Source organism: Micropterus dolomieu, linkage group LG07, assembly GCF_021292245.1.
Source record: "Micropterus dolomieu isolate WLL.071019.BEF.003 ecotype Adirondacks linkage group LG07, ASM2129224v1, whole genome shotgun sequence".
Taxonomy (NCBI): Eukaryota; Metazoa; Chordata; class Actinopteri; order Centrarchiformes; family Centrarchidae; genus Micropterus; species Micropterus dolomieu.
Genome location: NC_060156.1, coordinates 28,711,785 through 28,855,963, shown reverse-complemented (window position 1 = coordinate 28,855,963; position 144,179 = coordinate 28,711,785). Strand labels below are relative to the sequence as shown.

Sequence of the window (144,179 nt, the reverse complement as noted above, 5' to 3'; positions counted from 1 at the left end):
TGGAGTGTTTTTTTAATTTCATGGCAGAAAATTTGTAGGTTTCAGCATGTCAGAGTTTGAGAAATGTGTCTGACCACACTGGGGAATCAGTATTTACTCCTAGACACAGTTCTCTACAACACAGAGATATTTGCAATAACTCCTGCAAATTTATATTGAGCACACTCAACCCCTGTGTCAACTGCAGTACATTCAGTATGCGCTCAGAAGTTACACTCTGCATAAAGTCGATATGAGTCACTTGGATCTTGGTGAATCCTCTTCTCTCTAAACAGTAATTTACTTTCACTATGAACACAAGTCTGTATTATTGATGTTCCAGCTTATTGTTATGGGCCGTTCATGGGTGCTTAGGCTGGAATCCAAAGCCTTTTTGTAGTCTTTGCATAATGTCTTTGTAACTGCCATAAGACTCATTAACATCAGTTTTGTTTCTTAGACTTGTACTTTGGAGAAAAGGATAATAATGTACTCTGTTCTGGGACATAAACATTGTACATAATATTTTACATGTGAGGGCTGTGCAGCATACAGCACCTACAACTGCAACAACCGTATGGCCTCTTACAAGCTGTTAATACAACACGGACCGATTTTGCTCTTTTAAGCTGATATGGTAAACTATGGTTAGCAGACAGTTGCCTGTTTACACATCTAGTAGATACGGAGCAAAATATGCAATATTCACTCTCATTTTAGCTTTATATTGGTCTCCACCAACTACTGAGAAACATCTCTGGTTCTTTTGTTTGGTGTGAATGCTGAGTCAGCTGAGTCAGCATTTACAGCCTATGTTCTTCTGCTCTTTATTTTTTAATGTTTGATTATTCTTCACCAGATAATTGCTAAGGAGGTATGCAGTGGATTCTTAGAGCTTTTCTCAGAACACAGCTGCTCTCTGCAGCTGAAAACAAAACTGTGGGAGTGTCCGAGCCAAAAAACCAAAACAATGAGCTGAAAGATGTTATAAATCTCTGTAGAGCTGAGGTAGGGCTGGACAATAAAACAACAACAATAATTATCGCAATATATACATTTTTAATAGCAATATAACAAATGTTCAATAAATATTCATTAAATGTTTGATTTTATTCACTTGAATCATACGCGAATGAGCCTTTAAACTTGAAAGAAATAACGATTTGATACTTATTGTGATAATTATCAAAATCGAAAGATTATCACAATTACATTTTTGGCCATATCGTCCAGCCCCAAGCTGTGGTTAACTATCTCGATTATTAATTATCTGTGTGTTCGTCACTACGATCATCAACTTTCACTTATTATAACAAATGTTGATTATAGCTGCTTTAAGTAATTTATACATTGCTAAAGTTGCCTACCAATGGAGGTCTTAATGTGACTTTGCCATACAGCCCCAAACGCAATATTAAAGGGTTGAAGCAATGCACTAGCTTGTTGCCAACAATAAGATAAGATAGAACTATTTATTCAGAGAAAAATGTTGTGCAGCAGTTGTAGCAGAAAGTAGGAAAGAGTGCAAATATTAAATAATGATAATTATCAATAAACATATATCCACAAAAACATATATACACAAAGCCAAAAATAATAACATGGTAAGGATAACAAAGTTTGTTCTTGTTAAGGTGCATAGATATGTAGGAGAAGTGGCATAAAGCAATGTATGTACAACTCTCAAGTACAGCGAAATGTATATGTTTAATTCAAAATGTTCACTGATTAGGTCCACGATATTGTCCCATATGTCTCGTAAATCTGTGAAAGTAATCCAGAGAGAAAGAGAGGGATTAAACGAATAGAGCAGAACAGAGCTGAAATGGAGGCTGGAGCCACCTCAGCACCCCATGCCTCTGCTGTCTATCCTTCGGCATGAGGTAGATGAGTTGTAAAGGCTTGCCACAGGAAGAAAGGATTCCATCCATCCTCTCAGCACTTGTCTCACACAGTGGTGAAATAAGTCATGTAAGCTTTTACTGTCCCTGCTGAGGTGTTTAAATGCCTACAAATAATAGAACGTATCCACAGGCAACCTCTGCTCAACTTTGGCGACATCTTGATTTACAGTAGATATATGATGAACAACTGAGGAAAGGAAAAAATAAATAAATAACAGTCATAAATATAATCAGCTGCTACTGACATGTCTGCCTCTCATCCACATCAGTATGGGTTCAGGTTCATCCCACAAAGCAAGGGCTGCCTGTTTCTTTATCAGCTAATGTGAACATTACAGCAAATGACCACATCCTGCCACTGGCTTTATTTTAACATAACATGGCATGACAATGGCATCAGTCAAAAGCGCTATTTAGCATAATTTGAATTCTTAACTTGAATACAAACCCATGTGTGAAAATCTTAACGGATCATATTTAGTGAACTGAAGTTTCTTTTCTGACTCACCTTGTTTAACGGGTCTAAATGCAGTTTCTCAAACGGTGTCTAAAGCAAAAATATGAAAATGATCTAACATTAATTATTAATAACATTAATCACTACAAACAAAGTGTTTGTGAACTCTTTTAACCCCAACTATGGTCCCTTCTTTGTAGTTTTTTTGCCCACCATAGTGCTTTCACCTGCAAGTACCCATAAATGTCAGGGATGTTTATTAAAAAATTTACCTCTGGGTTTGATACTTTTTTCTTACAGGCATAGTTTTATAAGATATGTGATAAGGTCTGTGCCTGTAAGATGGAAAGCAGTAACCAATTTAATTCCCATAAGTTATTGAGGAATTCTTGCCATTGTGTGCTGGGGAGGCAGCTGCCAGCAGGCATAACACTCTTTTGTAAAAAACAAAAATAAAAAGGCTTAGCCTCTGTTGGGCTGGACAGCCTGAAGGAATGGTCCAAAATGAACTCCATCTTGGACAACACGGTCCACGATGATGCAGAGCAGTTGTAGCCTCTGGCTCAAACCCTCGAGGTGTACCAGGGAGCACTTAAAGCTCTCATTTGTGCCACTGGGGTGCACAATACTTCTTGCTGTAACAGCCTCAGTACAATGAAAAGGCACTGATAGCCGTTTCTCTGGACTGTTTCCTCTGTTCCTGTTTGCTAGGCGAAACCTGCCTTGCTAGGGCAGTTTCCTGTGCATAACTTTGTGAATGCACAAGTACATAATTCATTTATATGTAGCTTCAGCTTTTGTTTTGGCTCTCTTAATGAGATACCTATTGATAGCAGCTTGCATTTCATGTCTGTTGTTGAGATGCTATCTTAATTTTTCATCTTTCACCTGCTTTGTTCATCTTGTCTGAGTGTCTGTTAGTAACTGACTGTGTATTTAGTTATCTCTGTGCTTTACATCTTATTTCTCTGGATCTGCTGTCAGTGAATGGACTGTCAAACTGGATGGAGCTGAAGAACTTAAAATAATTCCTTTGCCTTGTAAAAAATAAAAAGTACAAACCTGATGAACAGAAAAGATTGGAAACCATCCATTGTCAACCACTTATCCTGCGTACAGGGTTGCGGGGGGCTGGAGCCAACATCGGGCGAAAGGCAGCGTAAACCCTGGACAGGTTGCCAATCCATGGCAGGGCCACACATAGATAAAAAAACAAGTCACACCTTAGGGTCACCAATTAATCTAATGTCGTTGGATGGTGGGTTTGAACCCGCAGCCTCCTTGCTGTGAGGTGCCAGCGTTAACCACTGTACCACGGTGCCACCCCAGCAACAGAATATCTTACAGACTATGTCAGAGTCTGCAGAGACACTAGGGGTGATGGTGTAGCCACACATGTGTCCTCTAATCTTGTTGATTATCCCTGATGTTGAGCCTTTACATTTTGAGTGTATTTTTGTAAAGGTAACCCTGCATGCAAGGTTTTAGGCAATAGGATTTAGGCAATATATAAGACATATATTACTACCACCCCCTCCCCCGAAACAAAGCAGTCTCTACCAATATTTAACTAATATCATACTCATAACAGTAGCAAGGAGTATGGTTTTCACAAAACATAAAACTTTTCTTAACGCCTACGGTTGAAATAAAAAAAAATAAAGCAAGTTAAATCCTGACTTTTGAACTACTGTTTTTCTGCACATGTATTTAAGAGCAGTATTCAGTAGTTTCACAAAACGAGGCCAAGCATCACTGGCAGTAGCTGCCGGAGTTTCTTTCAGCAAGTTTCACATATTGGGGCAGCTGTGGCTCAGGAGATAGAGCGGGTTGGCCGTTAATCAGAAGGGAGGCGGTTCAATCCCGGCTCCCCCAGGCTACATGTCAAAGTGTCCCTGTGTTCAAGTCAAGCATGGTGCATTCAGTAAGACAGCGTTATTTGGATTAGTAATTATATTAATATCATTGTTATTACTGTGGAAATAGTAATCCGTTACACTACTAGTTACTGAGAAACGTAATATTAACACACGCACCTAACACTGATCAACTAATACCAAATGTTTATGATGCCTGGGACTTCTTGCACTCTGAATACACGGAAGTTATAGATAAACATGAACATCCCTTGAAAACTACCAATGTCAAGGGAAGGCATCTTCCCTGGATAACTTCTGAACTTTTCAGCATTTTCAGGCAGAAAGATAATGCAGGCCACATCCTGCAGACTGGGAAAAGCACAGAGAGTTGAGAAATACAATCAAGCTATGACCAGAAATACCAAAGCCCAAATGAATTTTGGAATAAAATCAAAACTATCTGATAAGACTTTACCCAATCAGATAAGAGTTAATCAGCATGATGCACTTTTAATCACCATTTCTCCTCGACATGTTCTGCCATAATGCCTGATCCATCTATTGGTGGTGATTTTAGCAATGTCACGTCTCCTTCTCTTTCAGAAGAATAAACCCTACCGAGGTTCAGAATGCCATTAATGATCTATGAGTGAATAATGGTCTAGGGTTAGATGGCACTGAAACCAAATTTCATCTACCTTCTTTGGGATATTCTTAACACATCTTTATCTACTTAACTGAAATACCTGCCTTATGGAAATATTCACCTATCTCTCCCTTGCATAAAGGGGGCAATGCACGTAAACCCAACAACATATAGACCTATCTCAATGATTTACTTAACTAAACAATACTATACAAACTGTAAAATTGTCATATTATCTTAATAAACACATCTTATCATCTTTTCAATCTAGCTTTCGATCAAAGCATTTGAAACTATCAAATAATGCTTTGTTAAAACTTACAAAAGACATTTTTCTGTTTCTAACAATTGTAACTTAACACAGTTACAATTTAAATTTGCCTTGATTTGACCACGGTTTTGATCTGGTTGATCATTACTTTCTCTTAGATAAATGTTATTCTGTTTGTCATTCAATGCTTTACTTTGGTTCAGTTCCTACCATCCTAACAGAAAACAATGTGTTATCATACAAGGAAGCAAACCTGATACATTTGTACAACAGCATGGTGGGGGTTCTTTTTTTTTTTAGGGACAAGTCCCTTTGGTGCTGCAGCATAGAATTATGTTTTAGACACTATTTGGTGTCAGTTTAGGGAGAACTATTTCCTTTTTCAATCCGACAATGCCAAAGAGTACATTTTCATCAGTTATCTTTTTACTATAATACTAATATCATTTATATATCTTGTAGAGACAAGCTGAGAAAAGCTATTGAAAGGGCTATTGTGCTGCTTTCACGTAATATCTCATTTATGTCTGTAGACTATAAAAATGTTTTAAAAAATTGTGAATTGTTCACATTGTCAATGATAGCATAGACTTTCAATGAAAAAGACACAACAGTGAGTTGGGAATCAATCACTTTACATGTAAATAGACTGTATCCTAGTTGGATCCTTCATCAGTGCATGTACAAGATAATGTGGACATGTTCCCTTTATATACAGTTAACTCAAGCCCAAGTTCAATTTAAGTTTAGTTTAATTTCAATCAAGGTCAAAAGTAAATAGGCAATGACCCCTTGTGACACAATTTAGGTTACACAGTTATGCTCCAGCTAACACCTTTGTAATAAATTCCTCTACGATGTGTCAGAGCTGAATACATGTCATCTTCATGATGAAAAAATATGAAAACCCAAACTGTTTCTGTGCCTGATCACCAACCACAGTCAGAGGTCTATTATCATGTCAGCCACAGCTTCTCCAGTGGGGGTTTCAGGCAGCTTTACATGTGCCCCTCACTTTGAATGCCTTTCTCTCTCTCTCTCTTTCTCTCTCTCTCCTTCCCTCTCTCTCTCCGTCTCTCCGAGGCTTTCAGAACCGAGACACTCGGTGATGATGGGTTTCTCAGATGGAATTAAAATGTCTCGTCCCACAGCTGTCACCCATGCAAATTGCATTGTCTACAGATTCTATCACTGAGAACAGCCAGCAGGCTGTTTTGTTTGACGCCTTTTTTCTTTTCATTTTTTGTCATGATGTCATTATCTGTGGCACCGCTGCTTCTCTCGTTAATGTTTCAGACAGTCAGCTTTTAATCTCTCTCTCTGTCTGTTTGGCTTCAGGTTTACCGCCACTCCTACATGGCCTCCTACAGTATCTACAATATCCACACACGGTAAGTGTATTTGTTCTCCTCAGCAGTTGCAGTGAGGTAACCAGTGTCGTAAAAAAAACACTTGTCATCAGGGAAAAAACACAACTGTGAGCCACCCTGGTTTGCAAAACTGTACTACAGAGATACTGTCAGTAAAGGCTAAGTGCAATAAAAGTTTTGTTGTCACCTACATGTTGTGACATGCATGAAGAAATGGTGGATGTTTCTCAGTTTGTCTCTGTGTGCCAGCACTTCAGCTGCAGGGGCAGGGGCCCCAGATTGGCTAGATTTCCAAAACATTTGTCCCATATCTGTTGATGCTTTAGGGCAGGGGTTTTCAATGTCTGACACTGTGGGCCCCACTCAGACAAAATTAAGACAACTGCGCCCACCCAACACACATTTTAGTAAATTGGCGCTATTAAACGCCAAATTAGCTATTAGCCGTTCCTGTTTACAATCTACCCATGGATGTACAGACAACTATCAATGGATTACTTTGAGCCTCAAGCACCAAGGTTTTTAAACACAACCACTGCTGCAGCTCCAACTTTTGATCATGTCGAGAAGTGGCCTAATCAGAGGCCCAAACTACAATAACTTACAGTTACTTTTAGAACACCAGCATGCACCAGTCTCTTTCACCTTGTGCAGTATCACTCACATATCTCCCTGCAGCCCCCTCGGGAGGCGTGCCTCGCAGTTTGAAAACCTCTACTGTAGGGAAATGCCCTCAGTTAGTGCTGTCATGCGAATCAATTTAAATTTAGAGATTCATTTATCTAAAAACTAGAAGTTAAAGATAATTTACTTGCTCCATCAAACATATTCTCCATCACCAGTGGCACTCACAAGGGAGCAATTTGGACTATGATAACTCATGAAATTAACCTCTAGCTGCCATTCAGACCTGCACGCATCGCATGCCTGCTCTTTTACAAAGCAACACTATAATATAAAACAAAGACATTTCACAGTCATTGTTTCTAACACAACAAAATAATATGTGATAAACAGACTTGTGTTACTGTCAGGAAAATGTTTGCATTTTTATTATCCACAGTGGGCTTGGCCTAGTGTGACCATCATGTATGTGAGTGCAGGGTCCTGCATCATAAGGCTGATGAGCTGAAAATGTCATCAATGATAAATTAATTTTATGTTCTGTTAAACTCTAAAGGTTGAAGACTAGATTATATCAGCATATAGTCTGCAGCATCCTGCTGCTTAACAGGTGGATCCTAAGAGCATCCTATTACAATCACTGTCCACATCCTGGTCACGAGGACGGGCAGGATTCCCACTACTAATCAGAGAGGATTCAGACTTTGTTTGGCTGATGAGATTAGCCTTTTCAAACACCAGTGTTATTGTAGCAAGCTTTGTGATCAATTCCACAGTTATCTTGCCATTTTGGTGCACATTTATTTTTTGTCTTTGTCATCTCTGTGCTGTTATCAGGCTGCAGGTCTATTACCAACAAGTGGTTGTTAGAATTTGCTCCCCATTGTTGACTAGATCAAAAGAGTGACGCATAGCGTGTGTTATAACGCATGGAAAATGTTATGATTTTAATTCAGATTTAATTTAGCTTGTTGTTTTTTTCAGGGAGGTTTGGGAGCTGGACCCTCCTGAGGTGGTCAACTCAGTCCTGCAATACGCTGCCTGGGGAGTCCAAGGCCAACAACTGGTGAGAAAAACATTCTTCAGCCTTACTTTGGTTGCATTAGCTTTATTAGATTTCAGGATTAGTGAAGATTAAATCATGTACTTTCTTTTTGAGACATTTAGTTATTTTTCTCCTACCTGCTGAAGCTATCAGTTATGCTGTTGTAACGCATGTTTTCTTTTCAAGGATACATTAGTTTAATGAAAACCACATTTTCATTGATACTTTACTGCAATCACTTACGAAGTAATTACAACACACTGAATGAGTTGTAAAAAAACACAAACAGTTGCTTTCCTATACACTATAGGCTCCAACTCCAGCATATTTTTTTGCTGAGTCATTCCAAACGTCCAACAACGTCCAATTCAGAACTTCTGCAGAAGAACAAGATGCAGTATTTGGAAGGCTCTGTGATAGTGAAGCCAACAATACAAATTTATCTTAACCCCTTGACGCCGATTGTCGCGAATTCGCATCACACCACTTCCTTTCAGACTGCAGCCAAGATAGCACATGGATTCCCCCGATGCCTGTTGGTGCATATTTGATACGAACCTAGGAACCTGGTTTCTCATTTATGCCGGTTGTCGCTAATTTGCATCATACCTACACATACCTGAATTTATATCTTTTCTATGTTCTAAAGACAAATTAACAATCTTCACTTAATTTAACATCAGCTTGAAAGCAAATGAAAACACAATTTAAAAAAAATAAAAATTTTAAGCTCCAGGCATGTGGTTGACATTGTGCCATACGAATAGAGATACAAAGTTTCATGGCACTTTTTGGCAACGTGCTTGGAACAGTGTGTGTGTGTAGGAGTGTGTGTGTGTGTGTGTGTGTGTGTGTTTCTGCTTTTACTGCATATGTATTTGAACTGTGAGGACACACACAAAAAAGGCTTTAGTGCAATGTACTTTTATTTCAGAATGATCCACTCTGCTCATAATGTACTCAGGTTCCATTTTTGAGGGAATATAATTAGTATTTTTATTTATCTACACCAAACAGATGGGGAGGCTTTTTGTTGGCAGCTATAGGGCTATAACATAGAAGAGCTGCTTTGTCCATATTCGCAAATTTCAATGTATAATATTTGTGCATAAATGAAACATGACTCCATTAGGAAGTCATCATGGTGATAAGGAGGTGAGAGCTAGACAGATGTGAAGGCTTTCTAGCTCTCGAGGGGCATGTGCAGCGTCATTAGCCAGAAACAATAACACGTGTGTTTTGTGAAACGAGTGTGTAAAGTGAGCCTACTGGCAATTCTTAGGGAATTATGAGTTAGAGGTTTCCATTCATCATGTCTTAAGCAATGCATTGGTCAAACAAAGGGACACCTAACACGAGTTTTATAATTAGGTGTTGTTTTAATGTTTTTGATCATTTGCAAATATACTGTCTATCAGGGGTTTTCAAAGTCTGACACTGTTTTTGTGCCAGAATAGGCCGTGTGCTAAGGCAGGTAAAAAGCTTTTAGGACCCAGAAGCAGACACTTGAACTGGGAAGTTTACTGGTTTATTTATTTATGGAACACATAAAGCATATATCTTACTGTTTTAGAGTCCAATAATCCACGTAAGCAGTCCAACTTCAGTTGGATACCTTGTTTTAACATTTATTTTAACTAGTATGATCAAACAAGGACTGAACAGAAATGAGGACATTATAGACAGATATAAACAAGCAAGGATGGGGGACAAACAGGCGAAACACATCAGGGAAAATCAGGATATAACAGAAAACAAAGCTGGACATGACACAGACAACTTCAAAATAAACAGAAAAACTAAGATAACCAAACCAAACCCTGACATTTTGTGGATTGATGGAAGTTTAATTGAGATGGAGATCATGATATCAGAGTTATCTGATGAATGTGTTTCATGTCAGTGTGTTCAGACTTGACTGAGTTATGACTTCGAGGAGTGCCATTTTTGACACATTTTCCAGCAATTGGAAGTTAAGGGTTTTAGAGTAACTTAATTACCACACCTCACTGCTTCAAACATCTGATGTAAATTAAAAGTGCCATGGATATTACTATAAAGGATGGTATCAGAGTTCTTAAAAAAAACATGTTTAAATCCAACAGACTCAAATAAGTAACAAATGCAAGTCCAATATTTTCTCTCTTTTAGCTCTGTTTTGATCACCACCAGCTCCTGGGGGAAATATCTGTCTCTTTAGTTGCTAAATGCTCCACTTTGCCTATCTGCTGCTGGAAATGAGGTTGATGTGTTCATGAGTGGGTTCATCTATGAGCAGCCCCTTTTATATTACACATAATTGTTTGATCCATTGTTAATTTAAAAATATTGATTTGTGCGGCTTTACAGTAATGCTAAACAGTCATTGCTTGCTGTAATAATTTCTTCTCTCCATACTGCTAGTGAAGTGATCCTTTCTTAGAGGGATGTAAAAGATGGGGCACAAAATCCACAGTCCTCGTTCTGTGAATACATGCATTCTAAAGGTCAGTTGAAGTTAACACGAGGCTTCAACAACGTGAGTTAATAAACTCAATGTTTTTAGTCCATTTTTGTTTTTTTATGAGCCACAGAGAGTGTGGCTAATTCATTATTGGTTTTGGTCGTTTCATGGGAATGGTTGACTATGCCAGCTTTATCCTTGTAAGTTCACATAGCTGAAAAGGAACTACTTTTCATTCAAAAAACAAAGACATTTTCTTTTATTACTGTTTTGACTTAGCGTATGTCCACTAGAGGTAATGGAATTAATCTCAATAACTTCGTGAGTCTTTGTGGTGGTAAAAAACGGAAGAAAAAAACAACAACATCTGATTTCATGATTCTCAGACCCAGATCTCTAAACACTTCCAGCTTCTATGGTTTGATAAAACCTGCAGCAATGTACTCACTCCACAGTTGTAGTAATGACCCCTTCCATTTTAGAATAGAGCTTCATTCTAGCAGGGTCTGCTGATCACATAAGGCCACGCACTTCTGGCTCGCTGAAAAAGCCAAGGAAAGATTCAGTTTACATCTGAAGCAGGCTTTCGTCTGTTTAATGTTGAGAGATGGACTCGTGTGTTTGTTTGACAAACTGGATTTGTACTTTGTGAGATGTGTCAGCTAAGTTCAGCATTGATTTTCATTTCTACAGGGAAATGTAGGTAGCACTGTACATAATGGTCGGTACTACTCTGCCTGGTTCCTGTAATCTATGGTTAATTTAGCATACTTTTAATGGCGCAAAATATAGGCTAAAAAGCCAGGCGCAAGTTGCCCGGGTGGTGTGTGTTTTTTCGGGGGGTTGTTAGATCTTACTGTTGAGGTCTTTAGAGGAAGGAATCACTTGATGACTTACCAACACTGCCATAAACCTTTTATCCTCCCCATACTTGAGCAGATACTGTGTGTATTTAATAGAATAACTGTTAATCCGGTGGATGAGTGCTAAAGTTCCCAAGCCTGAAATCTTCCACATACTTGACAACATTACAGCCATGCACCAATCGTCCAATTGTTATTCCTTACTCTACCACAAAATGTATCATTTAAGTTGTGACTGTGTGTGCTTTATCTCTATAGATCTACATATTTGAAAATAACATCTACTACCAATCAGACGTCAAGAGTAACTCCCTCAGGCTAACATCCTCAGGGAGGGAAGGGGTCATCTTCAATGGGATTGCTGACTGGCTCTATGAAGGTACATATCATCTCATTCCCTCTACTTTTTCATTCAGTCTAACTATCTATGAATCAGGCAGAACTAGCCAGAGCATGCAATTAAAACCCTTTGCTGGGAGTTGTTTGAAGAAACCCTGCCAGAGAATCTCAGTGACAAACAGGAACTTGATGTCAGATAATGAGGTGTTGAGAAACTGCATTACTACAGTGGGATTTAAACATTGCAAAGGTACAAATGATAATATCTAACTTAATTTTCTAAGCGCTGCCAGACTGTCTCATAAATGCTTGTGTTTAGAAACATTACCTTATAAAAGACAGCGATAAAATATTCATAATGTTTGTTCTAGTGCAGATATCTCCCTGCTGGGTCTGAGGAGTCGTTTTATGTGCTTTAAGTAAACACACACTGCACTTAGCGATGTCGGCCAATCTCTCAGGAGAAAAGGAGATTATGTAAATCTTGTAAAAAGGCAAGCGACCGCAGTAACTGCACTGCTGTTTGTATTCTTTGTTTTCTTTTATTCTTAATTATAGTTGTGAAGCATAATAATACAGCAATCAGTGATCGTTGACCCCACAATTATAACTTCATTTAATGCCTCTTTTTGTATATTGGCTCTTTTTTCCACTTTTGTGTGTTTGGGTCTGTGTCTCTTCTTTGAAAACCATGTTTGTGTATCACCATTAAGAACTACATAAGACTAGATTTAAACATTTAAACATGTTAAAGATGTTGTTAAAGCCAATTCAGAGGACTGACCTTTTCACTAGTAGTTACTGTTATCACAATATAGAGATGTTTTCATTGTTAACACAGAATTATTTAGTTGAGTTTCATGCTTCATCTTTACTGTTTAACACTAGAACCGCCAGGGTTTGTTATATACCTATAACCACCATAGCGGGTAAAATTTACCCGGGTAAAATTTACCCGCTATAAATATGATGTGATTTTGTCATTATTTCTGCTACATGTAGCTCCTACACACATTGGCTGTGCATTTCCTATAAACACCATCCCCATATTTCAGGCATTTACAGAATGTTTCTTCTATTTTATTCATTGTCTTCAGCGTGCAGGTAGATCGCTTGCGCTGCGCATCTGTGAAGGGCACGTTCACACGCGGCGGCTCTTTTGATGTCATCCGCTCGCTGCTGTTATAGATGTTATAGCCTAGTTATATTCTAAACACAGCTTGAATTTAAATGTAGCATACAATTTACAAAAAAGACTGACTGTTGTAGTGTTTTATAGGCGGTAATAATAATAGCCTCATAATGTCGGCTAGTTGTTACTGTTCTGCTTGTTTTTTCGGGCATCCAGAGAGTAACACATAGCTACAAAAGTCTGAAAGTCCAAATAAAAGTAGGCTATTTATTTGAACGAAACAGCTATTATCAATTCCAAAATTCATAGATTTTTACCCAACGGAAAAATGTATAGGCCTAATGATGACTTTTACTAAAAAATACACAGCAGTGGAAAAGTTATAGCCAGTCAAAAAGCACACGAGGGAGCCGCACGCTCTCTTGAAGGGACCGCTGAACACACCTCTATCACAGGAAAAATAGGCTACTGCAGCATTAGTTTTGATGTTCATGTAGCAACACAAAACCTATGAGCAGCGGCTTTTATGCATGTTTACTTCATTCAAGTGGATCGCTGTCAGATAATGAGCCGTCAGATGCAGAATCAACCCAGGACACATCGCTCAGCCCCCACCGTCAGAGTCTCCTTCACTCCCTGTGCTGAGCAAGTGTAATGCCTGTAGTGGGAAAGGCGTTACTCATTTTTTAAATCTGGCTTTATATTGACATTTTTTAACAATAGGGGGTGCTACATAACACACTTTTAGGAAAAGTCAAAGACTGGGGGACTTGAATATTATATTGAAACAAAGATACATACGATCGAAAAACAGCTGCCGGTAAATTTGACCTGTTGGCGGATCTAGAGTTAAACCATTTAACCTGTTTCTTTTTTTCTTAATATCATTTACATTTCAAACTCAAGACAGGTTGCAGGTTTAAATTGCATTTTGATGAAAGAATGGAGCTCATCCCGTGTCTCCTTCTAAACAGAGGAGATCCTTCAGAACCATGTGGCACACTGGTGGTCACCTGACGGAGAGAGGTTGGCCTTCCTGGTCCTTAATGACAGTCTGGTGCCCAACATGGCTCTACCTCGCTTCACCGGCATGACATACCCCAAAGGAAAGCAATACCCGTACCCCAAGGTAAACATTGTTAGAAGAACCACATGCAGTAATATCACTGAGCAGTTTATACACTGGATACATGACCATTAGCCATGCTTCTTTATATTGTGAGATAGAGTGAGATGAGAATTAACAATAAACATAAAACAAAAACATGTCCATAGAATAATACAAAAGCAAATATACCCGAGGGCTATATAAAGCATTACCTAGAAAATCGATTCTCCAACTAACTACGGTGTTTTTGCTTTGATAATCTGGTGGTTTATTTTTTTATTTCCCCCATACTGTATTGTGACAATATGATAGCACAGTTTCACATTTTAACAAAGCAGAGAGAGATAATAACAGTAAAAAACAAAAACAGTACTATCCCCTGACAGCAGCTTCACTTGAACAGAATTCAACGCACCACAGTGATCATACACAAAGCCCAGTTTTCACAAAGTAGTTGGCTAGCTACAATAGCTTTGCCCGTCTTTGATTGAAAGCAACACCTGTTCTCTCTGTAGATTGCTCTATAGGGCTCTCTCTTTGCATCATCAGAAGTCGTTTTAGCAAAACAGAGGAAATCCAAGTAGAGTGAGTGCGTCAGGTGGAGTGAAAAAGAAAATTACTACACAGAATCCCAAATTAACTGTATTTAACATCATATATCACGGATCACAACAGTGTTACAATGTCTGAGAAAAAGTTTCTTCTGGATTTGCAGGTAGAAGAATGTTCAAATAAGACTAATGATAGAGTGCAAATGCTAATTCTTTACAAATGTAATTTACAATTGCTTCAGTGAAGTGTTTTTCCAATGCATCATGTATAATCAGCAGTCTTTTTCATGTCTGCTGTTTAGTTTTTCAGATAAAACTCCTAATAATTTCTGCACAACAAACACATGCATACACATCTAAATCACATAAAAAAACACATAAAAATCAATTCATTCCAAATCCCTTCATTGGGCAATACTTTATAAGTCATACTTGCCATTTTGGATGATGTAGCATAAAGCATTTCCCACTGCGTTGATGTGAGGCTTTTGTCTAAAGTCTGGACTGTTGATTCTGCATGCAGGCTGGCCAACCCAACCCGGTGGTGAAGCTCTATGTAGTCAATCTTTACGGGCCGACGCACACGCTGGAGCTCATGCCTCCGGAGACGCTCAAACTACGGTGAGAAGAGCTGCATTTTGTTTGTCAGAGTTTTAAATCAACTGCTGTGCCACTTGAAGATACACTTTTGACATTTTAAATGATACTTTTTCCTTACTAGACATTGCACCTTTAATTGGGAAATCTTGCAAACTGCAGCTTACTGTGCCCCTGCATTGCAGTTACAGTAGCTATAACTTTTCCTTGCAATGAAGATAGCTAACAAACTGAAGGACAAACAATGACCAACAAATCCCAGCCTGCATGTGTCTGGTGAGGAAGTTCTCTATCATTTCACAATGAATGCAGCTGCAGCTGTCATTTAAACATACTAATGACTTTATTTAAAACCATCACCAGCAGTTCTTTCTACTTGTATAAATGTATTTTTTAATGTGCAGGTCTCACACAAGGCCTCACACAAGTCTGTGAAACGTTAACCAATAACATAGAAATTATGTAGCAGCTTGACACTGAAGTAATTTCGTGGCACTGTAAGGACCAGGCAGCTGGGAACCTAACCTGAATCCTTGATCCAGGTTAACTTTCATCTTCAGTAATGTTATTTTTGATTTAACCATGCCCAAAGCCTTCCACTAAACTGCTCAAAATGATCTTGTGACGTACGATACACATAGAAATGGTGTGCTTATAATCCCAGTGGCAGCCTTAAGTATCTGGGGGCTCGTTTCAAGAGCAAATGTGGGGCCCTACCCAACCCCGCGATGGGGCTGGTTAGCACAAAAGCACAACATGACTTTAATCACGAATAATCAGTTTTCTAAAACATTTGCGATCATTTAACATATTTATTTACAGCTGAGAGCTTAAACTTTATTAAACTATTCTAAAATAAATTATGCCAAAGAAATAAGCGTGAAAATTGTGCCAACCAACCCTGCCCCCCATACATAGGAACGCTGACTGCAGTCTGTATAATGATGTCATACTGAATGGTTGAGTGAGATTCATGTTTTTTGTATTAATTTTAATGGCCAGGAGAACTTATATCTAATAGCAAGCAAACTTGAACACATCAACATGATGTATGTCAAAGCAGCCACAGCAGCTACACAGTCAACAACAGGGACCAAAGAGGAAGAGGGAGAGACAGAGCCTGGACCACAGAGAGATGTGACCCACGAGCAGTTCATCATAGTTTATAATAATACAGCGCAGTGACGATCCAGACGTTTCGTAGAGGAGACAAGCTCTGTTAACAGAGACTCCAGCACGCTCCCTCTCCACCTCTCTCTCTCTCGTTGCATCACCTTTTTATCAATTGGTAGTTTTTATAATCCCTGGTTTCATGCCTATGCACATTGAGTGAAATGAGTAAGTTTATTTTCAAAGTGGGTAAATTATTCAGTCCTTGCATGTCGGTTGGGGCTCTTTGGAGGGCAGGGCCTATTGCAATTGAAACGTGTGAAACATAGCTAAGGTCGTCAATGCATATTCTTTTCATGATAACTTCACATCTAATTTCTGAAAAACACATTTTATTTAAATATTACTACAATTCATTATCCTTGGCAGTGTACAGATTGAACTTGAAATAACCAGTGTAATTAAAATGTTTTTCATAGGGAACATTATGTGAGCATGGTGAAGTGGATCAGCAAGACCAAGACATCTGTCAGGTGGTTGAACCGGGCCCAGAACATCTCCATCCTGACTGTGTGTGATACGACCACCGGAGCCTGCGTCACGGTGTGTGTCTGTGTGTATGTGTGTGTGTGTGTGTGTGTGTGTGAGAGAGAGAGAGAGAGAAAGAAAGAGATATTTGCCCTTGGGTTGAAGATTCTATTGTCGGCTAAATATTTAAGTAGAAAACGCAAACTTGTGCAAGGCAACATAATACTCCACCTTTACCTTGTGTAAGGCCAGGGAGTGCTTGATAAACTTTAGTGCAGTGCTCTTTCTAAGGTTTACATTTGATCAAGCAGAGTAACAGTTAAAGACTTACAGTATAATATCTGCTTTGATTTCCAAGGTGGCACTCCTGTTGAGTGTTTGTTCCCTGCACTTGTTTTCTGTCTTCAACTTTTTCATGAGCACTTGTCATTTTTAATCCATTTCCTCTTTATATCTACTAAGTGGTTCAGCTTTGTTGTGAGTTGAAGAGGATCTAAGTAAGAATGGCAAGAATTGTGGCAGGTCTCATTCACGTTAGACAGAAAGCATCGGTACCTTGGGTTTGTGAGATAGTCACTAAACTTTTCAGCAGTTACGCAGAAAAGCATTATTTGCATTGCACAGGCACAGAGCTTACTTTAATTCTAGGAGAGATACAAATGTTTTCAAAGATAACACATGCATCATGCACTGAGCCATGGAAATGTGTAATACGGTCAAATACATCTAGAATGTATTTATTTTATGTAATGCTGCATTGACGTTATATCCTGCAGACTGTAATTACGAACAGTCGAGTTCATGTGAGCTTCTGACTTGTAATTCAGAGTGAGAGATATTATATATTATACAATATATCGCATTTGGCCATTTTTGTTCTTATGTGTTTTGAATGCACTGGGAGTCATTAAAGACAAAAGTGTCTGCCAAACAAAAGCTAAACCTTATTTGTTTGTATCTATTTTGTCTATCTGGTGTGAATTCAGTAGTAAATGCTAGCAGTGGGGTACCACTGTCGGAATAGCAGGAGGTCTTAATGTTCCTTCCATTCTACCAATATTATGTGAATGCAGCATAATGGACATTACTGTTATAAATATTTTGCAAATCAGAATCTACGGTAGCTTCAATAAAATGATAGGACAGCACGTAATTAAATCTCACACAGGCCTGGTCCTAACAGCAGGATTTGAATAAACTCTTAAATAACTATTTATTAAATGAAATGAAGTAGAGAACACACTGCCAGAGGGGGACTAAAGTACAGAGAATATAGGCAGAAGCTAGGTTAGCTTTTGTGACTGACATGTTCCCAGCATGTTAGCTGTAAGCTGGCCAGCTACAGCAGTTCACTAAAAAGCCCTATCTGTTTGAATCTGTTAAACTAATCATATTTTGGCTTGAAGAATTTTTTTCTGAAATCGCAGCACATCTGCTGGAGTAAACTCCTTGGATGACGCACAACAGCATTAACCCTGCAGTTCAACTGTGGGACTCAACAGGCCGCTCTCCAGTTCTCTGCTTCCTGATTTGGTGTGATTTGCACGAACAAACATGCCGCCCAGCCAAGAGGCAGCTTAGCTCGGGCCTGGACACAGCGCCCAGCCAGCCCTGCCAAAACTCTGGCTCCCACTCATGCATATTGGTCTGAAATGAGGGCTCAAACTGGGAATGATGTCCCCAGTGGTGTTTTAAAATAAACAACAAAATAAGGGGTCCATTATGTGACAGATGATTCTGTCTGGAAAATATGCCACTGAAGTGTTATTCCAAAAATAAGTTTTACAAAATATAAAAAATATAACAATTGCTGACATGAAAGAAAAATCATTTTGAGAAAGAATATGAGATGTGTATTGTTTACTATTTCAAAACCTGTGTGCACGCAGTCGAAGTATAACCCAGTACCAAGAAAGAAAAGCTGTAAAGACAAGATGATTTTGATGATCTATGTGAACTAACAGCAGACTGACATTTTGACATCTTTTTCAGAGACATGAAGAAAGCTCTGAGCTCTGGCTTTCCAAGCAGGTAAAGTACTCTCCATTCCACATGTCATAGTTTATGCTTTCCAGTGCTATAATGTCACTTGTTGTCAATCATCTCTCATCTCAGTGTTTCAAATGATGTGACATAAAGGACAAATTTACCAGTTTTCCACCTCATCTCTACGTATTTCTAGGCACATTTCTCATCTCAGTATTCTCTGTATGAAATACTAGTGTTGGGAGGAACGCATTACAAAAGTCCCTTTTTGTTCTAACAGTAATGTGACGTGTTATTAATGAAATCTGGGTAACCTTAGACCTGCGTGCGGCTGTGGCTCAGGAAGTAGAGCAGGTTGTCTGTTAATTGGAAAGTCAGCGGTTCAATCCCCGGCTCGTCTAGGCTGCATGTTGAAGTGTCCTTGGGCAAGATACTGAACCCAGAATCGCTCCTGGTGGCTGTTCCACCAAAGTGTATGAATGTGTGTCAGTGTCGGTTCCTGTTTGAGCACTTACGCTCAGTGTAAGAATGTGTGTGACTGGGGAATGTGATGTAGTGTAAAAGTGGTCGAAAAGACTAGAAAGGTGCTATACAAACATGGAGCATTTACAATCTCAGTAAGGCTTGTTACAACACATTTTAGGCCAAAATTAAGTGTTAAATGTTTTTTTAATAATTCACTAACAAAGCGAAACATTTCGGCACCAGAAAATAAATCTAACAACATAATGTTATTTCCTGTGGCTGAAATTCGATAGTTGAGATAGGTGGGGTGCAAACTACCCTGTCGAAGTGTCAGGAGATTTAAATAACCAATGACGTTATGCTGCTGGAGCTTGTGCGTATATGCACACAACGTCTTTCTTAACGGGGAGAGGATTTATCCTATGTCACCCATCAGCAACCCACCCGCTATTATTCCCAATGATCGTTTTTATGACAAAGACTCAACCGATCCGCGGATATAACTGTGATCTGCACATAGAACCCACCAAGGCACTGAATAATGCGCCCTTTAAATAGCCATGAAGGTAACTAAAAAGTAACAGAAAATGTAGTGTATAGCATTACAATTCAGAGACAGTAATATTATAACATAACTAATTACTCTCAAATGACAGTAACTAGTAATCTATAATGTATTACATTTTGGAAGTAACTTGCCCAACAATGTTCTCTACAGCAGATTAGACTGTGAGACTCTGAAAGCAGGGACTTCATTATCACATGCAGGATTTACAAGCAAAGAATACAGAGCCTTCCTGCAGAGAATATTGTGTATAAGTGCTTTGGGTGGACATGACAAGTTGAAAATCAAAGAAGCGGCCACTTATCGATTGATGTTTTCATTCAGAAACTTGCAGCACATATTGAGCTTTTTTTGTTTTTGCTTTAAGATAACAATTTAAATAACATTTCCTTATCAAGATAGATTTCTGCAAAGCATGACTGCACTGGAGAATTTATTTATATATATTTTTTTATAATCATCAACGTCTTTGTTTGAGTAGTAATGTCAACGGAGCCATGGACATTCAATAACCTGGCCTCAAACCATGACGCTGTGGTTCCATTTAGACAGGGTGAAAAAATATACAAACTTATAATTCTCTGAGTTTTGAATGCAACACTCAATTTATTTATTTTCCAAAGGACAGAGTGCTGTCTCTCAGCTTTGGCAGGTTTTGTTTACTCAGAGAGTGAGGAAGCAGAGGCAGAAGAGAGAGAGGTTCTGGCAGGATTTGATCATATAGCCCTGCAGGCCTACATGTTTGACTATAGCGCTGGGTAATTTGACCACTTCACAATCTTGGCATGCAGAGCTGCTTGTCTTTGTTAAGGCGGTAATCTGTGAGATGCTCATTTACTGACTGTGTGGTTGTGTCAGCACAGACAGGGGGTCCTTAGCTAACGGATTTTTGTGTAAGGCCGTTAAATAAGACCTCATAGATACAGCACACACATCTTGGATATGCCAAAGGCTCATTTTGGGGTAAACTCTCTCCATTTGAAGCCGAATGTGTTTGTGTTACTGAGTGAGAAATTTATACAGGGTGGGCTTCATGAATTTAATCCATGTTCAGTGGTGTTAGAAGTGTTCAGATATGTTACTTGAGCAAAAGTAGCAATACCACAATGTAAAAAGAATGTACTGAAAATAGCAAAAGTAAAATACTCATTATGTAGGCAAGTTGGACCCTGTCATTGTTATATTTTATATATTATTGATAATTTAAGTGTTTTGTGTTATACTCTTGAGTAATATTTTTCACAGCAACACTGTATCATAATTTTACTTATCAAAATATTCAAAGGAACTAGTAACTATAGCTGTCGAGTAACTGTAGTTGAGAAAAAATTGCCCCTAAATTGTAGTGGAGTAAAAGTAAAAAGGATCAGAAGATCGAAACACTCAAGTACATGATCCTCAGAACTGTACTTAAAGGGGAACTCCAACAGTTTAGTTTGGCACTTCCATAACATTGAGGACACAGTTTAAAAAAACCACACTTTCAGATATCCTGACGGTTTACTACCTGGTATGAGTCTAGCTCCCAAACCATTGAATCCTACATTTCCCATGAGGCAACTAGTGGCATCTTTTTCCCTGGCTGCTAATAGTCTGCTCACATTTACAGTTCGTAATGTGGTCTTTCTGTTGTGAATTTTAAATTTAACAAACCAAATCACAGATAACCGGATAACATCTCTAAGACATCACCAGGGTTATTATGTGGGACTTAAAGCTCCAACAGAGCCACAGAACATCCCCATAACGAGCAAATTGATGTTTATGTGTAAATTCAGTGCAGTGCCCCGTTTCAGCATCAGAATCAGAAAGAGCTTTATTGCCAAGTAGTATTTTACACACACGAGAAATTTGATTGAGTGATAAGGTGGTACATGTAGACAAACATACAGTTGACATGAATAAATGTAGAAATATATAAATATGGAATAAACAAATGCAAGTTATATAAGAATAATGTAGAAAAATAATACAAGATCACTTCTGCATTGTTGTAGTTTCCTGTTTTAGCTGCTCTCTTACAGCTTCAGCTTGTGGTAAATAGTCTCATGCCTCAACAGTAGCAAACAGTTGCAGATTCCTACTTTCAGGCTGAAAAAGTGGTTTGAGTGTAAAGGGCCATTCACACATCTCTCATCATCTTCATCCACTTGTCCATGTGGTTGACCCTAAAAGGTAAACATGCTGTCATCGTGCTTTACACCTTTTAAATAAAAATCAGACTTGTTTGAAAAATTTCAGTGGGAAGGGGTTGATGGATCTAGTTAGGTGATAGATGGTGTGGAGTTGATGCATCTGTACTTTTCTGCAGAACCAAGAACCGGTGTTCTCCAAAGATGGCAGCAGATTCTTCTTGACTGTCCCTGTCAAACAAGGAGGACGTGGAGAGTTTCATCACATCGCCATGTTCACCACACAGGTGAAGGTCCAATTTATAGTCAATGTACCAAAGTTTACATACCCAAGGGATCTGTCTATACCTTTTATTCTAACAGGAAGGGTGTTGTGTGTTGCCACAGCTTTAATGGAGCGGCTTTATTTAATGTGCAGCCGAGTGTGTTCTATTAAAAAGTTTAACCAAAAATTGAGGAAATTACTCACAGCAGCCCCAATTTGTCATGTTGTTGTTGAACTGTTAAATTGAGGTGTTACCATAATCAAGAAACATCTTGCAAATTATATATGATACTTTTTTCCACAACAGTCTAGGCACAAAATCCAATAAAAAGAGCCTGTTCTCTTCAACATATCATCATCAAGATACAAAAAACACATCCATATCCAAAGAAAAACATGTTGCATGTTGGATTTCAGTAATGTTTGTAGAGATGAATTGGGTTATTTGAAGGCAGGTTTTTTTTGAGTCATGGATAATTTCTCTTTTTTCATGGTACACACATTTCACTGTATGAGGCATATACTAACAAACCAACCAGTATAGATATTTAAATATTAAAGCTGTGTTCTTGAATGTCCAATGTTCCAAAAAGTCCCATATGACTAGAAAGATGTAATGTGATTGTTTTCTGATCTGCCATTTCTATGGTTAAGGGTAGGGTTTGGTCATGGATTAAAGAACTGTGAAGTCTCAGTTAAGCAGAGGTGGGTAGTAACGAGTTACATTTACTCCGTTACATGTGCTCAAGTAAATGGTACTTGTCAGAGTAGTTTTATTGGATCATACTTTTACTCTTACTTCAGTAGTTTTTTAAGAGAAAAATCAGTAGTTTTACTTGAGTACAGTTTTTGGCTACTCTACCCACCTCTACAGTTAAGGCAAGGTTATGATCGTGCCCAAGATAAAAAGAAATCAGCATTGACATCTGGCACAAGATATGATGTCAACTGGGGTCACTAGTGCCAAATGTCACATTTTGTTGAGCCATTTTGTTGGATAGAAGATGATGGGGAAACAGACTTCGACAAAGCCACTCAACCTTGAAAAGGTACGCTCTGCAAAACAAAGGATCTCCACTTTAAGCTGGTACGAGCAGGATGTAAATGTAGCTTTTTGTAGGCATGTCCCTGTCTGTGCTGTATGTTTACACAAATGTAAACTGTGTATTTTCTCTGTTATTCTGAAATACTTCTTCCAGCGTGCTGAACATTACTTTCATTTTCTGATTGTGTTGTACTTTTGAATCATCCATATTGTTTGTTGTAGCCATATCATACTTGAAATTAGCTTTCAAATGCCAAACATTGGTGCCAAGCCTTGTTTATTCACGTATGACAAATTCAATAGCCGTGCCGATAAATAATTAAGCCCCGTCTACGTCTGCTTAGTCCCTAAGTCTGACACTGTATGCCCAACCATCCACCCGGGCCTCCTCCCTAAAGGTATGTTCAGACTGAACACAAAGCACATTTTACTCAGAGGGTTAATTTGCCCCAAACAGTCAATTTACCATCTGGCACAGTAGCAGCAGTGTGTGCCTGTGTGTGTGTTTCGTATAACAGTTCAGACTCCTTTTAACTATTGTTGCTGTACATTTATTGAGTCATAAGCATACATTAACCTCAATATGCATTGCTGATAACAACATAAATAAGTCTATTTGCAATTGCTTGCATCTTTTCATCAACGTTGTATGCAATCACATCGTATCTATGACTCACTTTGCTCTCAGTCTCAACACACCTTAAGAGTTTTTGCAGAATTAAAACAAAGCAATGCCATTCCCACCTCAGCCTCTAACAGACAAATGTCATTATTCACATGAGGTCCTTGTCAAGAGAACACACACACAGGTGAACATTAAAGACCTATGCTTTGGAACCAATGGCAGATGCAGCTGTTCTTCTGGTATGGACAGTTTCAAATATACAGCGTGCAACTGAGACCTGAGTATACAGAAGCAAAGGAGTTATTAGATGGAGTTTACCCAGTTCAAACAAATCACCAATAATCATCTTCTTTTGTTCCCTCAGTTCAGAGCAGATCAAAATGAAGTCCGACATCTAACATCAGGGAACTGGGAGGTGACCAAGATCATTGCCTATGATGAGAACGCTGACAACCTGTAAGTCTGGCCAGTTTTAGACATACATTTCTTAGAAGAAAAATAAACATGATGCAAAAGCTAGATTCTCTATATTAGCATCTGCTCTGTCCACTGATGAGTCACATTCGAGAGAGTGAACACTCTGTCTTTTCAATCCACCATGGATACCACACTCATACTGTTATTTACCAATTAAATAGATATGAATTCGAATTTAACATGGACATAATGAAGGTCTGTATTTAATGTAGCAATGTGTTTGCTCTTATTGGCTTTTTTTTCCATTGACAGGTATTTTCTCAGCACAGAGGGTTCACCACGAAGACGGCAACTTTACAAGTTTGTTGTGCACTTAGTAATTATACAATATTTGCTGTTGAAAGTCATTGTTCTCAAATTTCTTCAAATGTGCAATAATAAGTTTTTTTAAATGAACATTTGTCATTGCAAGATCTTGGCAATTGACTCTCAAAAGACATTTGAATTAACCTGATATTATTACCAGAGTATTCTCTTTACGTCTACTTTGTATTTCTTTTTAGGCAGACATCCCTGAGCATGCTTGGGAGCACACTTCCTTGTTTACTCTGCTTTAGCACTGCAACCAATGATTATTTTCATCATCATTTAATTCATCTGCCAATTACTGTCTCAATTACTGGTTAATTGTTTTGTCTATAAACTGTCAGAAAATAGTGAATAAAGCAGTAAATCCTCATATTGGAAACAAATTAATTTTCTTTCAATTAACTAATGGATTAATCGAAAAATCACTGCAGCTCTACACTGCTTTGCTACTTTGACTAGCTAAAAGGAAACAACTTTATTTACCTTTATTTTTCTTTCATATTTCACTCATTTTAATAGTTTTTGCCAATTACGTTCTATAGAGGTTTAACCTTGTGAGGTTGGTAATATATTTTAGCTAGATATGTTTTTTTTGTTGGTTTTACTCTTATCAGGGGATTTTGTGGCCCCAATGAAAAGATAATGTAAGTAAAGTAATACCAGCATTACACTGGGTAGCTATCTTTTCGTCATTGTCAATGACAATTGTTGCCTTCCGCTTGTCTTGCTTTTCTAATTTATTTTCTTCTCTCCTCAGTGTTAAAACTGTGGGTCTGTTCCCACGACGGTGTTTGACATGCGAGCTAAATAAAGCTCACTGTCTGTACTTTGATGCTGACATCAGCCCCACAAACCAGCACATTATCCTCCACTGTAAAGGTAGGCCATCAGAACGCCTAATTTAAGGCTCGTCCAGTGTCTGCTCTTAAATCCCTAGTCAAGTCATAGCATTTTCAGCTTCCATAATGTGACATATTTCCAAGTGAAATGGAATAAGGGTGGGATACAATTCTGAGAATGATTTTTAAAAATTGTTCAGGGAATTGATTGTTCAAAAGTGAGCATTAATTTGGAAAGAACTGCAGTATTGACCGGATTACCACCCGCTATACAATTTCAGAGGACTTCACACCCACACCTTCCTCAGCAGAGAGAGAGTTACAGGGGCTCTCAAAAAGTCAAAGTGAAATGCAATTTTACATGATGGGAGGGGTTAGCTAATCACCCCACATCACATACTATAAGAGGTAAGGAGGAGTATAGGAGGAGTCATGGAAAACTATTTTAAAGTTTTACAGAAAGTACAAGGAGTATTTCTCATCTGGGCGGTTCTTGAAATTGCTTGTCTGAAGACAGCACACAGCTAACGGTATCCCTCTATTAAACTCATTTTACTTGCTTTTGAGTAATTGTCTTTTACAACTTTTGTTGGATCATCGTTGCATCATTGCAATATGATACAGATGAAAACTGACTTAGTAGTGATTACGTCTTCCCAGAATGCATTTTTTTGTGAAGAAAAGAATAGGAATTCAAATTTGTGGTACAGAGGTTACCCTTTCTTTTGATATCCATATAGATTATATGCAGTTTTAGTCAACTAAACACACTGCAACTCACTGAACCGTAAAAAGCCTCAGCTTTTACCTCTGAGTTCAAATCTGTGCAATCAATGACAGAAGTGCGGATGTTTGCAGGTATTAGATTCAAATATTGTTGTATGTTTTATGTTCCTAATTTATTCAGCCATTTTCTGAGATCATCTGGCAGATGTCAGGGTTTGCCTGTTGTAATCTGTCACCCTCCAACTATTCAGTTTTAAATTAACATCTCATCAGTTCCAAATGACAGGCATAAAATGAAAACAATTAGCCACTCTATTGTGCATAATTACTTTTAGGTAAGAGTTATTGGGCAACATGTAGCTTATTTAAGAGAGGGTAACTCTTGATATTGTTTGTGGTTTCAATTTATTTTGAGCAAATGAGAGCACTTCATGCTCAGAAGCATGTGTGCTTTGGCGTGGTGATTTATAAGAAAATAACACGGTTACTTTTCCCAAAAGCAATAAATATAAAAGAGAAAGCTTGTTTTCTTCAGAGAGCCAAGTTCACACAACCCCCAAGAAGTTTGTCCTAACACCTGATTTCATCAGGAGCAACACAAGCCTTTTAATTCTACTCATAAAATGCTTCTGAGTCGTTTGGTGTTTTCAAGCAGGTACATGCACACAATGAAATAATTTCAAAAGTGTAGTAAAGAATGCGAAGGTCAATGCTAACAGCCTACCGACAGTAAGTGAAAGAGAGGAAGTAAAGTAAGTTTGTGTTTCTTTGCAAAGGAGAGCAGGAGGAATGTGTTCTGTCTTGCAGCTGCAGAAGGAGCGATTCATCTGCAAACCTGCCATCCTATTAACCTCTGACTAGGTATTTTGCAAAAAAGGACATTGAAAAAAACTGACTTCATTTGACAGGCTGAGGCTATTAGAGAGAGAATGTGAGTGACCTTTAACCCCTAACTGATACAGGTAAAGTAGGGAAGGCGACAAGCAGAATTGGGAAAACACGACAGCTGCCAACAGCTGACTTTTGCATAGCTGCTTTAGAGGAGCTGTCATACATAAAAGTATCATTTACTATGTTGTCTTATCATTTTGGGTTTAACAATGCCAAAGTGTTTTTACATGGTAATTTGTAAAAGTGTCCTTAACTGTCTATGCATAGCACACAGGATAATGTTTAAATTACACTGATGAGCTGCATTTTTTCCCTTTTAGGTCCTGGAGCACCGACTGTGATTTTACACAGCCTCAATAATTCAAGTAAGGATTTCATTTAGTCTTTACGAGTATGACCATCTAAAGGATTGAGTTTATTTCAAGTTGGCACACTTCAATAAATGGGGCAATTGTGGCTCTATGGGTCGTGCTCAGCACCTCCGTCGTGAAGATTCAGGGAAACGAGGACTCGCACAAAACATTATAAACTCGAGCCTCCTACAGTTTTCCAAATAAACAAGATTTCACATTAATCATTTCTATGGCGTGTCCGGCCGAAAACAAAACAACGAAAAGAAATAAAGCCAAAACGGCCGTTATGGCTACAGTCCCCCCCAAAAGTATTGGAACGGTAAGGTAAATTCCTTTGTTTTGTTGTTCACTGAAGACATTTGGGTTTAAGATCAAGATGAGTCAAGACAAGAGTTCAGAATTTCAGCTCTCATTTCCTGGTATTCACATCTAGATGTGTTAAGCAACTCAGGACAAACCACCGTTTGTATTAGACCACAGCATTCTTAGGTGAGCAAAAGTAAAGGAACAAATAATCTTAAAGCAAATAACATTTAATATTTGGTGCCATAACCCTTTCTTGCAATAACTGCCTCAAGCCTGCGACCCATCGACATCACCAAACTGTTGCATTCTTCATTTGTGATGCTATTCCAGGCTTTTACCGCAGCTTCTTTCACTTTTTATTTGTTTCGGGGTGTTTCTCCCTTCAGTCTCCTCTTAAGGAGGTGAAATGCAGCTCTGTTGGGTTAAGGTCAGCTGACTGACTTGGCCAGTCTAAAACCTTCCACTTTTTTTCCCCTGATGAAGTCCTTTGTTTTGTCGGCAGTGTGCTTTGGCTCATTGTCCTGCTGCATGATAAACTTCCTCCCCATTAGTTTCAATGCATTTCTCCATAAATCGGCAGACAAAATGTTTCTGCACACTTCTGAATTTATTCTGCTGCGACCATCATCAGTCCCATCACCAATAAATATTAATGAGCCTGTTCCAGAAGCAGCATTGCACGCCCAGGTCATGACATCACCTCCATCTCTGTACTTCTTTGCAAATTTCAATCTGGCTTTCCGATTCTTCCTGCTGATGAGTGGTTTGCATCTTGTGGTGTGGCCTCTATATTTCTGCTCTCTGAGTCTTTTTCCAACAGTGGATTGTGATACCTTCACCCTGCACTGTGGAGGTCGTTGGTGATGTCACTTACTGATGTTTTGGGGGTTTTCTTCACAGCTCTCGCGATATTATATTTATATATATAAAATAGCTTGGTTCTTTAAGATTGAAGTGTTAACATTGAGGTGTGCTACACACACCGCTTTGCTGGAGATGAAGGTATGAAGGAGTTTCTTAAAAAAAAAAAATTCTGCACATGACCTCTAATTGAGATAAGATAAATAAAGACAAGATCAACTTTATTGATCCCACACCGTGGAAATTTGCTAATTCTTATTATTTGTTTTAGATATTTAGAAACAATTGATTTAGCTATTGCCTTGATAGGTTGACAATTTTCCTTTTTTAACTGGCCTCCTGTCTGAGTTAACAGTGCTAAAACAAAACTGTGAGCTTCACCTACTTTTCGGTAGATTCTTACAAATTTAGATTTCTTCCTTTTACTACTTGTTCTTCTTCTTCCTTCCCCACAGGCATGAATATAGACACACATACACACACAATGTTGCATTCACTCTCAACACACACACCTACAGAACATACACGCTTCTTCTTGTTATCCATGGCTGTACATCTATCAGTAGTTTTTTTTCTCATAAAAAGTTAACAGCTGTGCTGCAGAAAAGCAAGCAATTGGCTCAGGGTTATTTGGATAGGCCCTCCATCCACAGCTGGGAACTCAAGGCCCCTAGCGGTTTCATAATGAGACGTCTATTGATTTTGGGTTTTCCATTAGAAATGCTGGATGAATTCCATTTCATTTAGCTGCTTCTCAGATGGTTTGAATGGAAAAATGGCAAAGCCAGAGAGTCATTGTTTATTACATGTGGAGAAAATAGCGGGGCTCCTGATTTTGAGGCCAGAATGAGCAAGCTGCTGTGTGTAAAATGCCTTTCAGAAACAGAACCATTTCACCGTATGTTTTGTACTCAACAGTGGTACCAATGACAAATTATTATGGTTTGAATTAATGTCAGTGGCAAATTATTTTGTTTTATTTCCCAAATCACAAACTATATCCTGCTTATGGGATTTAGTTTGCCAGTAAGTTTGATATAAAATTAACCACAGTCAGTTGGTTGAATATTTCAATCTCATCATTTAGGAGTGCCTCCTTTATTTGCAACAGTTAAACCCCAAACAGATGAAATCCAGGAATGTATTCAGCTTCCTGAACCGTATACATTTACCTCAAAATGATTCACGAGACTTAGATCTTATCAGTCTTACCTACACTTTCCATCTCATCTCATTACATGACCGGTTCCAAAGACAAATCCTTATGTTATTATGGGTCATTTGTATGCAGCAACACTTTTTCAACTCTTTCATCCCTTAAACACATTCCCTTCATCTTTACAGATTACTACATCCTTGAGAACAACTCTTTGCTGAAGGCAGCCTTGAAGTACAAAAGGATCCAGCTGACTGACTTCAGAACTGTTCCGATGGAACATTTTGGTGAGAAGAAAGTTTTGGCTTGTTGCTGTGAATCACAGGACAACTGGTGATACAATTGTTTTTTGTCTTTTTGTTCTTTTTATAGATTTACCTTTGAAGCTCTCCTACCCACCAGACTTCTCTGATTCCCGTCACTATGGACTGCTGTTGCTGGTGTATGTACCATTTGTATTGACCTTAGGATATGACAAAAATGCATATTGATAAATTTATTTTTGTTAGAAGTAGATATCTCATACAATCTTTGGTCAACACTTTTATCCAAGGAACAGAAAATGTGTGCATATTTAATATGTGAGGCCGTAGTAGTAATCAAACACTTGACAGTAAGGAATGCAAGGCAAGTTTATTTGTATGGCTCATTTCAACAACAAGGTAATTCAAAGTGCTTTACATAAAACATAAAAGCAAATCTATGGAGCATAAAACGCAGCTTCTCTCTGTTTAGTTTTGACTGTGGGGACAGAAAGCAGACCTGTTACAGGTGACCTGAGAGGTCTGGATGGTTCATAACGTAGCAGAAAATCAGAAATGTATTTTGGCCCCAAACCGTTCAGTTCTTTATAAACCAACAGCAGTATTTTCAAATCAATTCTCCGACAGATAGGGAGCCAGTGTAAAGACCTTAGAACTGGAGTGATGTGATCCAATTTTTTGGTCTTAGTGAGGACTCGAGCAGCTGCGTTCTGAATCAGCTGCAGCTGTCTGATGGATTTCTTAGGGATCCCTGTAAAGACACTGTTACAGTAGTCGAGCCGACTGAAAATAAATGCATGGATAAGTAGTGACATTTGCATACGGACTTGGGCCAATAAACCAGTAAAAAGAAAATTCCACACTAACAAAATTAAATTATAAGGCTGGTCATCCATCCATCCATCAATCTTTATCTGCTTATCCGGGGTCGGAACTCAATTGGAACTCAATCCTGCACACTGTCCTATTCAATAGAGCGGCAGTGCTAAATGTGTATTAATGTAGCACTGAAAATTGTCCTCAACAAATGCACTATTTACTCCTTTATGTATAATGTTTGACATTACTGAGACTTTCAAAAAAAGTATCTTAATCTGAAGGTCAGCGGTTTAATACCTGGCTCCTCCAGTCTGCATGTCGAAATGTCCTTAGGCAAGATTCTGAATCCCACTTTGTGAATGTGTATGAATGTGTTAATTTCTGAGTCTGATGAGCAGTTGGCTCCTTAGCCTCGATCTGCTCATCAGTGTATGGAAATGTATGAATATGTGTGAATGGGATGTATGTGGTGTAGTGTAAAGCGCTTTGATTGGAAAGACTACAAAAACACCATACAAGTACAGACCATTTTACATTACCATAAAGATTTATGTCTTCAGTTGGAACTTTGTGCTTGGGGTCAGGAAGTTGGACATTTTTGAAAGACAGTCTAACATATTGCTGGTTTTAGTATTTAATGGGATTTGTTGACATGAAGAAAAATAGCAGCTGTATGCTTAAAAATTTAAGTAACTAGGCAATCACATGATAATGATTATGTTTTTTTGTTTTTTTTTTTACATAAAACCAATTGTAAACTAGACTATTTGACTGGCTCTTCACATTAAAACAAATCTTCTAAAAACTAACCTAATCCTCTTTGGCACTCACTGATTTCCTTCAGCTCCACATCGTTGATTTTGCTAGTTGGGATTCTCTGACTTTTCCTCATTTGGATGTCCTCTGCCCTGCACAGTGACAGCGCCCCTGGCGGTCAGGCTGTGAGTGACCGCTTCTCTCTCAGCTGGGACTCCGTGCTGGTCAGCTCAGACAGCGTCATCGTGGCTCGTCTGGATGGCCGGGGCAGCGGCTTCCAGGGTCAGAGGATCCTGCATGAGGTTCACCAAAGACTGGGAACTGTTGATGTTCAGGACCAGGTTGCAGCAGTAGAGTATGTTATCAAATTCACTTTATTCTACTTTAAACCATGTTGCACTTTCTGTAAAATATTTAATGAAATATTCTTGAATACACATGCAAATCCCCTGAACAAGAGCTTCAGAAGTGTTACATACATCTAACTTTTTTTAACTTAACTTATAATAAAACTAAAAATACAATATTTCACAGAGTTCCAGATGTGTGAGAAGTGGTCTATAGACATAAAGGAGAAGACTCAACGTCCATTTAGTAGCTGCTCTAGACCTTCTGATTATATCGCATGATAAGATGACATGGAATTGTAGATGCTGTGAAGGATCATTTGTTATGGATTGAAAGCACCAGAAAGGCTACCTGAGGTTAGTTTGTCACGGTGACAGTGGCAGCAGGTCCAGCAGCGGTCCCCAAACCTCCTTTTTCTGAGCCACATTAACCAGCTCTGACTGGGGGGCACAGTGTGGTGATATAATCTCCACCTAGTGCTGGGTCTTCCCCTAGCCTGGACATGCCTATAAGACCTCCCTAGGGAGGCACCCAGGAGGTATCCTTACCTGATGCCCGAACCACCTCAACTGGCTCCTTTTGATGCAAATGAGCAGCTTTGCCTTCTGGCTCAGCTCTCTTTTCGTCACAACGGTGTGGTAGAGCAAATACAATACGGCCCCCACTCCTCCAATTTTCCGGCCAATCTCCTGCTCCATTGTCCCCTCTCTTGCGAACAAGATCCCGAGGTAATTGAACTCCCTCACTTGAGGTAAGGACTTATTCCCTACCTAGAGTGAGAGTTTCCTGCTGAGAACCATGGCCTCAGATTTAGAGGTACTAATCCTCATCCCGGCCGCTTCACACTCCTTTGCGAACCGATCCCGTGAGTGCTAAAGGTCACGGACCGATAATACCATCAGGACCACATCATCTGCGAAAAGCAGTGATGAGATCCCCAGCCCACCGAACCGCAACCCCTTTGCACCCCGACTATGCTTTGATATCCTGTCCTTGAACATCACAAACAGGATTGGTGACAAAGCGCAGCCCTTGCAGAGACCAACACCCATCTTGAACGAGTCCAACTTACTGCAGAGAATCCGTACAGGGATTGGAAAGCCCTTAAGAGGGACCCCCTTACCACATGCTACGTAGCACCTCCCACAATATCACCCGGGGGACCCAGTTATATGCCTTCGCCAGATCTACAAAACACATGTAGACTGGATGGGCATACTCCCAGGCCCCTTCCAGGATCATTGCGAGAGTGAAGAGCTGGTCAGTTTTTCCATGACCAGGACGGAATCTGCATTGTTCCTCTTCAGTCCAAAGTTCAACCATCTATCCATCTATCTACTTAGTTTGTTTAGTCATCTGCTATTTCCTGGCTCAAGAATCAATACAAGAACCACATTTTTTGGAGTAACTGTATATAGAATTGGTTAGAATGAACAAGATGTTGTGGTATGTATAATAATTATTGTTTGAAGCTGCTGCTTTGCTCTTACCTGTAATCTCCAAACACGTTTTTGATTGAAAGTTACACAGTGTCTTCTTCAGTGTGTGAAGAATTAAAGCTGACATTGCTTTCTTTGCATCTTCATTGCCTGTACTTGTCAATGTGGCCCTAGATTTTCTAGAATACTTTATTAGAATTTCACTTGTCAATTGCTTTATTATATAATTATAAATATATTCAACCAGGTGATTTGCACACAAGCAGTTATCCACTGATTCTCCATAATAATAAAATCAATACATAAGTAAACGTAAAACCAGAAATGTTACCAATTCTACCTGGTTTAAGAATTGATTACATCTACCCTATAACATTCTGCTATTTTGAAGCTGAGGTTCAGATGTTAAGAATGTGTTTGAAAGCACGGCTCATACGGTTTGTTTTCTTTTCCAGATACATTATGAAATTTCCATATATTGATCGGACACGGATAGCAGTGTTTGGAAAGGTGAGCCCAATATCTCCTCTATAGGTACATGTAAAATGTATTCAATCCCCAGTCTGTTTTTGCCTTGTGCATAATCCATGTTGCTACTGCTGCTGAGCAAATTCCAAGTCTGTGAATCAACAGAAGTGTTTCAAGAATATTTTTAACATACATGCTTTCAAATTCAAGATGCTATTTTGTTATTTTTCTAGCAAAATGACTGAATTTAATATTGAAATAGTATTTTTTATAGCTTTACAGTTTAAGGATGTAACCACTGAAGTTGCATGAATGTTTGTCTGCTCAGGGTTATGGAGCGTATATAATATTAATGATGCTCAAGTCTACTGACAGCCTCTTCAAATGTGCATGTGCAATGTCACCAGTGACAGACTGGAAACTCTATGGTGAGTAAAACTTCTTCCATAAATCCTGCATCAGGTTGAATTTACACTTAGATCTTATAACAACAACAATTTTCAGGCAAGTCAAGTATAAGTAAAATATTCCAGAGTAAAACCTGATGCCATGTTTGTGTGATGAGAGTGTAATTAAATATAGAATCTCACTTTGCGCTTTAGTCTCTGCCTGTTTACCTCTGACAGAAGTGAGGTGAAGTATTTAGCAGCACCATATCTATAGACCAGAGTGAAGAGCATCCTTTACAGTTTTAAGATGACACAGAGGACCCTTTCACCTACACAAGGTGTTATTTCCTCCTCCAGATGACAGGAACTCCATTTTGTTTAGGTACTTAGCTGCAGTTGAAGCACTGTCTACTGGCAGTTCTGTTAAGAATTTATCACTTCTCATTTGCACAGCATCAGCGTTCTCTGAGAGATACCTTGGCATGCCATTACGGGATGACAGCAGATATCAGGTGCGTGTTTACTACCTCCCCTCACTTGTTTGCCGTTGATCTTTGAAAGCGGCTTGCCGTAACATCACTGACACACCTACAGTTAAGCTCCCACAGTTACTGAATGCTCCTATCAAAGTGAGAAGCAGCGATGCTTTGCCTTTTCTTGTGTTTTTTCATGCTCCGTAGGATTTATTCATCTTTCTTTGGTAACTGTGTGCACCGGTGTGTCAGATCACATGCCGGAGGTTTTTTTATGAGCTGCTGCAAAAGGGCTGCCTGGCTCTCTCAGGCCTCCCGCGCAGACAAGACGTAGAGCTATCAGAGGTGTTCTCCACAGCGATAGAAAAGAGGCAGTGCGGGGAGACAAAACTGTTTTTTTGCAAGCACATTGTAAACAAGCCAAACAACAAATCTGTCCCACAAGTTATTCACTGCTTTCAGCGCAGTGCAGCTTTGCATTCCTGTCTGCAGACTTGATTTGACATCTTTTCCCTCACAATTTCTACAAACTGTGACATTCCAAGCATAGACAATAGTGTCAAATGGAGATACTTTATCACTTGAACATTTCTAATTGGATTGAGTGACTGTGTCTGCATGTGCATGTAATCAGGATATAATGTCATTTACCACAATGTCTTTCATTTGATCAAACTTGATACCTTTTTATTGCTTTTCTCAATGCCAGTTAGCATATCTATCAACCTATTATCTCCCCTCTATTTCACAGTTTTCCAGTGTGCTGCAGAACGTTCAAGCACTTAGGGAGCAGACACTGATGCTGGTGCATGGCACAGCAGATGGTAAGAGAAAATAAATTATGATAGAGTGAAAATACTGTATCTGTGGTGTGTCACAACTGAGCACAAAAAAGCATGCAATCCTGGAAGGTAATGAGGCAAATGGTTTTTAATCAAAAGATAAAAGGAAGAGTGCTTTATCTAAATTGATGCTGAGATTTCCAGAGGAAAACATTCGCTGGTGAACCATGCATGTCGAATATGTTGAGGTATTTCCATCCTGCCAGAATCTGATTGTCTCTTCTTTGTCCCAGTTAGGATTCAGGCTGAATCTTGCTGACATGTTTCATTTTTTTATTCCCAGCCAACATCCACTTTCAGCATACTGCTGAGCTCGTCAAGAACCTTGTGAAAGTTGGAGCAAACTACTCAATGCAGGTGTGTTTTTTGCAGAGACAACAACACCAAGGCAAATTCTTTATACTGTGTTTGTAAAAGGAGTGATTTTTTTGTCTGATGCCACAGCAAAACAATGTACAAAATACATTTAGAATTGCCCAAACGTGTCAATATGTACTGAATCAGCCCAAAACCTGTGTGAGATCAAAGCCAGACCTGCCAAATACTATGTGCAAGCACTGCTGTTGGGGGGTCAGATGGGTTGATATTTCCTTATAGATCAGGACAATGACTAGCATAATCTCCACAGACAGTAACAGGAAAGTCAATTGCCCCTTCGCTAAGCAGCGGGCCAATCACATCCCAGAATAGGACTCGCTCTAACTGAGGTCAGACACTTCTATGGCTGCGTTCCATTGACTCATTGTTTTCTAGAAGTATGATTTATTCCCTTTCCAAAACCTAAAACAAATCCAGAAAAATGTCGGCTGTGGATTGTTTCTAATGTAATGTTAGTTAAAGCTTGAGCTAGCTAACTTACTACTGAATGTAACGTTATATAAACCTAGTGCTTCTTCTTTATGTCCACTGACTGCCTGGAGGGTAGCTAGTGTTTGGAAGGGAGAGGTGAGGTGCGTGCTGCAGCTCACTGTTTTTCCACCGGTGTTTTTGAGGGCATGTCGGAGTAGCCGCTTGGCGAGCGTTATATGAGGCGCATTTAGCTGTGTCGTCACAGGGATGAAAGGGAAGCGGCTCGACTACAACAAGCTGTTTTTTTAAGCAGCTCAGAGCAGAGTTTTCTGTGGGAGATGGGAACTCCCTTTGGGCTGGACTTTGGGCTTTTTCACTTTGCAAACCTGTTACATGCACAAATAAGGTATATAACTCGATAAAGGAGAGGGGAAAAGCCAAAAAACATCTTTAAGATCATTGTTCTTTGTCTCAAACGTCAGGTGGTTCACTTTTACACTGTGATCAGTAGGCTTTAGCTTCTGTCTTTATTTGTTTCACGTCAGTTTGACAGCCTCCATACAACCTTCAAATGCACTAAGCAAACATTTGTGTCTCCTTTCTGAGATTGCTTTTTTGTTTTTCTGAAAATTTTACAATATTTCTCCAGGGAGAAGAGTAATAGACAGTGGCAGCGCCATGCTGAGTCTGACAGGTCTGACAGTTTGTCGGACTTACCAACATAACTAAAGGGGCGTGGCTTAGTGAAGGTTCAATTAAGTGTGCTTGAGAAATTATAGAGTGTAGAGAAACACTGATGTAGAGTTTGCAAGATCTGGGAATAGGCATTACAAGGGTGCGATTTGTGTAAAAAACAGAGGGGGAATGTTTTTTTATCTTCATTAAAATCGAATAGAAACAGATTATAAGATTGTGATGTTTGCTGCAGCCTTCCCTTCGACACGCAGCTCAGTGTCTCGTGACTGTAGATAGACAATTTATCGCGATTTGTATTCAATCAGAGGGACATTGAGCAAGACGAAAGAGTGGTGATTACAGACAGAGAGAGGCAGCTACATCAGAGCCGAAGTAGCGCATTTTAAAATAAATTTATCCGAACCGTGGGTTTTGTGATCAGTTGCATCACAAGTGAAGTAGCATTGATCACTCTGAGCGGGGGATAAATTTTGTAATAAAACAATAAAAATAAAATAAGTTTTTGAATAAAAATTATTCAGCAGAGGTAGGGATATATAAACCAGAAAGGGAGAACCCCCCCCTACACACACACAAATTACACCCTGGTGCTTACCATCATCTACAGCAGCCATTTAACAGTTTGAACTTGATTATCTAAATTTAGGCCAGACCTTACTGGAAATTCTCGGTGGGGGAGAGGAGCTTAGTCGGAAAGAGTATTTATAAACTGTATATCGAATAGGTGTTATGATCTAAATCTGTATTATTTTTTTGATCGATGATGGAACTTAGTTTTTATTATATTTTCAACTTGTATTTGTATTGATCCATTAGCATTTGTGTCTACCTGCCCAGAGACTTCAGGTGGAAATTAGCTTGTTGCTAAATCTGGTGCAATACATCTCTTCTCCTTCCTGTTCCCTGAAATGAACTAAACTGACCTCAAAACGTGTGTCCACAAACCTCCGTCCACTAATTAACCTACTTTTTACCCATCAGATCTACCCAGATGAGAGCCATTTCCTATCTCAGCAGAGTCGCCAGCACCTCTATGCCACACTGACCAGCTTCTACAGGGAGTGTCTGAAGGAGGAGTTACTACCGCTGCCTGATGAGGAAGACGAGGAGGAGGAGTAGGCGGGAGGCCTTGAGGGTCAGACCTTTGGCAGAGCTTGAAGAATTCAGCTACAATCCGTCAAGGCCTTTCGCATTTGGACAGTGTTTAGCCAGACATGGACACTGGGTTAGAGCTGCTAATGCTCTTAAAGTGTGTGTGTGTGTGTGTGTGTGTGTGTGTGTGTGTGTGTGTGTGTGCGTGTATGTGTATGTGTGTGTGTATGTGTGTGTGTGTGTGCGTGTGTTTGTGTGTGTGTGACCACTCCAGTGTGTGATTGTGTATGCTGGTGTATAAATGTGTTGAAGATAATGGAAGGACATTACAATGGTACTTGCATTGCTGGGACTTGAGATGGGAACTGCCCTCTAGCATAAAGTCATTTCAGTTTTGGGACGCTCTGTTTCTTGGCAATGTGCGCGGAAGACTGCCTCCGTCTTTTGCAGGCTCTCTGGACTGTAGTCATCCACACTTTTCAAGTGCATGGTTCTTTTTTCCCTCATTTTGCCATGTTAGTCTCCTTTGTGGTAGCCCTTGGGGAGAAAAGAACACAGATGTACACTTTTGATCTCACTTCTCCTTTGGTTGTTGTATTGTTGCACAAGGAAATGGTCCAGCCATCTGCGAAAAATGTTTAGTCACGCAACTTCACCACAAACGAGTTGATCCTGAATAAGTGCTATTTCCTGCTGAAGCCCTCCGCCATTGCCCACGCTAAATGAAAACAGTCTTTATAGGTCACACTTTATTGTACAGGGGTCTTGTGTAGACATGTACAATGCCTTATGAGGTTAAACATACTGTAATATTACTCGCTGGCAGTGGTAGTCATCCATTAGCAGTGTCATGTTAACCTATGTCAACTCAGGTCCTCGAGACACAGCATTGCAGTCAGTTTAGTATCTAAAACAGTTACAGCACCATGTCAGCTGTATGGTCATGAATAAGTTATGAATTATATGTAACGATAATGGATATTGGCCATAAAGTAATTTCAGTTTCAGGCCACGCTGCAAAAGTTCTCCATCTTAATATGTAATTTAACCTTGTTTTCTTAAACTCTTAGTTTTCTTAAAACAAGTGATAAAATCTCTAAAATGGTGTGAGATGATTTTTTTCTGTCTATCTCCACCTGATTTAAAAACTTTGTTGAAGTCAAGACAAATTTTCCATACTCTTGGATGTTCTCTTGTTTCAAGAAAAGAATTAACTGCAGTAGATATTAATGAAAATGGATGTACTAAGATGGACAATTTTACAGTGTCTGTAAGGTGTTTGCATGTCTACAGGGAATGTGTCAAGTGTTGCCACATTTTGTACAGTACAATACAGCAGAGTGTGTACATAAATATATTTTTGAGATGTCTGATCTCATAGATAGTTTAGTCTATGGGGATGGATTGATTTGACCTTGATGTCTTGTACTTTACTTTTGTTTCTTTTCTTTTTTCCTTTCAGCTATTGATTTTCTTCTTAGAATGGATTTTGTAATGCTTGTTCTTGTTCTTTTTGCTGTTTTAAAAGGGAAAGGGCAGGGTTGAGGTTTTGGGGTTATTGTGATTGTCCTCTAGTGATGATTATAAATAAATAAAAAACTATGAAATACAAGGTTTTGCTGATATATACATATATACACACTTTAAGCAGCCTCTTACCCACACATGTTTATATTTTTATTCCATTAAAATTGTGCTTTGAGAGAAAAGGCTTGAACAGTGGTATTGTCTAGGCTTTCATGAAGTTCAAAGTTTTATTCGTCTTATGTACACTCATCCATAACCTATAGTGACATGCATGTTGTCAGTGTATTCCGCTTTTGACTATGCAAAGAAATGTAACACAGTGTATATAAGAATGTAAAATGCTCTGTATTAGTAAAGCGCCTTTTTGACCACTACATATGCATTCACCATGCATACACTGAGCCTAAGTGCTCAAAAAGAAACTAACTTTCACACAGAACAGCCGCCAGAGACAATTCGCAGTTCTGTATCTTGCCCAAGGATACTTTGACATGCAGCCTTGGGGACCAGGGGATTGAACCACCGATTTTCCGATTAACAGTCAACTTGCTCTAACTCCTGAGCCACAGCCGCCCCAGGTGGAGCACTCTAGGCCAGGCAAGAAACAAACCAGGCACATATTGCATGACACAGTGAGGCGAGAGTATACAATATTATCATAAAGATCAAGAAAAGTGTGCTGAGGACATTAAATAGCCAGGAGCAGTCTAATGCAAATGTGCAGGTGAAATATATAGATGTTATTTTTACCATTTGATTGTTAAGTCGGAGATGAATAGTTCAACATTTGGGATATGTGCTTATTTGCTCTCTTGCAGAAATTAGATGAGAAGATAGATTGATACCAAACTCAAGTCAGTACAATAAGCTAGCAGCTACAGCCACAGCTTGATATGACAAGCGACAGCGCTTGTGGAAGCAGCAGCCGGTGGCTCCTTCAAACCTCGCTTACACTTTACTTCTGACATAAATACAGTCATTGGAAACTGAAGACCGGATTTTTGGATTAAAGCGCAGCGGACCAGGATCCACCCGGCCCACACAACCGGACCAGGCGCCATTGTGGGTGTGGTGATCGCTCAGAGTAGAGGAAAGAGAGTCAGAATAGGAGCCATGTTGGCCAAGCTTGGACTTAAATCTGCTCTTAAAGATCCAGTCTAGACAAAATGGGACTTAAATTTACCAGTGGAGACGCCAGGAAGTCACTACATCGTGCCAAGAAACTGTTCTAAATAGTTAAAGTATCAGTAGACTAGCAGGAATAACTGGACAATACTTTTCCAAATTCCAAATTAAATACTTACAATACTTGGGCTCAAGTTCAGTTCTCCAGGGGCCTGTACCACGAAGCGAGTTCAACATACCCGGGATATCTTTTATCTGGCTTAACTAACCCTAACAATCGCGGTCAGTAACTCGACCCAGGGCTTCCCAATCCAGCCGTGAGCGCGTTCACATAAAAGAGGTGGAGTTAGCAGCAGATGACCAATCACAGACATGGACAAGTCCACTGGCACACTGGCATCAGTGTCATATTTTACAAACGAGCAAACTGTAACACTACAGAAATACGACATAGGACTAGTCTAAGTAGCACGGCTGCAGCTGATACATGCAGGGAGACAGAAATTCGCCTACAGTGTGAATGCCTAAATGAACAGGCGTAGTCTATGATAATGCGTTGATTTGATGTGTTCTTATGAACTGTATGAAAATATCAGCCTTATTCTTTCAGCTCGGCTGTGTATCTGGGAGGAAATAAAAAATGTAACATATTTCAAAGCAGCAAGAAGATTAGCCTACTGTAAAAACCTGTCTCTGTAGGATGATATTATAAGAGTTTCTGCGTATCACCGCAGCAAACATAAAAGCAGCTTATAATTCATAGAGTTGATCTCTTATCTGGAACATAACCTGCTCTGGAAGTTACCATGGCGATCAGTTGAGTCCATGTTAACCCCGTGTTTACTTAATTGGAGTTGGTGCGTGTTCGCATAAAAGGGGCAGGCAGAGTTTTTCACAACGGCGCATGCTCCGTATATGGAGGAGGAGTTTAAAGACACGTTAATGGCCAACTCTAACAGCGGCCGACAAAGCCAGAGAGGCTTGTTGGCATCGCATTGAGTTAATTTGTAGCCTAATTATCTTCCCAGTGTTCTTATTGCATGTATTTTACGAGTAAAAAACTTGAATATTCTCTGACATTATAGCCACACATTTATGAGACTTTAGACTTCACAATCGGATTTAGCGGTGAGTTTAGCCCACAATCACTATTTTATCATACACCTTAGAGACTTTGCCGTGGATTGGGAGTATTCAGAAGAAAAAAACAGAGTGATTTAGAAGTTTGTGACCTTAATTTCAGGGAATGTCCAATTTTTGTTCTTGCAAATTTGACACTTTCATCTGGGATTTTTTTCTCTCAGTTTATTAACCCCTACCCTGGCTTTTTTTTTTTTTGGACACATAAAATAGTCAATCTGTCATGTCACGAAGTTACTCCTGAAGTTACCCGGATAAGCCAGTTACCTTGCTTCGTAGTACAGGCCACTGCTTGGTGGTACAGGTCTCTGATGCAGTGGAAAAACAACAAACACAGTAACTACCGACAGGTAAAATCATTACACTGTGTGTAAAAGTGTGATTGTCTGGTTGGCAACTTTATTTGAATGCACAGTAAGAGTGACTGAAATTGACTCTTTCGCTGAGTGTATAGGCCTTGTACATGTGCAAGTTTACTATCAGTTATTTTGGCTGATTAGACCTCTTCTTTATGGGTGGGTACATATAATGCTTAGTTCACTGGCTCTTCTCTCTGCTCAGTCTGAACCGGAGAAGAGGGTTGAATCAGGCAGAATAACTCACACCTGTGTGGATGTGTTTGTCTTCATCAAGCCACAGCGGTGCTCAGTTATGTGTGAATGCCATAAGAAATGTTTGCAAATTTGCACGCCATGGTCCAAGCACTAGCAAGAAGGCAATCTGCTTGTCAGCAGTCATCACTGTCTGCCTGGTTGTCAGTATGTCTGACGTGAATAGTTTCCTGACATATTGAAGTTTGAGGAAACAATCTCACCACAATGTCAATTTAGTAAGCAGCTCTGAAACTTCCAATCAAATCACATGGTCTTCATCAGCAGAATGAGTTAGTCTAGACTCAAATTTCCATTTAGTTTGGTGACATTGTTTGTCTCAGCTGGTGTTTTCTCATCTTGAAGTTTGGTACTGAACTTTACAGCCAGCCATGTGGCTGACTGTGGGTGGTTCAGTGATTTATTTTTACAAGGACAATGCACATTCATCAACACTAAATGTGCTGGTGTTAACCAAAAGGCCATTTTTTCAACTGTTGTGCCTTTGCCAGATGTTAAACTAGTCATTAACTGATCAGATTCTGTAAGCTAATGTTGTTATTTCCACTAAGCCAGAACTGATCTTTTGTTTAATATATGTTCATATTTTCTTTGTCTGGCAGCTAAAATGTCAAACAAATGTTAACTTTGTAGTCATTATGTAAACTTTGGATAGGACCATTCATGGGAGAACAACTTTCTTATAGTAAATACATAAAGAAGGAGCCAAGCGGTCCTGGGACATGATGTTGTGTAATTGAATTTAAAAAAACAGCTGAGTGAGAGACTTCCCCATTTGTACTCAGTTCCCGGCAGGACAGATACACTGTCACACTTCAATGCAGAATATGGTAGTTCAACATTTGGGGAAATATACTCATTTGCTTTCTTTCTGTAAGTGAGATCAGAACATTGATATCAATCTAGTGTGTGTGTGTTAAGTAGAGAGATGGAGTCAGGATGTGCTTAGCTTAGCTTATGCTGCCGACAAATGTAAATAAAAAAACATGGCTGACTGTGACAGACTGATGTTTCTTTGCCAAGTCTATGCTCAGCTGAACTCTCAGCAGTGCTCTTGGAGTAAAAATATAGCCGTTTTAATGAAAACGAGCAAAGTAAACAATTGTTATCTAAACATTTGTAATCTGCAAAAGTCAGTAAATGTACATTTCCTAATGTTTTTACATTGTTGGCATTTTTAACGTTTTTCTGAATAACTTTTGTGCAGAGAAGATGACCTTCAGAGATTGTTTACAGTACCGATGGACTGGCGACCTATCCAGGGTGAACCCCTACTTTCATCCAACGACAGCTGGGATTGGCTCGAGCCCCCCGCGCCCCTGTATACAGGATAAGCGGTTGACGATGAGTGAGTAAGTGTGACTTCCATGGGTGTTGCCATTGTTGGGTGACGCCAGACAACTGCTTCTTCAGGATAATGGATGTGCCTCAAGATCACAACTTTGAGTGGTGTTCCATTGAACTTTTTCTAGTAGTAGGTCAGACATTTTTGAGTTCCAAGTTGTTGGGAACAAATAAAGGCTGGAAGCAGCTGGCTTAGCTTTGTTAAAACTGTACTGACAGATAGATGTAATATGATCTGTTATGATGTTGGGGGGCTGGAACTACTTTTTGCAAACAACAGATGGGTGCAGTGACTGTGAACATCTTTCCTAAGTCTTGTTTTCAGCAGAAATTGGCTTTAGCTTGAAAGCAACTGCAAGGTAGTCTATCACTGCTGCTAGCTCTAAACATTGTATGTCACTGGTGCACCATCAGCCTTTTAGTAATAATATGTTGTATCAGATATGGCTCTAAACAAATTCTCATTTTTTTGGTTCATCCTCTAAGCCCAACAGCAAACAATGATGCAATGATGTCTTTTTAACAATTTATTTCAGCATATACATTTTAACTGGTAGACAAACGCCTACTGTCAACATAATAACTACAGTATATATGAAGGAATCAGGTGTAGTGCAGAAGTGCAAGCAGCACAGGATCAAGGTCAGAGAATAATCTGGTTTGCTACATCGTATTCAAGGAGGGATATGGGGAACATACAGTTTTACAGGAGTCTGATTATAGACAAAGCACACTGTACAGAATAGACCGCTATTATTATTTGACTTGCTCTTCTTTCTCCCATTTGAAACACTTTTTGGGATGTTAAATGCTACATGTGATAGTGAAGAATCAATTTTTACATAAATATTCAAAAGAATAAGTGTTATTGTTTCTTATGTAATCAGAAAAGGTACCACATGATACCAATCAGTATTCCTTCAACATAGTTTCTTTAAAGTCTCGATAAAAGACTAAATGTATCATCATATTGCTCTGGAAAAAAAAAATTCTGATTGCTATAAATCTAATATTCTGTAGTGTGATGAATTTTCATTAAATCCAGAAAGTACCCCAAATTAGATAATGCAATATTGTTACAGCTAGAGAGTTCCTAATTAAAAAAATACAACAGAAAATAAAAGAAAAATATAACAAGAAAAAAGAACACAATGCTCTGTTCTACATAAATGCCCTAAAGGTCCAACAGCGTCCCCAGGAGAGCATGGGAGAGTTGGAGGGGAGGCAAATATACTGCGGGAAATAAATTTTATTCGAAAATCTCATAACTCTGTCCATCACGGATAAACGGCCATGAATCCCCTCAGGGATCATAGTAAAAAGATACTTCAGAACTTTCCTGAGAATCATTACAGTTTTCAGTTTTCTACGGTTTCAAAGTAATTCACTGAGTGTCTGTAATTCCATGAGTCGGCCTCAGGAACAGGAACTGCTAATAGCTAATTCCAAGACAGATTTAAATCACTGACTGAAGTTAAAATCAACCCATCTACCCCAGAGACATAAATCCAGTCTGAATGGGGCCAACGTTTCACATAATGGTTACCTGAATGTGATTAAAACCGCCACATGGCAAGTGATTTTTAGTCTTATAGCTGAAGAAGAATCAATCAATCATATGAGGATGCAGATACTCCGTCAGGCAATCCAGTGCCTACAAAGTTTAATCTTCATTATCTAATCGGACATTGCAGTAAGTCTATCAACACTGTGTTGGCTCTAAGTTTGGAAAATAGTGACTACTATAATGAGGTAAAGGCACCAGCAAAAATGTTTTGTGATATGATCTCTCAAATTTTGGTATTCAGTTAAAGTGTTTTGTTTGCAGTAAATAGAAATATTCACAGTAGCAGTCAACAAAATGTATAATCTAAAAAGGAAAAATACAAGTATCTTTAATTCCCTGACATTTGTGCTCAGTGTGATTACAAACATTACAAACAATCCATAGCCTTTATAAACTTAAGCATTAGAATACAGTAACAATACAACCTTCAATCTTTTCAGTTCAACAACATAGTCATCACAACCCCAGAATCAGCACACTGGTCCTAGTAAATGTAATGCTACCTATCTGACATGCTGTGGGTATGTAGATTCTCACTAATGCTCTCGGAGTGCTTCTACAGATAGCAGCCCTTCAGGAAAACACAGCTTCTCTTTGTTAGCTCATGACAGCACTTGCTACACTCTTCATTCTTCACAAAACCGTCTCACAGCAGGAGGTTCCACGAGCTAGTCATCTTCTTTAGATGCCTGCTCCACCTCAAAGCAGCGCCTGAAGAAGGTGAGCACTGAGTTTAGCATGTAGTGTTGGCTCTTGGCAGAGGCAATATTGTGTCCTTCATCTGGGAAAATCTAAGCAGCAGGGAACAGAAAACAAAGTGTTATTTATTTAACCTTCTGTTTTTAATTATTTAAAACGTGCTTACTTTCTAAATATCATGTTTTTTTTAACATTGGAGTAGGATTGATAAAGGAGCTGATCTTTATAATGATAATGTCAGAGTCATATGCAGGTATTAACTCAGATATCTCCCCCAAATATATACGTTGGTGGAGATCTGTCCAGTTGAGAGGGGCAGTTATGGCTTCTATGACTCCTTCTGGGATAAATGCAAGAGATATCGCTCAACAAAAACAAAAAAATGTCACTTTATTTTATGAGATAACAAAAGAGGAATGGAATGAGGTCTGCAGAGGAGCTCAGTCTAATTCCAAGAATTCTCTGATGATGCACAGGTTTCATTTTGTATTTTGGCCTGTTTTAGTGTAACCTTTGTTTTCTTGTGTGTAAATAAAAAAAAAAACTCAATGTCAGACAAAACCGTTGCACAATTAGAGGCCCCAGCGTCACAAGTACTAAATATAATTCCAACTTAAAGGAATAGGGGGACTTTTTAGGAAATATGCTTCTTCACTTCCTTGCCAAGAGATAAATGAGATGAACTGTTGGAGCCAGCAGCTAATTAGTTTAGCTTAGCACAATGACTGGAAACATCCAGCCTAGCTCTGTCCAAAGGTTACACTCACTAATTAACACATTATATTTTGCTTGTTTATTAATCTGTATAAAAAGAACAAAGTGTAAAAACAACTATTCACTGTTTTGCTATGGTGGCTGCAAGCATTTGCTGGGTAATGACCATGGTTTCCTGTATCACATGCTTTACTGACCCACTTTACTCTCCTCAGATGTTTTGTGTCTCTATAACAATACCACACTACTTTTGCTTTTAGTTCTGACAAACAAGATACATAACTCACACGGCAGCCAGAGGACTTGGACATGCAATCGAAATTGTTTTTTAGGCATTTGAAAACAGTCTCTTTCTACTTCTGTGAGAGAAAAATACCAGTTGAAAGTTTCAAGTGCCTTTCAGCCTCACAGTTAAGTGTGGTCACTAGTGTGCTCTGTTGCACCTGTAAACACGCCGGCAGTGTGCAACTATGGCAAAGCAGGAAGGTGACTACTTCAACCAAAGGAGGTCAGCAAAAACATGGTTTCCAGCATGGAATCTTTTCCCCCTCTGTGAGATGATTTTAGAAGCCTATTTAGTTTTATTTTTCGATCTCACCAGCACAATCCTTTTTTGCGTGATATCATTTGAAATGTTTCCAATACCATAAAAACACACTATTATCATACCTTACTTTGAAAATCAAAAACTTGTACACACTTCTCAAATGTTAAGTGTTGTCTGCAGCTAAAAAAATCACTTTGCCTAAATATAATTGAACTATTTCTGTACAAAATCAGGAAATATCTGATCCAACAGCAAGAAAACAAGATCACAAACCTGACCAGGCTTTCTCTGTGCTTCCTGACATGCACACATTTGGGATGGAACTGATCAAAAGTGCTTTCAGGCCCCAGTCAGGATTTTTTCACCTTGTTACTTTTTAAACCATCAGACAAAGAAGGTTGCTTGTTTAGCCCATAAACACATCAGCAAGGTCTCCCCTTTTTAGTTAAATGGAATGAATTGTCAATGGCAGCAGTCACCTGGAGAGTGTAGTTAGCATTTGACGCAGACAGCAGCTTAACCAGCTCAGCGGAATGCTGGAAATGAACAGTAGCTGGAAAAGAACAGATAATTCAAATGAAAATTCATCAAAGCCTGACACAACAGCTACTCTGTCCATGCACTTCCACAGTTTTGTATGGACGAGTGATGTAGTGGAGACAGGACCAGGTGGGGTCAAGTATGAGAACATTTTTACTTCAAACAGTAACTGTCAAAAAATAACTCTGCAGACCAGACTCAAGACCAATACTGGAGTTTTTAACATTTAGCCTGTCAATAAACCCTATAATGTATCTACGTATCTGCTTTATTGTCAGTACCTGTACCCATACTCACCATCTGCTGTGCCGTGGATAATAAGAAAGTTCGGAAGACTCAGTGATGTGATGTTACTGAGCAGACTGGAAATCTGCCAGAGACAGCAAACAGTAAAATGACCCTCAGACAAACAGACAGACTGTTGCAACATCATCTGAACAACACCTTATTAAAATTCAGTAATGTAAATTGACACTTCAGGAATTTGTGCTCTGACATTTATAGGAACGAACAAACAATTTCAGGTTAGAAAAAAGAAAATCCAATCTTTCAACAGGATCAGTTCCCATAAGTGAACAATAGTAGTGTCTATAGAGTCTAGTGAGTAACAAAGCAGGTGCGTGACTGTAAAGTCAGATTTAAGAATAACAGTAAAATAGACAGACGTCTCTGAACCACATCTGTTTCTGCTGTGTTACTCTGTAAACTGTAAATCCCTACTTCCCATTCTCTTTAATGATATCATTAATGTTCTTTGGCATAGCAATTTAGAGTATATACGATAATGTAACAATTCTATCTGTTGTTATACGTGTGTTATGGCCATTAATGCTGTTGCTCTTATTATGGAGAATTATAGTCAAATATGCAAACACCACACCAGTTTCTAAATGCAGTTGCAAAGTTGTCCTCTAATATGAAAGTGTTTCAATTCTTTGCATCAAGAAGAAAATGCACCCGCTGAATTACATCAATTATAATATTTTGTGATAACGTTATTGTTTTAGAGCACAAACGATTGTTGTATCTGTTGTGTATTTCTTTTTTATTAGATTTGTTTTATTTTATCATACAACAGTAAGCAAGTTTGTGTACATAACTGTTATGTATTCAGATTACCGCGTTGCAAAATAAAAGTATCAATATCTTCCTTTAGCTGCAGGTTTATGTGGTACAGTGTGTTCACATCTGCCACTCTGCACGTCCAGACAGCAATAATCTGTTATTCTCTGGAGAAGCCTTCTCTCCACTTGAGACATTTCTGACATGCCCCACTGTGATTGGCACAGCTGTTTCAGAGGTATGAGACAAGAAATGTGACTCGCTGAGAGGATCACTGCTCTCTCCAATTTTGGATTCCACTTCAACCAGCCTCTTTGCACATGCCTCCATACGAATGAAAATACCTGGTGTGCTTGGAAACTTCCTCTCAAGACCTACTGCTTTGTGCAGGTCATTGCACTTGCGCAAATAAAATGGGCTCCTTTGTCCATAATGAGCTGTTTTTCACAAGTCTAGTTTGCATTACAGCTGTGGGACAGAATTATTTATAATACATTTTCTGGCCAAAAACAACACTGACATCCAGTCATACTTGATATTTGTGATCGTCTTTTGCCGTGGAGCCAAAATATTTCTCAGTGTAGGCTGACCCTTTATAAGGATGAAAAAGGAAACAGTTAATGGAGAGATACTGTGAATGGGGACAACGTTGCTGTTTTAATTCATTCACTATTCATCCATGATAACACTCCCAAAGTCTTTCAGTATTACTTCTTAACTTAACATTGGACTATGTGACGAATAGAAAATGCCATTGATGATTAATGTAGCTCCACTCTATTCATTAGCCTCCTTGGGTTTGTTTGACATTCTGAATCAGTAGATTAGTTGTTTAGCTTTGTTCTGATAAATTAAATTCCATGATCATGGCTATATATATATATATATATATATATATATACATACACACACATACATATATACATATATATACACATACATACATATATATATATATATATATATATATATATATATATATATATATATAGTAATTGGGGTTACTGGCTGTTTGAATGAACTTGTCAAATATTGGGATAATGGTGCATTCCATTTACCTCAGAAGTCGAAAGTCAGAGTTGGGAATGATTTTAACCTCGAGTTGATTCTAGTTAAGTTGGAAAACCAAGATGAACACTTCACATTGTTAGCAATACCACTTGATAAAAACGAGACACCGTAGAAAAGTTGGACGGTACTGTGTAGGACTGATTTAATGACACACAAATAAAGACAGAAGTGGGATAAACAGTATACTATGGCTTTCACTCTGTTGATGCATGGAGCAGCCCACTTGGATTTTGAGGTCGGGCTAAACTCAAAAATTCCGACTTCCCAGTACGACTGGAACGCACCATAAGCTACAACTTCAGATCATTGTAATATTATAAGTATTTATAATATTCCATATGTATGATATAAGTATGTATGATATTCTTGCCCATCTTACCATAGAGTCTCCAGTTTGTTATAGGAGCTACAGCGATGCCACATTGGAACATAGAGCTGTGGGAGAGGACCAGGATAGAGGAAAGAAATCCACCGTAAGCCTGCAAAACAAGAATATAGCTGCTTTAAAAATATGTTGGGTAAGAAACAGTATATATTTTATGTGGTTACTTATGTGTTAGATACAGTGGCTATGTTACCTTTCCATAAACTCCAACTTTGTTGCCATCGATATAGGGTAGCTTGACCAAGTGTCTGAAAATTCAGAGTGAGTTAACTAAATAGCAAACAAAAAAATTATCCCTTTCTAATGAGACTACACTGAAAGATTGTCCTTGTTCCTTACAAATTCAGCTGAATTTTAGCTATTTAAGGATTTAGGAGTCTGAGTTAGCCACATGCCATTTTCTTGGTGCAAAATTCCCTCTTTGTGTTTCTGAGAACAATGGTTCCTTGTTGGGTTGGGCAGAGGGATACATCCTGGTTGTCACATGTTAGTAAACCTACATGTGCTGCCACTTGCTTAGGCTAACTGAGAAGCCTGAAGCCTCATATCAGTCTTATGATGGAGACGCACTGGAAAGGGATAACTTCACAGCCAGTACAGACAGGATATGACAGTAAACAATCAGTATTTCAGTAAACATGTCAGTTTTGTACTAAGACAATTTTTTTATTTAAAAACATTTTAACTTTAATACAAGCAACTAGCCTATTTGAAACTTTTCACTGGCCACAACACCTAGCCTAATCCATGTAGCAATCCAAAAGTTCCTTCTGCTAGCGAGCCAGCTAACACAAGACAACAAACAAATAGGATATTTTTCGAGTTGCTGGAAGTGAGTTATTTAAATCGTTATAATGGATGAATAAGTTATAAGACTTAGTGCAAATTGGAGTTGGAAATAGGGGTGGGAGAAATAATCGATTCTTAGATGCATTGCATGAATTGATTAACAAATGTCTGAAAATGGATTATTAAATGTTAATTGATAATGTAATGTTGATGGAACGCAAAAGGCGGACACAACAGAGAGACCAGCAGTGTTCCCCTGTATTTGGCACACAAACGCTGCAGAATGAATAACCACCATGTCACACAATCATTAATATCAATGCGCAAGTAATGATTTTAACTCGCACACTGCGAACATGGTAACACTCGACGCTCAGACAGAGAGTGAGCGGCAGAACATGATGGTGAAAGTTAGCGAAGAAAAATATTAGCAGTAACTTTCAATATGGCAGTAAACGCGCAGCGTAGGTCACTGTGTGTCCGTTAATAAAAGTCTGTAGGTTCCCCAACTGCTGGAAAAGTGAAGGCTGTTAGCGCTAGCTAACATCTCCCCTGTACAAAGGCCTGCTCTCTGTCCCCCACACCGGACTCAGGACTTTTGGGGACAGAGCCTTCAGTGTTACAGCCCCCACCCTCTGGAACTCCATCCACACAGAGCTCCCTGTCTGGACACTTTCAAAAATCTACTAAAAACCCAGCTCTTTACCAAGCCATTCAATCCTGAATGACTTTTTGTTGTTCTGTCACTGTAAAGCGTCCTTGGGTCCTGTAAAAGGTCCTAAAAATATTTATTTATTTATGTAACATTAGCTAAATTAGTAACATTAAGTAATATTAATTATCAGCTGTTTGTCATTACTAGCTAACTTTCTAGTCAAGGGTTGAGAACATCTGGTACAAGCTTAGACTAAACTGGTGTGCAGCTCTGTCCTGTACACATACTGTACAACCTGATAATTATTTTTCAGTTTTCAGAGGAGTCTGACAACTGGTTGCAAACTATTCCTTTTAAGCTAATTAGGAGATGTTTCTTTTGGATTTTAATGTGCAAATTAAATGCTTAGTAATTATCCAGGGATCCTGTAGAGAAAAAACTATGCATCGATAATCTTTTTATAATCGCAGCCCTCTGAATCTTAATCTAATCGAATCGTGAGGTGCCCAGAGATTCCACCCCTAGTTGGAAACATATATCAGTCTGCCGATACATCAGGACAATATTATCCCTCTTTTAAATTAAAAAGAGGATAAAATCAAAATGTATACGTACTGTGGGGCAATTTGCTTTCAAAATTAAACAAAAACGTTTTCCAGTGTTCTCTGTTTTCCTAACTTTACTCTTAACATGGGGTCTGACCGTAACTGGAAAACAACCAGTCACATAAGTAGACTCCTATGTAATGGAAACTACTACTCCAGAAAGTAATCCCTTAGTAATGCTCTAGCAACAAAGACGATTTCTAGGCCCAATTGAGTCAGCCAGCCATCTTGAGTTAATGTTCATTTCTAGAGATTGTGGGATTTCCGAAAATAAATCTCACACATATAAACACATAACTGCCTTGCTAGCTCACTTTTGCTGTGAACAATTTTTCCATGGACAGATTCAGCTTCTACGTCCTTCACATGTATTTTAAAGCCGACTCACCAGCGCAGCTGATGTAGGAAGCCGTAAGGATAAACACAAATTTGCCAAAACGTCACATAAAGGCTAAACAGAGTTTCCAACACTCAACATTTCCAGTAACTCCAGAGAGTTGTAAAGTCCAAAAGTCAAAATTTATTGAAAAAAAGAGAGATCTAATCTTTTCCAAAATAAATAAATGTTGACCAGTCAGGGTTCTTGGTCAGAAATATTCTTGTATAATATCTAATCACATCTGTTGGACAATGTTGATATGATAGGACCACTGCTGTGTAGAAAAGGTTTGTTAACATGATCAAGCAGAATCAACTGAATAATGTGCAATTAATAAATACAACTTACTCCAGGGCTGTGATCTGGTCCTGAACATCAACAGTTCCCAGTCTCTGGTGAACCTCGTGCAGGATCCTCTGACCCTGGAAGCCGCTGCCTCGGCCATCCAAACGAGCCACGATGACGCTGTCTGAGCTGACCAGCACGGAGTCCCAGCTGAGAGAGAAGCGGTCACTCACAGCCTGACCGCCAGGGGAGTTGTCTCTGTGCAAAGACAGTATGAGTTTAGTCCAAAGAAGCCCAAGGATTCTTCAACACCCCCAAATAAACCAAGAATAAATAAACATGGTTTCTCACATGGAAAACACATTTCAGTGTTTCCCAACTTTTTTGGCTTTTGACCCCTTTAAACAAAACAATGTCTCCTTCCAGCCCATCGTCATTGGTTGCGTAGATCTACCAGCCGTAAGCCAGTTTAGCCCTTGATCACAGATCAGAGGGAATACTGAAAAAATAAGTATGACGGGTAAATCATGTTGAAATGTATAAATCATCACATGATACTTCCAATGTATCTTGCAACCCTGTTGGGAACCTCTGAAATAAGGCAGAAATTTTCAGCTTAGTTTCCAAGCATTTGTTTCTTAGTTTCTTCATTTAATATATTATTGACTGAAATTATTCTGCGTTGTTAAAATGAGGCAATATAGCAGAAGTACTAATTAAAATAGCACATGTATTTGAAATGACGTACAGAATCAGTAAAAGTGGGTGCTCCTTTGTTTCATCCAAACGTATTGGGACAATTAACTCCAGACGAAGTGCTGCAAAACAACAACAGAATTTCAATATTTTAATATCAGGTCATTTGTACCCAAGAACACATTGTTTGCTTCATTTTTTCTAAGTCGCAGCTTAACATTTAGTCTAAAGTGCATTTGTCATTGGTCAGGTCAACACAGTAGCTAATTTAATGTATAGCATAGTAGGAAGTACAAGACAACTGCCTTATGGCTAGGACGTTTCTTAAAACCTATGTTCACGCAAGGATGTAATGTGAGTCAGTGAAATGAAGAGGCAGTCATGGGATCATTATTAGAGGTGATAACTGTTGTGAACCAGTGAGGAAAAGGTAGGACAGCAGAGGATAAGTGAGCATATTACCTATCAGACCTGATAAAGAATTCAAGAACTGAACATGAAGCCATTGAGTGTTAAAATGTCTTTAAGGCTACACTGCTAATGTAGTTGCCTTTGACTACTGCTCTATGTGCACTATGACCTGAATGAGGAAGAATCAGTAGGTTCTATGAAAATCCCACAAAACCCACAATAAACCTGAAATAAACATAGAGGTTCACATGCGTTCAACATATGATGCCAGTGTTTCTGTGACAGTGTTTCATATGTATTATTTTGTCTCTAATAGTGAGCACAGATTAAAGAAAGGTAGCCATATGGTGAGTTGTCCCCTCTAATTGAAACAATGTACTGCTCCATTTCTGATTTCTAATCACCTCAAAGAGCTCTGCACCTGTTCGCTCACTTGTGTTTATCCTGAATTTACATGTCTGATATTCAGATCTTAGTGAGCCTGACTGTTCCATTGTTAGAAATGTAATATGCTGGAAACTATCACTCCTGTCCCCAGCAGTGCATTGAAAAGGTTACAGTTTGGCTTTTTGCAGTAACCATTTTTTATGCCATGTTAACGAGAAATACAGTTTTGTAATTTGGGTAGGGACGTAGAGAAACCTGATTTCCGCTGTTAGATTTCTCCCGGAGAAAACTGGGTTTCTAATTTGTAGAACAAAGATGTCAGACTGAGAAAGCCTTACCATGACTATAGATTGGCTGTCGGCTCAATCCAATGTGTGACTGACTGACACTTTAAGCATTTGATTATTTGTACATTCCAGCCGCATTTTGGGCCATCAGCCTCCAAACACACATATACAAACAAGACTTCAGGCCAGTTCATGGTATCCACATGCCTGCCCGGGGTCTGCATGACAGTACACACTACAAGTGTACCGACAGCACATGAGCTAGAAAAGCCAACTGGATGCCTGTTTCATACCCTGTATGTGTGCATGTATGCCTATCCTACATCCTATTCTCGTTAAGTAGCCGCACACACCATTTTAATTTTATTACTTTTTTTATGTTGTTCAGCTAAATACAATAAAGGTGCTTGCTGTCAGTTGGTCGGCATCATGTTTTATAGTGCGTGTAATGTCGCATTCTGATAACCTAGCAACGACAATACTAACACGCTGATGTTGAGCAGATACAATGTTTGCTATGTTCACCATCTTAGTTAATCATGACAGCATTTCAATATGCTAATTAGCACTAAACACAAAGTACAACTGAGGCTGATGGTCATCAACCAAAGTACAGATGATGTCAGTAATTTAAAAGTGGGATTACTTAAGAAATTACAATTCATCCCAAAGAGGACAAGGCTGTCTGCACTAGAGGTAACGCCAATCCATCAAATAGTTCATTAGTTGAGATATTTCAGTCCGGACCGAAATGGAGGACAGATCGACATTGTCATTTCTAGTTAAACGTTAAGGTCGGGAAAAAGCTAACCGGGAAAGTAAAGTAACCAGGTTACTACAGTGCATCTTCTCTGAGAAACAGTGTGCATGAAAATGCATTGTATGTGAAAGGTTGTGCCTGAACTTTTAAAGTTAAATCTCACGTTGCTGCCTGACGACGCATATATTATACTTCACACTAGATGTCACACCTCTTCTATCTGAAATCACACAGTGTGGCAGAATTATGCCGGCGTTATTTAGTTCAGTGTAAAAAAGTAAAGCCTGCGTAAAGACAGTTATTTGTATTACAGTTAAAAAGGGCTTGTGGTGAAGATAAAAAACTGTTGGTTGCTGTAAACATGGCAATAGTGGTAGTAATGATGACAACACAGACAATTCTTAAGGCCAAGTTAGAGAACAACAAATCCTTATTACAAAACAAGTTTTGCACACAGTTGTGCACAAAGGTGATGCAATGTTTTACCCATGTTGTTGATTTGTACAGTTCTTCTTTCCCACTTGGGTATTGTCCTGTTTATCAGTGCATCTCTTAATACTGTGTTCCTTTCCAGAGTTGTTTTCTCTATTAGATGACAGGGCAAGAAGGAGAATTAATTTAGAGACAAGAAAACTCAAGATAACAAGATAAAATCCACTATAATTAATTCATTTCATTGTCCTGCTTGGCTATAAACTATTGAGAGTTTCAAAACCCTGTTCACATACAGTGCTAAGAAAAACAGAGTGAGCCATTTGGAATTATTTCCATATATTTGCATTACGGTCATATAAGTTAAAACAATGAACAAACACAATCCAACATTATAGTATTGTACTTGTCAACATAGGATACAGTTTGGAGGCGTGGGTTAGAGCTACCGTGCAACCTTTTGTGTTAGGGTTAAGGTCAGACACGTTATTTACAAATGGAGGCGATTGAGAACTGTCATAAATCTCCCTAGAAGTGGCCACCCAGCCAAGGTGGGCACCTTGAAGAATGCTATCCATGGCAAAAAAGAAGTCATTGGAACAGGTAAACATATGTGTTCATGAGTCCACCATGAGACACCACGGAGGAAGTCATTGCTCTCCAACAAAACATTCCTGCATGCCTGATATATGCCAAAGAGCATCTGGACACTACACAACATTACTGAGAGAATGCTTTGTGGACGGATGAGACTAAAGTGGAGATGTGTGGGAAGAAAACACAGCATCTGCAATATAATCATAAAAACATCATCCCACTGTTGAAGTACAGTGAAGGGAGCGTTAGAATTTGGGGCTGCTTTGCTGCCTCAGAGTCTGAAAAACTTGCAATTCAAAAGTTTACCAAGACATCTTACAAGAAAATCTCAGGGTGTCAGCCCACCAGCTGAACTCACTAGAGGTCGGGTCCTGCAACAGGACAATGATACGAAACACTGAAGTAAATCTACCTCTGAATGGCTCCTTAAAAAGAAAATCCTTTTGGAGTGGCTCAGTGGAAGCCCAGACCTTAACCCGATAGAAATGCTGTGGAGAGACCTCAAGCGAGCCAGTCACAGCAGACATCCAAAGAACCTAGTGGAACTAACAGTTTTGCAAGGAGGAATGGCACAACAGATCTTCTAAAAGGTGTGCAGGTCTGATCCGCAGCTACCGGAAGCGTTTGACTGAGGTCATTGATGCCAAAGGAGGTTCCATCAGATTCACTTACCTTTTCCAGCAGCGCCAATATTTATTGGGTGTGTTCAGTAAATACCTGAGAAATGCTAATTGTTTCTGTTTTGTTAGCTTATGCCTATTGTGATTGTCTATACCAGTGAATTTGATGAAGGTCAGAAAACATTTTATCACCAAATGAGGCAGAAAACCAGGTAATTCCAAAGGGTTCACTGCATTTCTTTTGCACATTATCAAACACACAATAGTCACATTCAAACCGGTGACCCTCCATTTCCCAAGCCAAGCCCCCACTGACTGAGCTACTGCCACCCCAATAATAATAATAATCAACATCTCTCAATCTGTGAGCCTGTAGGAGCGGAGGAAGATAATCATTTATCTACCCAGAGTGCCAGAAGCGGCTCTGAGTGCCTTTGATATACACTCAACAACATTTCAAGCACTTAACGGGTTAACATTAACTGCATACTCATATCCAGTTTTCTACAGTCATGAGTAATCCTCCATTGTTGAATTCTGGCTTAATAACTCTTAGTGGCTTAATCTCCAAAAATGTGTTGATCGATTAATGCACTTTTCAGACGCTGGAGGCACACAAAAACTTCTACCCAAATATGATGAATACATATACCTGATGCAATTGAGTGAAAGAGTCTGAATACTAAATTGGTACAAGTTTGCCAGTGCCAGAGTACTTACTGCTCATATCACTTAGTTTGTGAAGAGTAGTTTGGGGTATTCCAGGACCTGGGAACAAAATAGTTTAGGTCAGGAAAGGCTACTTTATTTTTAATATAATGAAGCTCAGCGTAAGTTCAAGTAGACAATCTTTATGCCCCATTTATTTAAATAAATATAAAGAAAATATAACAGATATAAAAGACAAAAGGTTAAAGTTTAGTAAACAGATCTTTTTAAAAACAGATCTAAATCAAATAAAAAGCAGTCTTTGATATAACTAATACTTTGATCGTAGCTGTCTGAAAGCTTTTTTAGTAAAGTTTAGAAAAGCTCATTGCAGGAGTATTGCCTACAAGAGAGTAAAGTTGGGGTTCATTTTAAATCTTGTTTCTTGCTGTTGATTTGGTAATAGGCTGACAAGTCACTGTAAGTTTTCACTCTCTCCTATGTGAGTTACATACAGTAGACTCACACTCTTCTACTGAAAATATTTAATTAAAGTAAATATTCAAGTGTGTAGTAGCTGTTTGAAATGTTTCAACTCGCAATATTAAATAAATGTGATCCACTGACTCAGCTCAGCAAACCTTAAGATTCATTTAATAATGAGGTAACCTTTCTGGGAACATTTTAGAACCATGAGCGTGTGAACTGGCAGTGAACCAAGCTTTGGCAAATAAAAAAAAGAGCTATTAAGTGATGTGAATTGATTTGGAAATCAACCGATAACATGTGATTTCATGTTGTCATACATGGCAACCTTGCTACGAACCACTCAGTTCTGATATTGCTGTTGTGGTCATAATTCGGTGTTACCTCTACAGTTGAGAAGAACGTGTTGATAGTTCGGGCTGAGGACAGCGTCGTAGTAGGTGCACTTTGATTTGATAAGGGAGCATGTGAGGCATTCTCTATTAAATGGATCCACAGTGGAGACTCTGTTTGGGGACAAGAACAAAGGTGTGTGAGGTCAAAAGAAGTTGATTTGAGAGGATTTGCAACTTATAATAAAACAAATACAATGGAAAGTGTGCCAAAATAAAATGTAGTCAGCAACAATGTGGTTTAACTCATGATGTGTGTTTTAGATCAACATGTTTTTATGTGTGTATGTAATTTGCTGAGATGTAAAAAGTGATGTGTCAATAAAAACGATGCAAATACATCATCATACATGGAACTGGATAGACAAGAAAAATGGTGGTAAACAAAGACATCAGATCTGTTTGGGGTGATGAGGAGACTGTAACCTTTGTCACATTAATACATAAAACAAACTGAAATGTCATGTTTTCCACATGGTTATCCACTGGTTGAGATTTAGCAGGTGCGGATTTTATTATGTCAACTCATTATGCCCTCCTCTTCTACAATGGTTTAATGGCAGAATTGCACCACCAACTGTTTATCTCAATGAACCAACTAATATTTACATAACAGCAGTGGATGGAAACGTGTATACATTTGCATTTTCATTTCGCTGATTTTCTGGAAGTTCATTTAAAATACGAGTTATTTTTTATTTGCATGGAAACTTAACTACAGAGCTGCATTTCTCACTTGTGTGAATATAGCCATTAAATATGTTAATATGGCCAATAATACACCATTGACACATAAGGCTTCACTGAAAGATAAAGTACTTTTTATTTGTCTCACAAGATTTGGAATCTTTGATGCTCATTCATTTTCTTGCCATGACTGAGAAGAGAAGATTGATACCACTTATTTCTGTACACTACATGTGATGCCAGCGACTTCTCATCAACATCTCATTTGTTTAATCCATACACAAGCGGAAGTGTAAAAACAAGTCATGGTTATACGAGGGGGCGGGCGGGTTATGTGCCCAACTATTTCTTGGCCGGCTGCAGCGGCTTCCTTGGCATTTTCTACAGATTAAATAGAGAATATAAAACCTGCTTTACTGAGCTGAAGCACTGGTAGGTGGATTTTTTTACCTTCCCACAGAGCCAGGTTAGCTGTTTCCAGTGTTTATGCAGAACTAAAATAAACGTCTTTTCACTCTTGCTCATATTTACTATACAGACACAGGAGTAGAATTGATCTGACTCGAGCTCTTGGCAAGACAGCGAACAAGCATATTTCCCAAAATGTCAAACTATTCCTTAATGAATGATGGTGACTTCTCTACTTCTATATAAAAGTGAAATTGCTATGGTACCTGTACAATTGCCGTTGTGTTGAGCCTTCCTCTGTACTAAGGAAATAACTAAAAAAACACAAAACAACCCTGTTATTTGAGATTTCAAATTGTGTATCACATGTATCACATTGTATGGTACCTAAGATTGTATGGTGTCAGTGTCTCATGCTTACACTGAGTTTGTGCTCTCAACATAGGCCATAATTTGAGAGACTTCCCAGCTTCCTGAGGTCAGGTGGCGGAGGCTGACCTCTTGACCCTCAGACTTATGAGCACGAGAGAGAATAAAACACAACAGAGCTGAGAAAGCATGTTAACATGACCTCACATGCCCCACATGCCCCACATGGTCTTAAAGGGGTGCAAACAATCTAAAACTTTTGTTTCACTTATTATCTTTACAGAACCTGAATTAATCTGGCACAGAAGCCAGTGCCTCCGGTGCGTCTACTGTACAACCCTCTCTGTAATTTATTCATGTGAATGTATTCGTAATTCTCTGGTGTTTCAGGAAATGAAGTTAGAATATAATTTAAAAAGATGAGACTTAAAAAAGGGAATCATATGACCAGCATGAATAATTGGAGGCCCTTAGGACAGATAAGGGGACAGAATACACATACAGAAGAAGTTTAATTTAAAGAGAGAAAGCCCCTAACTAAATGGATTCATTTTATTAAAAGTTTGTAATAGTTTTACTTGGTTGGAGACCATGGTGATATGGTTGAATGTCCCACGGCCGCCATGTTTTAAAGGCATAATGATAAAGAATGTTGTACAATCCTTGGAAAATACGGGCTCCTCATTCTGAGAAAAGAGACAAAAAACAGACAGACACTGCCATTAATATCTGTTGCCATGTACAACACCAAGCACTTAGCACAGGAAGAAATGGATTCACAAAATTTTCAGTTATGTGCATTCACTGGATTGATAAGTCATTTCCTATTTTTCCAGTGAGACAGAGCCGCAACGCAATCCTTGTGGACACTTGCGCCCCTTCACTTGCCACTGACAGGCTCAGATTGTTATTACAAGTGTCTGACAACATTGTAGAAAGGATCCCTACAGAGACAGACCTTTTTTAAAGAGTAAGATTCTTTAATCAGAAACAGTCGCTAATTCGTCCCTTTGCCAAAGCCACCAAACCCCCTTGACAAAGGATTTGCAGCTGCTGACTGCAGTGCACTCATTCAACATTGGACCAATTTAAAAAAATGTTGTCTCTATTAGTCAGTTAGAATATAGAAGTTAAAATATAGAGAAATAATATCCAGGTTGAAAAACTTTAAGTTCAAAAAGGAAAAAGGTTATTTTCTAGCTTTGGTGGTCAGCATTTATTTGAAAAAGGCCTTTATTACAGACTTCTTTGTAGGCCTATTACGCCTATTAACCCTTTCTTTGATGAGCAGAGTGTGATTAAATGTTTTAAACGTTGCAGACCAAGGAAAAGCCCAGGTCCTGATAATATAAGCAGTCGTCTGGTTATAGTGTGCACAGAGCAGCTAGCTCCTATTTTTAATTATATTTTCCAACCGTCACTTACACAGCAGAGAGTACCATGTCTATTGTGGTGCCCGTTGCCAAGGGAAACCATTCCCAAGTCCATAACGAGTTTAGGGCTGTGGCCCTAACTTCCTTGGTAATGAAGTCATTCGAAAAACTCGTCAAAAAACAGCTCTTAATTAAAACTGAGTGCTTTCTTGACCCTTTTCAGTTTGCCTACAGGATGAAGAGGAGAGTGCAAGATGCTACCATCACCCTCCTCAATCTACTATATAAACACCTAGAAGGTAGCGGGAACCATGCTAGAATTATTTTTGTTTACTTCTCATCAGCATTCAGTAGTATCCAACCTCATATGCTAGTTGAGAAACTAGTTAATAATTTTTAGGTGGATTTAAGTATTGCAGGCTGGGTCCTTGATTTTCTCACTAACAGAACACAGTGTGCAGGGTGAACGATAAAATGTCTAGTGTGTTGAAATCATCCACCAGCTGTCCTCAGGGGTGTGTTCTTTCTCCTCTCCTGTATATTCTATACACAAATGACTGACAAAGCCATTATTACAACAGACACATTATTATGTTTGCTGACGACTCAGCCTTCTCAGTGATGATAAAACTGGTCATGGTTAAGTTGTTAATGATTTTGTTTCCTGGTGTGATCAAAATTTCTTACAACTTAATGTTTCCAAAATAAAAGACATGTGTATAGATTTCAGACGTTCCCACCCAGCCACCCAGAATAGTGTTGTCAAAGGACAGGCAGTGGACATGGTCACTAATTATAAATATTTGGGCACTATGATTGATAATTATCTGAAATTTGACCTTAACACTGAATTACTATGCAAAAAGGGCCAGCAACGCCTTTCTTGTTAAGGGAAACTCGTTAAATTTCATATTGACAAGACTCCAATGTCTCCATTCTATAGAGCTTTCATTGAATCTGTCATTTCATTTCCCATCATCTGCTGGTATGGTAACCTTGGTATCAAATGCAAATAGCAGAAGGAGGTAACCACTTGCGGGCAACTACTGTATGTATCGGTTTTTGGAATGTTTTATTGGAACGGAGATGTATTATATCCTATCTGTGGTATTTTATCTGCAGGGTTATATCTTATCTAGGGAAAAAGTTTTGCAAAATATCATATCGTAGTGTGGGATAATTGTTGTAGTACAAAATGTTAGCGGTGTGATAGGCGTACATATATTTTATAGTTGTCAATGCCTTTGTTTTTTAGTTAGGACAACCAACGTTGCATTGGTGTAAGGAATCTGGTGTATAGGCTCACTCTTGTGTGTATGTGTGTGTTTCTGTATTATATTGTATGTCATATATTCCTTTATTTTGGTGTTGTGTTAATATGCCTGCTGCAGCACAAATTGCCCATTTGGGACAAATAATACATGATTTCTTGATTGATTGACCTATATGTCTAATTTCTTAAAATGTTCACTTTTTTTCTGAATTAGTACACGTTTAAATTGCTGTTGATATTGTTTAGTGTTTAAGTAAACTCAGTTATCTGTGTTTACTTGATGTTTAAAAGAAATCAGTACAATACACATTTTTCTATAGCACTAATTAAATCAGTACAACACCAGTTATGTTTTACTCACAACTCTACTGTTCTGAGTTCTCCTCTTGAAAATCACTGCTACTTTGCTACCCTAAGTGAAATTCACAATGTTTCACATTAAAAGCAGCTCAGAGTTCAAAATTTGTCCCTTTGTTGTTGGGATTTGAATCAAACCATTTTCTTTTCCTTTTCACTGACAGAAGCAAAACAGAGCTAAAAACAAACCCAACAAAGTGTAAGTAGTTGGAAAAAGTTGGTGAATAAATATTTCCCTACTTCTTTAAAAACAGTAAGTCATAGCAACAGCAACATGTTGTTGTACTGAATTAGTGCTGTGGAAAAAAAACATGATGCTGAATTTACCATGTGAGCCTGTGTGGTTCTAAGTAATTCCAACCCCCTTCAATGTTTTTTTTTGCATGCTCTTTATTAGTAACTGTCCTGTTTTTTGTGGCGGTCATTTGAGATTTGGCTGTTATATGACCAGCTCTCATGTGAAAATTAACATGTTCCTTTAACAAGTTACTGATAGGCTTATAAATGAGCTTATCAAAGATAATGAAGGCTTTCTGGAGTGATGCACTCACCTGACCATCAAGCCACTTCTCTGATGTCATCACATGCTTCTGAAGTGGAAAGATCAATTCAGTACATAACACTTCTGTCAATTCACTGTGGATTTTTAGAAGACTAAATTAACAGCAACTTTCTTACCTTTGTGCAGGCACCTGTTGTGACATCACACAGAGAAAGAATTGACACGTTTTGAGCGCGATTCACCCAACGCACACTCAGCCTCTCCTGGTTCACCCATTTCACCATGGTGATGTAGTACTCACTAAGGGCAACCAATACAGGAAGTGGTGAGCAAATAACTAACATAAGCAACCTGGAATTAATAAGATGCTATTATTATTATTTCAAATTTATAGCATACATCTTTTCAAAACTGTTAGGAGGTCTCAGTTCAGTTGTTAGGGAGCTGCCATCTAGAGTGACGACATAGAGTGTGACGGTGGGATTGATTTGTCCCATCTAGAATGAAAACAAATGTACAATTACATTCACAGATCTAATCAAATTGGATGTAATATCCGTGATGCACTACATGCACTGTAGCAATAACAATAAGCACAGAGCAACACGCTCCACTCTATTTTTATACGTTGTCAAAATGAACAATGCCAGTAGGACTTTAACAGAGAATATAATGACAATATGGAACAAGTAGAGAACAAACTGTGTTGCTGTTTACTATGCAGGCCTGGGGGCAAGTCAGTTGATTTCCTTTGCTTAAGCCTTCCTCAAAAATAGAGCTCATTAGTCTACATGACATGGGAAATCTCTAAAATACAGCATAACCTATCACAAAGATGACAGCATCTACGATACGTTGCGCTCACTTCTTTTTACTGGTTATCATACTTGTCTTCATCAATCTTTCACTTTCTGCTCTTTTGGAGGTACTTCTTGGAATAGCTCTATTCTGTTCTACGCACGCCACTGTGGCGTATTACATGGCAGGTAAGCAGTCTGATGGATCAGACACATCTGAAACCTGCTATCACTCATGCTAAATCCACCTTAATTTACAAGTTGCATTGCACCCTGACCTTTAAAAACAAAACAGATATCGACACTGGCCTTAAAATCCAGTATGGACCAGACTGTAGTATGGCATAGTTTGTCACAGTAATTAGGTATTTCTCTAAGCGCAGACACATGATCACCAGAGGCCCCACGATACGATATTACGGCAGTACTTATGTCACAATACGATATTATTGCGATTTTAAACATATTGCGATATTTTGCAATTTATTACCTTATTTCCAACTGTCCCCAAAGGAAAACAAAGAAAAAATATTTTTTTTAGTGAACTGAAAAAGCAACTGATGTTATTATTATTGTACCACAAAGTAAAATTCTCATGTACAAAGATCGATAGTTGATGTCCGTGTATGGATACAATATTGCCACGGAAATGATCATGATACTATGCTGTATTGATTTTTTCCCCCACCCCTACATGATACCCATGAAGAATATTGTCTAGGGTTTTACTTTTACTGTGTATTGACCCACAAGGAGATAACCACGCACACTTATCCCCAAGTGACTGAAGTAGACATATGACTGTCAGACTGCAGTGTTCTCATGGACAAAAGGAGAACCCAATTAAATTTCTGCTTCATTTAGTCCCACAGTATTATAACACTGACCCCACTCAAGGATATAAGCAACAGTCTGAGTGTGTGTGTGTGTGTGTATACAATTGTTACACCATGTATAAAAAAGGCTAAGATTAAGTGTAGCGCTTCATTAATTAGATGTCTGTCTGTCCATCGTCTGTGGGTCTGAACCGACAAATGAGATTGCCCTCTACCTTATGACCCCCATTCCACCAGTTTTCCACAACTCATCTCCCATCTAAGATGCATTTGATACACTAAACACCCGCATCAAAGGTTGGGAGGTGTGTTAACTTGCCTTACTAAATCATATCCCTCTCCTATCCCACCCAGTGCCACAGATCCCTACAGTCATCCATCCTCAAAGGAAGCAAGTCACTGTAACATGAATTCAACGAGAAAAGGATTGACTAACCTTCATGGATAAGCTAAAGCAGAGAGTCTGCAGTTGTATTATTCATAACGCTGGTTTGATACAATAAAGTTGCAATGCAAGGAGGTATGTCCGCTTGCAGATTATTGCAGAGGCAGGTTGGAAGGGTTGTTGTGCAGTATAAAGTAAGATAAATGACATCATGATCAGTCAGATTTCAACTGCAGCTAATTATTTAGATCTAGCCCTAGATGTTGCCCTAGAAAGATTTGCATATTTCTTTGAAATATATAAATCTGTATGAAATCTCTTGTAAAAGAAGGTCCCATTAACTGGAATACTAGGTTCCAACAACATATCAATACCCCAAATCAATGCAGCAATGTCATGTGGTATGACCACCTAATTAATTGAAATTATGGAAATACAGGCATTATCCATGCCAGTTGGGCTTATTGTATTCTAACGTCCACCTTTGGATAAGGGTACTCCTTCCCCCTGGGGTAGAGAGAGCCTGTGAAGCGGGGCAGGAGCATGTTAGGAACCAGGGAATCGTTGATGGTGAGGTAGGCCAGTCTGGAGCCATCAGGAGACCACCAGTGGGCCACCAGTGTGTGCAACACCTCCTCTGGAAGAAAAGGCAAATCAGACAATCTGACCGAGGGAGTGGGGCTCAGGACTCCTGCTTATTATTGACACAATCTTCCCTGTTTATGCTCCTCATTTTGTTCAGTGTATTCAATTTTCATCAAACATATATTATTAGTCAAGAAGTAAATTGATGGCAGGTTAAATAATAGTCCAAATGAACGAATGACTGGACTGTGTGATGTGCTCGATGTGCCTTAACTCATTTTAAGGACGAAAAACAAACAGGTGGAAACATAACACATACAGAGCCTAACATACATCAACCATATCGCAACATTAAAAGTGTAAGGGAATTTTAAGGTAATTATTACACTGATGCAAATTCCATGTAGACTCACACAAGAGGTGTTGGATTTATCATTCTTTGTTCTCACCAGCAGAAAACACAATAGACCATGCACACTGTGCACATGTACCGTAAAATTATTTACCTTCGCCACAGGCCTACAAAACATCTAGACTTACATTGTGAAAATAATAAGCCTTACACACTTAATACATTTAGGCCTATATGTGAAATAATGCGATCTTCAGCTAGAGGAATGCCAGGTTCTATAGCTAGCATTTGATCCATTGTACCGGGTTTCTGCAGCCTCTCTCTTACCCTCATACAGCCAGTCTGTGATGCCATTGAAGATGATCCCCTCCTGTCCAGAAGACGTGAGCCTCCAGGAGCTGCTATGAACATCCGTTTGGTAGTAAATGTTGTTTTCAAATATATATATCTGTGGGATAGATAGCACAAGGGTCTTAATTTGAAAACAATGCCACAAACGGTGCAATACAAAACACATCTAAGCATTTCCACACATTATTGTAAGAAAAAATGCGATGGAGAGGAAACACACAGTGTGGTAATATCAGCTTGGTGTCATATTTCCACTGGGTTTGATTCATTTAGTCAAGAATACATTTAAAGATGTTACACAGACTTGTTAAGTCTTTGCATTCCTGTCACCTTTTATGCATTAGTCTTGAAGTTACAGCACAGCACACAAGAACTGACGCAATAGAACATCTCTGCTGAACAAACCGAGTACTGAACTGATCTCACTCGGACAACATTTTCAATGAGTGGCTCATCTCTTGAGTGGCTCATGAGTAATAATACTACTTTGTCATTAGCGGTGTGACACACTGCTGCAGGGCTTCCTGGAGAACAGGTTCCACTGAGGGCAGGCAGAAAGACAGAGGAAACGAGATAAATATGCTATCAAACGGTTAATTACTTTCCTTGTCTGCACTGGTGAAAATAATGGACTTATTATTCTGTGCACAATACTGTGGAGGCATTACTCACACAGAGAGCATTGGTCACCACAACATGTCATCCAGCCACAGCTTGATTAGTGTAACTGTTTAGTTTAAAGAGAGTCTTTCCTCTTAAGTCAAAAATAGCCTTTGATTAGCCTTTACCTCAGAGCAGAGAGGATTCTATGAGCGCAATTTATTATGCATGATACTAAAATCGGAATGAAAAGAAAAAATTAAATTTGAACGCAATTGTTTAGGGCTGCAGCTATCATCATTATCGATTCATCTGCTGATTACTTTCTTGATTATTGGATTCATTGTTCAGTCAAAAAATCTACATTACAGTTTCCCGAATGCCAAGTTAACATAGCTAAATGCTAGTTATCCCAACCAGCAATCCAATTATATTAAATTAGAATTATATTTAAAAAATGAGAAAAGCAGCAAACTGTCACATTGGAGGAGCCTAAACCTTCTAATTGTTGACATTTTTCCTTGACTTCCTGAATATCAAAATTGTTGCTGAGAAATGTTCTGTCGATCGACTAACTGATAAATCAATTCATTTGAGCTCTACAATTGTACCTTGACTAAACACCACAGTTTTGATATTCATGATGGGACTACACAAATCCCTATAATAATCTTATAGCCTCCAGCTATATAACAAATCGCATTTAGCATTAGTAGAGCATTTTTGCTGGGTCATTTTTGCATTTTCACACATTGAGGCTCTCTAATATCCAAACATGGGATTTTATCACAGAATAACTTCTTACATGAATGTTATACATGTTTTAGCTTAACATAGTGCTGCAGAGAAACTGTGATACTTGTTGAGAATAAGACAAGCAGGATTATGGGCCAGAATAAACTGTGCTCGCATCTGTTAAGGAGGAGACATTTGTCGTATTTGCAATATGAATTTCTTGGTGAAATAGCCCACTGTAGAAGAGACTAAATGAGATATAGCTCAGTAGATGTTAAGTTGTATTTGGGTTACTACGCTGTTTTTTACTTTACTGACTTGCTTGGATAATTAAAGGGAAATCTTAAGCAAAAAACTTTATTCATAAGAACTGAATAGCTTAGGGTGACCATATTTTGGTTTTCAAAAAAGAGGACAGTGGGGGCAGGAGGCAGACAGATACCCACAGTGGGTGGAATGCAGGGGGTGGGGGGATTGGCTACTGCAGAGGCTCTATCCACCTGGAGGAGTAACTACTGTAAATTAGTGTACTAGTACAATATTATAACATTAAATAAAATGACAATAAAAACTTTAATGTTAGCATAATACTAATATATTTAGAGATTAGGGTCAATATTATTATTAGTTTTATTTATTATTATTATATTAGTATTCATTATACTTTCATACAATAGTGTCACATACTTTAGCTTACCACCTATATAATATTAATTACAGTTACAGCAGTTTCATTATGGTAAGTTGTTCTCATACATTAAATCCTTGTGCAAGAAAAATGTCTCCATGGTAGTTAGTCTCTAATTAGTGTTAACGAGCTAACTTGTCAATAATAAGAACCATTCATGCAGAACGAGTTCAACATATCAAAATTTTGCTGTATTACCATGTCAACCTTTTTTTGTCCCAGCCCATCCAGACAGTGATTGGCTGGTTTATGCACATGCTTGGATAAAAAAGCACATCATTCTCCCTAGCACTGCATTTGGGCATTTTTTACGCTGTTCAGGCACCATATGCCCCTGTTAACAGGCAAGCTGCTGCTGTCTCTTGGCTGCTGCTGTGGGGCTGTGGGTAATAATTGGATCAGTGCTTGAAGTGGAAAAAAACTTAAGTAAATATTATAACATTAAATACAAAGTAAAATGTTAGTATAATATTAATATATTTACAGGTTACACTGTATTTTGATTGTCTGCCTGCCTGTTAATCTTATTGTGTCAGGTCGAGGCCGCCCATGTATGGTCACTCTATAATAGCTGAATAAGAAGATTCATCTTAATGCTTCACTGTTTTTAGGGTGAGTTGCCATTATCTGACTCTGTGAACCACTCACCAGCTGCTGACCATGAACGCCCCACGAGGCAAACTGGAGGACTGAATCCGACACCTCTGGAGGATTCAGCTCCCGCACCTCTCTGATTCAAGGACAATTAAAAACATGTTAAACATGAATCATTACACAGACCAGCAAGTATTTAGATCTGCTTGTAAATCTGAGAAAACTGCAAATTTACAGTCAAATAATTTTGAGGTACATACCAGCCTACTTAAAACTTAATGGCCCATGTGTAGGATTTAGTGGCATCTAGTAGTGAAGTTATATTCCGCTAACCCTCCCATTCCATACGTGTAGAAAAAACTGTGGTTGTTGCTGAACTTGCCAAAAACACGAAAGACCCTCTCAAGAGCCAGTGTTCGGTTTGACCATTCTGGGCTACTGTAGAAACATGGCAGTACAAAATAGGGGCCGCTCCATCGGTAGATATAAACAGCTTATTCTAAGCTAACGAAATACAAATTATTCAACAAAAAACTATTCTCATTTTCAGGTGATTATACCTTAATGAAAACATACTTTCCCATATTTCTGTCAATATCCCAAATATTACACACTGCTAAACTGAATTTCATAATATTTAATTTGAGGGTTCAATTTGTGTCAACTTTTTTTTTAACCCATAAAAATTCTTTGGACATTTTGTTTGGGTAGAAACAAAAAGACAACACAAAAAACATGCTTGGCCCTAAGTTGTGTGCTAGTGATCTTGATGGGGGACCCATAAAATGAAAATAAGTAATTTCGTCATGCAAGGTCTATGTTGATTAGGTCTAAGTATTTGTTTACTCACCTTGTATAGAGGTTGTAGATCAGATATGATGCCAAGAAAGAGTGCTTGTAGAGCTAAGACCAAATCACAGGAAAAACAGTTCAAATGTTATTATGAACAAATCTTTGTTCTTTACCCATTAATAATAATTAGGACCTCAACAGCCCTGAAAAACAGGGAAGTAATTGAGATAATCATTACTAAAACACCCCTGTACGCAGGATAAGCAGTTGACGATGGATGGATTACTAAAACATTAGATTCAAAAAGAGATGAACCATTAGATATTCCAACAATAATGTTAACATACTAATGATAATAAAAAACACAATACAATGTTTGGTGGTTTTTGTTGCACAAGCTTTTCCTCAACAAGTGTGTACTTCTACTCCAGTTGGTAATTTACTGCTTTTCCCAGTTTGCCTTTCTATACTTGAGGTCCTATTTTATTGGACAGTGAGTAACCAGCATGGTTTTCCATTTTATAAGGAAGAGTTAAGAGGGAAAAATGCTTTACTGTACTTTACAATGCGAGGGACACGTCTGCAAGAACACAAGCTGTGATTAGATTGCATCATGGTTAGTCTGTGCTCCTTGAATCTATTTGCCATTAAAAAAATCGATCTTTATCATAGCTTTTAAGACCATTGCTCACATTTTGTGTGATCTGAAGAAATTAGTAACAATGGGCCTCATGCAAGAACTACTTGTATGAACAGATTTGTTTGTAAGTGGTTTATTATTTAGGAGAACTTGCTGCTTTCACCAATTTTCCCACATTTAGAATTTTCTCTTAAGCATGAACACAGTTTACGAATGTAAAGTTACCTTATCTAAGTTTTTCACTAATGGACAACATATTTCATTACTTTGAAGCAATTTTGACTATGAAAAGCCTATATAAATTACACTTCATAATTATGTGGACATCATCATATCACTTATCCTATTCATATAGCTAACAATCTCATCATTCATTGAAACTGGCTAGTGATGCTACTGTATAACAGCACAATATAAATATGAACATCTCAAACTTCAACACAGCATAAATTAATTGAAGGTCAATTTGTCTCTGGATAAAATAAGATCAGCCTGAAGTGAAATCTTTTAGATGCTTTAGCGCGTCAGACCCTTGGAAGAGAGTGACAGCAAGCTGATATATTGGCAGGGACAGATGAATGTTTGTTGTTGCGGTTTAGATTACCACGGGCTGCTTCTGCAAATGTGAAACTTGTGAGAGCCTCAATGCCGCAGACAGACACACGGATCCAACCCAATTCCCTTAATCCCACTGCTGACGCTGGTAAAAATAAGAATACTTCCCTTTTTGGATTTTCGACAGCAGGACTTCAATCTCAGAACTCGTAAAATTCTACTTTTTACTAATTCAAGTCATTTTAATGAACGAACACTTCCTGTCATATTGGGCACGATGTGTAGCCTTATATGGTATTATTTAGGGCTGAACGATTAATTGTTTTCAAATCGAAATTGCGGTTTGACAGAATGCGATTAAGTAATCGTGAAGACACTGATTAAATGCAGGTTAATTATACAGCCTGTCTGACCCGTTTTAAACAGTATTTGCAGTTGCAAATACTGTTGTCATCCTTGTGTGACAGACCTGCTAACCAATCATAAGTGCCATGCACCTCTTTTTACGGTCCTTCTCACCAATTAGAAACAAATGAAATTAGAGGAAAACGTAGGAGAATGGCACCAGCCAAACAGACACAGGCAGCAGCTGTGCCACGGTTTTGTCCGGCGTCAACTCACACTGAAGTTTTTCAGCAGCAGAGCGTTTAGCCTACACATTGTTAACTTGTTGTTAATTTGTCATTTTGTGTGCTTCAACTACAGAGAACAGCTGTTTGTGAGTCAGTTCCACTCTGCTCTGTGCGTGCTACATATCCTACATGGAGCATTTCAGAACAAGAGCGTTTTGCCCGTCTGATTTTTTTGGTCGGTTTTAACTGTGTTTACTGTTGATGTATGATCGGGAGTCTGCAAAAGGTGTTTTATCTTGAAAACTCACCGGATTTTCTATGCTGTTCTGTGTCTGACTTCCTGTCTGGTTCTTCTGCTCTGTGCTGCATGACGTGGCTTCAGTCAAAAATAAACTGGCAGTGAATCCTGAACTTTAGCAAAACTTCAATAAAAAAAATCGTTAATCTAATTGTAGTCGCAATATCTGGTAGAAATGTCGCAATTAGTTTTTTTCTCCAAATCGCTCAGCACTAGTATTATTGGAGCATTAAAATGCCAACTTACAATGTTCATGAACGCGCATTCAGTCACGCACAAAAAGCATTTATTATGTTTACACAGGTCATTTACACAGTTATTTGAAGTTAGGAACGTTTGCTGAATCTGATGTGGCACACAAACTCACCATTCAAAAAAAATGAAGAAGAACTTAAGATAAGAATACGGAAATAGTCTTACATGTGGCGCAGTTTTCTAATAAATAAAAACTCACAAAAAAGTCCATCATGAATCAGTTCAATGAAAGAATGTCTTTAGTTTTCACTACCTTAAATTACAGGCTAATGTCATATATTAGGAAAATACATTGGCTATTGAGGAGAGCTATCATTTGACATGTTGGCAGTATACTATGTACTTTTTATATGGAAAAAACCCCCATGAAATTGCTTGGCATTTTGCCTGTTTGTCCAAAGGTCAACAGACATATCTGTATATAAATGGAGAGAGGAGAATGTCACTGGGATATAAGAACCATATCTCTAACCAATATTTCTTTGTTTTTGTTCTTTCAAAAAATGTGATGGTTCAAATGGAACCACAAAGATTGTTTCTGTGAATTTTGTCACTCCTATTGATTTATTTTTCTTATTTACTTTTGGGATTAATATCGTCTGAGTTTTTCTGTATCAAACAGGAAGTATAACTGCAACTGCACCATAGGTTTTTACAAATTTCTTCAAAGGTTTAACAGTGTTTAGGTGTCATGGTTTGATCTTTACTGAATTAATATTTGCACATCTTACCATGAGTTAGATCAGAAGGGCAATCTCTTGCGCTTACATAGAACTTATTTAGCTTAACTTTAGCCTAACACAAACACTGTGAGCAAGAGGAAAAAGCTGGCCTATAGCTCTACCTGTGTCTTCTAAGAACTACAAAGTGGTTTTATAAAGGGAATTGTGGTTTAATGAGCAGTACACTGAAGCTAACTGACCAACCACAACTGGGCCCAGTCAACATTGTCCTGCCTCACTGTGACGTCACTGGCTTCACACGCTCCTAACTCTGAACGAATACCGTGTGATTATATCTTGCAACCTTGATAGCTAACAAGATAACACACAAACAAGACCATTTTGGAGCTGTTGGAAACATATTTTTCCTTTTTTGGCAGAGGCTAACATTTCCCGCTGTTTCCAGTCTTTGTTCTAAATTAGGCTGTAAATGTCCTGAACCAATCTTTCTAACTTACGGAATGCAAAGAGGTACAATTGATACCGTAAGAGCAGTAAAAAATTTCACTTCCCATGATGATTGATTCATAGACAACGCCCACAGTTTGACCTCCCCCTATATTAAACTGTCCCAGTGTATATACTGTATATATATATAATATATAACTATTAATTTGCTGTGCCTTTTTTACTGAAAAAAGTGAAGCAGGAAAAAACCACACATGCACTTTGTTTTGATTTGTTTAAACTGTATAATTTCACATTATGGTTACTCTCAGATAATTATTTTGCAATTACCTGTAAATAACTTCATTTAAATATGAAATGTTCACATAAATTTAACTCCACAGCGCCACATATTTACACAACTCACTTCACCATATTTGATCTACCACTAATTTCAAAGTGTGCGATGAAAGGACCAGAGAATATCCACTCACAAAGCTTTTGTTTTTATTCACTGACAACGGTTCAATACCTGAGTGCCTCTACATACTAATCAGCTGGAGCATTAGCGTAACAATGTTACAGTAAGCTCAACCCAGAGCGATATGATAAATATGGTAGAGACACTCCATCCCACTCAGAAAAAGATCAATTTTTCATGGAATGGAATCTGCATGGCTGATCTACTCTCCACCCTGCCTTCACTCCTAATTTGGACTTCCCTCTTCACTACACAAAAGACAATTCTCCAGGAAGGAAAAATGAAACTGTATTTTAACTTGACTGCTGAGTGATGTTGACATCCTTTTTGAAAGAAGAAGAAGAGAAGAAGAGCAGACACCCCTCATACTGTAGGTGACAGCTGCGTGATGACTCCTTGATAAGGCTGTCATCGATGGGTGACACATCAGAGGGGCGGATGTTTGGAGATGTGGAGCGAGGAACAGACTGTTTTAGACAGCATTGGGTGAGTTTGATTGCGGTGTGTGTGGCTGTGTTCTCAGCAGTCTGGGGTATTTGTTTTGTACATCTTAGAACACTATTTAGGTGGTGTTTGCGGCACTGACATTTAAATATAACAGCCTGACATTTAATTAGTGTTTTTCCCACATCTAAGTCATAATTCTGCTTTTAACATTAAATATCTGCTAAAACAAATACTGAGAGTCTGTGACTGAAACACAGGTCCATGGCCATGCTATTATGCATGCTGGCCCAATGGCATAATTTATTGGAGCACTTAAATGGAATGCAGCCGTAACAAATGTTATTGCTTACACCTGTGCTTTTGCTGTGAAAATTCAAAATGTCTGCTGTGAAAAGGGCCTATTGTAAACCCTGTTGCACTAGACCATTGAGCCGTGCAGAACATCATGACACCAAACCGTCGGAAAAGTAATGCGAGGAAGCATTTTGGATTCAACACTGCAGAGGGAAAAATCTTGGAAAAGGTCAGGCTGCCTTACCTTTAAAAAAATGCAACAACCTTATGCCTGGTGCACACTAGAGGATTTTCGGATCTTAACTGATTTTAAAAAATGTGGGATATCACAAACATGATGAAAGATTTGACATATTTTTTAGATTTTAAAACACACACAAGACGATTCAGTCACGATTGGGATCTCACAGAAAATCACGTGATCAAACGTGACTTCCGAAAACAACAAACATCACTGTTCCTTTCACATTAGACAAATATCTAACATGTTTGATATTCATGCTCAGCAAAAAATTGGCTGTTATCAAATATCAGACGAAATAAGTACTTTATAATAAATGTATTAATTCTAATGGCAATTGTTAAATTCAGCAGTAAAAAATTTAACATACTTTATCTCCATGAGGTTGTACATTACATCTGTTTAATATCTAAATCCGACAACAATAAGGCTGTCAACATATGGTCCTCTTTTAATATCTTTATATAATACTACCCATGGCAAAGTTTTTATTGTTTGTGTCTGCTTACATATGCGTTTACTTTTCTGTATAGTTTTTGCAATAGAGATTTGAAGATTTGAGGAGGAAAAAAAAATCTGATTATTCCGACACCACTTGAATGCACTAAGTCACCGCTCACCCCTGCTCACCCCTGCCCTAAAAGCAACAGGGAAATATGTAAAAGTTTAAAAGCAACATAAAATATAATAAAAGTTACAGTGTTACAATCAAGGTTAAAAGAGTTAAATGGAAAATAATAAAAAGCTAAAAACAAAGAAAAAGAAAACAGGACAGTAAGAGTTACAGTGCAGTGTAAGTTATCAGTAAAAAGAAAAATCTTAAATATTTTATTTAAAGCAATGGCAAAAAGAAAAGTCTTCAGTCTTAATTTAAAAGAACTGACTGTTTCAGCAGACCTGCAGTTATCTGGGAGTTTGTTCCAAATATACGGAGCATAATAACTGAACGCCGCTTCTCCTTGTTTAGTTTTGACTCTGGGGACAGAAAGCAGACCTGATCCCAGACGACCTGAGAGGTCTGGATGGTTCGTAACGAAGCAGAAGATCGGAAATGTATTTTGGCCCTAAACCATTTAGTGCTTTATAAACTAACAGCAGGATTTTGAAATCAATTCTTTGACATACAGGAAGCCAGTGTAAAGACCTCAGAACTGGAGTGACGTGACGTGCAGCGTTCTGAATCAGCTGCAGCTGTCTGAGATAAATGCATGGATAAGCTTTTCCAGGTCCTGCTGAGACATAAGTCCTTTAATCCTTGATATATTCTTCAGGTGATAGTAGGCTGACTTTGTAATTGTGTTAATATGGCTCCTGAAATTCAGGTCTGAGTCCATGAGGTGTGTTAACATTACAGATTGAAGTCGAGCACTGACTTTCAATCGTTCCTCCCTGGCTCCAAAAACAATAACCTCAGTTTTATCCTTGTTTAATTGAAGAAAATTCTAGCACATCCAATCGTTGACCTGCTCAATACAGTTACTCAGCGCCTGTATGGGATCATAGTCCCCTGGTGAAATGGTTATGTAAATCTGTGTGTCATCTGCATAATTATGGTAACATATTTTGTTGTTTTTCATAATCTGAGCCAGTGGAAGCATGTCAATGTTAAACAAAAGAGGTCCCAGAATGGAGCCTTGGGGAACTCCACATGTCATTTTGTCAGCTCAGTTGTGTGATTACCTATAGACACAAAGTAGTCCCTGTCCTTTAAGTAGGATTCAAACCAGTTTAGTACTGTGCCAGAAAGTCTAACCCAGTTTACAAGTCTGTCTAGTAATATGTGCAGCACTGAGATCCAATAATACTAAGACTGAAATTCTGCCACTGTCAGTGTTTAAATGGATGTCATTGAAGACCTTAACAAGAGCTGTCTCAGTGCTGTGGTGTGGTTGAAAACCTGACTGGAAGACATCAAAAAAGTTATTTAGTGCCAAGAAAGCACTAAGCTGTTGAAAAACAGCCTTTTCAATGATTTTACTTAAAAGTGGGAGATTTGATATGGGCCTATAACTGCTCATTAGTGAACTGTCTAGATTGCTCTTTTTTAAGAGTGGCTTAATGACTGCAGTTTCCAGGGCCTGTGGGAAAAAACCTGAGAGGAGAGACATGTTGACAATTTGTATTAAATCTGAGGCCATGCATTTAGACACATTTTTGAAAAAACCTGTTTGCAGAATATCAAGGCAGCATGAGGAGGATTTCAGATGTTGTATTATATCCTCCAGGTTTTTATGGTTAATAGAATCAAATTGTCTCATGCTATACGAATTGTTTTTAAGTGGACACAGGGACAAGATATATCCTGTTACTGACATGGAGGCACTGATTGCTTGTCTAATTGTTTGAATTTTGTCTGTGAAGAAGGAAGCAAATTCATTGCAGGCCCTGGTGGATAGAAGGTCAGAGGCTACAGATGTCGACAGCAGCAAACAGGGCACGTGTATTATTAGTGTTTTTGGTGATGATGTCAGAGAAGAAGGACCGCCTTGCATTTCTCTGCTCTAAATTATAAATGCGAAGTCTCTCTTTATAGATGTCATAATGAACCTGGAGATTTGTTTTCCGCCACCTGCGTTCAGCTTTTCGACACTCTCTTTTTTGAGTTCTAACCAGCGTGGCATTTCTCTTTGGAGATCTTCTCTTACCAGAGACTACCGTCACCTTGGCTGGTGCAATGGCATCAATAACTTTTGTAATTTTAGAACTGAAATTATCTACAAGCTCATTGACTGAGACCCGTGAGAGGGCGCGTGTTGAGGAGAAAGCCTCAATAAATTTTTCACTAGTGTTTTCAGAGATATGCCGTTTTGTGTGCACGCAGATAGCACTCTCAAAGAAAACACAGGAATGATCAGAGAGAGCAACGTCAGTCACCACAACCTTGGAAATGTCCAGACCCTTGGAGATGACCAAGTCCAAAGTGTGCCCCCTTATTGTGCGTGGGCCTCGTCAGAAGTTGGGTCAGTCCATAATTATGAAGAACACAACACAGTTCTTTAGTCCCTCTGTCCTGGGGGTTGTCAACATGGATGTTAAAATCACCAACAATAACCACACAGTCAAAGTCAATATGGATTATAGACAGCAGTTCACCAAAGTCATCAAAAAAGTTTGCACTGTATTTAGGGGGCCTGTAGATATTTAGAAAAATAGCTCGAGAAGAGGAATTCAGCTGAAGAGCCACATATTGAAAAGAAGCAAAATTCCCATAAGACATCTTTTTGCATTGGAGGGAGTCGTTAAACAAAATGGCAACTCCACCTCCTCTCTTATGCACTCTAGCTTCACTCATGAAACTGAAGTTGGGAGGGGTAGATAAGGACAGCTGCACTGTTATCTTGATCCAACCAAGTTTCAGTTAAAAACATGAAATTAAGATTGTGAGTTATTATAAAATCATTGATTAAAAATGTTTTTCCTGCCTAGAGACCTAACATTTAACAAAGCTAAATTTAGTTTGTTAAAAACATTTTCTGGCCAACTTTTTTCGACAGGCTGCGGCTGACGAGGAATTAATACTAAATTTGCAGGATATGTTGAGTGCTTCCTGTTTCTTAACACATTCACCGTGCTTTTTCTGTTACCTATCAAAACAGGGACAGAGAAGACTACCAGCACACTGGGCCCTGGCTTGTCCTGGGAAGAGTCATGAGTGCTATTTTCCTTGTAGCCTGGACCCAGCACATATCAGACAGGGCTTACTGGGCTTTTTCGCCATTGCGGAGCGGGAAGGCGGGTTGTGCGCTCTATTTGTGACACGTGTCAAACTTGGAGGACTTAGAACCAGCGGTGGAGATGGACGGTGAGGGGGGTTTAGGGTAGAGAAAATGGGAGTGGAGTGAGGGAAGGACCGGGGAGTAAATTTGGTCCCAGCACTAACCAGGTCTTCCATGTGATCAGTGAAGTCCAACAAGGGGGAGAGGGGAGAAAGTCTTGGCCACCGGTAGTCTTAACTACTGTAACGACTGTCGTCACAGCAACAAGGAACACTAATGAACCAGCGGTATCGATGACCCGGGCCAACGACCCCACTGAGGTTAAATAGCTGAGTTTCCCTGCCAGTCAGTCAGAACTGAAGAAGTCCTTTGGATGAGGGACGAAACGTCTTCCAGTATCTTCAACCAAGTCCAGTTGCCCTTGATTTTAACCTTCGTTGGATAACTATGACCTGGATGACTGAGAATCTTCATAGACATCTTTACTAGGCCTATTTAAAATGGTATTTGATTGCAGAGCGCCGAAGTGCATTCGCACAGCACATCCTTTCGCTCGTCCCCCTCTCTCTCTCCCTCATGAACACCACTGCACAAATCTGTCCAACACAACGCTGTCGGACGCCCAGCTTAAAAAAAGTTATTAGTAAGCACGTAAGAAGCCTAGCTAATAAGAAGAGCTAAGTAAGTAAGCTAAGAAACACTGAGATCACTTAACAAATAATAATAATAATCTTTATTTGTAGAGCACTTTTCAAAAACAAGTTACAAAGTGCTTCAACAAGTGCAAAGACAACAATACAATACCCAAAAGACAACAATACAAGCAAGAAAATATTGAAAAGACCAAAATACACATTTAAGATAAATATAAAATAAGTAAAATTGAATAAAATAAAAGGGATAAAATAAAGTCATAAGATCGGGAAAGGCTCTCCTATAAAAGTATGTTTTAAGAAGGGACTTAAAAGAGTTCACTGACTCAGCTGACCTGATTTCCTCGGGCAGGCTGTTCCAGAGCCTCGGGGCCCTGACAGCAAACGCTCTGTCCCCTTTAGTTTTCAGTCGAGACTCTGGAACAGACAACAGACCTCTGCCCGAGGATCTCAAGGTACGTGCTGGTGCGTATGAGACTAAAAGTTCAGAAATATAACAAGGCGAGAGGCCATGAAGAGCTTTAAAAGTGATCAATAGAATTTTAAAGTCAATTCTAAAACATACTGGGAGCCAGTGTAATGAAGCTAAAATAGGAGTAATGTGGTCATATTTCTTTGTTCTGGTTAAAAGCCTGGCAGCTGAGTTCTGGACAGTCTGGAGTCGATCAACAGATTTTTGGGTTAAACAGGTGAAAAGGCTGTTGCAATAATCCAGGCGTGATGAGATGAAGGCGTGTAAAATGGTCTCGGTGTCCTTAAAAGTTAACATAGATCTAAATTTTGCTATATTTCTAAGTTGATAAAAACATGATTGAACAAGCTTTGTGGTGTGCTGCTCGAAATTTAAATTACTGTCAAACCAGACACCAAGGTTCTTTGCCACAGGCTTAATGTGATTTACTAGGGAACCAGCAGATGGCAGTATTTGTTTTGCCATCTGATGGGACCCGGAGGGGAAGCAGACACAAGCAATCCGGTGGATTACATTCCACAAAAATGGCCATGTTACGTTGGCCAAGGTCCAGACGATCCAATCCAGTAAAATATTTAATCCAAAACGCATGATTGTTTCAATAAATACACACGGACTGCTATTGCGTCGCTTTACATTAGCCTAACTACAGCTAGCATGTAAACAAAAAACGCGTCTATACGTTGACTTTTTGAGTGACACCTTAATTGACCCAATAGAAACTTCCATGCCCTATTCACGGCCTACAATAGTCAATGAGTGTCCACGTTGCCAGGAAGGACCAGTCCCCTTTCTTTCAGTATAACAACTGAAGTTCAATCTCAAAATGTTTTGCACCAGTTTGCAACATTTTCGGATTGGACGACGTTTCCTTGCAACGTTGCACAACGGTTCGAGGTATGTTCTCTCCCGTTTGGTGGGGGTGTCTCAGGTGTTTCCCAATCAGCTGCAAAACGTTTGTAAACACAACGGTGTTAAAAGGCAGGAAAATTCAGTGCGCTTGCGTACACTGCAGGGTGTTCAGGGAGCCACTGTTTCCGTTGAAAGAAACGTTTTGCTACGTTTTGTCTGCGCTGAACTCAGCCCAATTGTGCAGAGGAAGACTGGCGCTTCACACACACATAACACGCAACAGTTAAACAAAAGAAAGAATTGTTTTTTTAAGATTATTTTCCAAAGATATATTGTCGAATACAAAAACGCCTCGCACCGGAATTCCGGCACAGCGCCGGAGAACTTTAAGCCCTGAGAATAGGTTGGTTCAAATAAATCTTGAAGAAATTACATTTCAGTTGATCAAGTTCTTTTGTTTTATTGTTTATTTTGTTTTTCATACTTTTTACAATATTACAATATTTGTTGTACCGCAGGTAATACCTTTTGAACAGCAGTACAAAAACACTACTATCACTAATCAAGTCACTAATCAACACATGTCAGAGGAGCTTTTCAGGTTTTATAATATGGGTTTATCACTCTACAGACTAACAAAGGACACAGATACAACATATAAACCAACAAACACAATGCAGTTATGAACCTGTGACAGATCCTGATCGGTCTGTAATTAGTTTTTGTAATTGATGATGTTGCAGCCCACCTGCTTGGTTCACTCTGTTGCTACCTACTGAGAAGCCAGAGCAGCAGCTAGTCCTTGGAGCAGATCTCCTCTCACCACACACCTCTAGATTTTATTTCCTCCTCTTTGTTTTTACACCACAACATCCACGCAGCATCCACTCCATACACACCTGACTTTACAGATAGTCTGCCATTTTTGTCTAAGAGCCAGTAGGTGACAATGAGATCGGGGTTCATTAAATCTGTTTACTCTCAGAGATCAACTCTCCTGCATGCTTTTGCAGTTGATAATTGGGATAATTGTTGCTCTTTTCTTATTTTCACACTACAACTTCATTAACATGCATTTCCTAATGAATGAAAATGGATACTCCGTGACAGCTGCAATAATAACCACCTTAATAATTATGTAAGCGGACGTGTTCAAGTCATGAAGAATGCCCTTTACAATCTGCACAGAAGTCTGCTGACCATAAAAAACAAAGATCTATGGAAACCTTTGACGCAGCAGTACAGTACAGCAGAGAGCTTGCATGATTATAATAAATTCAGAGGACAACTGGAGACAGTGGTTCAGCGGCAGGCCATTACTCTCCATAGATTCAGGCTGTCGCTTTGATGATGAACACATCTGCTCTGTCCATCTCAGGAGGAGAAAGCACCTCTAAAACTCTTCTGTCTCAGTCCCATCAAGCACACAGAGCTCATTATTAAGCCTGCTTAGTTTGCCGACAATGAGAGGTTCCTGCAGCCATCAAATTATAGAATGAAACAGCGGGGGAAGACAGTGTGATTTGCAACAAGCAATTTCACTGGTATTGGACACAGGGACACCAATGTGTCTCCAGTGTGATAAATGAAACGTGGTACTGTTATAACTACTTGCATGAAACATAAAAGTCTCATGCAGTTTCTTCAGCATAACAAAGTCACAGCTGCCAGTCTCTTTTCTGACAGAACCCAAGGGGAACTGTAAAGAAAATATCCTGTGCCCCTTTTTCTCTTTTATTTTTTGTATTGTACACTTGTTTTGACCATTACAGCCGTACCAAGTCAGCATGGAACTGAAGTCCTCCAGAGCAGGCACATGGAAGTGATGGAGCTTTATCAGGTGGAATGGAGGATTAGTTTGTGAAAATCAAGTTCATTATTCAGTGAGTTTATGTAGATAACAGAAAGAAGCAAATTTTTGAGAAAAAAACTTAAGTTGAAATTTTCCTATCTTCATGTTGATTTCGAACTCTGATAATCCTCGTCTGAATGCACTCATCTGAATTAATATGAGGATTAATAAAGAGTGTTATTATTATCTCAGTATTCTGAGAGCGGAGAGCACCGGGTGGGACATAAGGTTTAATGAGATCAGAGAGATAAGAAGGTGTGAGCCCGTTTTTATTTTAGTCATCAGAAACACCTTAATGTCCAATCTGACAAGTATATGGAGCCTATGAAGTGAAGCTAAAATTGTCCAGATGTGCTGGTTTTAGTTCAGATCCTAGCTGCAGAATTTGGAACCATTTGACTTTTAGAAGGAGGCCAGACAACACAATGTTTTAGTAATCTAATCTAGATGAAACAGAGGCATGTATTAGGATCCGTGCATCAGCCAAGAATAGAGAATACCTAATTTTGCTATGTTGCTTAAGAGGAAAAAGGTGATCTTGGTGAATTCTTCAATCAAAGTTCAATATTCAAACAAACTGATGATTAATTAAAAGTCTACAGTAGAAGTCATCGCCACAAACTGTGCAGAATACATAATTTAAAGCTGGTTCAGAACTCTGCTGAAGAAGTACTTCAATTATGAAGGTGGTGCTGGCTGAGTCTACAGTAATGTTGTTGACCTTCAGGTTAGGTTTACTTTGGTTGAGGTTCATTTATGTCTTAGCCAAGACCATGATCGAGCACAAAATGAAAACAAATTAACATTTTTAACTTGTGTCAGGGAAAACAATTCCTTCCCAAAGAATACTGAGTCAGATAGATGTGTTGAATCATTTCTTTATGTAACGCGGCCACGGAGAGAACGCACAGTTACTCTCCCGAACACAGCATTTCCTCTCCTTAAGTACAGAACAAGTACAAAGCAAACAACAGCCAAAAAATGGTAGATGAAGGAAAACAAATGGCGGTAGTATGGAGTATTAGCACACACTCAAAAACTCTTCCTGAGCTAAGAAAGGAAATGCAAATGTATGTGGCATCAGATGTTTCTCTGTCTCTTGATTGGTCTATGTTAAAACTCTCACCTACATGCCAGCAGACGTTTATTGTAAATCAGACAACCCTTTGTTTAGGAATAAAAACCCTGTGACCAGCAACTTATAATGGTTTTCTCACACTTGCCTGATACATTCATTGAACTTGTTTCTTAATTGTGTTTAGGGCTGGACGATATGGCCAAAAATATTATCACGATAAAGATTTTCATATCTTTCGATATCGATACTTATCACGATAAGTATCAAATCGTTATTATTTTTTGAATTATTTTTTTTTGGATGGTTTCTTCAACTTCCACTCAGGACTGTATAGCGCCTTTCTAGTCTTTTTGACCACTCAAAGCGTTTTTACACAATATCTGCATTCACACACATTCATTCACTGAGCCTAAGTGCTCAAACAGAAACTAACACACACATACATTCAGAACAGCCACCAGAGGCAGATTGAACCGCTAACCTTCCGATTAACGGGCAACCCGCTCTACCTCGTGAGCCACAGCAGTCCCGGTTATGGTCAACACTAGATGCTAAACAGTTCACTTCACAAATCTGAGTTAGAACATAATTATGATAAAATCTTTGTCAACAAATATGCACGAGTCAAAGTAAGTTAAGAAAATAAGTAAAAGCTTTTTTCGGTCCCTTTCCCCCCTACAAAATAAACATCTTAATAAAAAATAAGTCCTAATTTCTATCTGTAGCTAATCAGTCACATGGCAGCAACTCAATGCATTTAGGCATGTAGGTATGGTCAAGATAACTTGCTCAAGTTCAAACTGAGCATTAGAATAGGGATTTATAGGGCATGGTTGTTGGTGCCAGACAGGCTGGTCTGAGTGTTTCACAAACTGCTGATCTACTGGAATTTTCACGCACAACCATCTCTAGGGTTTACAGAGAATTGTCCAAAAAATTTTAAATATCTAGTGAGAGGCAGTTCTGTGGACGAAAATGCCTTGTTAATGTCAGAGGTCAGAGGAGAATGGGCAAACAAAGGCAACAGTAACAGATATAGCAGATATGCAGAATACAATCTCTGAACTCACAACACATCAAACCTTGAAGCAGATGGGCTACAGCAGCAGACTGCATGTTACTGACCATGTCCATCCCTTTATGACCACAGTGTACCATCTTCTGATGGCTATTTCTTGATAATGCTCCATGTCACAAAGCTCAAATCATCTCAAACTGGTTTCAATGAGTTCATTGTACTCCAGCGGCCTCCACAGTCAGCAGATCTCAATCCAATAGAGCACCTTTGGGATGTGGTGGAACGGGAGATTCGCATCATGGATGCGCAGCCGACAAATCTGCTGTCATGTCAATATGGACCCAAGTCTCTGAGGAATGTTTCTAACACTTTGTTGAAAGGATGCCATGAAGAATTAAGGCAGTTCTGAAGGCAAATGTGGGTCCAAACCGGCAAGGTGTACCTAATAAAGTGGCAGTGAGCGTATATGCTGTGTTTATGATATCCACAATACTACATAAAATAACATATCATATATGAGAATTTTGATTAATTCAGTTATACTCTAGGTTAATGTTCTGGCCTTCAGTTTGAATTATTCCAACTCTGTGTCATTTCTATCTAATATTTATCATCTATCCACTATTTTGTATGGCTGTAAATACAATGATTCTCATGAGTCTCAGCCATTGTTACCATGGGGAAGAGGCCAGCCTCAGAAATGCAGACAATTCAGAACACTCTGTTACTGCAGTTGGTGGTAGAATAAGGACCACTGTATTTACTGAATCTATGTAACTTTGAACGATCATCAAGAATTTTAAGATTGATGCTGGACTGAAATGCTAACAAACAGAGAGACAAGGAATTTGACATGGAATTTTGCACTGGAATTATGAAAATGTTCCATTCACAGTCAGCTTGAGGCTCCATTTCAAATGTTTCCATTCAGAAAAGAAGGAAGAGGAAGAGGAATTTCAGATGTTTCTCTGTCATCACAATAACTCAGTTTGTGATCTTTTAAAGAGCCTCTGTCCCCTCTGTCCCTTACAGATGGTAGCTAACAAATACCCTCTCTATGCTGCAATGTTAATGAGTTTTCCAGGATTGTGCGCACAGCCTGTTTCTATCTTTAGATCCACACCTTAGAGGCCACAGTCCCTTATCTCTGCTGCATGGTTGGATCACATATCTCAACTGTGATGACTTTAACACACACAATTACTGATAGGTTTAATGTAAAATTTGAGAATGGTGATTATTGTTTTGCACAATATGTTGGAATACAGCAGCAGTGTTGCAGTGATTAATCTAAATATCATAAAACAATAAAATAGCTGAAAGCAATATTGTACAGATTTCCATGACAAACATATGTACCTTTTGTAGCAACACATTTTTAAATAGCCAGTAGCCCTGGAAGGGACAAGACAATCAGCAGACTTTATCTTATTGTAAGGTTTTCTATGAGGTCTAAATGTCATTGAGCTGTATGAAGTACATGAATGTATATACAAAGGAATGAGCTATTAAACAAGCTTTAAATCATTATCAGAGCTTGGCATATATAGATACTTAAATACCAAATGCACCTTGTACATTATTACATTTTTAAAAACACATTTCTTGTTTTCTGATAAAGGTTAATGTTAAGTTTTTAATTGGCATCTGGACTACTCCAAACCAATTAGTGTTCAAGCCTGGAAACTGTAAGCTAGTTTGATGTCAGATGTGTGTTGTATGAAGCTGTTAAATACTTTCTCTGTAAATACAGCTAAACTCTCCAACATGACCTGATGTGGCCACAAAAGATTTATTTACTTAGATTGACACATGCACTAATTGTATTTGTGGAAGATGTTCAAACGACTGCAACAGATGTTTCTCCATTCCAGCGTGCACCAGGCGGGGTATTCACAATCATCATCTGCCCTGTGGGTTCATCAGAGGTACCATGAGGCCAATGGGCAGATCTAAATGTGGGCCTCAGAGAAAACAATTTTTTTAACTAACAAATGAATTCTTTCATTTAGTATCCAAAACAAACTCTAGGACTCTTCATCCTCTGGCACCGCATTGCCATTATAACCAAGCCAAGCAGTTGTAAGGAAAATCTCATCAACCTACAACCCGCTGAGAGCGAAAGAAATGAAGAGAGGAGACTCCAGCTGTGCCCGAAAAGGAGCTCTGGGGAGCTCCACAAGAGGGAGAGAAAATCAGTCCAAGCATGCCAACAGGCCGGCCCGAACGATCCAAGCCGACACTGGAGAATCAACTTGTGTCTTCCCTCCAGGTAATCTTGTCCCCTGGCCATCTGAACCACCAGATGAAACCTTTCTTCTACTGTGATATTTGGGGTTGATGCAACAAATTTCTAAAAGTAAGTTAGCGTTAGGTTGGGGGTAGAATTGTCCTTCAACATAGGCTTAATCATGATACAGACTTGCTCACCAAGCCCCTCCTTTTACGGTCTTACTCACCAATCAGAGCGGGCACAGTGCGTGTAAATTTCACAACAACTAATGAAACTAGCTGTGCTACGGTTTTGTCCAGCGTCAACTCACAGTGAAGTGTTTGGCCTCCCCTTTGCTGTTGATTTGTTGTTGTCCTTTCTTGTACTTCAACTACGGATAACTCTCTGCAGGCTACATGTCCCACATGGAGCATTTCAGAATAAGAGCGTTTTGCCTGTCTGATTTTGCTGACTGAAATTTGTTTGGTTGTCCTTGATTTTGTGCTTCTACCAAGGTTTACATAGTTAAATTGTTTATTTTTTTGTCTGTTTTAACTGTGCTTATTGCTGATATGATCGGGAGTCTGGACAGGGGGTTTTAATTTGAAAATTGACCGGATTCTCTGCCTTTCTGTGTCTGACTTCCTGCCCAGTTCAGCTGCTCTGTGCTGCTTGACACAGTTTCCGTCAGAAATAGACAGTGAATATTGAACTTTTTTTTTTTATCGCAAATCGAATCATATTAGCAATATCTGGCAGAAAAATCACAATTACATTTTTTTCCTAAATCATTAAGCCCTATTGGCTATCAATGTTCCCTTTCTTCCAATAACCAGAAGTGAGTGTTAATCCACTACTTCCTCTTACCAAAATAAAATTAATTCACTAATCATTTTAATGCCTTCTAAGCCATGCGAACCGCTACCTGAGAAAACCAGACATTTCATATACAACAATACTAAGACACACATTGCTTTATAGAACATTTTTTATTCATGCTAGCAGCATGGCTTCAACAGTGGTCCTAAGTGAAAAATCTCAAAAACTAATGAATGGTTAGGTATTCAGGGTCTCCAGACGCCTTGGCTGTACTTTTAAGTCTAATTTAGTAAATGCTGGCATGCTAACACGCTAAACAAAAACAGTGAACATTGTAAACATTACACCCGCATGTTAGCATTGTCATTTTAAGTATATTAGTATAGTAGCATTTGACTAAAAGCATCGAGCTGTGGTCTGGCTGTAGAGTATTAGACTTCTTGATTTTTAACTGCAGAGTAGCTGAGCATATTTTCAGCAATATTTATATATGACTTCACTAAGTGAACATTTATTGCAAGGAAGCTGTCTAGTGCTAAATATAATGCCTTTCTTAATTTCAAGCTGAAGTTTCCCGGAGGATTTTAAGAGACTATGGTGGGTGGGTCTCTGAACCTCTCATCGAGGGTACGTTTTAAGATTAAGTGCATTAATTTGGTGCAAAATTAAGAGGCTATCTATGAAGAACTTTGTACGCCTGTAAACAATGTGTGTTCTAATAAACTATTTAATCATAAACCCTTTGTAGAGCCATAAATGAAACAGCGACAAAACTCAACAAATTTAATGTTTTTCCAGAAACCCTAAATCAAAGAATAGAAAATAGAATAAGCAATTTCCCAATTGGACACATGTAATATATTTTATACTTTCTGTGAATATCATCTTATTTCCATACTTTATAGACACCTTATTTTCAAAAACCGAAAATAATGTTGTATGTGGTTCTCGTATCGCGTAACATGAAGACTTCACAGCCTCTCTTCAGGTAGGACTCTCATACTGCAACACTTGTCTTTGTAAAGAGAGAAACTGACAGGATAAAGTCGCTAACCTGCCTGTCAGCTCTCTCTGGGCCGTTTCAGTGACCATAAAGGCTTGAATACATGTGCACTCCAAATTTAGGCATGGCTAGCTCAATCGCTTTCTCACAAACGAATGACAGAAACAGATTGTTAAGGTTACCGTAGTTACCTTAAAAGAAAAGTGGTTGTCTCGAATCTGATGCCTAAGTGTGGGAGCAGCGGATCAAAACACAACGTTAGAGGTCTGAAATGTTATTATGAGATGTGCAAAAATATTTTTGGTTCATTTTGGGAAACACGTTTTGGGCCTACTGTTTGATTTTAAGGACCATTTTTCAACATTATAAGCCATTAGGCCTTGTGTCCACTAAAGTGTTTTTTCCTGAGGCCAACGTCTTTTCTCAGTTCATTGCAATGTTTGTACAGCATGGTAAAAACGGCAGCAGCGTGACGAGATGCTGAGGACCTTTTCCGCTTGTCACTGTCACTTTTTACCCAGCCATCCAATCACAGTGTAGGGGCGGGACAAACACCACACCAAGCCTCAGCTCTTCAACGAAACGCTGAGGTATTTCCTCGTCTGCAAAATCTCATGAACCCACGGACAGCAAGTCTGTCACCTCGCTCTACATGTTTCAGCCTTCTCTTCATGCAGAGCAGGGCCAGAGAAAGTAGGCCTACATACTTTGTGGTGACATTTTGTCATTCAGTAAAATTAGGTAGACTACTAGCAGCACATCACCTCCACAGAAATTATGTATCATAGCAACCACTGCGTCTCGAAATCCCCCCCACTGCGCCTCCAAAGTGCACCCTAGCGCTCCAAGCCAGGCGTTTTCAGAACAGCAGCTGGTGTTTTCAGCTGGTGAAAACACTATGGTGGACACAGGCCCTTAGAGGTTTAAACTACTTTAAATATAAACTCTAAACCATGGAAAAGAAACTCATCACTTCTTTGAATTAATTGTATAAGGGGTCATCCTGCTTGTTTCTTTTCTCTCAGTCTGATGATTTGGGTTAAAACACATGCAATGGCACAAGACATTGAATTATAGGTAGGTGCATCATTTGCGCAGAGTGACATGACTGTTCTAATCCTTTATTATAACACTACACTAGTTGTAGTAACAGCAAAATTAGTGGGTTGTATTGTACAATAAACATTTTTAATTGAGAAAAAAAGACAAAAAAGAACACTATTCCTCTACTGTATTACAATCTGCACACACAATGGAAAAAGATAGAATATTGAAAATGTAAAGTGATGTGGATCAGCAGTTGAGAACCAGTCCATGTAGATCTGATTGTTCTGATAATTGTGTCTGACCACATCCCCATGACCCACACAAACAATCCTCCATTCCATCGTCACTCTGTAAACACCATGTTAAACAGTGAAGCTAACCTTGAGTGTCCGGGCCACATCACAAAGTTTGTTTTGTGATTTTGCCATTTTAGAGTAAGACCCACTGGGACTGCTGGGGAGTGGTGGAGGCATAGTGACTTTACTCTGGCTGGTATGAACAGTTAAAGTCTTCAGAATCAACAACGATTTCTACAGCATACGAAAAACTCAGTAATCTGGCGGTTGTGGGAATTCAGACAGAAATTGACAGTTCACTAAACCCCTCCTCCGAACCGCAATTGTCCAATCACATCTTAGCAACCATAACTTGGCACAGAAGACCCATCAAGATTTGGATTTCTCTGTCAAAGCAGTGTGCGCAGGGCTGTAGTGAGAGAGATACTTTGTATCTATCCCCTTTCCAAACCAAAAACAAAAGAGTAAAAAGACTCTGCACCACTGCCTTTCTGCTGCTACAGTAGCAGTAGCCTTGGTGTGTCTACTCCAGCGTGCCAATTGGTATTGTGCAGCTAACTAGTTACAGTAGTAACCTAAAGATACAGTATTTACTGTATGCTAGGAGCACATCATTAGCTTACCTAGGTTATTTTGTGAGGTTACAAAAAGCCCCACTGAGGAAATGGTACATTCACCATGTGAGAGCCAAGATGCCACTATTCCAGAGCTAACATTGGCACCTCAGTAAAGGTCAAGGTATCTTTACTATCCCAGAGGTGCAATTTGTTGTCCTGTCCTACTCTTTATTGGGGAAGTTAAATCCCAGCAACACCAGCCAAACTTGACACCTGCGATGGAGTTGTATTTCCTCAAACCCACGGTTTAGTCATCATTCTAAAAAGCTTTTTCTCTTATTAAAGTGAAACATACTGTTTCAAAATATTAACAATAAAGCAAAAAACTTATCCAAGTTTATTTTTCTATAGTAAGCATGTGAATGAGGTTAAATTTAATTAAAATTACTGTGATTTATAATTCTGTACTATAGTATTTGGGCCAACAAGCACGCGAACACGAGAACAATACCGCTTCTTTAGTCCTATGTCTTCTACACGAATCATCAGTTGGTCAGGATGCTGCTTTAGCCTTTTTAGCGGTATATCTTTTACAGGGTTCTCCTTTTAAAACAAGCAATTGTGATTTCAGCAAACTCACTCTTAAGAGTATTTAGCAAGCTAGCTATAGCTGGTAGCGATAGTCCTCATCTCAGCAAGTCATTTTGATGAAGTCATGTTTGGCGGCAAGAAAGGAGAAGCTTGTTTACTTCTGTGTGAAATTAAAGACATTGTTCTAAAAATTTTGAGTGCTAAATATTCCTCCATTTTCACTGTAAACTGCAAACCGCTGTGTTTGTAGCTTGACTGGCAAAGTAAGCTATAATTTAGCAAAGGGTAAATGCCTACATGGCCGGCACATGCTGTCATAATATCTTGATCTGGAACAATTGGGAACTGCAGCAGGTCATGATTATTCTGCCAATGTACAGATGCTGAAAGTGAATCTGGGATGGCTAAATTAAGTGTCTGTTGGCTAGTGGGCACTTGGCCTTGGCTGCTGGGAGCCAAGAGTGGCAGCTAACCCCATCCAAGACACTCGGATGCAGTGACGCAGTTATTTTTATTCTGTTGCCAGCTTGTTTCATAAGCCAGCCGAACCTCACCCATGAGACTTGGCTGGCTTGAGGGGGCAGTTTAAGAGTCTAGTGCTAGCCTGGGAGTGCAGCTGTGTGTCACAGCAGAGAGGGTAAAAGTTTCTTCAAGGATAAGCTGAAAGAAACAACCAATGCCTGAAGTACAGTGCTTCCCATTCATTGATTTATTCAACACTGACCGCCACATATTGATTTTCTTTTTTACTATTTAAAATGCGTAAAATCGTATTTCTTTGTAGAGAGGCACACAGCACATCGATTCGCTCAGCCCCTCCTTGCCCCTCTCTCAGACGGACCAGTCTGTGAATAGCCCCTCCTCTCTAAACCTGACTCTGAGTAAATCCTGTAGAGCCATATGGGTTTTGGGGGACAGATACTGATATTAAATTGAAAAAGAGCCAATTCATAAACTGATATTTTGATTTTGAAAATTATTTGGAAAGCAGACCCGTTTCCTGTGTAATCTACTAACTACTACTTAGAACAGGCTGATATTTGAAGCTGTTCTGTAGGTGGGCTATAATACCTTTTCCTGAATGGATTATGTTAAAAAGATTGGTCTCAACAACTGACCATGTAAACAACTGTAAATAAATAAGTATTTGCTAGAAAGTACAGAGAGAGAACAAGCATGTGTATTACACATCATCTGCCATAATAACTACTCTCAATGTAGCATATTCACATCAAGTTTATCCTTTTACCAGCACTCAGCAAGTTTCTCAACCACTACATGGCTGTCTACAACTTTGAGATTTCACACCATTGCACATTTCAAGAGGAGCTAGATAACTTTGTTTGGCTGGAAACTTAGTTAGATACTTGTTCAGCTCATGTTTATTTACATGTCCCCTCTGGTTTGGACTGTAACTACAGATACGCAGCTTGCAGATATATTTAGAATAAGTTAAATGCTGTAATTACACCGCTCACTGACGTTAGCGCTCCTCCACTGATAAACATCGCATTAACTAGCTTTTTGACTAATTTGCCTTCCGGTGAAACTATACAAAACTCATGACATGATTTATGACATGTTAATCATCATGACTCATGACAATTTAATCATCATTAATTAGCAGTTATAAACGCAGAGCTCATATCAGCCCATAATATCGCCGGGCCAATAAATCAGACCTGTATAAGCTAGAGTTGTTTCCAACAAATCATACACTATAATTCAAAACCTTGATTGTGCGCACGTGTGCGGGTCTGCGGTTGAGGGCCTTACTTGTAGTGAAGCACCTTCTATACGGTATTATTTAATGTAAATTTATTTAAAGAAAGTGTGGGTGTGCACCCCCACCCCACCCCCCAGCCACCACCACAAATAGAATCTAATTCTGTGGGAAACACTAAGTCGGCTAGTTGCGCAGTAGCTGCGGTTAGCAAGTAAGTTCAAGTTTGTGTGTTTTACAGCACATTCAGATATTAAAAGACAATTTTAATCAAGCATCACTGTTTAAAATATGTTTGATTATTTTTACATAAGCCAGATCACAACCATTTAAGAAATATATTGGGGCAAAAATGGAGTGAGGGGGACATGAGAATATAAAAAGGAGGCAAAAAATGACAATATTATCATAATGTTGTGTTGGACTGTATTGAAGAGGTGTTCATCCCCTTTCCATCTGTCAGTGTACTCACTTCTTTTGACTGAGCTCAAGGACAAAAATGTACCCTTTTCTCTCATTGTGAAACACACAATGCTCTCCAAGGACTGAGATATTCTCAGGGATCTGCACATTCATTGCTAACACTTAGATTAAATCAGTAAGTGTTTTGCATTGACAGACAATAAATGGAGAGCAATGTCTCTTTTTTCTGGTGATTCCACTCATTCATTTTGTGCACATGTGAACTCTCTTCAAGCACTCGCCTTCAAAAATAAAATGTACCAGCATAATAGTTCGTGGAAGAGATGTGTGTTTTTTAATTAAGGAAGCTGCTTGTTGATGAAACTAAAGCACGCCACAGAAAACATAGCTTTGAATATATTTTCATAAAATGCAATTAACGACACGTTGTGTTTTTTGCTTCCTCCATTTATATTTGTTTAAAACATTGTATGGTGCCTTAATAGCTGCAGTAGTTGCCACATTTTCTTGTTGTTGGGTGTCTGAAAATGTGTCAAGAGGCCAGTTTGACAAAACATATTTTTTGTTATTTTAAATATGTTTTTTGTTACGTTGCAAGTACAAGACATGTAGTGCCAAATTTTCAGTGTATTATAGTTAAAGATTAGTTTATACTCCTTTCATACAGCAGACGCTGGTCTACTTAACACTTGTTCGATCCACATTGGCCTCATTCATATAACATAGCACCTACTCTGTATTACCGTATTCAGATTATATCCATCACTTGGTGAAAACCCATGGTCACCGAAGCCAGGCACTGTTCCGGAGGAGGGCTATAACGGAGGGCCAACTTTGACCTGCATCACATTTCTGGGGTATTAGGAATCTGATATGTGACAAACTTTAAGATAGGGTTTATAGGGTTTTGGACTAGAGGTCCAAAAAAACAGCCGAACCTTATAGGCTTAAATTACATTAAAGAAATTGAGTCCCACTCTGAAGGGGAGCCGAGCATGGTCCCGAATAATTAGACCCGGTCCAAAACAGACCCTAACAGAAGTCAAAGTCCCATTTGTTTGTGACTCACATTTGAAGCACTACTATGGCTTGGATGGAACATGTCTGTGTACATAAAAACCTTGGGGGAGAACTACAACTCCCACGGTGCATGATTACGCTGTTGACAAAAGTAAACCTAAAATCTGCAGCTTAAATTAATTTGCTATTGGATTCTGGGTAAATTTTGGATGAATTGAAGCATTTTTCTACAGCTCTGTATAAGCTCTATATGTAAGCATCAGACAGGCTTTTTCTCCATAGCAAAGACAACAGAGGCTAATGGGTATTGTAGTATTTAGAGCCATCTGTCATTCCAAACTGACAAAACATGATTTCTCAGAAATAAAGTTGAAATGATTAAAATGGATGATTAAAATGGCCATAACTTCACGACATTATCTAGGAGAGTCATTTGTTTCTATGTTGAAGGGTAAACAAATGTGGACACAGAGCAAAGAGCAGCAATATTAAAATCATATCCTGAACTAACGACTGAACGAATGTTAAGTCACAGAAACTAATTCCAAAAATCAGTAGTTTATTTGGTTCAGAGACTAATTCCAAGAAATGAGTGAACACATAAGTGGAGGTGGGTGCATGGGGGAGACTCCGTGGGCCATGAAGTTTAACTCAGTTGATTTTTGACATGTTTTTAATATGTCATTTTTGTGCTTCTACTGCATTCTTCACAGTTCTCTGTGGCCCACTTTCGTTCCTCGTCTTGACTGGTGCATCTAGCAACTAGGGAGCATTTCAGAATAAGAGCGTTTTGCCTGCTGGATTTTGCAGACATGGTTAGATTTGGTGATTAGTGCTTGCTTTTTGTGCTTCTACTATGATTAAGTAGGCTACGTAGTTAAAATGTTTCTTTTTTGACTGATTTAACTGTTTATTGTTGATGTACAATCGGAAGTCTGTACAGGGATTTTCTGCCGTTCCTGTGTCTGACTTCCTGCCCAGTTCATCAGCTCTGCGCTGCTTGACGCTGGGACCCATCAGAGCCGCACTGCAGCGCTTCTGGTGTGAGCACAAACTGTTTTCACAAATTGTTTTGTGACTTGTAGATGTTGTAGTAGGCTACAATGCTTGTTTTACACTTTGATAGGAATTGTGTAGTAACATAGTAATGTGCATCATATGTAATGTCTGTATGCATGTTCATGTTTTGGGTACTGATTTATATTCTCGTTCTGTAATGTTTCAGTTTTACAAAACAAAACAAAAGAAAACAAACCAATACAAACAAAAAACCAAAAGAGGAAACAACTTCAGTAAAATCAAAGTCCTTTTAGGCAAGTCGTGCCACTCGGCAGCCATCCTGGCAACGCTTCCGGGCAGCTATTTCGGACTAACAAGACAAGGCTCCTATCTAAATGAATGGGGCGAGAGCTCCTGCACTTTTGCTGGTTACCGGGACATAAAAACTACATGAATAGAATCAGCTTTAAAATCTGATAAAAATTGCTGAAAGAGTTTAACAACATTGCCCCAAAATAAGGTTTAAAAAGCGTTTTTCCTGACAAATTATACAAATATTACGCATGCATCACCACTTCCGCGAATGCGCAGTAGAAGTAATGTGGACCATTACGTCAGTGGAACCACACGATTGGCTGTTAAAAGCAGACGATTGGCTTTCTAGCGGGAGGGGCGGGATAACCACCATCTTTACCGTTACGGGCTTTCCGCATAGAGTTGTACTGAGGATGTGATTGAGTGGCATGTCTCCTCTAAACTGTCTCCGGTAAAATACAAGAAAATTCAAGCCTTGTGTGTTTTTTGGAGAGCTTTTGAAGGTTAACTGGTTGTCTAGCATTGCACAAGAGATCACATTGCAAGGGAATCACAAGTATGCTTTGATCTGCTTGGGTATCACACATATTGAAACACAGACCCAAGACCCTTGGTAGTAAAATGACCTGATTAGACTGAGGATAACTTTGATAGGTCCTACTCGTGTTACAGATTGGCTCTCTGTTCCTCAGAACCAAGGGGACCTGGGAGGAACTCTAATTTGTACAAATGCTGCAGCTATTTTTCTTATTCTTCATGTACCTAAATTTGAATCGGACTTCTTTGTTAAATTATTTTGAAAACATGGACATGTGCAGTTCTCAATATCTCAAATGCAAAATGACCAAGAAACTAAATGTGTTTCTCTCTCACCCCTAGTTATCAAAACAAGCTTGCTTGTTCGAGACATTCAAGCAATCACAATGTTGCAGAAAGCCAACAACAACACGGTTACTTAAGTGTATACACCTATCATTTGCAGTGGTTACAAAGGAAATTCATTCTAAATACAAGTGCAGAAGTGAATGTAAAGTGACAATCAGAGATTATCAGGGAAAGTAAGAGAAAAAAACATTGTCTAATAAAAGCAGACAAATGTGGTCTTAAGACAACAAGCTTGCTTTTTCACTGTCCACTTCCTGGTCCACTTAATGTCTGTTTATTTCTGACTGAACGTGTGCAGTGCAGTAAATGTTACCTACATCTGGACAAAAATTTTTTGTTTCATTATATTTCCTCGCAGAACATTCACAAACAAGATACCACAACAACTCAGATAAAACATAAAAGCTTTGCTGAGACTTGGGTTTAGCTTGACAAGCATGTCTAAAAACAAAGAAATGATGCTATTCTGGGTCATGCTTGGATACAGTTTACAGTAGCCTTATTACTGCCTGTCTACTCACTAAAATGTCCACTTTGCTAGACATGCATTTTGAAATACCGAACCTGATGTTACATTCACTGCATTCTTTTTAACAAATACTACTAAGAACTGTGAATATCAGCAATCAAAAGAGGTGTGGTTGTGGAGTCAATCAACTAACAGTTATTCAGAAAATATAGGCCACTGATGAAAAAAAGCAATTAAAGTGAACAGAATTAGTTAGGCCGATTTTTCACAAGACCTGTCTGTATCATCACTGATCCATATTCAAATGCTGGTGTTTTTTTGGGGCAGGGGGTACTTAGTGATAGTTTAAGTTTTTCTTTAAATTCCATGAAAAGACAACAATAAACAATGAATTGATCCCACAAACAGATATTGTGTGTCTCCAAAGCCTGATATATATTATTCACTCTGTCCTTTAGAGCACCATTGTTGTCCTAGAACGAATCAATTTAACACATCAATAAGCCACACAGCTGAACTGATTTTCTTTCTTTCCCTCGCTCACCATTGCATATGTGAAACTGGAAGCATAAAAAGAGTAGTGGGCAGCATAGTGACACGCGTAACATGTGCGTGTCTCAGAGTTGTTGTGGATTATTACATTTGCGCAAATGGAAGTGCATCTGATGAGTGACACACATCAACAACTTCCTGTTTAAACTGCCCTTTAGGCTAATACCTGGCCCATGTTAGAACTTGTAAAAACAAGTGCACTGAGTGATGACTCGGCACAAACAGCTACTTGTGAACCTCCATCACTGCGCTGGGCTTACACAATACAGATACTATCAAGAGAAAATATACCCCTTGAATATTCCATTGAATAGGCCAAGTCCTAACATGTTTCATAGTTATCTTTTAATACATATTAATATTTGCAAATATCATCGCCCACAGGGTTGTTGTAGTGTTTATGAATTGCTACAGTTTTATTCTTCTCACAAATAAATCATTTGTTCTCATATTTATAAAACTGCCCTTGCCCTTGTGCTGGATCGATGTTGACTTTAACTCACTGACTCAGAACAGATAAGACAAGATCTCTTCATGCTGGTCACATCTGATCATTTTAGTTCATGAACTGTAGCATTAGCAAACCCCAAGCGAAACCCCAGTTTAAGAATTTATGCAACCAAAATATTAAGAGGTTCTTACCTGCTTGACATCATATCCCAGAAGAACAAAGTTCAGATCTGGAGACACTTCAAACTTTGAGGCCTTAAAAGTTGCCTGTGGGTAGAACAAGAGATAAATGAGATCTCTGTTTCACAACAAGACAGTTTTTTTCATTCAACTCTCTATAACTAAGAATACTTCACAGATACATTTTTTTGTCTTGATGCAACCCCCAACCTTAGAAGTGTCAGAATACCTGCTGAGGGAAGCAAAGCGTCCTGCTAAGTGAGCAGCCATAATAACAATGAGGCAAACGCTCATAAAATAAAAGGTTGGTCATAATAAAAATAGTATTTTCCATACAATAAAAAACATAACATAATATTCATGCAAAATTCTCTAAAATATTTGTTTTTGCTTGGTGTCATTTTGTTGATACTGGCATCTTGATTGTTATACAGATTTGTGATCCCCAATGAAAATGAGCGAAAATATATAAATGCACTTGAAGAATCGCTCACATTTTTAAAGAAACTTACAAATGTTGTGTTTTTCAGCAGGAGTTCTGTCTCGTTGCTGTGTGTGTTGGCTTTCAAAATGTCTCCATCCCAGCTCCGAAAGATGATTTCCTCATCTAAGACAAAAACAGACAGGCTCAAAGTACTGCACGTCATTGTGTTTCTAAAAGGTTTGAGTAATTACATCAGATAACACATAGACCCTGAACCAAGAAACAATTCAGTAGATTAGAAGCCAGCATTCCAAATGTGAGATTCCTTTATGTGATTGTTAAACTGTGAAAGCGTTAAAGACTTGATTTCAGATTCCAGAGTAAAGGAGTAAAAAGTAATGTTTTTGGATGTCAGAGCACGTTGGAGTTTATAATGGGCTTGTCTTTTTTTCTCCTTACCAATTTCTAAACCAACAAAATATAATTCAGTTTGCTGGAAAACTGGGATTTGTTGAGAAGAGAGCTCACAGTAAGGCTGTCTCTACCTCCACCTCCGTTAATTTAAGCTATACCCAACAGTGCATGTGTTGCTGTGGCAACCTCAGCTACATGGATTGTCTGTCATGTGGTGCTCAAAGTTTGCATTATTTATGTGGCCACTTGACTTAATTTGCATGTAACTGAAAAGCCCCTACCATTGCTAATGTCTGGACCTGCATGGCCGATGGGAGTCAGAATAAATAATGATGTGTTTTAACCTAACAGCTGATGTTTTGTGTTGATTCAGTGAATCACATGAATTCTTATGTACATATTTAACAGTGTGCTTTAGGCTGTTTTGATCATTTGTAGTCTGATTGTGGTTTGGAAGTTCAGCAGTGAGGAGTGTTCAAATTCAGTATCAGTAGAGTGCAGCAGCAGGATTAAATGTACAAACATTGCACAATGCCTCAGCACAATACACTGGTCTCATCCACCCCATCACCAGACATAATGCTGATTTTAGACGTTTCTCCAAAACTCTGGATTTTCTTCATTGACAATGTATTTGAATTGTTATTAACAATATTTTACAAAATTTTGTACTGACATTCATGGTTCCCATATGATGAACCCTGCTGACTTTGGTGATGCCTCGTGCAAGTTGACATTTGGGTTTTATTGAAATGTCTCTACAAATATTGGATGGAGTGTCATGACATTTGGTATTTAGATTCATGTCCACCCCAGGATGTAGTGTACTCTTTTTGATGATCTGTTAACTTTTCATCTAACACCATCATCAGGTCAAAATTTTCATTGGTCCAATACTTTGCTTTAAAACCAAATACCTTTAAAACTTTTGACATTCCCATTAGCATCTGCTGTACTTTGTATTTAGCACTAATTACTGTAGCAAATGTTAACACATTGCAAAACATGAATATGTTAACACTGGCACTTTGATAGAATGCAAGTATTCATGCTACTCAACCCCTCCACCAACTTCTATAACCTTACTTTCTGAGTTGCTACACAAAGGGGAACACTACTTTCTGCACAGACACAACAGAATCACTAATATGTTGGGCATTGTCAAAAACAATGGGTCAAGTCGGCCAATAGCATGCATCAAAGATACTTGAAAAGGTTCAATAATGACTCAGTACACAACAAGCAAGAAAATTAGGTGAAGGACAGATGCCAGTTGAGCCCCTGAGAAGACTGGTTGACAAGAGAGGTAAACAACAACAGCAAAGACTCATTTAGGAGGATCTGTCTAAGACAAGCCAGCTGAATGAGATTACACTTCAACTTTCAACAGTGGAAACATTGACAGGAATGCCTGCAATAACTCCAGTCTAATCCCAAACCAACACACTACAGGGACGCCTGATTCCATTAATGCATTTGACAAGCCTAAATCATTTCAATGTCCCCATCTCATGTAAATGTCAATGAATAAGCTCTGAGGCATCAATCTCAGCCAAGAGGGCTATAGACTAGCAAAAATTCAGAACACTTTTGAGTATAATCACAGGAAAATAAATATGAAAGACAGATGGATTGCTTGTGTTCAACAGGCAAGGAAATCCTCAAAGGGGCTCCTGTCATCCAAAAAACCTTACCCACAGTACAACAAACCGCCGTCCTTTTTGCATATTTATATTCTGTGCATGTATCAAATCAATGCTTATATAAAACATTTTGCAGCAAAAGTAATTGGAAAATGGGGCTACTGTCCTCCAGAGTTGACAACAGTTCCATCAATAAAGGCTCACAGGATAAAGGTGACATGCAATCTCAGCCTTGATTAAAAGTGTCCCAATTTATTCAATGACTTGTCACTGTTTTCTAAGGTCAAGAATGAAAGAAATCCCCCGTTATAACGCTGTTACGCAACAATAAAGTTTGATGGTGTTGTATCGCTAAAAACACCAGACATGGTTTTCATTGTTGACTTAGCATTGTTGATTCAGGATGCATAAGTGGGTATTTTACCCTAATGTTACACTTCAATGTTTTAGACACAAGGACTCTACACAGCCTGTGAAAACATTATAATTTATGCCTTCTGTAGCTCTGGAGGGATATTCTCTCAGTTTGGATTTGGTGACAACATATGTTTAAACGAAAGCCTGTCTTACAAACTGGGTATCCAAGGACATGTGCCACGCAGTGAGGGGCTAACAAAACTACCGTATGCTACAAGCACAACAGCACCTCCACCTGCTGAGGAAACTAAGGACCTTTCATGTCAGCAAGGATATTTTAACTCTGGTTTACTGTTCACTCACTGAATCCATTCTCACCTTCAACATTTCATCCTGGTACAACCTCCTCACCATCAAACATAAAACCAAAATCTCCCGCATGATAAGCCAATGCAGTAAGATCATAGGCTCACCACAAACCCCCTTATCTGAACTGTACAACCGCTCCGTTATCAGGAAAGCCTCCACCACTCTTTCCAGTTACTGCCATCAGGCACACGATATAAAGTTCCACTGGCTTGGAAAAACACTTACATGAAATATTTCATAGCATCTGCAATAAACACTCTAAACAACAAAAAAATAGACATTGTACAGCTGCTGTTTTTAAGTAGGTTTTAAATGTGTGTTTAAAATGTGTGTTTTAATGAGCCTTATTGAGTTGCATTGTGGGAATTGTAGGATCCCACAATGCAATGCTGTGCCCTTTTATATCTTTAGATTTAGACATCGTCAGTTGTTTGTAGGTGGTAGTTATCTGTTTTCAGGGCTGTCAATCCTTGTGGGTGTAATAGCAGGTTTGAACATGAATGCTGAATGGAAAAATTATATTTACTATACTTATTTAGTCCTGATAAGTCCATATCATCATCCATATCATCATTGTCCATATCTTCCAAAGAAAAACAATGCGTGATCAACACATTAACTGTACGTTTACATTAAAGTGACAAAGCCCTGTAGAGTCCATATGACTTTGACAGTCAAGCAATGTTATTATAGTCCTCAGAGGGAGGGGGTCCGGGTGCTTATCAGTCACTAAAATGTGGTGGAGTTTACCCGCAGCTTAACTTAAGCCACAGTTATTTATTATGGAACCATGATGACTAAGGTCTCCTAACCTTAACCTCTTGGAAACAGACTATTTCCAGGAAAAACGCCTAAAATTACATCCAAAATGAATCAGTAATAACTCCTCAGCCATTAGGCCATTAGGCAATTCTGGTCTCCTTTGATAGATCAGAAGCTAAGAAATATAATCAGCTGTAAATGAACCTGTTTATTTTGCTATTAAAGAGTAAATGGAGATGCAATAAAGGAAAATATTGTATTTTCATCCTTGCCTGGTATAAAATATATATTTTAATAGCAATATCACCATCAAAACCATCATCCAACTGATTATAATGATAAACGGAATATCTTCTAATCCACCTGGAATGCAACTGTAACTGTAAATTTGATGAGAAGAAACTAATAAACAGTTATTACACAATTTTTTCAAAAATTTACCAGGTGAATATCCATGTTTCGGCCATATTTACTGTTTACATATGTTCACTTCAAAAAAATGGTTGGTTTGATGTTCTTAGCTGATACTGTGTGTTATGGTTGCAACACACTCATTCACTGTCTACCATATGGGAACTCTGCAAAAATACCACCCTGATGTAACACCAAAAAATCAGTAATGGGATACTTTTTCCCCGGACACTGGATTGACTTATCATTTTAGTGTGAAGCAGCTGTCATGGGGCTGGAATTAATACATTAATGGCACCGCGGTCCATGGGGTGAGTTGTTGTCTGTGATAATGAAGCAGGTTTTCAAATGTACTTGGCTCTCAAACACACAAAGATCCACTAATTGAGCAGAGAGTCCAAATTAGGTCTGGTCATACTAATACGTCAACATTTTGTCAAAAAAATGTTTGAAAAAAATGCATTATGTTATCGTAAATACTGAATAAATGAAATGTGAAATCTGAGCAAATGTAATCTACAATATAGTTCTAGTCATGTTTTTATAAAAATTTAAAGAAATCTGTCAGTAGAGTGATTTTTCTTGAAGCAAGTGACCCTTTTGAATCAATGTAGTTACTTGTATAAATATTCACATTATGCTTTAAACTGTTAATAGCTGATTTGCATAGGAAAAAAGAAACAACAACCCATTGCACACATTCTTACACATTGGTAGATGTTTCACTTGTACTAAAGACTTAAAAATACAGTTTATGAGACATTTTTCCAGTCAGTTGCTGATATGCGGTTTCTGCAGAGTGATAAAGATTTTGCAGTGTCAGAGTGCAGAGAACACAACAGCCAGCAGCAAGGGTTTATTATCAAGCTATTACAGAGGTACATTAAAATTGTCTTCATTGCAGCAGCTTTCATATTTGTTTATTTGAATTCTACCTGTCATTTCATAGCCACAATGAACACTCCATTTGTCTTTCACTGAAATGTGGCTCAGTGCAATCAGAGAAGCTTGAAGCATAAGGAGCTGTGCACTCAGTTGGGTTGAAATTTGCAAGGGCCGAGGTTTCCAATCTTAAAGCTGAATTTTTCAGTATTTTTACATTTACAATGGAGAAGATTACTAGTAATATGAAATGTGACTCTCGAAGAGGCAACCCCAAAACTCAAGGCAAGGCAAGTTTATTTGTATAGCACATTTCAACAACAAGATAATTCAAAGTGCTTTACATAAAACATAAAAGCAACAGGGAAATATAAAAAAGTTTAAAAGCAACATGGGGAAATTGAAAAAATACACATTAAAAAATAATAACAGTTACAGTGCAGTGTACAATCAGGGTTAAAAGAGTTAAATGGAAAATAAAAACAGGCTGAGGGGTTGAGCAAATAACTGAGTTACAATTATTTTGAAAAGAGAATAAACAGAGAAGTACACCTAATCTACTCTCTCTAGCTAGTCTGTACTCGGGCCCATAGTAATCTTTGGGTCCACTGAAACTCTAAAAACCCTCGGACACTACATAGAAACCAGGACATGTCTGTCCGCAGGCCACTTTGATCCAGTTATTCTCTGGACCCACCTGCGCTTTTACAGGTTCCTGCAAATCACTCAGACGTGAGATTTAAGACCACTTCCTTCACTCTGTTCAATCTCACTCTCATTATCTTTTCACTCAATTACCTACTCACCAAAATCTGGACACCAGGGCCGAGAGGAAAGTGAATTGAATGAATTTGCAATGTACAACCATTCCCATACCAATAACAGTGATGACAGAATCAAGGCAACCTTTCAACAAGGTCAGCACAACAGAGAATACTATCTCTAAAGAGTCATTGAAAGTTCTCATGGCCTTTCACTTTTTTCTAGAACAACTTAACAGCAAATGAGTTGTGTTTTTTGAGAAAGCCAACCTTTTTACAAAAAAAAAAAATGGAACTTTTCTGAAGACAGTCTTCCTGGTTGAACACATGCTGAGCTTCATCAGTCGTGTCAGAAGAAGGACATCTCAGACAGCTTCACAGTACCAATACTAACATCTCGACGGACAAACCATTCATCAGAGCCTTAAAAGAAGAGGGCTATTCCATAGATATTCAGGTCTGGATAGCTTCTAACTTTTAAAATTTTAATGAAGATACAACTGAGGTCATTGTGTTTGGACCCAGTTGGGCTGGTGCTGTCCTTCCTGTGGACCTGGGCTACCTGCAACAATCTGTGAAATTTTAGAATACATTTTAAGATCTTATTGTTTCTTTTAAAATCACTAAATGGGTTGGCAACTCGCTATTTCTCAGACCTCTTACAAGATTACAACCCCTCAAGGTCACTAAAGTCCACTGATCAGCTCCGGCTTGTCACTCCTAAAACCAGGTTAAAAACCAGGGGCGCTTTTTCAGCAGCAGTTTTGACCTGTAGAGGCATGAACTCTAACTCAGCATGAGAGCTGTCTGGTCTTCTGTTGTTGCCCTTCGATTGTTTCTGGACCATTTGTTTGTATTGTATGTGCTTTTTTTAATTCTTTGTGCAGCACTTTGTAAACCTGTTTTATAAAATGTGCTATATAAATAAAATGGATTGGATTAGATTACGAAAAGTGGTAACTGATATGTTATTCATGGTGTCTGCAGGAAAAGAGTCTGTTAGATGTGCTTCTTAAGGGAAAAAAAGAAGTTAGATGGTGACACAAACATCTCTCCTGGCATCCCTTAAAGGTGGGGTATGTGATCCTAATCCAATACACATCAGAGAATGTCTCCTAATGGTCTGCTCACTGTCAGTTCTGTGTGTGTGCTGAAAAAAAGCCAGTGTTTGTACTCAGCTCCAAAATTAAAACGGACTGTCTGTAACGTTAGTGATCTGAGTTTATCACATTTGGTCATTAATTTCATATAAATTTCCGATGCTGGTTGTTACATTCAGTATCTCATGTGATGTTTGTGTGGGCAAATGTAGAAGCTAATCTTTGGTGTCAGAGGAAACAAAGGGAGACATTATGTAAAACACTAAAGAAATAAAGCCTATTTTGCTCAGGAACCTTCTGTTTGACACAGTTGATTCAGCAGTTTAGAAATTGGCTTTGTTTTCATAGTCAAAGGCTAAAGCGACATCTGACCCTTTTTGCTTAATATGGCGTACCTTGATCAGAAACAGATTTAAGCAGCATGCATTAACACGGTTAAGGTTAGGGACAGATCAGGGTCTTGGTTTAACACAGAAAAAGTCAGCAGTGAGTTGAAACACGAGGCAATACAAGTTTATTAAGATTTTGGTCCAAACCATGATATTTCCTTAACCTAACCTTAACCAATGTGTTTTTTGCCTAAGCCAGCCACTAGAGAGCAGGATGTGAATACTATATACCCACAATCCACCCCAAATACATCTTTTGCCACTCCGGTGTGGTACATAACACAGCATTTAATTCCCACAAAAAAGTTACCTCATTTCAGACTAATAAGCGTGCTGTATAATCTACAGTTTAATGTTGTAATGTAATGCGGTTAGTTGGTTGGATGATAACTATTTTTGACATTCATGTCAACTGTAATTGGATGGTTTGTCATAAAATTTGGTAGCGACATTCATGTTCCCTACAGGATGTACCTGTAACTCCAGCGTTCCTTTCACTTCCCATCTTACGCCATCATCAGGTCAAAATTAAAATGTGACCAATACTTGTTTATGGCCTAGTACAAATAAAGCGACATCGCCATCACTCTCAGCTGTATTTGTGTTTAGTGCTACTTGGCAAATGTTAGCATGCTAACACACAAAACTAAGATGGTGAGCAAATTAACATTACACCTCCTAAGCAACAGCTTTTTCAAATGGTCACTGTGACCTTGTTAGCAAACTGATGTTAGCCGATGTTTTGTTCAAAGCACTGCTGCGCTTAAGAACAGTCTCACAGATCACAGATCTGGTAGAATTGCTGTAAACTATTGTTTATTAATGAAAGTAAACATATACTGTTCCCTTTAAACAAGGAATAACAAAGTAATGAAAACATAACATCATGTCAAGTTGGTGCTTTAAAATTAGCAGTATGAGTTGGGCTCATTTGGGTTATAAGGATGTGGGTACAGACAGATTTTGGTCTCAGTTTCATGTTTGTACGAACTTGTGTAGGCTATGTACTGTACATAAAGTTTATTGTAGTCTATAGCAAAAATTTAATGCCTTTTCCATTGTTTCACATGTTTTTCCAACCAAAAACCTACACCATTTTCATCCTCAAGTGCTGCACATACCAAGGTTTGGCTCAAACCTTAACTATGGTATATTTACCATCACTACAGTCTACTAAAGACTACACTAAATGCATGTGACACAAAAGTTTTCATATCATTTCAGAACTTATTGCAGTGATTGCGGCAATTTGTATTTGTATGTACTTACCGCTGATCCACTTTGCATCTGGATCATGTATTTGGAAGTTTCTTTGAAAGAGGTCATCCAGTGTCAACTGTGAACCAAAGGGTTTACCACCATCATCTGCAAGAAAAAAATAAACACATTACTGTCATCAATGGATCAAACGTCAACTGTGACTTAAGTCTTAAAATATATATACAAAGGATTAAGAAAAATCTTCACAGGGTAAATCAATCAATCTCCAACTCAACTAACTACAACAGTAACATCCTGCTTTTACATTAATCCATGAGTAATAATAATATGATATAACAGTCACAGGTGACATTTGTCGGCATTACTACTGTACTTTTACTTTTAATACGTTAAGCACATTGCTTGATTATACTTGCATACTTAAATACTTGCTTAAATAAAATTTCCAATGCAGGACTTTTAACTACTTGTAACAGAGTATTTTGACAGTATGGCATTAATAATTTTACTTAATCTGAATATTATCTGCACCACTGGCAAACTATAAAAGGACAATGATGTGATATAGAAAATAACGGATGCTAAACACAGGAATAACAAGTTGAAACTGACTGATCTGTGGAGAACCTCACCTTTTGACAGCAGAACAATGGATAGTCCAATGAGTGAGAGCACCACCACAATAACCAGCAGGGAAATTCCAATGCCCTTCCAGTTTTTATCTGGTCCAATAGGCCCTATGTCCTACAAAACAAGAAAAACAAAGTGTCAGTAATGATTAATCATGCTAATAATACCCCAAAAGACCAACTCAAAGTGTTGGTGGGGTTAACTAAGTACTGTAAACACCTGTGGGGTTTTAAGCATCGTATCCAGTCAGCAAGCTGCTGAAATGTCCTTGAGCCATTAATGCAGGGGCTGACTGAGCCTGTGCACAAATCCGAGGGGACAAGGAGGGCACAGTGTCTCCCTTTGGGCATCAATAAAATACATCAAACTAAAAGCTGCTAATGCAAAACAGTGTTTGTCTCTAGCACCCAGAGTTCTGGCACTTTGAACAAAGGGAAAAACTATGTCTGGAAAAAATGGTATACGTACACATTACATGTTACAAGTAACTGAAGAATAAGTATCATAATTTTCAACCCAATGCTATATATTACAACCAAAACAAAACAAACACTATTAATAATTAATACAAACACCATTTTTCAGTTTGTGACAAGTCAGAGCAGATCATTGTTTTCTGAGATACCTCAAAATCTCAAGAGAAGCTTTTATTTAGCTCGATTTCATGGAGGCAAACATGTCCCGTCTCTTAAATTTAATCCAGCTTTTGGTTTGGGTTTTTTCATAAATATTTATCTCTGAGATAATTATCTCAATAATTAAGAGCAGAATTTTTTTCATGAAAACGTATCTCGTAAGTGTGACATAATTATCTTATTAATTCAGAAAAAATAGCAAAAATCCTTTATCTAATCTCCTAATTCTAAAATAATTTTCTTGTTAATTCAGCAAACACAGCAGAAGTGAATGCATAATGCTTTGTTACTACTAATGACGTTTAACCTGGAAAGTAAAACCTACAATAATCTATTAAAATCTGGAACATGACTTGATATAAAAAAAAACTCCAGTGTTACTTAGCATTTTCCCTGTAATTCAGTAAACCTGCTTCTCGGAACAAACCCAGAGGGATGTGGAGTCGTAGCAGTTCTTACTGTGCTGAAGTTGATGAAAGCTTGATGAAAGAACAAAACAATTCTCTGAGGACCAGGCCCATTTTTGGACGCATCTCAAGCGCTTTATCTTCCTGACATCAATTATGCAGCCTTATTTCATTTGCAGTGACAGAGCAGTGTTATAAATAAATCTGTCTCGTTTACACAGCCCCAAGCTACTGAAAACCCGTCTGTATTTATGGATCTATTTGCTTCCCAAGTCTTTTCATTGGGAGGATGATTCAAAGATAAATATCCTGGAGCCTTGCCAACTCTACAACTCCACTAGTTGTACTCTACAACTTTAGCCTTACATCTAGTCCCTGTGGCTTCTCAATATTAAAATTCTGGATTGCCCACAAGAGAAAAGTAATTTCCCACATTGAAGACTTTTCCTACAGTCTAAAGTCAACATCATTTTGTTTGTGTTGTCTGTGTTTAGTCTGTTTTATTTAGCCTCATTTCCAGTAGTTGGTTTGTGCTATTGTGTGACTTTGGTGTATTTAAAGGGCTAAAAATACCAAAGTCCCACAGTAATACAAATTACTGAAGGAAAGAAAAATTACTATTGTTGTCAATGGAGTCTGGAGGCTTTGACAAGAGAGATTTAGCAACTGTTTCTGGTTAAAAAAAAAGATTATATCTTTTAAAAAGTCTATCTTTTTAGCGATCCTTTCCGTAATGTTGTCAGACTCCTGTAAAAACAACCTGAGCCTGTCAGTGGCAAAAACAAACACTTTAGTGGACGTTCTTTGATGGAGTGCAATTGCCCACAAGGATGACATCGCAGCTGTTTCACTGCTGCCAACTACAGGTTGAAAAATATCAAAGTTACCCTTTAAAAGTAATCTACCCTTTGCAGTTTAACAAACACAATGCTAACCAAACAGACTTGTCTGATAATCTGTTTCAGCATATTCTCTTAAATGTGGGGTAAACCATTCTAATCCAATACACGTCATATGCTAAATTCAGGGAATATCTCTGTGTGAGCTGAAAAAGGATCTGGTACACAGCCCTGGCTCTCTAAATGGAAAACAAACAAAATGGCTCGGACTGAGCCACAGAACATTATTCCAGCCATGATTTGTGTGTCAGATAACATTAAATTACTTTCCCAAGCGTGTGCTGTGCAGTATAAACCCACTGATGATTAAAAGTTGTACAAACGGTGAGTTTTCATCCAAGTTGTTATAACTTCAGTGTCGCGCTCACATCTGTACCAAATTTATGATGTCCGATCCTGCACACATCCAAGCGGTAATGAACCTTTTCTTGCAGGTTGGCTGTATCTACTTCAAAACAATCTCAAAAAAACCCTAACACATTGATGATGTCATGTTGTAAAGCTTTTGAGATTTCCCTCAAAGGCGTATCTGCAGCGTGGCGTCAAAGTTCCATGCTTCACCATGAAACAGAAATTCGTCGTAACTTCACTGTACATGCTCCAATCTGTACCAAACTTTACCTGCTTGTTAAAAGTCTCCCCCTGAAGTTAGCTCTGTGTGACATCCATAATGTGATAAATAACATTTTCACGACGTGTTCCACATTTGATGTACTGGGACATAACGTATAGTTACTGTGTGCTCTCTAGCACCACATAGGGGACACAGGAAGTACACACTAAAAACTCCTGGGTTATTTCTTCAACCCATTTTCTGGATTAGTTGTGTTGGGTTAAAATTATAGGTTATTTTTTCAGAGAGTAACCATTTTCTGGGTTATAGGGTTGGCTTTCTCTCTCTCAAATTCAAATTGAAATTAGCTTTATAGGCATGAATGTATAGCAACCATCCCGCAGTTGTTCTGGAATTTTCTCACGTTTGAAATAACTGTCGCTTCACACTCGGTCCGTTTTGGCCTGTGCTTCTTCGGTGCAACTTTGTCGTGTATTCAAGGTAAGTGAGTATTTTCAGTGTTGATGTAACGTAAACTTTTCTGTGTTGCTAGTTTAGCTCCATTTGCTGTAAAAATTACCATGGCTTAGTTGCTACCTTGAGACTAGCGTTAGCCGTGGTAGTTCTGTGGTTTTCAATTTTTTATACAGAGTTTAATTTAATTTAATGCAATAAAAATGTAAAAGTGCTTGAAGTGTGTAATATTGTCACAGTCACCCCTAGTCACATGTCTTCCTTTGTTCTGTTCCAGCCACTCATCTGTTTCCATGGTTTCTGTCACTTAGTTCATCTGCATCACCTGTGTTTAGTTAATTACCATCATCATCATCTGTTCCACCTGTTAATCAATGTTCATCTGTGTTAGTATTTAGTTCCTTCAGTTCAGTCAGTCTTTGGCCGTTCTACTTTGTAGTCTTGTTTAGTGTGTGTCCTGCCTATCTGTACCTTTTTGGAGTTACTTGAGTAGTAAAACGTTTGAACTGGAACTTGAACTCCTTCTCTTCTTCTTCTGCCTGCACCACACCGTGACAGATATAATGTAAAACAAAGTTTTATTTTCTGAAATAAGGCATACTGGCAAAGTAACCCAAGTTAGGTTATTTTTGACCCAACTCCTGGGTTAAAAAGGGACCAACTAATTTCTGCGTTATTTCAGCACAGCAGCCTGTTGCACCAGCGATACGTAAGTTCTACCTTAAGTTAGGGTGCAAAGTCCACACTAAACAATAAAAAAAAGTGTCGCAGAAAATGACGTTAACGCATCCCATGGCCAATCGGTGAACAGCACTATTCTTAACAGAGTTTATTACGGTTTTATCTGTTTGTCTCTCTCTCTTTCAACGATTGCAGTACTGAAGAGGCTAAAAATAGCAACAAAACACCAACAAAAAGGTACGTATACAAGGACAAATAATTATGATTAGGTGATAACTATGAAACCTCAACCTACAGCTAGTCTCACAGTGACATCGAGTGGTAAAACCGTTAACTACAACATAGACGTAATTTAACGGTGCCCGTAACGAACGGTAAAGTATAATGGGCAGATGAAATTGTAACATTATAACTTATATACGGGTAAGAGCCCCTCACATTTCAAAATCTATGTTCACATCCGACACAACGCAAAGGAGATGCTGAAAAGTTACGGGAGAAAAAATATGAGTTTGCTGGAGGCAGGTTCAGCTAAGTGCCTCAATATTACAGACTGTTCTTCTGTGCTGCTGTTATTTACAGCCTACCTGAAGACAGCAGTGAGGGCGCCTGCAGCAGGGTGGGGAGTAACTTAACGCAAATTTGCAAAATAAATAAATAAAAATAAGTCATTGCCTTTTCATGTTCCTTTATTATTTATATATTTACTCTTTAATCCAATATTTTCTTTGGGCTAGTAATCTACTCTTAATTTCGCTACATTTTCAATTCATAACTTAACCAGTCTGTGATCTGCATTTTGCTTCATTAACCGAAATGAGCTGTGATCCAGACTGTGTGTGCTCGGTTACGCAAAAGAGCCCGGTATAATTTGCTCCTCCTGATCCAAGCCCCCCCCCCCTTCAAAACGATACGCCATGACAACCACTTGACTATTTTATGGAGGACTCTACACCTATTAAGGACTAAGTGTAAGATTTAAGTTGTAACTTATGTCTACGTTGGACGTATTTCAGCTGGTGCAATCCTTAAAATGTTAGTAGCACGTAAACTAGAAATTACGTTCAAACTAGGTTTTGAACTAGTTTGAACTTACACATAGTTGGTGCAACCCAGTGCAGATATTGGGGTTGTTCTTTTGACCCAGAAGTTGGGTTATATTAACTACAATGTTGGGTTTTTTTAACCCAACATTTGGGTCAGGTATTTAACCCAGAAGTTGGGTCAAAAAGAATAACCCAATTTTCTGGGTTGAAATAACCCAGAAATTAGTTGGTCCCTTTTAACCCAGGAGTTGGGTCAATAATAACCTACACTGCGTTATTTTAGGAGGACTTTTTAGTGTGTAACGTTAAGTCCTTCGTGCAGAGTCTGAAGCTGCCGCGGCTCTGATGATGCAGCTCTGAATTGTCATACTTCACATATGAGGGCGTACCCAACGCTGCTTGCAGCTTTAATTTAATTTTACAACTCTGTAAAATGACAATGAAAACCTACTTTGTAAGCACGCAGTACTGATTGTCTGTTCTGTTTGTGTTTACAGCTGCCAGAAGTGAGGCATCACAGACGTCAGTACAATGGATCATGTTTTGACAGCCACCACCACAAGAATCAGAGGTAGACAGATATTTCATCCTGCAGCCCAGCATTTGATACGTTTTGTAAATGGTTTGTAATTTATTTATTTTTTGCATTTGCCTTTTTAAAAACAAAACAAAAAACTTACATTATATTAATCAACATGTGCCTCATACATTCATGTCCTTAATTAGTGTAAGCTAATAGCATGAATACAACATGCAACATATAGGCTATATCACATGAATATAGTCTTTAGTAAGTGCAGAATAATTAATACAGGGTTATTAATTATACATTATTATTATTATATACATTATTATTCTAATTATTAGGGAGAGGTTTACAAAAGCCTGTATTTATAAAAGTCCAGGGTTGCCTATAACGACAGATCTACCAACCAATCACACGTGATTGATGATTGGTGATGTCATTGGTTTCATCCAATGACTGAGAAGCCAGATGGGTGGGCTGCTACTTTATATATGGTAAGTAGAGTCATTAACAGCTCCGCAAGTCACAAAGGTGAGATTAGTAGTTTTGAAGTAGAATAGTTTTGGTTTTACAAGAGAAAATACTTTACAATGAAGACTAACTGGTTGTGTAGGCAAATGTACATCTGGTTAATCGTTAAGCAGTGCACTGCCACTTGCCTGAGCTTTTCTATGGAACCATCCAGGACTGTCTCTTCACAGTGAATGAGACAATCCCAAACAGGGCTACGGGAGTGTAACCCCATTTTAGTGCTGACCTTGCTGTGTGGAGTTACAGAAGGAAATTATGTTGGACCATTGTAACGTATCCATAAACCTGACTGTGTATTCAGTTGCTGCCATATTCTGCTTGATTCAAGCAGTGCTGCAATTTTTTGCTATTCCATGCAAAATTTTCAAGAATAGTAAGCCAGATATATAATTCTGCATTATCTATTCCAATTCATACAGCAGACATTTTGTATTCCTCCTGTGTTTTTAGTTCTTATTATCTTTAGATATTTGTGCTAGTGTGACAGCTTGCACTAGGGATAGTGCTCAGCCATGTCAGTGTTAAGAGTATTTATCACTGTCATACTCTATCACCCTGGAGACCAGTAAGAACCCTCTCTGCTCTAGCTCTTTATTCACCATATCTCAGATGGAGAAAATAACCCTTTTCCTGCACTGTGTAACTGTTGCTAACTGAATGGTCTGAGCTGATGGCTAAAAGAGGCAACAGGTCATTTGGGGGGAGTTATTTTCATTTGTTGTTTTTTATTTATCATTATTGTACTATTTAAATTCAGTATTTTTATTGCGCTGGTCTCCGGAGGCTGCCATGTGGCTACAGCCCCACGCTCGCAATGTCATATGCCCCTAGTGTGGGAAAACAACAATGCATGCCCAAAGCTTGTGTCAATGAAAGCAGATGGCACAAATGTGATGCCAAGTGGGGCTGATTCCGTGTTGCACCACTGCCTTTTTTTTGGAATTTCTGCTTTATTTAATATAGACAGTGGAGCGAGACAGGAAATGCAGGGGAGAGAAATGCTGCAAAGGGCCTGGGTCACTGCGGTAAGGACTCAGCCTTGATATATGGTACATGCTCTAACAGGTGAGCTACTGGGACTGCAATTTGATTGGCTTTGAAGTGCTGTTTTCAACATTTTGCTTATAGTTGGCAGATGTTAGTATTTATGCTTTATTTAAAACTGCCGTATAAAGAAAAACGATTAAAGATTAAACGTCTTGGGGTGGTTCTCCAAGAAAAAAAATGGCTAGCTGATATTTTGTCAGAGAAAGTGCTTTTTGTTTCTCTGTGTGTTATTGTGAGCGGATGGTACCTGATCAAGAACAGGCTTTCAGGATCTCAAGCAACTTTCCGGGAGGAAAACCAAACGTGAAAGCAGCAGGAGTCATCCAGACAGAGCTGTAAACTGTCAAAAACTGAGAATTACTATGAGTTCATTAGCAAATTACATCAAATCATTTTCTATTTTCTTTTGCATCTGTCCGAAGTAGTTGTTGCCTCAATATTTTTTCCCACACTAAAAATGCCACTGATGATGAAGATGTTACGACACATGATATTTGTACAAATGCAAACACTTATTCTAATAAAGTAATATGGACTTTTTGGATTTTCATCATGAGCAAAGGAACATGCAATAGGTTGGGAGCAGACTTCAAATTACTCTGCACTTAAAAATTCATTCCTAGGCAGCAACAAGTTCACTTTTCAAGGTAATTTGCTCTTAACAAAAGCAAGAGGGAAATGACCTGAACTGTGGTAGAGTTCTGTCCCAAAAGTTTTCAATGCAAACTATGCCAAGTTCAGAAGGGGAAAACACTGCACTTGTTTGAAAAACATTATGTTTGGTTCAACAAAAATCACCAAGATTTCTGAACATCCTTGAAACATAAAAACTCTACATTTAAAACTTCAGCATTATAACAAAGCAGGAAGAGTGTAACAGAAGTACAAAAGCTGGAAAGTGTCTTGAAAGATTGATGGGTTAAAAGCCAGGGCATGAAGGAAATCCTCTGGTGAGTCCTTTTCTGTGAGCTTCAAAATAAGTTTGGGGTTTTGTGCTGTATGTCAGCCTGAGGTCTCCACTGGTGCAGGGATTGAGCGTCTGACAGCATACAGTAGCTCTACACCACATTGTTCACTATTGCCGGTGGCATGGCCAAGTTGACCAATCAGTCTTCTGACCAGAGCTATAAGGTTTGTGAAAACAAGCCTATTCTTCAGAGGATATGTTACCAATTTTCAGTCTTCTCAAACTAGAGGTTTTCAAAGTCTGACACTGTGGGACCCCTCAAACAAAATCGAGACAACTGCACAAACTAGGTGCCAAGGGTTTTGTAATACTTCTCTATGAACTGTGGTTGTCACTGTGAAGTGCATACAATATACAATATATATCCTCTTGTTTACTACTTATTCATGTTGTAAGTGAAGGTCAGCCTGATAGACCCCGTAATCTGACCTGGGACCAACTCTGTATGATTTCCAATCTAAGGTGGTTTTGGTCTCATGGATATAAAACATATTTACCCTAAATGACTTCTGCATGCTCATCTTTTGACAATGACAAGGTAAAGAAATGGAGTGCATGCTGTGCCTCAATTCAATATTTTACTGAGCACTTTGGTCGGATGGGAACAACATTTACATGATGAATTGGCAGAGTGAAATATTCTAATAAATATCCCAAAGGCTGTATTTGAGAGATAATATATCACCTAGCTCTGAGTGTGGAGCTGGGACCACTTGACATTTCTGTCATATAAAAGCAGGGAGGAATGCTGTGCTTCAGCGGTTATTCAGGACACTGAATATTAAGAGAAAGCATAAGTGGGAGATGTCCTTCGGTTGCATAAAAAAGCTTGCAAGGTTGGTCTGTGACCGCTGTAATCTTTGCAAACAAACCTAGGGAGATAAAGCAGGTACAGATGGAGCAACAATGGATTCATTACTCATCTTAGACAGAAATGAGGTCATCTTATGCATTCAGGTATGTGACCAACATAAAGTTCTAAATCTGACGCTGCTATATTGTTAATTGCACAGATCTAAATACACTGTAAGACGTGCTGTCAAATAAAAAAAAATAAAAAATATAATAGTTTATGCGGCATTGAGCTCACTGATAGAGCGCATGCCCCATGTACAAAGGCTGAGCTACATGTCATCACCTTTCTCTTACTCTCCCGCATTTCCACTCTATCTTCATAGGAAACCGATAAATCACAATCAACAGTCACAAGTCTCGCCGATGCCCACCTGAGATCGTATGTCGGCATTAAATTTATAGCTGGGAAATAGCATCCAGCTGCAGCGGTGTGTTTACAGTGAACAGCTGATGGAGTTATGATAAATACTGGGTCCGAAGTTGTTGTTTTAAGTTTTCATCAGCCAAGAAGTTTCTACATGGAGCCGAAGTGGGTCTCCTCTCCAAAACCAGCAGAACAGCTGATTACAGCAGGTAATTAAAGCTCGTTCAACATCCCGTTCTTCCAGCGCAGGCGGACACAGACGTGAGTGCTGCAGCTGATCTACAGCTTTTGTCGGCTGGTTTTAATAACCTTCCAAACTTTATTTTTGTGTTGCTTTCTCTGTGCTGGAGTTATTTTAAGAACTTTATGGATTTATCCAGTTTGTTTGGCTACTATTAAATGTGTAACGAACTTTATCGTGTGTCTCCCACACAAAAAAGCTGCTTTAATGGTGAAGCACAGACTATAGTTTTTCATTATTATGTATCAATCCACTGATGAAAATAGTCCAAAGATTTTTCTTTTAATTATAATTTATTCTTTCTTTTTATACATCTTTGTGCATACCCACACATTTCCCACGTAACACACACATACACAGCCCACTTACAAAAGCACTTTGAAACATGCAAAGAAACAAATACCATCCAATCCAACCTCTTTTTTAAGTATGTCAGTCATTTTATTTTATTTATGTTTTGTCCTCTTGTTGTTGTTGTTTGTTTATTTTGTTCCACATCTATTTTATGTAATCTTTTTTGTTATCAAATTGACACATTGGACCAAAAAATCCAAATCCACAAGTCTGATCAGCTTTGTCAGAAGAACATCAAGCACCCACCCCCACCTTTTTCCAGACAGCTGGTGAAGGAATCAGATGCTGTAGCGCATAACAATCTCCTGCTGCACAACGATGTGTGTTGGTTAAGTAAGGGAGATGGCCTGGGGTGCTTTATGGAACTTTATGACCAGCTAATACGTTTCCTTCAAGAGAGCCAGTCAAGCACTGCAGCTGACCATCTTTGCATTCTGCGAAAGGAGGATTTCATTGCCCATGTTGCATTTTTGGTCAGCTGCGAAGAGAAAGGATGGGTGGATATTGTTGAGAAACTAGAGGCCTTTCCTAAGGAACTGATTGATTGATGGACAACTTGTCCTTGAGATTTCAAGATTACAAAGTGCTACCCCCGTTAAAGTCAAGCAAACCTTCTGGAGTGCAGAGTAAGTCTGTGCATTTTGGATTGCTTGATCAGAGTACAGTTCAATTAACAGAACTTCATTATATGTACTAATGATGTTTGGAGCAACATGCACCTGTGAGTCCTCCTTCCATCATCCATGTAACTGAAACCAGCTGTCACAAAAATCACTGGAGCCTCTCAGCCGACATCTACAGTATTGTATCTGATGGCAAAATGTAATTTAATAAGTAAGGCCTAGCTGAGCTGCTGTGACTGATGTTAATACTTTGGAGGGGGGAAAAAATGCACGTAAATATAAAATGTTGTACTTAGAGACCACAGGTTTAAAGTGACCAGCCTTAACAATGGCCTGCTTTATTTATTGTTGCTGTGCCATTCCTGTTTGACTGCCACCTATTTCTATTTCTGAGACAAATATAGCTTTTGGTTAAATAGGCTGAAGCTGTCAAATCAAAACTGTGTTTGAATTAAGGGAATACTTATTTTATTTAAATGAAGTGGATTATATTAATTATCTGTATTATTCACATTGGCAGCTTGGATCAGAAAGAGGTGGAGCGGACTTGAGGCATGGAATATTAATAGATGTTAAGCAGTCATATTAATTGGAAATTACACAAGACTTGCATTTCTATACTTTTCTACAGCAAATATATTAAAAATCATATAAAAGTTTTGATGCAAACTATAAAAGGAAAATATGTAGCTATGGGCCAGTTTTTTTTGTTGGAGGGCCAGATCTGGCCCACGGGCCACTATTTGCTGATCGCTGCTATACATGATTCAGTATATTAATAAAATAACTTAAGGATCGCAGCTTCAACTTCAAGCTTTTCAGCCTCTCTTAAATTATCCAAAACTTTAGTTGTAGTAAATAAATGAAAATAAATGTAATAGTGTAACAGTGTGATCCAAGTTTTTGTTACTGTGTCTGGATAACTAGTGCAAAGTTCCAGGTGTGTTCTTCACTATGATATAGTATATCTGAGACATTTCAACACACTGTAGGGTCACAGAAGCAGGAGATATAAGGCTGGAGGAATCCATCACATTAGAACTGGAGGCTATGAGTAAGGTTGGAGTGCTGCTTGCTCTCCATGGTTCTGAGCGTGTTATCGTGCAGTCACAGCTTGCCTGTTTTGCAAAGTGGTGTGTGTGTGTGTGTGTGTGTGTGTGTGTGTGTGTGTGTGTGTGTGTGTGTGGAGGACCATATGGGAAGTAGGGCAAGGAGTTGAAGTGAATGACAGTAATGCAACAGCATTGAAAACTGTCATTTTGCAGCTGAGGTGGGGGTTGTTCAAGGATTCTTTAATTTCAGTAAATCGTTTTAATTATATTTTTGCCTTTATTCGAAAACTTAACAGCTGAAGAGGGAGACAGGAAACATGGGAGAGAGAGGTAATGACATGCAGCAAAGGGCCGCGGGCTGGAAACACCTTGTAATCGTAATCCATGCAAGCTTACAATTAAAATGCCAAGCTCTGTATTAATGCTGCAGAGGTGTGACTCAGACTCAAGTCATGAATCTGATGACTTTAGACTCAACTTGAAAATCAACAAAGATTTGCAACTCGACTTTAACACCAATGACTCATTACTCCACTTTTTGTAAACATAGTAATACACCAGCCAACCCTTTTGACTTGGAATGACTTAATACCTTCCACAAACCCAAAGATTTCCCAAAGAAAATAACTCCTCATTCTCCTAACTTCAGATACTTTGAATCAATCCAACAACAGGCTTCATATTTCTGAATCAGGACCAATATTTAGAAAAAGTAGCTTGTCTTTTACTTAAGTAGGACTTCTAATTGTAATTAGAGTATTTTTACAGCATGGTATTGCTACTTTTACTTAAGTAAATATGAAAACCTCCTCCAGCACTTCTTGTGACCTGCATAACAATGATTGTGTCCTGTCGTAGTAGATTTGTTCTGTAAACAAATTATTTACATAGATATAGTTACTATATAGACACACATGCGTGTTTAGTAGGGGTGGGGGAAAATCGATACAGCATAGTATTGTGATATTTTCCATGGCAATACTATATCGATACACGGAGCCCAAGTATCAATCTTTTATTATATAAATTGTACATTAGAATTACTTTTTTGGTACTAAAATAATACAATCAATTGCTTTTTCAGTCCGCTAGAAAAAGGTTGTTTAGGGTCAAATCTGTTCTGGGATGGCACAGGTGTAAGACCACCAAGACCCAAATTTGTGGATTAACTGGCAGGGAAACTGCTGATTCCAGTTACAAGAACTGTCTAAGTGAAACTTTATACTCCAATTGTTTTCTATTTTTGCTGAGAATGAAAATGTTGGAAAAGGATTCATCTGGCCCAGTCCTGAATCTTTATCTCCGACTGTCCCACCTTTTCCATGCAGTTCTCTGCTAATACCAATTAGATCTGCCATGGGCCCATTGGGAGGTCTGTAGAGAGCAGAAATCTTTACCGCAAAGTAGATGGTTTTAACATTAATATCTCCACCTTTACCTGTAACATTTCATAGATCAGCTTTCATCACTCACCAAAGTCCATGTCCAATAAGTCAACACTGGCCACTGTTAGTGCACCCCAGGCTCCACTGTGACCAAGCCAGAACATTAAGGAAAGAAAACTCTCAGCCAGATTTAATGAATTAATCTGACGGGTTATAACAAAGTGAGTTTTCATGCGCAGACAGGTTCTCCAGACTCATTTGCAGAGGTGAGCAGAGCCAAATTGAGGTCAGGAAAAAGGTAGTGATGTTATCAGCCAATTCATCTCCTTTCAATGAGCTTTTTAATTAAAAGAAAGAAAAGTCAGTTAAAGGTAGTCTTCCCATTCTGGATACTTGCTGGAACAGGAAAGGACTGCCATTTCAATAAAAAGCAATCAATTGATTTATCTGCAGTTTTAAAATTAGCTTTATGAAAATAAGGTCAGTCAGACATTCAGGAAGGAGGATTTTAACAGGCGGTTAGATTAATATCTTACTTGCTGTTTGCGCTTCTTGCTTCTGTATAGCCTTGGTACAGTGTGCTAAATTAATTTTGGAATTCTTCAGCCTGAAGTATAAAGATTTAGCCTTGTTCTGTATAATGACTAATAAACTACCTTGTACCTCATGTTTGTTGATTTTAGCAATTAACTTGGTAAGGGCAATGTTATACGTCCTGATAGAACTGATGGCCACACCTACAACAATGAGATTCAAGCAGCAACAAACCAGAATGATCCTTTAACACAGGAGGTGGTGTGCAATAAGATTGTGGTGCTGCAATGTGTCAATGTGCCGCAGCAGTGAAAACAACAGTTTGCATTAGACAGACAGACACCCACCAATGGCTCACTGTCTTAAGCCTACCTCCAGTCTTTAATTGTCATATGACATGTTAATCTTTTACAACAGAAAATGATCCAATGAACCAATACAAGTGTTGGAAACTTAATTAAATACAAACAAAAAAAGAGTAATATCAGTACTTAGTGGTTCATAATTCATGTTACATGTGTTTTGTTGAGATATACACTGTCCAAATACTGCACCAGTGAATACAATATTCTGAATTAAGCTACTCTTATGTCCCCCAACTCTTCCGACAACCTTGTTGTTTGTTTACTATGAGAACATACTCTATCTTTGGAGTAAGGTGTCAGGTTAATGTCCTTGCTCCAGATGTTTGAGAGAATCATTATTACCATAGAGACATTCAGGTCTTGACATTGAAAATGTCACCTGTGCCAGACACAATATTTATCAAGCTTGCAAACAACATAAGTGCCATTTTAACCTTGACCAATGACCAGATAAACCAGCATGCAACATCTTAGTCCTTGAAATCACGTTCAGATATTTCTATGGACTTATTTTGGGTTTAGTCTTCTCCAATCAGCTGAAGCTTTAAAAAAAAATCTACATAATCTACATAATCTCAGACATGTAATTACAGAACAGTGACTCGGCTCATTTCATAAAAGCCATGTAGGGTTCACTGAATCACAAAGTCATTATGGGTCATGTTGGAAGGCAATGACAGATGACCTATTTTGGTGTCAAGAGATAGGGATTGTTGTATCAAAGCTATGCCCAACACAGTTTTAAAATACATTCATAAATACATATACAGATTATTCAGGTGTAGGTATTTTTTTTTTTACAAGTGACACTATGGACCTTCAGTTAAGATTGTTTAGTTAACTCCTGTTTCCACATTCAAAAGTCCCCAACTGTTATGGCTGTCGATAATGCAGCCCCAGAGAAACTAGGGCTTGGACCCAAACTGCAGACACCTAGGCTGAACAGATGCCGTACTTGGAATGTATTAACTAAGTGAGAACAAAGAACTTACATCCATAGTGAGGGGCAACCATTCAATCCTAAAACAGAAATAAACATGATGATCTAGGCACTGCTGTTAAATGAAAACCAAATTCAAAAACAAGTAAGTCCCCAAAACTGTGGCAGAAAACACATGAAACAGGCAGAGACACTATGTAACACAGAGAGTGAGTGAGCACAAACTGACAAACAGAACCTGGCAGACTGAAGCACAGGGACGGCAGGATGACTGACCACACGTGACGCACTTTAGGGCAGTTATAGAGAATCAACCAGGGAACACAAAGACAGGAAATAAAGATGACAGCACACACTAGAAAGGAAAGACACTAATAATAAAACAGACAGTAACTCAAACTATAACACCGACTCTAATGGAGTGGCACAGAAAAAATCCCATGTAAGGTTCTCCCATGTGAACATGTAACTGCTACTTTAAAGGGAGACAATAACTTGTTTTTTGATGCCTGGTAACTGGTCTCAGCTCATCAACTGATCCACTGGACGATTCATCAGTTGTTGCAGATTGGTTTTCTGCCAACTGCTGCTACAATTATTATTATTAGTCCTATTATCATTATTATTGCTATCATTATTACAAATAATGATAGCAATAGAACTAATAATTTATTAGTTCAATTATTATCATTGATGTCCATTGCCACCCTTACTGTTGTTTTGTATTCTGCTAAAAGGGAGTTTTTCTTTCCTGTGTTGCCAAGCGCATGCTCATGGTGGGAATAGTTGGGTCTCTGTAAATAATATCACAATGAGTACGGTCTATACCTGCTCTATATGAAAAGTATAATGACATAACTTGTGTTATGATTTGGTGCTATATAAATAGAATTGAATTGAATTGTGGTAATTTAATTGTTAATTTTCTTTTCATTTGTTATTGATGTTGTGTGCAGTGTGGATTTGATATTGATGCTGTCATGCTTTGCTATGTTTCTGTTTATATTTGAATATACATACTGTAAATGCATTTTTTTTTAAAAAAACAAAAAAAAACGCCAAGCTCCACATTTACAACATTCATATGTTTAGATATACATCACTGCAGATTCTTTATCAGACAAACGTGTTAATGGAAGAAAAGCAACATTACGCTACCTGGCTAAAAGAAGGGATTTTATGAGCTTTTATATAATAACCTTTATTTAAACAGGGAGGGTCATTGAGAGAGACTCTCTGATTACAGAGAATATTTAAAAAAAATTAAACTGATTAAAAGGTATTAGCTTGTCTAATTTTACAACCTTTTGCAGATTGTTCCACTTGTGGAGCATAGTATCTAAGGCCCCACCATATAAAACAATATAGGGGGGAAATGAGCAGAAAAAACCTATTACAGTAAAACAAATTGCACATAAACAGCGGTGGTCGCAATTTCCAAGCTTCCTTAAAGGGGATTTAGTATTAAAAAGATATTGCTATATTTGAAGAATGAGGACTCAGGCTATTACACAGGAGCAATATAACTACTGTATTTGGAAAAGTCACGTCTTGAAATTGTTTTTCATGGAGAATCATTAATAATACTATTCTCTTTCATCTCCTCACCAAATAACACTCCGTTAACTAGCAAACACATTCTTGTTCCAGCTTTAATTCTACCTTTCAACGGGGTGACAGAAATCAAGGATTCTGTCAGAACCAACCTGGAATTCCACAAACATAATAATGACTGTGTTACCATGTCGTCCACCGGTGTGTTTACTGGCATATATTGTATCTTGTCTCTCCTCACCATCTGTTGTCATGAGGGGCATTATGTGAGCCATTTGCACATAGTGGCACATAGATAAGATAGGATACTGTATCTGACAGGGAGGAAAACGATGCACCGCCACCTCACCATGCGGCACATCTCATTACCCTGGCCACCCTGTCGACAGCAGTATCATAATTAATCTTCATTGAGCTACTGGGTTGTCTGGTTGACAGGGTAAGTGATTGGGGCGGTAGTGAGGGTGGATAACAATGTCCTCCAATGTGGCGTTAAAGTGGGATTCAATGAAGTTTAATAGCAGGTTGAGGAAACACAGCTAGTTGTGGCTTACAGGAGGCAAAGAGCAGAGCAACAACAAGGGGTTCAGTGGTTTGAGTCCCATGGGTATTACATAAGTATGAAAGTATTAACCATGTTGTAATGATATGCAGTCAACATCATGGTATAGCAATTTAATTCAATGTAAAGCAAGTTTAAATCTGCCTCCAGCGACTCACTGCTACTTAGTTTTCTATCTTTAAAAAAGTGTAGGCATGGCAACCCACTCATTTGATTTGAATATCAAATAATTTATACCAGCCTCAGTCTCCCCCGGCAAAAAGATTCAGGGATTTGTTTACATCCTGGCAGTAGCCAGAGGGTGATCAATTCACCAAATCGATTGTAACTCCTTCTGAGCTCATCAGTTTATTGCATTGCAAAACAGCCTGGAGAAAAACAATTTATTCCACCAGTAATGGCATGCATGCATGCGTATAATGTGATTTCTGCATAACTCATATCCACTGATGCTTTCAGACAGTTTGAAAGACCTTCAGTGAAAGGTTTGAACTACAATCTCCTTTAGAGTGCCAGATGCATTAAAGTCTGTCTCGACTAAAAATCTGTGAAGGCAACAAACAAAAACAAACCTTGTATAAGAACACAGTGTATGTGATGTTCACACCTTCTATCTAATTAATTTCAGTCACTGTACAGAAACTGAATGATCATTTCCACTGTTGGTAATAAATGGATGTCACAGAATGTTATTTAACCTGGTTTCATTTTAATACACATCATGAGCTCAGATAATCTGAATTGTTGACAACAAATATGTGAAGTATTTGTGAACCCTAATAACATTGATCCTACTTGCCATCAAAGAGGCATTTATCATCATGTCTAATTAATTCAAAAAGATCTAAGATCAAAGATAAACATATTAGCTTTTTGAAGCTTTCAACCGCATCTCACTTTTAACTTTTTAACTAACATACATCGGGAGCAGCAGCAGCACTGTGGGCCTATGGGTCGATGACAAGAATCCCACTGCTGCTCAAGACCAGAACAAACACTACCAACTTAACAGCACCTACATAAAATCTTTTAAGCACTTAAGATGCTTGCTGGTACAATCTAAAGACCGGCCGCCTTTAAGAGAAAGACTGGAGTGGTGTATCTACATGCAGCATGGAGAGCATTACATCTGTGAAACAGCAAGAAACCTGGACAAGACATTAAATGAACACTAGAAACAACAAACAAAACCTGTCTGTGAACACATGACCAAAACAAGTATTGAATGGTCAGTCATTGGCCAGGGATAGCAGTTACTACATTCTTATATTTAGAGAAAAACTGCACAAACATAGATTGATTTTGAAGTTAATATGATGAATGAATGTTTATTAGCATATAGCCAAGCAGCTAGCTGAGCTAACCGTTCCCCCGTTGCCGAAAACGGCTCGTCGCCACAATGTTGTGTGGATTTTGATTGCGCTCGGCTCATGAGAAACACGTACTGGCGGAGAGATTGCTAATGTGTGTATTGTTAGTGTGTTCCTGTGTCCATTTCAAGTTATTGCTCATGATAGAGAGCAGAGAGTATACTAAATGGAGGAGACAAATGTCAGTGTTTTATACGTTTTTGATTATTTCTAGTACACTTAAGTTTGATAATTCTGGTTTAAAATTGTGCATTAAGTGACCATTTTCATGGACACCCATCTGTTGTATTTGACTTTTACCTGTTTAAAAGAAGAGAAAGATATTATTCTTCTTACATGAGAAAAGCTAAAGAACATGATAATTGGAGTTTGTGGAACTACAGGTGAAAACAAGTTACCTTTTGTGTTTGAATGGCACCGTAGTCCTTACAAACTGTTGCCTTCTGTTAGTGTGGTCCACACACAGCCTTGTCTATTTTTGATTTTATAACGTAGCTGTTGTGCACTGCGATTTGAGCACAACTGTGTTGACATATTGCTGCACAAAGAATATTTTCAAATGTATATTCTACATATTGTCATTTTATAAAGATATTATATATGTAGGAAACTTAAACGTTGCAGTATTATGTATACTTGACCTTTACTTATTGGATACCAAATATATGTCATTGTTAAAATATTTTACATTGGAAGAGCTTTTGTACTAATGTAACTATTTCTGCATATAACAAATCATTCTCAGTGAAGTTGATTGAAAGGAGGCATCGTGTCCAAGAGTCCATATTAATATATCCCCTTTCCAGGGTGTAAAACATACATCTATTGTATTGATTGATTGTTAGCTTTGGAGTTAAATAACTAACTCTCTAATTCACATTTAATGAAATAATATATGCAATCAATTGTAATTAATTGCATGTTTAATCACATATTCCTCTTGATATTGTATACCAATAAAGCTTAATAGACATTGTGAGTACAATTGGTATATTAAATTAACACACTGATTAAATATAAATATTGTCATTTATAAAACAGTGTGCACGTCCTACGCCGATTTCCCTTTATAAATCACAATCAACTTGAAATGTGTCGTATGTGAGCTAGTTCCTTGTCTGAACTTTTAAACGCCTATAGTTTTCTATAAATGGTCAGTGAAACACCCCTCATTAATATTAATACGTGCTGACTGCATGAAGATAGAGACAGCAAATTCTGACTGGAAAGCTAAAAAACTTTAACTCAGTGTGACACTGAAGTTCGTTTTGGTGAATCTGAAGCATGTTGTTTGGTGGGTAAAACGTGCACATACACGCAATGTACAGGCACTGGAGCTCCACCCCCTTATAACTGATCTACAGGAAGGGGAATCCCTCCTGAGTAGTGACGTCACTGGCTGGAGGGACAAACACACACACAAGACAGGAGATTAAACCAAATGCATTCCACTTGTGTTTAAACATTTATTTAGGCTATACAAACAGTCCACTCACGTAACGAGGCTGCCGATGAACGAAAACGGCATTAATTTAAATGTAATTTGTCCTCCTGTTCACCTTATTTATGAGAATAAATTGTTAGTTAATATTATTCCCGATTAAACTGTACAGCCGTTCTTTTGCAAAAAACAGATATCTCTGTGTTTAATATCCTAAATCGTGGTTCTTTTTTTTTGCGCACTGCAAATGATCTTTAATAATTTTTTGCGCACTCTGGGGAAAATCAGTCAAACCGGGGTTCGTTTATTTGGAAAAGTCTTTTACAAAAGTTTTACAAAGTTTTACAAGTTTTATTGGCCTATAACACTCAAAGGTAATATTTCGATTTATTTTACACAATAGTATCAATTTCAAACGTTTTATCGTTCTGGTATGTGAGTCACTGTTTCTCATTTCTCAAGTTTATGTGCGTAGGCATTGCTCAGAGTTTGCGTGGGGGACCATACATTCTCCCATCAAGTTTGTTTTTTATAGATCACAACCTTTGCGGGAAGTGGAGTACGCACATGAAATGAGACCCCCGGGCTGTACCAGAATGAAAAGTCTGCAGTTTTTAAAGAATATTCAGCTTATGGAGGGGTATTTTAAATATGTATTATGTGCTTGTGGTTCTTGTTAGTACTTTTTTGTATAACCTATGTCAATGAACCTAGCATTAATTACGAGAAATCCCCCCACTTTTGCCCAGTTTGAGTTCAGTACACCTGTAGAGCTCCACATACACCCCTTTAACAGCTGAGTGTTATGTTTTACCTGCAAAACTCATGAACCAGGGGGGCAGCTATGTCAGCCAAAGAGTCAATTGCACTGGACTGTAGAGGGGCACTGAACCCATAGACTGTGTAAAAGAACGGACGTCATCGTGACGTCATCCGTTGGTTTGTGGACTGCTGTTCTGAAGCCTCAAGTTTGGCCGATAGGGCACCACCATGTTGATTTTTTGCAACCAGCAGCACCGGACGTGACCATATTTGGAAGAGACGGCGGAGCCAATGGCTCTGTGTGGTGCTAGCTAGCCTGCTTAGCCAGGTGCATCTGTAATTCACGCTAACTGTCTGTTGATGATAACTTTGTCCAGCGAACAACAGTCTTCAAACTAAATGTACTCACCAGAGAAATTGAACAGCCAACTCCTAATAAGCTTTTTCAGTGGCGCAGGTTAAATTTACATAGTGTCGTGGGTAGGAGTCACTGATTGACGGGTCGCCATGGTAACGACTTGTCAATAACAGATAGTACCGCCCTGAAGCATAGTCTGCTTTATGGTCTATTTTCCTCTAAATGGGACCATAATTAACTAAATGAACATCATTTTGTATTGAAGAAGACTTGAAACTAGCGACTGAGACCATAAACTCATCAGGAAAGTGTTTACTGGGGTAATTATTCAGCTGAGAAGTTGGGTCATTTTCCCATTATTTCTAATGGAGCCAGACTTCTTTTTGCAACCAGAAGAGTCGCCTCCTACTGGCCGATCGATAAAAGGCAGGTTTTTAAGGGACTTCCTTGTTCTCATCAGTTCTCAGACCAGAAGCTTCCCCCTTGGTTGAACCTGTGTCACTGTGTTGGTTTGAATCTGGTGATTCTTGACGTAATTCAGTGTAATTAACTGGTTTATCAGTAAAAGTGTATGTCACTACAATGCAGACTGGAGTCTCCGTTACAGTGAGAAGCAGGGTGACAGTTGTCTGATGAATAGGTCCAACAAGGGTCAACCATGCACTGAGTAGACCTGCATCCGCTGTCTGAAAGGGGTAAAAATGAAGTCTGACTTGGTTGATCATTCGAATCACTGACATTCAGGGAGTAGCCCTAATTTCTCTGCTTATTCATAGCATCATGCTACAGAGTAAAGCATGCTTAGAGCTATACAGTATGCACATTCTTTTGTCACATTCCTTTGAAATACACCTAGGACAGGGGTTGTTAACCTCTCTGGCAGTCCGACCCCTTTCTGAAGACCCCTCCCCCCTGCGGATCAGACAGAATTAGTTTTTTGAAGTGAGAGGCACCGTTTTAAAATCGAATTCTATTGGCAGTGAGCGTTCTGCGCGCTGTTAATGCATTGCCTCGCATTTTGGCTGCCTGCTCCGCCATTCGTTTTTGAATGAGCGCTCTGAGCACTCAGAGTTCCCATTGTCCAATCTAATGAATGGAGAGACGGGCCCTCAGTTGTACTGACAGAAGTTTACAGTTGCTTGGATTGTCCAGAGACTCTAACAGTCCGTCCCTGACTCATCCTAAAATAATCAACCAACCATCATTAAGACAAAGCTCCTGGACTAGCTAGTGGTACTACCAGTGGTGTCTCCCCTTTCTGAGGGACTCATGTGCCCACATGGGTCTGAGTTTCCCTGTCTCCTGCATGTTTGTACACCTCACACACTCAAACAATGCCAGAGCAGACGCCCTCCATTTGTCTATCTTTTCAAGTTTCTGCTAATATGACCATTTTTACTTAGCGGCAAACCAATGATTACAGATCACTGGCGCTATAATCTTTGATTAGACTGACAGCACAGCCGATTTGGTGGTTGCCTAGCAACATAAAAAACGCAGCGTTTTGCCCTTATCTAAATTCAACCAAAACAGGCGCTGCTGAACGCCTTGCATTTTCTTCTTTGGCGTTAGCTTTTGGCATTACCGCCACCTACTGGATTAAACAGTTAAATAGATTAACCCCCAGGTTAAGAACCTCTGACCTAGGACTAATATTTGGTCATGAACACAATTCGGATATGGCAATAATGATATGTTTGCTGTTTGAGGAACTCATGGCAGCCTTCTCTCTGTTTAACAAAAGGCAGTTCACAGACTGACTTGGTTTCTTTTTTTCAAGTTAGATATAATCATTTGTTTTTACGTTAGTCACACGTTAACATTCTAAAACTTCCCAGTGATGTTATTTTGATGTCTGTGAGAAGATTCACGTTTGTAATATAGGAGAACAAAACTTTGCCCGGCAGGCATTAATACGCTTAAAAGAATGCTATCCACAGGCAAGGCAAGTTGCACGTTACTTTGAAGAAGTAGAAAAACTGATCCAAAGCTTTTCAACATACTAAATAAAGTGAAGCAGCAGAATTCATGCATACACAAAGAAACTTGAAAATTATAACAGATTACTCTTTCAAACACCAGCCAGCTGAGTGGAAACACTAAGTAGTCAGCGGGTCGCTGGACCATGCATCTAAATGAGTAAGTACTATGATGAGGAAACCAGCAGCTTAAATGGCTGTAAAATAATCCTCTTAAAAGAAGAGCATCCTGCATCCATCAACCATCCAAGGCTCAAGGTATGGCTTTGTATTAGTAATTAAGGTAATCTTGTTCAGGGTCCTCAACATGCATAATACACACATATGAAACATATTCTCAGACTCATCTTTTCTGTGTTCAGCATTCATGTGGACAAATGTAGGAAGGTAATTTCATTGCCCTCTGTTGTATAAATAAAGCTGTTAGAATTCAATGATAATCTTCTGTCAAAAAGGGTGGTTCGTTTTCATACTGTGAACACCTGCATATTTGTAATCTGTTTCACAGGGATGAGCTGCATATTCAGGCAAGTCAAATTAAGCACAATGCCCTTGTTAATTTATCCAATGAATGAAAGATGTCTCCATGAATCTGTAATACAGTCAGACATGATCAAACTTGCTTCTCCAAACATCATAAATGAGCTGCATGCTCATATTATCTGTCACCTCAATGGTGAGAAATAATCCTCTGGTAATCAGCAGTTACTCAGGCAGCCCAATCAACAACACATCAACTCAAGTTATTTGTGTAAAGTAAATGGAAACAGGAACATATCATTGCATTTCTTTGTAGGAAAATCCGATGACATACCCAAAGGTTAGGTAAATATTAGAAAAAATAAATTTCATTGTTATAAGGCACTAGAAAGATTCAGTCTGCAGTGAGATTAGTTATAACAAAACATTTAATCTTGTCTTCACATCTAAATGTCAAAATATAGGTTGCTTGTCAGTGGATTCCAAAACAACCCATGCTCCAAGCATCGATTTTATTTTTTACTTGCAGCCAACTGTTTCAGCTAAAAAACTATTACTACTACTACTTAACCACCTGTAAGCTGTCCAGCATCAAACGGTTTTGGACAGACAAAGTAAGCCACTAATTAGGAATTTCTACACAATTAAAGAGCTAGATATTATTATGAGGAGTCGGTGTTGAAAGACTTTCTGAAAGGAGAGTGACCATCCATCCATGCACCGTTTATCCTGCGTACAGGGTCACGGGGGGCTGGAGCCAATCCCAGCTGACATCGGGCTAAAGGTGGGGTACACGCCAGACAGGTTGCCAGTTCATCACAGGGCCACACATAGACAAACAACCACTCACACTTAAGGACAATTTAGGGTCACCAATGTATGTCTTTGGACGGCAGGAGGAAGCTGGAGCACCCGGCGAGAACATGCAAACTCCGCACAGAAAGACAACTGGAGCCCACAACCTTCTTGCTGTGAGACGACAGTGCTAACCAGTGCACCACCGCGCCGCCCAGGAGAGTGACCATTGTACTTAAATTCATCATGTGTGTAAAACCATGAGTCCAAATGTCCTGCCCCGGGTTTGCTGGCAACTTTGTCTCTAGAAATATACTACTCATTTGCAACAACAGACATGTAAGGGAACATTTTAATTACAATTGTTTATCTAAGCGTAACATGCCTATCATGTTTAATTTGTTTTGCTACAATATCCCCTAGTAGCAAGAAAAACATCTTTAACATTTTTATGGCTATGTTTATGCAACACACATTATTCGTTTAAGGTGAACTGTAAACACACGCTGGCATTGGGGCATATGGCACATCACAAGTCCCCCATAAAGCATCCCACCTCCACCACCAAAATGAATGAAAATATCCTGATTGATTAAAAGTTGGCGCATCCACTGCAATGTGTGAACAATCACTGTGAGAATAAGGAATGTTTTCACTGATCACTCTTTACTGATGCACCATGGAGGGAAGACATAGCTGGTCTTAAGGAGATTCCACAAGTGTCGCCCTTAGACACAGGGTGCTGCAGCTGCCCCCACCCCCAGGGAGCTGAGATGAGTTTGTATTGTTAATTTTACTGACACCCGACCTTCCCCGGTTTGTCATCTGGGATTTCTTTTGATCAATGACTGTGAGCAGCCTAAGCTTTATACATGATTTCCTAGAAAGTAAAATTTCCAATGGAATTTATTTGACTGTAGGCCAATTGATCTGCTGTGACAGGAAGGTTAGGTCTGGATTCAGACAGCCTCTCTAGCATCAACAAAATAAAAAGACTCTGGGCTGTCAGTGACTTGAAGTAAGTATATTTTTAACTCTGCCATTTTACTGCTATATTGTTTAACTGACATAACATCATTTGGGGCATTTTCAACAAAAATGTTACAAAGTGTAACTGTAATGCTGTGGTTTTATTGGTTAAATTACAAATACATTACATTCATAAATTCATCTAGCAAGAAATACAAAATATTGTAAATCTTGCAAAAGGATCATAATGCAACTGTGCAGCAGCCTCTAACTACATCTAAATTAAATAATTTGTCAATCTATCTATTATTATTATCATCATTAGTATTAATAAATGTTGAAATTAATTGTAATTAATGTAAAAAAAATGTGTAGTATTAATTGAATATATTACACATACAATTAAAAACTACTCAGTACCTTTCATGCCTTTACAGTGACATTTACATGACATATGATAAGCTTGGGACATCTTTGTTGGTGTTAATCAGCTAACATCTATCAGGTTAGCAATCCTTTTCGTCTTCAGTTGTCTCAAAGAACAAAAGCTGTGCACAATGCTGATGAAACTCAATAACAAGAAACAATGCTCTACTGTATATGCGCAAAAGCACAGAGATACACTTTAAAATGCAAAGTCTTGCTCTGGATGGGACTTAAATTATGGACAGAGAGCAAAAATCACTGACCATATAATATCTAAGTCATCCGACCTCCCCTAGAGAAATAAATCCCTCCAAACGGGGCTTTAGAGTGGTATAAAACAGCAAGAAAACACAGGCAAAATGGAGAAACTTTTCGTTTGGACATGTGTTTTAATTAGCCAGTTGATGATTAAGGATTATAATCTTTTAACACGCACTGCTGTGTGTGACATGTAACTCCTGGTTTTCAGGTATATTCAAGTCAGTAAAGAACCTCTAATTCAAATTTAACAGCCACAGAATTTGTGCCAGCTATTGAAAGTTTGAAACTGAATGAAACAGTTCTGCAACTCAATTTCCCATCAGGAGTGCACAGAATTGAAAAGAACTAGTATGCTCAAAGTGGCAGAGGTAAAGAGAAATACTCTCCAGGCTGCAACTCTTGACAGAATACAATTAGATCTACTATTGATGAGTCTGTACAGCTCTCAGTCTCTGTGATGTTTTATACCCCCACAGTGCAGCTCATCACTCTAACTATATTTTAAAATATTAAATCATTAAGAGGTTCACCTAACAGGCAAATATCCACTAAGCTCCTGTGACATGTTTGGTTATTTATAAGTAGACACATCGCAAATAATGTTTATCTTACAGAGTGAAACTGATGCATTAAAAATCCCCCCAGTTGATCTTAACTGAATCACATGTGAGATGCAGCATGTCCTCTATGAGCTGTAAAAGACATGATTTATATGCCTCTCTTTACTCTAAAGAATCACCCCTTAATGGTAGCTTTAAGATGGTAATGAGGATAATGTCTGAATGAAATACTTGTGAATTGTATTTCAATAAAAGTTTAATAAAAATGTATAAAATTTATAATTGTTGTCAGACAGAAATAAAGGGGAGGTATATTTATTCTGTGTACCTGATGTCAGCAATGAATCACTGAGGAACTGTTTCAGATGGCTTTTGCGGCTGCTGAACCTGTACAAATAACACAAAAAGAAACAGTGTAATTCTCAAAGTACTCCCAAAATGTGAAATGCACCACTAACTGCACTGCCATGCGAATCGCTTCTCGGTGCTCTGGTGCTGTTTGCATATAGTTAAATGAGGTAATGTGCATACATTTGGTGCAGAATCTGCCCCGTTCTATGCAAATGAGCCTCATTGCAAAAAAAGTCCAAGTCTTCAGAGAGTAGGTGGTAAATAAAGTGAGAATGTGAGAAGCGGAGACAATGGTTAAGCATTGTAACAGTCCATTACAGAGCAAAGTAGAGAAAACAGATCTCCATGCACCCAGACTGACCCAGATACTGTGCCTGTTTGTGATGTTTCCAGTCAGTATATTAGGGAATTTTGTCTTCTTAAAGGTGGAGTAAGGGATTCTGGAGAAATCCAGCACCATGACAAATACCATGATACAGAGTGAACAATTACACAGCAAGTAATGTAACTAACGTTAGCTAAGTTGTGGGTTAGCAAACGGTCTTTACAGTTGTTGCTGCAGCGAAGCTAACGTGAAGCTAACATGCAGAGAGGACGAGACGTTCCCAGAGCTGGCAGCTCCAGACAATCCTCACAGCTCTCCTGCTGCTATGGCTAACATTTTGGCAAACTAGAAAGTAAGCTGAATGTCTGTAGGCAAGTCATTTAACATTATCTGACACAAATCATGACAGGAATAGTGTGGCGTTCCCATTTACACAGCCAGGGCTGAGTATAAACACTGGATTTGTTTAGCGCGCACACAGAACCAACATGTAGCAGGCCATGAGGAGAGACTCATTGAATTTGACAGAAAGACGTGTATTGGATTAGAATCACTTACCCCACCTATAAGCTTCCTGAAGAAATACAGGAGTTTCTGAGCTTCCTTCAGCAGCGTGGAGATGTGAGATGACCACGTCAGGTTCTCTGTGATGCTGATTCCCAGAAACCTGAAACTGTTCACCTGCTCCACCTCAGCACCACTGATGAAGACAGGAGTTTATGTCTTTATCTCCTGTTTACTGAAATCAACGTAGAGCTCCTTAGTTTTGCTGACGTTGAGCAGTAGGTTGTTCTCTGAGCACCACTCTGCAAGATTATCAATTTCCTCCCGATATGAAATCCGGCCAATGATGGTGGTGTCGTCCACTTCACAGCAATAAATAATGCCTTCATTTTGAAGTGTTTGTATTACAATGCAGTAATCTGTATTACCAATATCATCAATTTTGCCACTGCCCACGCAGAATTCCTTGATCACTGTGCTGTCTCATGTTTTATCTATTAGAATTAGTAGACTGCTTGGCAACACTGCAATGCTCCATGAAAACAATATAATTTGCTGTGTTTTGCATCAGCATTTTAAACTGACTGAATTAGTCTGGGACATCATGTCACCTGCAAAACACAACGTGTGAATAATTTGACTACATACAGCAGTGTGTTCACATGCCATTTGCAGAACTGCTAACTGGGAAACAATCCTTTTTCACTGAACACAAGAACACAAGAAACTTAAACATTCTGGAGGTTTAATTGCAAGGCTATAAAATGCAGTGAATATTGGTCACGGTTGTAGTAACAGCCGAGTATTTTTGATGCCTTAATACCATGAACAATCTAGTTATGTTCCTGAGCCTTACACTTTCCTGTGTACTTCTGGTAAAATAGCATGGGAGCAATTTACTAGGTGCTTAGGTCTGCATTACATTTCATGCTTTGATTTATCTCTGGGGATCTCTTAGGTCTATCTCAGGCTCTGTGAAACAATTAAGTGCGCGGGAGGTAGTGTTTGGAGCACAGATTAGTGTTGAAACCTTGTTATTCTTTTGTGAAATTCTTAAAGCCCAGAATTATCAGGAGAAAAGCTTAAAAGGGGGCAAGACAAGGGGCACAGACTCAGAGGGGCTGGTAATCAACCTGCTTAAAGCTAAAACTTTTTTCACACTACATGGACAAAGAACTCCAAAACAAGCTGAGAACTGTGGAGAACGTGTTCGTGAACAGTTGCCTTTTAACACTTCCAGCAACATACAATACTATTCATTTAGGGTTGTATTTCTGTTCACTTGACATATCTAAGCCCAATAATCCCTCTCCTTTTAGCTCTGTTTTGGCTTCACAAAATTTTCAGCTGCCCCCACTTTTTGCCCCTGAGTTGTGAATGACAGTTACAGTATCTCACAAAAGTGAGTACACCCCTCACATTCTGTAAATATTTGATTATATCTTTTCATGTGACAACACTGAAGAAATGACACTTTGCTACTACAATGTCACTTGACTTTTGTTGCCAGTGGTTTAGACATTGATGGCTGTGTGATGTGTTATTTTGAGGGGATTGCAAATTTACACTTATACAAGCTGTACACTTACTTTACATAAACCTATTGACTTTTTTTCTTATCTTCTATAATTATCTGATTAATATGCTCTCATTTGAGCTCAGCCAGGGTTGTTTCCTGGGAATGGCTTGAGGTGGCCAAAACTATGACTGGCTTTCTACCTGGCGGGACCTTAAGCAACTGTTCTATTGTTTAAAATTTTTTTTAAAACTTTATAAAAGTCTTTGCATGCTAACCCAAGAACAAGCCAGTTAAATTGTTGTGGTGTTACACCAAGGTTCGGCTGCAAATTGATTGCAAAGTTTAACCATCATACTGTGAAAAACAGTTTTAGGGCCGGTGTTACTTTTTTAAGTAATAAATCTGTAAATTGTGATGCAGAGTTGCAGTGAAGAAATAGAAAAGACAGATGCCTGCTGTGTTTAACTCGCAGGCACAATGACTGGGTTAGCAGAGAGTGCTTGATTAAAAAACCCTCACTTTTGCTTCCACTGAATCCTGTACGCTTTGACTTAGGGAATTTAAAGTGGTGTAGCTGAGACACTGGGCTGCTTGTCATCATAGAAATAGATCATAAGATTGTGATGTTTATTGCAGCCTCAGTAATCTCTGCTGCCTTTCCTCCAGTCTCTCAAGTGTTGATAGGCTATTATTCGTGATGTGTAACCAAACAGATCGGACACTGAGCTAGACTACAGAGGGGTGACTACACACTGATTCACTGATTTGCATCAGCACACCGGCGTAAACGTTCAAGATGCAATCAGCCCGATTATAAAGTGTGCACCGGTTACAATTTGGGATGAACTAGAGACGTATCATTTCTTATATCTTTGCATCTGATTTATTTCTATACAACAATTAGTAAAGTCTATTTGCCTTTATTATTTAGAAATGCGACCAATCATTTGATATCAAATTGGTTACATTAGATTTAGACTGATTCCACCTTAAGTGCTTCTCTCATCTCCACTGCTGCCAGTGGCCTGTCAGCTACTACAGAGGCTGAGGCATGTCACAACAGATTAACAAGGAGAAGGAAGGGCTGCGAGTTCCTCCAAAATCCTCCAAATCAAATGTCTGTAGGCACTAAAGATTTTTCAAGAGAGACAAGACGCATGCAAATTGCTAAATCTGCCGTGCCGTTATAAGTACACAGGCAGCACGACTAACCTAAAAACTGACTAACCAACTAACTCACCTGAAGCGGAAACATCCCTTCCCCCACGGATTGAGCTCTAGCTTGCCCCAGTGGTACCACTAGCAAGACTTGTGAGCAAAGTTTTGCAATTTCCTTAAACTGTTAAATGTGTGAGGCAAGTGTAACTGGAGACAGAGAAGAGGAAAGAAGGACTAGTTTGAGGCAAGGTCAAGACCCAGCTTTTTAAAAATCTTTTGTCAGATACATTTTTTAGAGGTCAAAAAGAAACTGCATAAATTAGATGCTTAGAGAGTTGCAGTACTAGAGAAACAAATTTGTTATTAAATATTATATATAAGTAATTTATGATTTTGTTTATTTATGATTTTTAACACAATCAAATAAAATCAAACTCTCTGTACCATATTGAATTATGCTTATTATCTTGCATTTTATTGTCACATTGAATCGCATTGTGTTGAATAAAGTCATGTCAAATCACAATAGGGTGAATTGTATCGTACTACATTGGTAGTTCCTTCATTTTCGTAGCTTTCATGTATCGGACCATTGGCAATGCATGGAGATGCATATTGCATCTGCCTCAGTGATAGAGATGCATCTCCCTAATACAGACAGAGAGGCAGCTACATCAGTGCATTCTAAAAATAATTTAACCCTAACTTTTTTGTAATGCTGATCCAAAAAATGATCCTATCAGTAACTCAAAGGCACGGAATGATATGAAATGACATGTACCTTGTAGCTTTTGTGGCATTTCACCGCAGCACATTTTCTGTAAGAGATTTGTAAAAACTAAATTTTCAATCTAGGTGCTGTCAATATTTTAGATATTGCCTCATGTTAATGTCCTACATGTAGCTAGCAGGTAGCTCATTAGCTTAGAATGTGCTGACTTTGTGTGGACGAGGGACGCACTGACCGCAGTTGTGTTAAGTCACTGATTTGGCTACAAATGCAGCACATTACAAACAGTGCATGACTATCATTTAGTCAAGTGTCAATAAACAAATGAAGCCGGCTGCTATTTTGCACAACTGAACACTTTTGACTCTACTCAGATGCAAAATAGAATGGTATCAGGTTTAATACAAGAAATGGGTCTTCAAACGCAATACTAAAAGCAGCAGGTGATCTTATAATAACAGGGGTTGTTACTTTTTCGAATAAAAGTACAAACTGCTCTGCTGACCTAAGAAGGTTCCCATTGCTGTCAGAGGAGCACCTGTGGCTTAAAACTGAACTATCACAGACGTGCATGAACAGATGGGCTCCACTACATCATTAGTATCCACAATCCACGGGGGCGTCCATGGAATTATCAGTTTCTGATTCAGCTCAGATCATGAATATTCATGATTCATCCTTTCTCTCAGACAATGTGATGAAAGCGAAGGCCAAAGTTCCAGTGAGCATATGTGGTTGGATATGGATCAAATTATCATCCTGGCCCTCATTTATCACTGGATATTTTTGGACATAAGACCATGAGAGTGTGGGTATGATGCAGGGTCATTCGCAAGGTGACCATCCCAAGTGAAAATACGATGCAGATTTATACTGACTTTCACTCACACACAATTTCTTTCTCACATGTCTGTCATCTCAACTGGGGCGGGGGTCTATGTCTACCAGCTAACTTAGAACTTATCAGCCAGGAGAAATGTTACAAGGAGGTGATGGACTCCTCTATTAACCAACTTGTCACTCATCATCTCTTGACCCATCCTCGCAAACAGAGGGGAACATGGTGCTTCCACTATTTTGGTAGTCTGCACGTTCCTTATTTGTTTGCTGTCGCACATTTTAATCTTCTCCACTGATTGCTTTTTGCCTGCCTTGGCTGACAGCACTACAGAGCCTAATCACAGGCCAGTTTTATGTCACTGCTGCCCAAACATAATCAGCTGGACAGATTATGCTAATGCGCTCACATCCGAAGAGCAATGCAGGCCTCAGAACTCACACAGGACAACAATTCCAGTCAAAGGAATGCAACAGATCATTCATTTTCGCCTGGGATTGGGATCTTTACTCCATCATTTAAAATGTACAGAGTGAGTGGTTTAGTATCCCTTATTCTATTTTCTCTCCCTGCATTCACCTCATGTGCTGCAGGAGGTCAAGTTCACAAGTTGGCACATTAAAGCAGTGCTTTGTAAATGCCAGACTGCAGGAAGTCTTTGCTCCACAACAACTTGGTAATTGGATTAGTGTTAGTGTCTCCTATTTGTTTTCTTTTTCTTGCATGACACACATTGACCTGCCATGGTGTTAAGCAGACAAGTGCCTCACATATTTTTCAGCCCTTACAGCATCCATATAGTCTGAACCTGAAAGGAATTCAAGTCTGATTTGCAGCCTCTGACAAGGGAACATCATATAATAATTTTGGCTTTGTGAGTGGTAGCTTTCCATTCCAATTCAGTCAGTTCACAAAAGAATAATGTTCTTGGTATCATCAAAGCTTACATTGGTATGTGTCTACATGGAAATATCTTATGACACATACATAAGCAACAAAATTATTTGTTGTTAAATGTCAAAGCTTCACAGAAAACATTGTAAACTATATTTGTTGGCTGCCATGTAGTGTGAAGGTAACACTAAGTTGTACACTAAGCCGATGCATCAGTGTACAACAGAAAAAAAGAACCTTTGAGTATCAAATATAGACTTTTTCATGGTCACCTGACTGTTTTCAAAGTTATCCTTTAAAATACTTTGCAGTCTGTTCTCATGCAAAGTACTTTGTCCTTTGCGTGAGAACAGACTGCTCAGCTTTAAAAAAAAAAATGAAAAGAAAAGAAAAGATAAAAGAAAGACATGTTCCCACAGATTTGACTCTAAAACTACTTATATGAATATACTGTATATCTGAATGCAAAGTAGCATCTAATCTCCAAGTGAAACATTTATTACAGTACTTTTGTGTTAAACATTACATTCATGATTTAGCTGTCAGAGAAAGGCCAACAAGAAGTGTTCAAGTCACTAAAAGAAGAAAAGCAACCTTGGGAAAATGATAAGATGGCACAGCATACAGTATAAAATCATTATGTCTTTAGTGGTAGAAGACATGATTATGCAGTGTCCACACCAAGATACTGTAAAATGCAAAGTATGTGGTTGAGGGACTTTTACCATTGCACTTTGTGTTAGGGACATTTCCAAAGGGATATGTAGTCATACAGTACGTGCTGAATATTAAGAGACCCAGGACAGCTCTCAGCGCAAGGTGAATCAAGGTAGCAAATTCAAGACCTCCACGGAGCTGAATCAGCAATGGGTACTTGTCCCCACTATGGAATTTGCAACTCAATTTGTTTGATAAACTGAAGTATAGAGACTATGTACAACCCATGTTTACCTGACAAGGGCTTCTGGTCAGTGGCGGCTCCTGCCAAATCTCTCAGGAGGGGCAATTAATAATAACTAACTAATAATAACTAACTAACTTTACAGTCACAGTTATTAGCTTAGCCTCTGGCATTTTACGGAGCATAAATTAGCCTAGTGGCTAGCGGACTTTTCCTCTCCTCATAGCTTAACAAATTAAATGTATTAGGCTATACTTATACTGTGTCTTACTCACCGCTGGTAAAGTCGCTGCATCTCGCGACACAACATCACGGTTGAATATTTTTATGTTTAGTGTTATGTCAGTTTATATATTTATATGTACACAATATTCTCTTCCGTTGCGTTACTTCTGCACGGCACAGACCCAGAATAACGCACATGTATATATCTGCAACGTTGTTCTTCTATTCCATATTTATATATTTCCACATTCATTTATGTTGCCTGTATGTTTGTCTACGTGTAGCACCTTATCACCACAGCAAATTACTCATATGAGTAAAACACTACTTGGCAATAAAGCTCCTTCTGATTCTGAATTTTCAGCCTGAACGTACGTTTTGTAGAGCAGCTGCTTGTCGTACTGAGAGCAACAAGCAGGAGGACTGCCGAGTCGTTTTCAGGTGGCAGAAGCGTAGCTCTGCTGCTGGGCACATGACGTAAACACATAAGTGCGAGCCCTCCTGGAACCCATAGAGATTGCATTGCAGCAACTGCAACTCGAAAAAAACTGCCTTTACATGAAAGACTATGAGAGAGATCTGGGCGAATTACAACCAGACTGAATTTTCCCCAAAAGAGGCGGGACTCCACGGAACACGACTTGGCACTGATTGGACAGCGATATTCAGACTCAAACTGTCTATCAAAAACAGTCACAGCTAACTAGCAGTGTGGTAGAAAGTGTGAGAAAAATCCCCTGCCTTTGCCAGCTTGGCGGGGCGTCGCCCAGTCGCCCTAATGAACAAGCCGCCCCTGCTTCTGGTGGAAAGGGAAATGATGACTCTTGTCCGTCAGGAACAAAGATGGAAGCAGTTTGATGTTGTAACAACATTGCAAAACCTTTCAGGGAGGAAATCAGGCGGATGAATGGGTCCACAATGCATGTGACTTAAATCTAATAACACTTTGAAAGGGGCCACACAATGAGTGCTTTTATTTTTTTTAACAATTCTTTGTACGTACATAAACAATCTGAGTCTTTCTAACACCACTGGCTATATGTTATAGTTTTGGAAAGCATGACACAATGTCATGCAATAATGCCGTCACATCAGAATACACTTTTTCAGGTGGTTTTGGAAGGCATTTTGGGAGGATGTTTTGGACATTTTTTTCTTTTAATTCCAGTCTCTGGAATTAGGAGATTAGACAGAAACCAATTATGCACCACAGCTAACCTTAATACCTTTTCCTTCATCACAATTCTATATATGTCTAACTGGATCTGTATACCTACAATTTCCACCACAATCCAGTTGTCAGTTGCCCAAAGTGGCTGAATCAGTCTTAGTATTCATTAGACTTGTAGCTGAAAGTTATCTTGGCTCTGGGCTTTAGCCTGTATTGGAATTCTGCTCCTGTACTAACCGACCGGCTTTGATGTAGCCTCACAATTTCATGGCTTGCACAGATCCATATTATTCCCTCAAACTTTCTAATTGTGTTTTACTCTGTGCCCCTCCTCCTGTAGCAGAGCTCAAACTATAATCGCACTAACATGCTGACATTTTAAAACTCAGGCCAACTAATTGTTATTGCCCACTGGTCCAATGAGCCAGGTTTGCATTTCAAACAGGCCAAGGAACTATGTATGTATATAACGATTTCTAGTTTGTGATTTACATTTACTAATTTTTCAAAAGATTTCTTTCCTCTAAAATCGATGCTCAATCTGGGTTTTACCTTTTACAATCACAAAACATAAATGTCCTTGTACATCAGCACTATACATTTAAAATACATTATCCCTAGTCCTTGGCTGAATATACTTGATTGGGTTTTTTTCTGTAGTGAGCCACACAGCCCAAAGCCTTATTTTAATTAGTAGTGAAGCTGTGTATATGTTGAGACAGAAAAGTAGGCAGGCAGAGACCTTGAGGAGGTAGAAATACGAGGCTGTGATACTCCTGCTCATTAGAAACAAGAAGGAAAGAGGTAGGACAATACACGGCCAGCACTCAACTACATGCCTCGCTCTCTCTCAAACAGCAAATACACACATACGGCTATGGGATGAATAATAGATCCCCACATCAAAGTGGGGACTCTCTACAGTTTTCAATGCCCAGGGCTTGAGTAGACCAGTCCTGCAAATTTCTCCCTGTCAGCCCCTGCCCAGCCAAGGCTCTCAACCCCTTCTGGTCTATTTGCTCTTAGCACCGTCCAGCCCAGGAGTCAATGTGCGCATATCTGCATGAATGTTTCATAAGGCACAGACATTTGAAGCATGCATATGAAGATTACACACCTGGCTGCAATAATTATGTACTGTATATGTATTATATTTACCCGCCTGAAAAAGTCTAAGTTACAAGCAGACGACTGACCTATAAAGAACACCAATTTGTAGGAGCATCTTGAATCTACCTGTTTAGAAGACCAAAATCACACAGTTTAGACTAGCCCATTTGGCAATTACTTTCTCCACAAGGACACAACAATAATTTTGTTATTATCTGTGTCGAAAACTTGTTTTCCTCCTGAATTTCAGTGCCCTCACCAATGAATCTTCAAAGTTTGGTGAAAATGAGTCTGTTTTCTCTTTGCTCCATCTCGCATTGGCTGGATCTATTGCTGTATATCAAACGTGTCTGAAATGCAGAGCTGAAGTCCTA

The 144,179-nt window shown here is 38.7% G+C and overlaps 2 protein-coding genes across 5 annotated transcripts in view; one reads left to right on the top strand and one right to left on the bottom strand.

Annotated features, from left to right (window-relative positions):
* Positions 1-39,813, top strand: part of LOC123974193 (inactive dipeptidyl peptidase 10-like) — a 220,028-nt gene extending 180,215 nt beyond the window's left edge. For all 4 annotated transcript variants that reach the window (XM_046054725.1, XM_046054726.1, XM_046054727.1 and 1 more), the window contains 21 exons: positions 6,455-6,507; positions 8,095-8,176; positions 11,720-11,840; positions 13,907-14,061; positions 15,115-15,212; positions 16,778-16,901; positions 18,819-18,857; positions 22,154-22,261; positions 24,274-24,365; positions 24,639-24,686; positions 25,453-25,574; positions 27,472-27,516; positions 30,016-30,114; positions 30,200-30,269; positions 31,826-32,020; positions 33,908-33,962; positions 34,249-34,348; positions 34,763-34,821; positions 35,534-35,606; positions 35,908-35,981; positions 38,091-39,813. In XM_046054725.1, the coding sequence (XP_045910681.1) occupies positions 6,455-6,507; positions 8,095-8,176; positions 11,720-11,840; positions 13,907-14,061; positions 15,115-15,212; positions 16,778-16,901; positions 18,819-18,857; positions 22,154-22,261; positions 24,274-24,365; positions 24,639-24,686; positions 25,453-25,574; positions 27,472-27,516; positions 30,016-30,114; positions 30,200-30,269; positions 31,826-32,020; positions 33,908-33,962; positions 34,249-34,348; positions 34,763-34,821; positions 35,534-35,606; positions 35,908-35,981; positions 38,091-38,228 (1,950 nt within the window). In that variant the 3' untranslated portion in view covers positions 38,229-39,813. The remainder of the gene's footprint in view (positions 1-6,454; positions 6,508-8,094; positions 8,177-11,719; positions 11,841-13,906; positions 14,062-15,114; positions 15,213-16,777; positions 16,902-18,818; positions 18,858-22,153; positions 22,262-24,273; positions 24,366-24,638; positions 24,687-25,452; positions 25,575-27,471; positions 27,517-30,015; positions 30,115-30,199; positions 30,270-31,825; positions 32,021-33,907; positions 33,963-34,248; positions 34,349-34,762; positions 34,822-35,533; positions 35,607-35,907; positions 35,982-38,090) is intronic.
* A 4,649-nt stretch (positions 39,814-44,462) lies between these two features.
* LOC123973337 (inactive dipeptidyl peptidase 10-like) lies at positions 44,463-108,320 on the bottom strand. The gene is made up of 26 exons (XM_046053275.1): positions 108,294-108,320; positions 108,086-108,197; positions 107,502-107,597; positions 99,233-99,327; positions 98,733-98,807; positions 70,705-70,757; positions 69,909-69,990; positions 67,214-67,334; positions 66,432-66,586; positions 64,331-64,428; positions 64,108-64,231; positions 63,981-64,019; positions 61,005-61,112; positions 60,479-60,570; positions 60,324-60,371; positions 58,955-59,076; positions 58,157-58,204; positions 56,274-56,372; positions 53,995-54,064; positions 53,310-53,504; positions 50,727-50,781; positions 50,528-50,627; positions 49,610-49,668; positions 48,313-48,385; positions 47,955-48,028; positions 44,463-46,306 (listed from the first exon to the last, which is right to left on the bottom strand). Exons 1-26 carry the CDS (start codon positions 108,318-108,320, stop codon positions 46,184-46,186), a joined length of 2,343 nt encoding a protein of 780 aa, XP_045909231.1. The 3' UTR covers positions 44,463-46,183.
* Between the last annotated feature and the right edge of the window lie 35,859 nt (positions 108,321-144,179).

Coding starts and splice junctions, on each gene's coding strand:
- LOC123973337 (XM_046053275.1), bottom strand. CDS start 108,320: ATGCTTAAAACCCCACAGGTGTTTACA. Junction 61,113..63,980: donor AGAAGTGGCTTGATGGTCAG/GTGAGTGCATCA, acceptor CTCTTTTCTCAG/AATGAGGAGCCCGTATTTTC. Junction 53,505..53,994: donor CACCCACTTTTACTGATTCT/GTACGTCATTTC, acceptor GTCTTTGCACAG/AGACAACTCCCCTGGCGGTC.